The sequence below is a fragment of the Lepus europaeus genome, chromosome Y (assembly GCF_033115175.1).
Source record: "Lepus europaeus isolate LE1 chromosome Y, mLepTim1.pri, whole genome shotgun sequence".
Taxonomy (NCBI): domain Eukaryota; kingdom Metazoa; phylum Chordata; class Mammalia; order Lagomorpha; family Leporidae; genus Lepus; species Lepus europaeus.
In genome coordinates, this window is record NC_084851.1 from 28,696,855 (window position 1) to 28,841,033 (window position 144,179).

At 39.6% G+C, this 144,179-nt stretch overlaps 1 pseudogene; it reads left to right on the forward strand.

Annotated features, from left to right (window-relative positions):
* The first annotated feature begins 11,110 nt into the window (after positions 1-11,110).
* LOC133754186 (SRSF protein kinase 2-like) lies at positions 11,111-110,296 on the forward strand (annotated as a pseudogene).
* Positions 110,297-144,179: the final 33,883 nt, after the last annotated feature.

Consider the following 144,179-nt stretch of genomic DNA (forward strand, 5'->3'; position numbering starts at 1 on the left):
ACGTCATCCAGTAGCATCTTTTTTTTTAATTGATTTATTTGGACAGGTAGAGTTATAGACAGTGAGAGAGAGAGACAGAGAGAAAGGTCTTCCTTCCGTTAGTTCACTCCCCAAATGGCCGCAATGGCTGGAGCTGTGCTGATACAAAGCCAGGAGCCAGGTGCTTCTTCCTGGTCTCTCATATAGGTGCAGAGGCCCAAGTTCCCAGGCCATAGCAGAGAGCTGTACTGGAAGAGGAGAAACCAGGACTAGAACCCAGTGCCCATATGGGATGCTTGGGCCACAGGCAGAGGATTAACCAAGTGAGCCACAGCGCTGGCCCCGCAGTGACATCTTTACTTTCTGGGCAGATCGGGCACTGCCATCTGAAGAGATCTGTTCTTTGAAGCATTAGGCCTGCTGGAGTTTGTTACTTGCTCACCTCCTCTGCCACTGAGCAGGCCCTCTGTTCCATAAGGACCCTGTGCTCTTCTGTCATGTGCACCCTCAGGGAGTGCTGGAGCACTGATTGAGTCTCCCTGGGAAGCCAGTCTTGGTTCTCTGGCTGATATCCAGTGCTCACTTTTGGCCCCAAACCAGATATCAGGAGTGTTGTTCTTCATGGTTGTAACAGCATAACCTCAATTGTTGGCAACCAGGTAGGCCCCTTCACTTGTAGCAATACATCAGTGAAGGTGTCCTGTGGATTCCCAGAATACCCCCATGAATAGCTGACATGGGCTTTGTTCAACCCTCACCTCAGCCACTGCCACTGGGCTGTCCTGGTCCCAAAGGCAGAGGTCTTTGGCATTCCAAGCTGTGCATCCCCACCAGTGGTTACAGGGACATTTGAAGGTCCCCTTGTGCTGTGGTAGCAGAGGGTGAGTTGGGGTCAGGCGTGTTTGGAGGCTGGGGAAGAGCAGAAGGCAGCAGTGCAGCATGTGAACAAGGCCTCACACCACAGGGCTGTGGAACATCCATACATCCATTTCTAAAATAGTTTGATGTCTAGCTAGTTGAACCTGAAAATATGAATGAAACCCATGTACACACGGGGGGTGTTTTCCATCTCATATATCCAGAGCTCTGTTTAATTGTTTCAGGCTGTTTCAGTTTGTCCTCACTCTTGAGTTAATCTACAACTCCCCAGCAATGAGACCTTATGAAATATTCTTTCACTTATCTACTCTTTCCTCATTACATTACATTTAATGTATACACACAAATATTAATATTATATATATATATATATATATATATATATATATATATATATATATATATATATATATATTCAAGCGGCTTCACTCATACATCCTACCAAATGTTTGAGGAAGACAGAATAATAATTCTATACACACTGGTTAAGAAAATGGAAAGAAGTAATTCCCAATTCATTTTGGGAAGTCAACATTGCCCTGAAGTTAAGACCAATAAGACCTGCAAACAAAGAACCTGGTGTACACTAAGGCCTTCTTATGTTATTTCCAAAACTTAACACCCTCACAATACATTGATATAGATATTACTTTGAAAAGTCAACAATGAGGAAAGTGAGGCTCAGAGTGACTCATGTGTCCAAAGTCACACATTAATTGAAGTGAGATAAATATAGCTCATTTGACCCAAAAAAGCCCAAACCTGCTCCTTCACACTAACTTTCCAAAATATTTCCCATCAACTGACTGTAGATTTTTTTTAATAAAGATCTAGGATATTTCATACTTCAGAGGAGGTTTGTGAATTATTTTTTAAAGATGTATTTATTTGAAAGGCAGAATTAGAGAGAAAGAGAAGAGAGAGGAAAGAGGAGAAAGGAAAGGAGAAGAGAGGAGGGGAGGGGAGGGGAGGGAGACTCTTCTCTCCACTCATTCACTCCCCAAGTGGCCAGAACAGTTGGAACTAGGCCACTCCCAAGCCAGGTTCTTCCAGGTCTCCCCTGTGGGTGAAAGGGAGAAGTCCTTGGGCCATACTTGGCTCATCTTCTACTTCATTTTCAGGTGCACTAGCAGGGAGCTGATCAGAAGTATGGCAGCTGAGACTTCAACCTGCACCCATATGGGATGCCAGAAACTAGGCAGTGGCTTTACCCACTACAGTGCAATGCTGGCCTTTATGAGAATATTTTAAGGACTTTATTAATGCATCTGATTTTTAAGGTCATAGCAAGCACGATAATCACTACAGCACAATTCTCATCAATTCTCATGTTAATGTGATATTAATACAAAAAGAACAGATTCAATGAATTCACAGATACACTTCTGTGAATATAATGATAACCTCCTTTATATGAAAAATCTATATAGCTTAGAATACTCATGTCTTTGGTTCACAAATCCATGATATTTTGCTATATCAATGAATTCTTTTCTTTCTAGAATATGGCACTAAGAGTCACATGTATTCTCATTGCTGGGATTATTATATAGATAACCAATCAATATTTGCATATAATTATCCTGCTAATGTTTATTAATTATTAAAGGTAAAACTTTGACTAATAAGGACAAAATTCTCTCTGAAATAAAACGTTAGCTCACCACTGTGTGATGATTTTAATGGCTTTTATTGTGCACTCCATGAGAAATTTGTAGCATAAATGTGTCTGTTATTCCTCCTTTCCTTTCCAAAATGTTTACCAGTTGCTACACACATTTTTGAGCAATTGATGCCAGTGTAAGTTACTACAAAAATTACTGATCAGTTAATTGATTTCTGGAGAGGGCCTGAGCCACTGCACAGGTGTATTGCAGTTCTCTCTAGTGACAGATTTCTCTAAATGCTAATGAATTGTAACCTTCAGGGCCTTCCATGTGCTTTGCTATGGATGAACCTAAATCTTATCTCTGTCCAAAGGCCTCTAAAAGTTAAAATAATAGAAGTATTATGTGATAAAAATTATGACACATTCAAAGGAGGTTGTTTTCAAAAAATGAAAGTATAAAATGGGGGGGGGTACAGATAAAAAGTAGAAATGTTATCTCCCAAGCTTTTTTTAAATCTTTTTTTTGACAGGCAGAGTGGACAGTGAGAGAGAGAGAGACAGAGAGAGGTCTTCCTTTGCCATTGGTTCACCCTCAAATGGCTGCCATGGCCGGCGTGCTGCAGCCAGTGCACCGTGCTGATCCAAAGCCAGGAGCCAGGTGCTTATCCTGGTCTTCCATGGGGTGCAGGGCCCAAGCACTTGGGCCATCCTCCACTGCACTCCCAGGCCACAGCAGAGAGCTGGCCTGGAAGAGGGGAAACCAGGACAGAATCCAGCGCCCCGACCAGGACTAGAACCCAGTGTGCAGGCGCTGCAGGCAGCGGATTTGCCTATTGAACCATGCGGCGACCTTTTTTTAAATCTTAAGGGAAAATTAAAAAGTGTGTTATAAATAGGACCAATAAAGCATACAAATCTGTAAGCCTACTCCTGTGCTATTTATGAATAGCCATTGAGCTGTGATATTTATTTGGCTTAGCCCATAAAACCATCACCTGCAGTGTTGGTATCCTATATGGGCACCAGTTTGAGACCTGGTTGCTCCTCTTCCAATCCAGCTCTCTGCTATAGCCTGGGAAAGCAGTAGAAGATGGCCCAAGTCCTTGGGCTTCTGCACCCATGTGGGAGACCTGGAAGAGGCTCCTGGATCCTTGCTTCAGATTGGTGCAGCTCTGGCCATTGTGACCATGTGAAAAGTGAACCAGAGATGGAAGACCTCTCTCTCTCTCTCTCTCTCTCTCTGCCTCTCCTGTGTGTAACTTTTGTAATTAAATAAATAAATCTTTAAAAAAAAACCCTTAGTATGTGTATATATTTATAAAAAATGAATTGCACATTTCTCCTATGGCTTCTTGTGTATACTGCATCCAAAATAGGATGCTTTTCAAACATTCACTAGCCTAATTATTGTTTGCTTTTGTACATATTTGGCCATGCTTTCTTATATATGTACGTTATCCAACTTGGCACAACTTGTTTCAGACATTTAAAAGAATATTTTATACGTAGGACACTGTACTGGTTCTTTCTACAGCTCTAAGTTCATGTACTTAATGATTAATTGATTTCATATCACCTTCTAGATAACCAGTCTATGTTTTATCATGGGCTTGTGTCCCTGCATTCTTTCACTTTAATTTGCCTTATTTCTTTATTTTCCTGTTTTCCTCCCCAGAGATCAGGCTTGTGCTAAAAGTCTTTCGCACAACACTTTACTTCATCCAGAGAAAAGGAAACTAAAATTCACAAATCTCATTCTGCATTACTTATCTCTTTCAATCTCTGTAAGTACATTGGAATGATTTATCTTTTATTTGTTTAGCTTTAATTCTATAGATTCTCATCAGATAATAAAGAATGGTTGAAAGAGAAATAGTTGAGGGTGCCTCGTGCTGGGGGCCACGGGAGGGAGTGCGCCCCGCCCCCCTCTGCGGCCCCTGGTCCCGTAGGGCAGCTACTGGAGCGCCCCCTTCCCTTAGGCCCCCGCGGTAAGGCCTTGGGGCTCCCTGCCCTCATGCCCTGGGTCAGGGCCACAGGTGAGACTCGCAGGGTGGGAGTGGGGGGAGGGACCACCAGAGGGCAGAAACATCCGGGAAGCAGTGAGCAGGAAACCAGAAGGGGTGCCTTAAAGGGAAGGTCGCTATGTGCTCACTGGGCCGGCACCGCCCTCTTAAAGGGCCAGAGGCTGGGTTTTACAGAGGCCGCCCCTCTTGTTCCTGTGCCCCCTAAAAGGAGTTGTCTTATTAAAGGGCCCTGAGGGCTGCATAGGTAACAGCAGGAAAAGCTCCCTGGCCGCTCAGTGGCAGCGCCCTCTTAAAGGGGAAGTCCGACCTGCTGAAAGGGCGTGGACCGGCCTTGGAGGGGCCGGCTCTGCTCCGTGCACCTGCAGGGCCTTGGCCGCTCTGACACCGGCCTTCTTAGAGGCGCAGCAGCTTCTGGGCACGCACAGATCCCCGCAGAGGCCTCGCTTACTGTTTCAAGGGGGGGGGGTGCTCATTCATTCGTTCACTCATTCATTCATTCTTCAAGGGAATTCGTTCCCTGGACACAGGCCCGTTTCTGCGCCCTGGGGAAACCTTGGCCCAGGCCGCACCCTGGGTGGTCCTCTGCATGCTGGGGCGGCCCTGCAGCAGGGGCTGCCGCAGTTGGCCTTGGAAGCGGTAGAGGAGAGTTGAGCAGGCCCCACAAGTCAGTCTGGCGACATCTGGAGCAGGTGTCGTGGTGGTCCCGGCTGCGGGGGCGTGGTTACTACTGGCTGCATGCACAGGACAGCCCCACGGGGACACTCTGGTCCGGCCACCGCTGAGGCGACAAGTGCCCTGGAGACAGGGATAAGGCTGGGGCAGAGACTGAGGAGCGTTGGCAAAGACTTGGGGGTGAGGTGGGAGCTGGGGATGCTGGCGTGCAGGTGACCCAAGAAGGGAGCAGGCTGGCGGCCAGGGTGGCCCGCAGCCTTAGAAGGCACGGAGGGAACGAGGCTTAAGGCCATGGGGAGACGACAGGCTCAGAAATGGGAACTCTGGGAGGTCTCAGGGCAGCGGAGTGGAGCAGCCTCCCTGGAGCCCCTGTGTTGGAGACAGATGGGGTTAGGAAGGGAAGGGGCAGAGGCTTGGCACAGCCTCAGAGAGAGGAGGTGGCAGCACAGGTGGGCCTCCAGAAGTGGCCAAGTTCTGCAGGGGACCCTGCTGGCAGACCGCCTCCCAAGAGCCAGGAGGAGAGAGGTGGCAAGGAGGGCCTGGAGTTCCAGGCTGCCACCTTCAGACAGAAGACGGGGTTGAGTCAGGGCTGAAGCAGGCCCAGGAAGCTGGGGTGGGGTTGGAGTTGGGCATGGGAAGTCCAAGGTGTCCCAGGTCCACATGGCACAGCCTGGCAGGAGTGTGCAGCCCTGGGAGTGGAGATGGCTCCCACGGGAGACTTGTGGGAATACGAGGGCACAGGCCAGGAGGGCAGTGGGTTCCGCGTGGGGGAGGGGTCTCAGCATTCTTTATTGCGTGGGGTGGTCCTGCAACCCTGCAGTGTTGAGAAGGACCCTTTGGCCTCACCCCAGTGGCCAGCAGCACCTGCCGTCAATTGATAGACAGCCGGGATTCCCCTGGGAGGTGGGAGCCGCTGGCGGAAGCTGAGGGCTTCCTCTCAGATTGCTTGTGTTTTCCCCGGAGCTGGCGTGGTCCGTTGCGGGGTTGCCGGCTTAGAGCAGGAGAGGACAGGGTGCTGGAGTCTGGGGAGAAGAGAGGCTGCCAAGGGAGCCTCAGAGCAGGGGTGTGTGCAGTGGGGCGGGCAGGGCCACCTCAGGGGCCAGTATATTCTGGGGGAGGAGCTGTGAGAATGGGGGCGGGACAGTGGCACAGGGCCCACAGCAGCAGGAGCCACAGACCTGGTAGTGTCCAGGGACTTGGGGTTCCAAGAGGGCGTGAGCTAGGAGGCAGGGTGATGGTGGCTAGGAAGACTGGTTGGAGGCCAGGGCCCTGCAGAGGCTGTGGTCAGACTGAAGGGTTAGGGCAAGGCCGGGTCGCAGCCCGTGTGGAGGCGCAGGTGGGTGAGGTCTTCAGGGAGCTGTGGGCCACAGAGGACGAGGCCTGGATGTACCGGAAAGGAGCACAGTCCTGCCGGCCGCGCCCAGGCTGCTCAGACCGGGGACATGGCCAGCGTAGCGAGGGTGACCCGTTGTCCCAGTGTGTCGGGCGGTTTCCATTTTGACACTAGTAACCTCTTATCCTGGGCAGCCCTGGGCTGCTGGGAGCACATATCACACGGGAGACCCCCCCCCCCCCACTGCGGGGTGGGTGGCCCAGGGAGGCAGCCAGTGTGGCCTTCGGCTGAGTGTAGAGCCCGCTGCTGACCCAGAATCCCTCCGCCAGGTGTGATGGTCGGCTCCCACGGGGCATGGCGCCTCCTCCCGCCTCCACCTCGGAGGGGGCCGGGGAGAAGCCAGGCCCCGCAGCCCTCGCAGCCCCCGCAGCCCCCGCAGCCCATTATGAGAGTGGGGAGTGCGGCACTTCGTTTTGCTGGTCCTCGTGGCTGCTGTTCCACCAGCGCAGTCACAGGGGCAAGCGGCCCTACAAGTGCCCAGACCTCCCCAAGGCCTTCAAGAATTTCTCGGTGCAGCTGCAGCCCGTGGCGGGCCAGCTCTCGGGTTCCGGCGGGGCAGCCTTGACCACCGAGGCCCCCAACCTGCTGGTGGTGCGGAGTGGAGCCGCGGAGGAGCTGCTCACCGGCCCAGGCCCTGGGGAGGCGGGGGACGCTGAGGCCGGCACAGGGGTGGTGCGGGACGTCCTCTTCAAGAGGCTGCAGACGGCAGGGGGGCTGCAGAGCATGCTGCTGCTGAGCCAGGAGGACGGGGAGCAGACCCCGCTGTGCATGCAGGAGGTCGACACCCCCGCCCCCGGCCCGCCCGGGAAGAAACTTCTCACCATCCGCAGCGCCCCTGCCAGAGAGCTGTTGGAGAGCAGTGAAGCCAGCGAAGGCGCAGCCACACTGCAGCTCCTGGCCCCGCCACCGCCGCCGCCGCCGCCGCCGCGCCCGGTGGCTGCCCCGCCGGGCTCCCCGCCGCTCCCCGTCGCTCCCCGGCCCAGATGGTACAAGTGGTCCCTGAGGAACTGGGCCCGGCGTCGTGACCCCGCCTGACCTGCCCTCCATCCGGATCCTGCAGACTGCAGGGCCTATGGGCCAGCTTGGTTAATAAGACCGCGGATCTCTAAAGAGAGAGAGAGAGAGAGAGAGAGAGAGAGAGAGAGAGAGAGAGAGAGAGAGAGAGAGAGAGAGAGAGAGAGAGAGAGAGAGAGAGAGAAATATTGCCATTTCCAATTTTTGATGGAATTTTTTACCATTTTCAGAATTTTTATGTTTGTAATGATAAGAAATAAAATACTTTACTATGCACTTATATATCTGTGGAATCATTTAAGGCATATTTACCAACTGGCATTTATCTTCAAAGTTGAAATCGTCATACCCACACAAATAAAATTTCCATAAAGTACAATTTTCAAGATATTTTGATATCCAGCTTTTTAAATAATAACAGTAATATTTTGTGTTCTGAATTGAATAGCTCTGGGAAAAGAGAAGTCCATTGTTTGAAACGCAAACTTACACCCAATATTTTCGAGGTAAATTAGTTTTATAAGAGTTTTTGGAAATTAGAATGCTATAATATCACTTTTAAAAAACTATCAGTACTTATTAAAATTACCATTGAAAACTGACTTTTTAAATTCCATATAAAATTATTTGGAAACTCATTTGGGAAATATGTTTTTATATATGTCACAGGATACATATTAGGCAGTACTAACAAGTGTTAATTCTTTAAACAACACTGGGGTGATGGAAATAAGTAAATTATTTCTTCCTCCTGTAACTTTTTATTCCTGTCTGTTGTAATCTCCGACATATTAACAAAACCATACCTTATGTTTGTAATCAGTATCCATAACATTTTAACTGGAAAATCATTCAGTTAATTGTTGATGTAAGTTGTATATGGACTAAATACCCATGAAACTAGAAGTCACTAAAGGATCAAGCTGAATTGGCTCAGTTTATAAATATATTTTTATTTGACTGTTGTCAGTCATAAATAATCATCTTCAAAGATCAAAACTGACAAACTTGCTGTCATTCATTATGGAATGTTCATTTAAAAAGTTCCAAGTTATTAGTGAAAAAAGAAAGAGGAATACAGAAATTCCTTTTGTGGAGCATTTTTTGAAATCCTAACCATCATTTATTAAAGATAATTCAGGTAGAGTTTTTTTTAATTATTTTTATTTGACAGAGTTGGACTGAGAGAGAGAGACAGAGAGAAAGGTCTTCCTTCCCTTAATTCACCCCCCTAAATGGCTGCCATGGCCAGCACTGCATCAATCTGAAGCCAGGAGCCAGGTGCTTCCTCCTGATCTCCTGTGTGGGTGCAGGGCCCAAGCACTTGGGCCATCCTCCACTGCCTTCCTGGGCCACAGCAGAGAGCTGGATTGCAAAAGGAGCAACCAGGACTAGAACCTGGCACCCATATGGGATGCCAGTGCCACAGGAAGAGGATTAGCCAAGTGAGCCATGGTGCTGGCCCCTAGGTAGAATTTTTAAAACTTGAATTTCAACTCCAAAAGTTTAAGACATTCCTGAATAGCTGCCCACCTTGCGTGTCACTTGTGTTCTCTCCATGAAGCCATGTAACTTTGCATTTCCCCATCTAATCGCCTGGGCACTCTCCCTCAGATTCTGTCCCATCTGTTCTGATGGGTGCTCTACCTAATTAAACCTTGCTACCTTGCTACCAATGAAAAAAAGCACATGTTTTATTTACTTGAAAGGCAAATGTATGTAAAGAGGGATGAAAGAGGAAGTGAGGAATGGAGGGAGAAAGGCAAAGAAGTATAGCAATAGAGAGTGGGGGAAAATAGATCTTCCATCCACTGTTTCACTCCCAAAATGACTACAATGAATGGGACCAGGTGGGGCCTAAGCCAGGGGCTTCACACTCAAATGAGGTCTTTCATACGGGTGTCAGGATCCCAAGCAATTTGTCCATATTCCAATGTTTTCTCAGGTGAATTAGCAGGGAAGTGGATCAAAAGTGGAAAACTCAGAACTCAAACCAGTGTTGATATGAGATGCCAGTGTCACTGGTGGCAGCTTAACTTGCGATACTGCAATGGTGGGCCCTTAATTAAACTATTGATTTAAATTTTTTATTAATCATTCTATAGAAAGGATAAAATTATATCTCTAGTATCTAGAGTAATCCATACTTTAAAATTATTATTAAATGAAAAAGTGAACAAGAAGTGTACATCCAAAAATGGGAGAAACTTATTGCATATCTCAATTAATCTAAATTATTGCTAAATAATTATTTAAATAAATTACATTAACCAATTAATATAATTTAATATGATATTAAAATATTTCAGTTGTGAAATTTGAAACTGTTACTGATTTTATAATTTGAAAATGCACTTTGTCACTCAATGAATACTCACTTGTTCATCTAGTGTTTTATTTGTTGAGCAACGTTAGTTCTCAGGGAGGTACAGTGATATGGTCTCTCCTGAACCTTTTCCTGATGCTCGTTCCCCCAAACAAGCAAAAAGAAAAACATGAGTCCTATCACAATATAGTATTTTGTCCTTCATAATTTTCTCCTTTCATATATGAAGGGAATAACATTAAACAATAAACAGGAGTTTAGCAAAGAACTATAGTATTTTCAGAAAAACATAAATTGTCTGCATTCTGTAGAAGATAAATTTTTTTCAAAAGATTTTTAAGGTTTGAAAAGCAGCAAGGAAATATGAGAAAATGGCCAACTCTAGACAGCTGTCAAGTTACTTATAAACTGCAGCATATTTTTGTGTTTTAACATATAGACATATAGGCATATATATATGTCTATCTAGACACCAAAATGGCTGTAAGTATGGAACATACATAAAAACAAATATATATTATACAAATTTTAAATTTATATTTGCTAATCTGAATTATGTATATACGTGAATAAATAATTACATAATATCAAGAATCAAGAGTGATAATTGGCAGTCAGGTTTTTCACCTAGTATAGGGCCATAATATAAAATTAATCATAAATGAAGACTATTAAATTACATAAAATATTTAAGACTTCTGTTCAACAAAATAAAAAAAAATCTGAGACAATGCTGACATATATTTAAGAAAACATTATATTCACGCTATATTAAATTAGAACATCCTTGGGGCCGGCGCTGTGGCTCACTTGGCTAATCCTCCATCTGCAGCCCTAGAATCCCATATGGGCACCGGATTCTAGTCCTGGTTGCTTCTCTTCCAGTCCAGCTCTCTGCTGTGGCCTGGGAGGGCAGTGGAGGATGGCCCAAGTGCTTGGGCACCTGAACCCGCGTGGGAGACCAGGAGGAAGCACCTGGCTCCTGGCTTCGGATCAGCTGAGTGTCGGCCATAGTAGCCATTTGGAGAGTGAATGAATGGAAGGAAGACCTTTCTCATGGTCTAACTCTACCTGTCAAATAAGTAAAAATAATAATAATAAAATAAATAAATTAAAACTTCCATGAAATTATATAAACAAAATGAATCCCAAATGAAAGTAGATATAGAAGATAAAGAGTTAATTTGTAAGAGGAACATTATAGTGAGGAAAAAATGGAGCTGTGGAATCCTAATAGCAGTCAGGGTAATGTAAATTAAAATTTCGAGGTTTGTTTGACTACTAGACCAAAAACTTTGCTACTGTCAGTGACATTTATAAAAGTATTCATTACTGGTAGATATTTAACTTTGTGTAAATTTTATGGAAAATCTAGAGAGTACCTATTGGAATTTAAAATGTGTATTATTCTTCACTAGTAACCCATCAAGTAGGAATCTTTCCTACAAAAGCAGTGGCTGGATTTACAAACTGGTCTACTGGTTACAGTGTTATCTGTGATCATCATTAAAGCATGTGGAAAACCTAAAATCAATCAATAAGTGAGCAGATCATGTTGCATTTGTTTTTCAAAGAATGCTGTATACTCATGAAAAATTGCAACAAAGCAATCATGTACCAATGCTGCATTGTTTAATCTATAATGAAAGAAAAGAGGATGGAGGAAGGGAGGGATGCAGAAGAAAAAAACAGTTCATGCATACAAATTCCTGTGCCCTACTGATAGGCATTTAGAAACCATTCTGGAAAGACATATTATATTGTTAAAAAGTTATTTATTTATTTGAAAGTCAGAGTTACACACAGAGAGAGAAACAGAGGCAGAGAGAGAGAAAGGTCTTCCATCTGCTGGCCCACGTTGCAATTGGCCGCAACAGCTGAAGCTGCACCAATCCAAAGCCAGGAGCCAGGAGCCAGGAGCCTCCTCTAGGTCTCTCCTGTGAGTGCGGGGTCCAAGGACTTGGGCCATCTTCCACTACTTTCCTGGACCTCAGCAGAGAGCTGGATCAGAAGTGGAGCAGCCGGGAAAGATACATTATTAACATGTTAGCATTCATTAGAAGTGAATTTTGAATCTTTTTTCCCTACTATCAAATGGATCTAAGTTAAATAGGAGCATTGGCATTGGATTTTTTAAAATACCATACAGGCACCCCCTCCTTCATAAACACATATACTACAATTAAATGACTTTCAGAAAGCCTTCCTTCCTTCCTTCCTTCCTTCCTTCCTTCCTTCCTTCCTTCCTTCCTTCCTTCCTTCCTTCTTTCCTTCTTTCTTTCTATGGCAAAGTTACATGGAGGCAGAGGCACAGAGAGAGAGAGATAGGTCTTCCGTCTGCTGTTTTTCTCCCCAGATGGCTGTACAACTGGAGTGGGGCCTATCTGGGCTAGGAGCCAGGAGCTTCTTCAGGTCTCTCATGTGGGTAGAGGGGCCCAAGGACTTAGACAACCTTCCACTGCTCTCCTAGGCCAAAGAAGAGAGCTGGATCAGAAGAGGAGCAGCCTGGACTCAAACCAGTGCCCATAAGGGATGCTGGCACATGGCTCTACCCACTATGCCATAGCTCTGGCCCCTGTATTAGATATTTAAAAAATTAATTAAACCAACATGTTATGAAGCACATCAACCTTTTTATTGCATTGGTAATATTATATTTTAATTAATCCTTGACATTTAATCTGCTTCTAAATTTTTAAGGCCTCATCTCTTTATCAGCACAGTCTGTGCCCTGCATGCTGTCAGCCCCAGGCCTGGGGGGTTATGATAGGGAGTCTCTGGGAAGCCAGTGGTGGCTACATCAGTGGAAGCTGCAGGCTGCAGGCGCTGTAGGAATAGCAGCATTGGTCCCCATGGACATGTGTTCTTGTGGAGGAATCATCTTGAACCTGGCCACCTACTGTGCAGGGTCCTCTGGGGGCTCCTTCTGCTATTCTGGTAAGGCTGCATCTGTCCTCCATTGCTTCTCCTGCTTGTTTTGCCCCCTGACTGGATGTATGACCTGGGGCCCCAGTTGGCCTCCCTGTTGGCCTGGAGTCTTTGCTACTGGGAGCTGGGTTGAGATTTTGAAGTTAGCCTGCAGCTTGGGCTACAGGCTGAGAATGCACAAGACAGGGTTGCTCTCTAACAGTCAACCCCATTTTCCAAGACACACCTCCCAGAAGGTCCAAGAGAGACAAGGCAGCAGCTCCACCCTGACTGGGTTCTTACAGCTTGTGAGAGCAAGACTGGAAGTCCATGTAGAGGAAGGCAGAGTGTAGCTGCAGGAAGCTGGTGATGTTGACATAGGAGGGTGCTGTTTTGCCCATGCAGTGTGTAGTGGAAAGGATCATCTGGGAGTTCCCCAGTAACAATGCCAAGGATGCTACATACTTGCTCTGAGGTACCAAAGTGTCTGGAACCGGTGCTCACAGCCCCAAGGACACAGCCCAGAGTCCAGTCTGTGGAGGGGCTCTTCTGACAGGGGGCCTCCAAATTGGTATTCTTGCCCACAATGCTCCTACTCAGTGGTCGGGGTCACAGAGACTGCAGAGAATATGAGCCAATTGTCAGGGGCTCCTGTTGCCTTGCTGATGCACTGAAGGTAGAAACCCACACCAACACACTGGAACACCAGTGCCTGCTTGCATGCCCAGGCCTTGAGCATTGGCCTTGCTGGTAAACACTCCAACAAACACACATTGATAGAAGTTGGCCCTTACGTGAGCAGTGGCACCATGGAGCGCTGGTTGCAGCTGGCCTGGAGGTTCAGGTTATGCAGGGTGAACCTCAGAGACATTTTGTGGCAGGGCTAGCACTTGAGAGCCATGGCCTTGGACTTGCTATAGCAGGTCTCTCAGCTGCTCCCCGCCAGCACCATCATGTTGGTTCAGGTCAGGCACAGCAGTGTTCCTTCACTCACAGCCTGCAAGCATGCCTCCAGGAAGGCAGCAGCACTGTGTTAGGGTTCCAAGTGGAGGACATGCTGCTCTGCTCCCTACCCTCTGGAGCCAGAGCATCAGCATCCAGGCATCTGTGGGGTGGGACTGTACCAGGTGTACCACTTCATTTAACTTCACATGGCAGCATTTGAGAACCATACCCTAGCAGCATTGTTGGTAACTACAGACTGGGGCTCCAGCACGTCTCAGGTCAGTTGAATGGATGTATCCAGAAGCCACAAGGCCCTTAAGCACCCAGAGGCCTCCCTCACAGATCACCCCTGCAGCAGCTGTTGAAGGTTGGACTCTAGACACCAGGTTTCCACACCTTTTTGATTCAGCCATTTCCTCATCTTTCTCTGACAAGTCCACAACCATCTCCTTCAGGTTCTTCCCAGCTGGTACCTTGATTTGGAGTCTTTTCGCATCAAGATGATGCAAGCAAACTCTGTGATCGCAGCTCACATCAGGTCCCCATGAAACTCTTGTACAGGGTGATAGACGACCTTATTGGAGGTGGGAGAGGCTGCTGTCACAGCACCCTCAGTGTGTTGTTTACTTTTTCTCAGGTGGGCTCTATTCCGTGCAGTACTTTATGCCTTTCTCCATTGCTGCTGGATTCAGGGATGCTTGGGGTTGCCCCTCCATAAACCAGGCTCTACAGAATTCTTGTGAAGCTTAGATAACTGAATTAGTCTCTGCACATTTTCCCTGCTTCTAATATGTGATGTAATAAATGATGTGATTAAATATACGTGATGCAAAGGAATATTCAAAAAATCACTCATGCAGCTGAATTTTAAATATATATAATAGTATGTCAAATGACCTTGTTAGAATAAAGTCTGTTGTTTCTTTTTTTTTCTTTTTTTAACTTTTATTTAATGAATATAAATTTCCAATGTACAGCTTATGGATTACAATGGCTTCCCCCTCCCATAACTTCCCTCCCACCCGCAACCCTCCCCTCTCACTCCCTCTCCCCTTCCATTCAAATCAAGATTCATTTTCAATTCTCTTTATATACAGAAGATCAATTTAGTATAAAGATTTCAACAGTTTGCACTCACATAGAAACACAAAGTGAAACATACTGTTTGAGTACTAGTTATAGTATTAAATCAAAATGTACAACACATTAAGGACAGAGATCCCACATGAGGAGCAAGTGCACAGTGACTCCTGTTGTTGAACCAACAAATTCACACTCTAGTTTATGGCACCAGTAACCACCCTAGGCTGTCATCATGAGTTGCCAAGGCTATGGAAACCTTCCAAGTTCGCTGACTCTGATCATATTTAGAAAAGGTCATAAAAGACAGGTTGAGGATAGTAACCAATGATCCTAAGAGTGGCCTTAACCAGGTCTGAACAATTCTACAGCATTAAGTGGGGAAGAGGACCATCAGTACACACAGGTTGGGAGTAGAGCCATTGGTGGTAGAGTAGAGGTTATGATTACGAAGGAATGAGGCCCAAGTGCGCTAGACAGGGTCTAGAACAAAGGACAGAGTCATTATTAGAGGAGCTAAGAAAGGTGCTGCCTAAGCTACAATTAAGTTTTCTGATTGAGAGGCAAATAGAACCTGATAGAAGGGGCTTGATAATCTGTTGGGCTTTAGGCCTTGTAAGTTAAGAGGCGCAGATATATTCATCTCTTCACATGGGGTATATCCTAATGGAGGTATGAACCTCCTAGGGGAAGACACTCTGTTGACTTTCATAACTTGGCTGGCCTGGGCGGAGAGGCAGGTGGCATCTCTAACAAGAAATTTACAGTTTTGCCTGCAATGTTGCTGACCCTACTTGACCATCCCCTCAGCTGTAGTGGTCACTTTGGAAGTTGGGCTGAGTGAAGGGCTTTTCAGCTTAGAGCCAATAAGATCTGTGGCTCTGACCTGGGAATCCTTCGACTCCAGGGCAGGTCCATTTCTAGTGATCCAACTCTTGGCAGAGCTGCCAGGGCTCTTCACAAGCTGACTTCTGCTGAAGCCCAGGCTTACCACATTGAAAGTCACTGCAGTGGACTGGCCTGTTGGGTCTCCTTGAGGGCAGATTACTGTACAGACCAGTCATTAATAGGCCTGCCACCCATTGCTTCTGATGCCTACCTTTCTTTTCCTACTGGGTTTCGTTAAAGCAGACCAGAGGATGCAAGTCAAGAGAGTGCCCAAGTCCCATCTCTAATCTTCGGTGGCCTGAACTACAAGTCTATAGTCACAGGCATGTTCTGTAGTAGTTTTTCTAAGGTAGACAATGCCCATGAGGAAAATTATATTCTCACTTTAAAACTTTCTTTCCCTTTAGTCTGAAAGGGAGGTTTTTTCTACTTACTGTTTACTTCGCTGATGGCGATGTAAATCTAGCTATGAGGTTATTATTTAAGCTCTTATTTTGGCTATGCTATTACAGAAAAATGTTAGCCATCTCTTTTATAAGGTCTAGAGATTAAATTGTGCATCCTACAGATTCCTTTATAAGAGAATTAGTTTCCTACCTTGAAGAGAATAGAGAAATGAAAGTACAAGTTGGGCTTAGAATAAAGAAATGAGGGAGCAAGTCCTAGATTGCTTGCTGACAATAGCAATATTACATGAATACTTAGCAAATAGTTTCAACCATTAGATAACAACTTAAGAAAACATTTACCAGAAGGTCCAATGCCTTCTATAAATTTCAGAATCATGTATTTGAAAACACTTCTTAATATCTAACATGGTGTAGTTTGTTTAACCAGTAAACTTAAGCACAACCATATAAAATGTTTTTAGTTTCTTTCTACCAACAAGTATAAAACATATGATGCAGAGATTCAGGTCACACGAATTAAAATGCAACTTTGATTAATTTTAGCAGCTTAAATTTATGGACAATCTTATCTATAAGCCAATTAAAATAAAATTCTTAATAAAATTTTCCCATGTGGACATACAATATGTACACACATATAACATAGCATAATAGACCAATATAGAAATTTTAATAATAGCTTTTAGAATCTTTAACTCTTTTTGTAGATTGCCAATTGATTTGAATGGCTTTTTCTTTTTAGTAACCTCAGTTAACCATACGTTCTCTCAGTTGGTACTGTTAATACATTATTGGCTTCATCTGTTTACAGAGCCATCCCAAAGTACTGAATACAACAGAAGTGGCTGGAAAAAGTCCACAGGAACCTATAGGAGGACAGCTAAACACAGACCCAACAACGCTTTAGTTTTATGAGCAGCAAATCATATATAACTGTGGATGACAAAAGACTTTAAGTCGCCATGTTTAAAATTATAAACTCATCAACCAACAAGAGGCACTTGCTTACTTCACAGTATTTTTGAAATCACATGTAGGATTTTACAAGTATTTAAACCTTTAGGCCTCTGAGGCTTTCTCATTAAGTTAACTATCATGTCTAGTAACACAAGATCATTAGACATTTTAATTCTCAAACATTTGTATTAATAGCATTTTCTATTATAGAAACTGAAAATTTAGTACCAACGTCACATCTTGACAGTACTTCTAGTATAACCCAAATAGCTGATTAGTTGGTGTCTCTATAAGATGAGAGACATAGGTCCTTTGATTTTTTCAGTTGGGTCCAAACTGGAAAAACCAAAGTCCAAGATTTATTGGAAATTTTACAGTCCAGATTGTTTGAAACTTTGATTTTTTGAATGCCTGTCAGAATGTCAAGGAGGCTCAAAATCCAAAATACTTGGTTGAAATAAGATTCCTTAAATTCATGACATAACACAGACCAAATCTGATCATTGTTAAAAGGTGATTATTCAAATCTTTGAAAATAAGCACATATTTAAATAACCCATAGCTCTTAATAAAAATTCAGCTGTTTTTGAACAATTAGAATTTAACAGACATCAAGAGAACATAATAGATTACTTTAACACATTGCTTTACCAGAGCATCAGAGTTTAATTCTATGTCAAAGAGAAATTGAGCTTCCTGTGATCTTCTGCTGTGAGGTTTCCTTCCTTTCCCTTCTTTCATATTGATGACCATGTTTCTGTGTTTCTGTGTGTAACACATCTTTAAGCATCTTTTGCAGGGCAGGATGAGTGGCAACAAATTCTTTCAGTTTCTGTTTGCTATGAAAAGTCTTAATTTCACCTTCATTCACAAATGAGAGCTTTGCAGGATATAATATTCTGGGCTGGCATTTTTTTTCTGTAGTTCAAGAATTTGTTTTTGAGAACTTCTTAATGTTCTTATCAAATTTTTGAGATCTGCTTCTTGCATTTCTTCGATCTCATCATCTTCATAATCTTGAATTGGGGTGTCCTTTTCATTTGGGGGCATCATAGTGTCTTCCTTGTTCTTGTTCCCTGGTTTTTGCGTTTGTTGTTTGGCATGTTGGAGATATTTTGTTTCTTCACTGTGGTGTTTTTTCTTGTTATACTATGGCTCTATATTAAGTGGACTGTCTGCTTTCAGTGGAGCCTTAGAGGCTTGAGATGAGTGTGGCCTGAGAGTTCTGTTTGGTTCCTCAGGGCTGAGGGTGTGTCAAAGGTGACACTCACAGGTTAGGCATGGTAAATCTCTCTTTGTTTCTTTTTTTTTTTTGATTCAAAAGGGAAGTAATTCCACACAGCTGAATGCAATTGGAGGTAGTTAGCAGATGAATGATATACCCACAGGAGCCTGCTGATCAGAAGCTCTTTTCCAAGGACCACACAGGGATTCTCTGCTGCCCTCAGTGTGGGCTCCAATTCTCCTATAGTCTCCCACTGCAATGCCAAGTTAGATCCTAATTTCCTGTTATCCCCCACCCCCAGAGTCAGGTTTTTCTGTTAGGCTCAGCGCCGGTGCAGACCTGACATCACCCTGCTTATGACTTATGTCCAAAATGGCTCCTGCTCTTTGTCTTGCTCGCTTTTGTGAGGTGAGTGGAGAGAGAGAAACTCATGTCCATATCAGTCACTTTTTTTTCCCTCTCTCTCTTCTAGTTAGCCTGGTGAACTTTTCCCCACGGAGTTTCAAGCCTCGTTCCCTCTAGTCTCCTCTTTCCACTTTCCTGCCAGTGTCTCGGGCTATTGAGGTTTGGCTCACCTCTCGTTCCAGTGCTGGTGTGTTGATTCTGCCACTGGTGTCCCGAACTTGGGCTCCCACACTCTCAACGCAGGTCCACTGTGAATCACTAGTTCTAGAAGAGTTTTCTCTGCTGTTTCCTCCCCTACTCTTCCTTGAACCTGCAGTATCTCCACTTTTATTAAACTGTCTCTTCCCAGACTTTCAGTGTGCTCCCTTCCTATTCTGCCATCTTGCCCAAGTGTATTGTTTCAATAGCTCAACAGTTATATTATTTTTAAATTTATATGTTGAGAGACACTTAGATCACCATCTGCTGATTCTGTTATGAAATGTCCACAATAATCAGAGCCAGACCATGACTAAACTGAGAGTTTAGAGCACAATCCAGGTCTCCTACATGGTTGGAGGAGCCTGGTTTTAGAGCCATCACTTGCCACTTCCCTACAGAATTCTTTAGCAGGAAGTTACATTTCAGAGTGGAGCTGGAACTCAAAACCAGGCACTCTGATATGGAGCTCAGGCATCCCAACCCATGTGTTAATTGCTAGAACAAGTGCTTACTCTGCAAATATTATTTGTAGCATTTTCATACATTTTGCTTAATTACATCTTAGAAATGTGGACTCAATGAATACTCCTAATGGTTTTATATGAATGTTGTTATTATCACTGGGAAAGGTTATTCCTGCTTTGTTGTTTCTTTGTTAATTCTCTGTATGATTGTATCACATAATTTCTTAATTTTATGTGGCAAAGTAGTTTCCATTTAATTTATTTAATTATTTTTATTTTAAAAATGATCTGTACATCCAAAAATATTGACACAATATTTTTCTTGTAGAATCACAGTAAAAATTGTTAGCATTTCATCAATTATCTTTTGTCCCAGAGGGAGAGAGACAGAGAGAAAAAAATTGATAGATACAGAGAGATAGACATCTCCCACACACATGCTGACTCCTCAAATGCCTACAATAGTCCAGATGTGGATTGGCCTAGATGAGAAGTCAATCCAGATACACTACTTGAGTAATCACTTGCTGCTTCTCAGAATGTATCTTAGCAGGAAACTGAAATCAGGGGCTAGAATGGGAATTAAACTCAACTTCCACCATGGAATGCAGGCATCTCAACTGCTAGGACAAGTGCCCACTTTTTAATTCTTAACTTATTTTGTCTATTTACTAAAATGAAAAGCATTTTAAAATATTTCAGAGGGGCCAGCACTGTGGCATAGTGGGCTAAGCCACCTCCTGTGGTGCTGGCATCCCATATGGGTGCAGGTTCATGTCCTGGCTTCTCCTCAATACAGCTCTTTGCTAGGGGCTGGGAAAGCATTAGAAGGTGGCCCAAATGACTGGGTCCCTGTACCCATGTAGGAGACCCTTAGGAAGCTCTTGGCTTTGAAATGGCACATATCTGGCCAATAAAGATGTTTAGGGAATGAGCCAATGATGGCAGAATTTTCTTTTCATTTCTCCCTCACCCTTACATAATTCTACCTTTCAAATAAAAAAAATTGTAAAAATTATTTTAGAATAATATTTTCTTAAAATTATTGTAATTGTATTTATTTTTGAGACATGGTAGAACAAGTAAACATCTAGTTAGCTTTTCCATCTTATTAAAAATTAAATTGACTTCACCAATAACTATATACTTATGAGGTGTAATGTGATAATTCAGCAAAGGTACACAATGTGCACTGGTAAGATCAGAGATATTAACTTTTTTTTTACTTTTGCCTTTACTTTATAATTGCAGCCTATGATAACCTCTCTTCTGTTTACTCAGACAATATATGATAGTTTATTGTGAACTATTGTCACTCCACTCTGTTAGGTAACACTAGGATCATATTCCTTCAGCTTGTGATTTGATGCCCATTATCCAATCTCCTTCTAATCTCCCACACATGCTTAGCATTCTACAGTCATCATTATTATTATGAGTCAGATTGCTTTTTTAGATTCTACATATGTAAGAGAAAGTGTAGTATTTATCTTTGTATATTTCAACTATTTAATTAACACCATGTTTTCCAAGTCCATCCATTTTGCTGAAAATGACAGAATTTCATTCCATTTATGAACAAATATTATTACATTGTGAATATATACTGTATTTTCTTTATGCATTCATCTGGTGATAGACATTTTGGTTTATTCCATATCTTGTTATTGTGAATAGTGCTTCAAAATACATGGGAGTTCAGATATCTTTCCCATAGAATTATTTCATTTCTTTTGAGTATCTACCTAGCTGAGTCTTTTTATTAAAAATAATAAACAAATAAATACTAGAACCATGAGCTACACATTTATTTTATTTGTTTTGCAGAAATGTTGAGTTTTACTTGCACATTCAAACATTGGAACTTTCATATTAAATTGCAAGTTTAACAATGGAATTTCAGGATGAATATTGTGATTCAGTGAGTTAAGTGGTTACTTGAGGCTTCCACATCCTGTATCAGATTGCTGGGTTTGGAATCCCGCTTTTAATTCTGATCCAGCTTCCTGCTAGTGTACATTTTTGGAGGCAGCAAAGATGGTCAAGTACAAGTGACCCAAGATGGGTCATTGCCATGCAGCTAAGAGACTCAGATGGAATTCTTTGTTGCTGGCATTGGCCTGGCCAGGACAGGCCCAGACTATTAGGGACATTTGTGGAGAGAATTGGTGGATAGAAGTTTTTCCCTCCATGCCTTGACTTTTGTACCTGTAACTATCTTTCAAATAAATACATCTTTTTAAAATATTTTTATTTATTTGAAAGAGTTACAGAGAGAGGTGGAGACAGAGAAAGAGAGAGAGGTTTTGCATCTGCAGGTTCGTTCCCCAGATGACTGCGATGGCTGGAGCTGGGCTGATCTGAAGCCAGAAGCCAGGAGCTTCTTTTGGGTCTCCCACGTGGGTACAAAGGCCCAAGGACTTGAGCCATCTTCTACTGCTATCCCAGGCCATAGCAGAGAGCTGGATTGGAAGAGGAGGAGTGAGGACTTGAACCAGTGCCCATATGGGATGCTGGCATTGCAGGCCAGGGTATTAACCTGCTGCACCACAGTGCCAGCCCTCAAATAAATACACCATTAAAAATAAGTGGGTTCTCATGACAAGAGCCTCAGGTGGTTACTGATGTCATAAATCAGAGTGTCAATTGTTAAATCAACAACAGGAGTCACTGTGCACGTGCCCCCCAAGTGGAATCTCTGTCCTTAATGAGTTGTACTATGTGAATTAACACTAAAACTTGTCTTCAAAGAGTACTTTATACTTTGTATGACTGTGTGGGTGTAAACTCTTGGAATCTTTACTTAATATAGAATTTATCTTCTGTATATAAAGATAATTAAAAATGAATCTTAAGAAATGTATGGGAGAGGGAGTCGGAGGTAGGATGTGAGTTGCTGTGGAGGGCTGGTATGGGAGTGAAGAACTGATATATTCCTAAAGCTGTACCTATGAAATTCATATTTACTAAATAAAAACTCTAAAAAAGTAAGTTTATACATATCCACTTGTTTCAAGGGCATGACCAAATCAGCCAACATCCACAAAATTTGGACAGATGAGCTTGACATATTAAGAAAATTTGAACAACACAGTTATGCTTTTATTAGGGAATTATACAAGAAAACCATGAAACCAAGAAATTATTTACAGAAGCATTGAGAATTCAATTGTAGAACAATTCTGCATGGCTTCATTGTATGATAGTCCTGGGATTTTCAAAAATCATTTTGTGGCAAAACTTACTTTGAGTTTATTCCCCTTTTGTAACTTATAATAGACAATCATTTTTAGAAAGTTATGTGCATTGTTCTAACCAAACAATATGTGAATAACAAAAATATTTCATGAAAATAGTAATTTAATTTATGCTTATGTTAGGATTAATTTGATGGTGAGTAATGAGATTATGTTTTAAATTCTGACTACATAGTAAGACTGCATAGAAATCTAACAATTACCTAATAAAACACAATGTGGAATGTTTTTGCTTTATTTTACAACTCTGATTTTCAATTATTTTAAATATATGTGATCATATTTTAAATGCCACCTTCAGTGACTGAATATTAAATTATATCTTTCCTAGCATAATGTGTTTGACTATCCTGGTATTACTGGGTCTGAAAAGTCAGTTTTTTTTATTTTTTTTTATTTTTTTTATTTTTGACAGGCAGAGTGGACAGTGAGAGAGAGAGAGAGACAGAGAGAAAGGTCTTCCTTTGCCGTTGGTTCACCCTCTAATGGCCGCCGCGGTAGCGCGCTGCGGCCGGCGCACCGCACTGTTCCGATGGCAGGAGCCAGGTGCTTCCCCTGGTCTCCCATGGGGTGCAGGGCCCAAGGACTTGGGCCATCCTCCACTGCACTCCCTGGCCACAGCAGAGAGCTGGCCTGGAAGAGGGGCAACCGGGACAGGATCGGTGCCCCGACCGGGACTAGAACCCGGTGTGCCGGCGCCGCAAGGCGGAGGATTAGCCTGTTGAGCCACGGCGCCAGCTGAAAAGTCAGTTTTTTAAAGAATTATTCATTTATTTGAAAGACAGAGTTACACAGAGAGAGGAGAGGCAGAGAGAGCGAAAGAGATCTTCCATCCACTGGTTCACTCTCCAGTTGGCTGCAACAGCCAGAGGTGTGCCGATCTAACGCCAGGAGCCAGCTGCTTCTTCCAGGTATCTCACACAAGTGCAGAGGCTAAAGGCCTTGGGCCATTTCTACTGCTTTCTCAGGCCATAGTAGAGAGCTGGGTTGGAAGAGGAGCAGCCAAGACTAGAACCAGTGCCCATATGGGATGCCGGTGCTTCAGGACAGGTCATTAACCCACAGCGCTGTGCCACAGTGCTGGCTCCTGAAAATTTTCATCTAATATCCACAAAGCTGTATCTACATAGTCTATCACTGTACTTAATGAATAATTGTTCATAAGAGATATTGGAAGTAAAATATCACTTCAAAATAATGTAAAAATATAATCCATTTTAGTTCTAGAACTCTCCATTTACCAACTGCATCTTATGTGTTCTGCTTAATGCAGCATCCTTAATCCATCATATTGTCTTCATCAAAATAATAAACCACAGGACATTTTGCATCTCTCTTATCCCTTATCTTAAGAACTATCTGTGGAATGAATAATTTTATAGGTGTTTTCAACTGCCTTCTAGAATAGTGACTATAAGCTATAAATCAGAAATTATTGAACTAACCCCATTTATTTTCACGAGTTTGGGAGATGCAAGAAGCAGGACATTTAAAACCAAAGACACAGGATATTTAAAATCAAATACCTAAATGAATCTCCTTAACACAGGAAGATGTGAAAAGAAAAACAAAAGCAATCATAAGTAATTTACAGAGCTCATGGAGAACATTTCAGTTTTATCATTGGGAAGATTCATAAAATGATGATCAGATATTAGTTTTCCAAGGACTCATATATATTATCTTTTTCTTTTCTTAGATTTTTTCTTTTTAAAATTTACTTGAATGGCAGAGTTACAGATAGATATAGAAGAGACACAGATCTTCCATCCACTGGTGCATTCCCCAAGTGGTTCTAATGGCCAGGGATGTATCAGACCAAAGCCAGGAGACTAGGGCTATTTCTGGATCTGCTACCTTGGTTCAGGGGTCCAAGCAGTTGGCCCATCTTCTGCTGTTTTCTCAGGTGCATTAGCAGGGAGCTGTACTAGAAGTGACTCACTTAGGTCTTGAATTGGTACGCATACGTGAGGATGGCATTGACTTGGCTGTTTAATCCTTTTCACTACAACTCTGGCTCCTTCTGCATTTTTCTTTAATATAAATTCATTCTATAGTAGGTACTGACAATTTTTACTCTAAATATTTCTGGATATATTTCCTCAACCCAGGTGTGTTTTATCTTTGTTTCCCACTCTAGTCACTTTTACACATCTCATCCCCTGTATCCATATGCCCTCATTCAGAATTTATACCAACATATTCTCAATGAAAATATGACAATTAGCCATTATTTAAAACCTTAATTTTGAAGCATCTGGACATTATATGTTACACTTTAAAAATCCATATTCTGCCCAACTATCCATCTTAGTCTTTTCCTATCTGACCATTGCTTTGATATTACTGATTTGTTTGCTGATGCCCATCTCACCAATATCTATATTTTATTTTATTTTGTCCACATATAAACTTATATTCCATTTAATATTGTACAAACATTTAAACTTAAAGAATGAAATGAAATAGGTACTTTTTATAAGTGTGAGATAAATGAATTAAAATTTAAGAATTTGCTTTTATTTTATTGAATCTAATTTATTTGACTTCTACTATTGAAAAAAAAATTTCTATTCTCCATTTAGTAACCTTTAGAAAATGTGTCTAAGTGAATTGTGAGTATTCATTATTTAAGATATGATGAAGTAAAGTATTTTAAAATGAAGAAACCATTATTTCTATCCTAAAACTTCTATTGATTTAAGCAATAACATTATGTGTTTATACTAGAAAACAGGAAAATGCAAATAAGCAGAAGAAATAAGGCATTCATAATCCTACCACTGAGAAACTTTCTATTTTAATCCTTCATGATTCTTACTTCTGTATCTTCTTCTGTGAATATAATTGCTGTGGTACAGCTTCAGTTTCTTCTTTCTTTTCTAGATTCAACATATGATAATGGAATTTGAATAAGAGATTAATGCAACAGTAGTAACAGCATCAGCTTAAAGTATAAAAGTATAAAGATGGCAAAAGTTGTCAGAAAATATTATTTCAAAAATAATCTAAACAAAAGCTCAGCATTAAAGCCAAAACATAGCAAAATAATAAATGCTCTATGCAGTTAATATGCCAATGCTTATATCTTTAAATCTGTCAGTGTTGCAATTAAAGTTGGACATAGATCAAGAAGACATTATAACTGCAGTCATTTGTTTGAACACACAAATCAAGGAAGAGCATACTGATAGTCCTGTTCCAGGCCCACACTCCCTTGTCCATGAATTTTAAGTCTAAAAGACCCTGAAAATGTGAGGCTTTGACACAACGGTTATGATGTCACTTGAGAACCAACATCCCATATGTGGAATTCCTGAGCTCAATCCAGCCTTCAGTTCCAGCTTCCTACTAACATGTGGCAGGTGATGGATTAAGTGCTTGCCTCCCTGCCATATACTTATGAGACTCAGAGTGAGTTCCAGTTCCTGGCTTCATCTTAACTCAGACCACTCGTAGCTAGGATGGGCAGTCAAGGACTGAAGTAGAAGATGGAAGGTCTCTGTAAAAATCTCTCTCTCTCTCTCTCTCTCTCTCTCTCTCTCTCTCTCTCTCTCTCTCTCAAATAAAATAAAAATAAGTTAATGGTTAAATCCCTGAAAATCTAGTTTTCCAAATAACTTGGTGATGAAATTGCCCTCCAAATGACCTGATATGAGGGTAGATGTAGATCCCACTTCATATGAATATTATGCTTTGCTAAAAAAGACCAATGTGCTTGGCTACAGAGAAGTACCTCTGTCTCCACTTGGGGTTAGACATAATTTATGTAATTCAATTCTTTGATGCCTTTCCAAATAATAATCATTTTATTATATTTTTAAAGATTTATTTATTTGAAAGTTACAGATAGAGATAGATGGAGTTACACACACACATACACACACATAAAGATAGGGAGAGGGAAGGAGGGAGACAGGGAGAGAAAGAAAAGGAAAGAGGGGAGAGAGAAAAAGAGAAAGGGAGAGATTCTTCTATCCAATGATTCATTCCCCAAATGACCATAGATGCCAGAACTGGGTCAGGCCAAAGCCTGGAACACTATCTGGATCTCCATGTGAGAGTAATATGGACCCAAATATTTGGTCCATCCTCCAATCTGTTTAAAGATACCTTATGAGGGAGCTGGATTGGAAATGAAGCAACTGCTCTCAAAATAGACATCATATATAACCCTAGCATTACAGGACACAGTTTAACCTGGTGAAATATATCAGCCCAAATTAATAGATTTTGAAAGAACTGTTTGACAATTTTGATGTCTGAAAAAAGGGATAATATTATTTCATGATCAATGGAAATTGTATGAAAATCAATCTTGAATGATCATAAGGTTTTATTGGCTGAGGCCAGTGTTATGGTACCTTAATCCCGTATGGGCCAGAGTTCTAATCCTGGCTGCTCCTCTTCCAATCCAGCTCTCTGCTATGGCCTAATAGAGCATCAGAGGATGATCCAAGTACTTGCACCCATGTGGAAGACCCAGAAGAAGCTCCTGGTTCCTGGCTTTAGATTGGCGCAGCTCTGGCCATTGCAGTCATTTGGGGAGTGAATCAGTGGAAGGAAGACCTTTCTTTCTATCTCTCCCTGTCTTTTTCTGTAACTCTACCACTCAAATAAATAAATAAAATCTTTAAAAAATGTTTAATTGACATATGACTGCCCTTCATTGTCTATCATCCCTGAGACCAGAGTTGAATAGTTGTGACAGACACTAAATTGGCATACATGTCTCAAACATTTGCTTCACTATTTTCCCATGTCTCCAAAATATCATTGCCTTTTTAGCATTCCACAGAACTGATTGTGTGAAACAAGTTGAATGAAGTACTCTATGCCTTAATTCTCTAACAGGACAAATGAACTCTTGCCATTCTTTGGTTGCAGCATGGATTTATTTCTCCATACCCAAGCACTCACACCATCCACGTTCCCTGGAGCACCCCTCTCTTGTCCATGTGGAAACTCCTGGTAATCTTTCAGAATCTCATCCAAATCCCACCTTCCTAGAGTTTCTCTTGAGTCCTCCTGCTTCCATAGTGCTGCAGATGGGCCTCTAGTGTTTCTGTGAGGAGCCAGAGTGAAGGAAAGGCACTCATATCTTCACATACCGTGTAGTAACTCCTGCCCCTCTGCCCTCTCCATGCATGCGCCTTCCTCTCTAGTCTCATTGACATGCGAAGTCATTGTTTTAGCAATATAATGAGTGAGATGGGATGTGAACATTCATTGCAGTGATCTGGTAAGCCTCAGCTTCACTCTTAAAATAAGATGCTCCAGAACCCCTAAAGCATCCATTATAGAACTTTCACATTTCTTTTTTTATTTCATTGCCTTTGCTAGACCAAGCTCCTAAAACAAGAGAAGTTTTTTCTTTCTTTATATCTCTCATTTCAAAAGGCAAGCATATTCCACAGACATTGGGAGAATTGCATTACATGAGGTACTCTTACTGCCATGGTTCTGAAATCATGCCACTATCTTGGCAATAGGGAACGACAACCTATGAATTCATAAAGATCAATGTTGATATATAATGAGACAGGGCACCCAAATCTTTAAGGATAGTGCTTTTCAAACTTTAGTGTGCTTAGGATCCACACACAGAAATGGTCCAATAGGCAGATTTCAGAACCTCACCCCAAGCATTCTGAGCTGTACTAGCATGAAGTCCATAAATATACTTGCTGGTCAGCTTGAACCTTATAACTCAGATAGTCATAGACTGTACTGTTTGGGGACCCAGAAACATGTTGCCTATTTAGTTTAGGGATTCACATAGACTCACTCCTTCCTAGGATATTCTCAGGTATCTCTTGCTTTGGGATAGCTTTAAGTTAAAGGAAACTCATTCAGGATATAAATTAGATATTACTTGTATTGCAAACAGATGTTCATTGTATGAAAAGATCTGCTACAGGTGGCTATTGAAACCCCTTGATAGCCTTCAAAATTGGATGTTATTTTAAATATGATTTACACTCAAGTTTTCTGGAACATTGCTGTTGTTATGTTCCTTAAAATTAACACTCTTATACAAATTGCCCAAAAATGTAACATCACAGCCCTGGTAACTTTTTAAAAATTTAAGATACCACAATGGTGTTTGACCACATTTCAATTGATTATTATATCAACAGGGTTTCTAGGTCATCACAATTGATTATGATAAAACAATGGTAGCATAGGACATCACAAAGTTTAGGGCATCACAATAGATTTCACATTTTTATATCATAATTGGTTATAACACCATAATAGTTTTATGGAATCACAGTGGAAGTTTATAACATCACAATGGCAGTTTATGACATCACAATTATTACATCATAATGGCATGTTCATTATGTCACTACAACATTTATGGCTTCAAAGTTCAATTAATGATTACAACATAGTAGCATCTTTATGAAATCACAATTATATATGTATCATGGTATAAATCACAATATTGTCATCACAGTGACTTTCATGACATCACAATTGAATATGACATCACAATTGTGGTCTATGGAATCATAATTATGACATCACAATGCTAGGTTTATGATATTTATAACTTCATAGTTGATTATGACATCACAATGGTTGGTTTATGACATAATAATTGCCAGTTTATTGCATCATAATATTGGTTTATAGCAAAAGAGTGGTTTTCTTTTTTTTTTGACAGGTAGAGTTAGACAGTGAGAGAGAGAGACAGAGAGAAAGGTCTTCCTTCCATTGGTTCACCTCCAAAATGGCTGCTACGGCTGGTGCACTGCGCCGACCTGAAGCCAGTAGCCAGGTGTGGATGCAGGGCCCAAGCACTTGGGCCACCCTCCACTGCCTTTCCTTGCCACAGCAGAGAGCTGGACTAGAAGAGGAGCAACTGTGACAAAACTGGCACCCCAACCAGGACTAGAACCCAGAGTGCCAGCACTGCAGGCAGAGGATTAGCCTAGTGAGCTGTGGTGCCAGCCAAACAGTGGTTTTCATAATAGTACAATTGATTACCATATCAGAATGGCAGTTTACCACATCACACTTGATTTTGACTTCTAAAAGGTAGATTTCTGACCTCACAATGCTTTTTATTAGTACACAACTGACTATGGCATCACAATGGTAGCTTTATAACATCATAATATTTTATTGACATCAGAATTGATTATAATGTCAGAATGATAAGCTGATAACATCACAGTGGCCTTTAAGACTTCAATATAGATAATTACATCACAATGGTAGTTCATAATATCCCAGTGGAATTTTTGACATTTTATAACATCACAATTTAATATGACATAACAATGGTACATTTATGACAAGACAATGGTACGTTATGCCATTGCAATATTGGTTTACAGGATCACAATAGATTTTATGACATCACAATTGGATATAACATGATAATGGTGGTTTATAACATCACAATTTATACAACATCACAAGGGTTTATACAGAGTAACAATTGCTTATGATATCACAAACTGATTATGACTTCATATTGGTAGATGTATGAAATCACAAAGGTTTTATGAGTTAACTGACTGTGAAAGCAAATTTTAGGTGTATGATATAACAGTGTAGTTGATTAGGAAATTACAAGAATTTTTATGAAAACACAATTTATGAAGACATAATAATGATAGCTTTATGTCATTTATAACATGCTGTGATTATTACCTCACAATGGTAGTTTTATGACATCACCATGATTTTTTTTTGACAGGCAGAGTGGACAGTGAGAGAGACAGAGAGAAAGGTCTTCCTTTGCCGTTGGTTCACCCTCCAATGGCTGCTGTGGCCAGCATGCTGCGGCCAGTGCACAGTGCTGATCTGAAGGCAGGAGCCAGATGCTTTTCCTGGTCTCCCATGGGGTGCAGGGCCCAAGCACTTGGGCCATCCTCCAGTGGACTCCTGGGCCACAGCAGAGTGCTGGCCTGGAAGAGGAGCAACCGGGACAGAATCCAGCACCCCCACTGAGACTAGAACCTGGTGTGCCAGCGCCACTAGGTGGAGGATTAGCCTGTTGAGCCACGGCACCGGCCTATCACCATGATTTTTATTGCTTCAATATTTCATCATGACTACACAACGTTTGGGCTATGACATCACTATTACATATCTATGGCAGCACAATATCAGTATCTGACATAAAAATAGTTTTCATAATATCAGAATTGATTATAACATCAATATTGTAGCTTCTGACATCATAATTGTTCATGCCATCACAATACTTGCTTATGACATAGTAATTCAGGCATCATAAATATAGGTTTATGATATTATGATGGTTTTTATGAATTCACAATTGAATATGACATCATAATGTTTTGTTTATGAGATCACAATGAATTATGATGTGACAGTGGTAAGTGTGTGATGTACCAATTATTTTACACTTCACAATTGGTTGACACCACAATGGTAGTTTTATGAGATCACAATGATCATTATGATATCACTAGGGTTGTTTATAACATTATAAGTGATCATAATGCTACAATGGCAGTTTTATGACATCAGAATTGTTGGTTTATATAAGTACTCTATGACATCATAATTCATTATGACAAAACAAATGTAAGTTTGTTGCAGCACAATATTTTATGCCATCACAATACTGATCTATGAAATCATAGGTGATTTATGACATCACTACTGATTATGGTATCACAATGGTGGCTTATGACATCTTAATTGATTAAGATGGCACAACAGTGGGTTTGTAATTTCACAATGTCTTTTATGACATGACAGTTGATTATTACATATCAGTGGTTGCTTTATGATATCACAATGGTGGTTTATCAAATTCTGATTATTATAATATCACAAGGGTTTTGATTATGTCACAATTGATTATGTCATAACATTTGTAATTTTATAAAATTATAGATTTTACATATCACAATAGAATTAAGCACAATAATTTTCATGACATCACAGTTGACTATAACATGATGGTATTGGTTAGTGACATGAAAATTTATTATGACATCAGGATATTCATGTCATCACAATATTGGTTTATGACATAATAAGTGTTTTGGTCTCATAATTGATTCTGATATTGCATAATATCATAATTTATTATGATGTCACAATGGTCAGTTTATTGTAACCCAAATGGTTCAATGACTTCACATTGATTATGAGATCACATTGGTAGTTTTATAACATCACAATGATATTTATGACACCACTATAGTTGTTCATGATATCAAAATTCATTATTACAACATAGTGGTAGGTTTATGACACCACAATTGTTTTTACAACTCCCTGATTATTATGACATCACCATAGTAGACTTATAGTCATGGTTTTTGTCATCACAATGGTGGATTATGAAACAGCAATTGATTATGACTCTATAGTGGCATGTTTATAATGCCAGTTTTTTATGAATTCACAATTGATCATGACATTACAATGATAATTTTATGATATGACAGTTGTGGTTTATGGCATCTCAGTTGATTATGATATCACAAGAATTTTTCAACCTCACAATTGATTAATAAATAGTAATGATAGCTTTATTTTATGTCATCTTAATATTGGTCTATGAAATCACAATGGGCTTTATGAAATCAGAGTGGAATATAATGTAATAGTGAGTGGCTGATCCAGTGCCCATATGGGATGCCAGTGCTTCAGGCCAGGGCTTTAACCCACTGCACCACAGCACTGGCCACATCACAATGGATTTTTATGACATCACAATAGACTTCAGATAACAATTATTTTTAACATGATGCCACAATTGATTTAAAAATCATAATGATGATTTATGAGATGAAAATTGATTATGACATAATTATGGTTGCTTTATGACAACAAAATAGTTTTATGACATCACAATTAACTATAAAATCACAATGGTGGTTGATGATGTAATAGATTATGATGTAACAATTTTAATGAGTCTGCAATGGATTGTGACATTAAATTTTACATATATTACATCACAAATGTGAATCATATCACAGTATTATTTGATGTCATCACAATCATTGTTGTGACATCAAAATTTTGACATCAATGGCATCACAATGGGTTTTATGTCATAAAGTTGATTTTTGAAATTGAAAAGATTTTTGTGATAACATAATCGATTATAATATCCTGTTGGTAGTTTATGACATCACCATTATGACATCATAATGATAGGTTTATGGTGTAACATTTGATTTATAATTTCACAATTGATTATGACAGAACAACTGTAGTTTTTGATAGCACAAGTATGATTTATCATAACTGAATTGACTGTGACATCATATAATTTTTTAGTGTATCACAATTGATTGTGACATAGTAATAGTAACTTATGATGTCACCATGTTTTTGTATAGTCACAATTGATTTTGACCTCTCAATGTTTTCATGCCATCATAGTTCATAACATCATATTGGCAGCTTTATGCCATGACACTGGAAGTCTATACTGGCACAATTGGGTATGCCATCACAATTGACCTGTTGGTTTATGCTCTCATAACAGATTTGTAACTTTGTAATTCATTATGACAGCACAATAGTTAATTTATGACATCATTATAGTACTTGATGGCATCACAATATTTGGCATCTTTGCTTCCAGTAATTGTGATATCACAATTGATTATTACATCATAGTGCTAGTCAATAAATTCACAATTGATTATGCCATACAATGTTGGTTTATGACATAACTATCTTAATATATAATACTATAATTGATTATGATGTCTAATGATAAATTTATTGCCTCACAGGGTATTATGAATTCACAATTGATTATGATGTCAAAGTGATAGATTTTTGATATAACAATGGTGTTTTATTTATTTATTTATTTATTTATTTATTTATTTATTTTCATTTTTGACAGGCAGAGTGGACAGTAGAGGGAGACAGAGAGAAAGGTCTTCCTTTTTGCCATTGGTTCACCCTCTAATGGCCACTGCGGCCAGCGTGCTGTGGCTGGTGCATCACGCTGATCCAAAGGCAGGAGCCAGGTACTTATCCTGGTCTCCCATGGGGTGCAGGGCCCAAGGACTTGGGCCATCCTCCACTGCACTCCTTGGCCACAGCAGAGAGCTGGCCTGGAATAGGGGCAACCGGGACAGGATTGGTGACCCGACTAGAACTAGAACCCGGTGTGCTGGTGCCACAAGGCGGAGGATTAGCCTACTGAGCCACGGCGCCGGCCAATGACATGCCAGGGTATTATGACATCTCAAAGAAATTTATGACATCATAATTGATTATTATTTGACAATGTAAGTTTATAACAGCACAGTGGCTTTTTATATCATCACAATATGATTTATGACATTACAATGTCTATATTACAACACAATTTACTATAACATCATAATTATAATTTATGATATAAAATGATTATTATGACTCAATAATGTGCTTATGATGCCACAATACTTTGGGTGACTTCATAGTGATTGTGTATTCAGAATGGTTGATTTATATCACAATCATTGTAGTAGCAGAAGGGTATTTGCATAACTGATTCAGACTTAACAATGATAGCTTATGACATCACAATGTTTTATGATATCAGAATATATTTTAAAACCAGTGATTTTTGACATCATAATCATAATATCATGACAGTTTTATTACTACAGAATTATTGGTTAATGACATCACAATAATACATTAATTACACCACAATACTTGTATATGATGTCTCTATGGCTCTCATGGAATCGCAACTGACTAAATTCATACAGATTGTTTTATGACATGCCAACTGATTATGCCATAACAAGAGTGGGCTATGCATCACAGTTGGTTGTAATATAACAATTGTGTATTTATGATGTTGTAGTGGGTTTGTGAATTTAAACTTGACTTTGACATCTTAGCAGTAGGTTTGTGACATCACCATGTTGATTAATGGTATCCAAATATCAGTTTATGGACTCAAAATGGATTTTATGACATAACTGTTGAATATGATATCACAACATCTTTTTTTTTGAAAGATTCATTTATTTATTTGAAAGTCAGAGTTACAGAGACAGAGGAGAGTCAGAGGAAGTGAGCGAGATCTTCCATCCACTGGATCACTCACCAATTGGTCGCAATGGCCAGAGCTGTGCCAATCTGAAGCCAGGAACCAGGAGCTTTTTCTGGGTCTCCTACATGGGTGCAAGGCCCAAGGACTTGGACCATCTTCTGCTTTCCCAGGCTATAGCAGAGAGCAGGATCAGAAGTAGACCAGCCAAGATTCAAACCAGCGCCCATATGGATGCTGGCACTGCAGGCAATGGCTTTACCTGCTATGCTACAGTGCCAGCCCCAGTAGTTTATGAAATTACAATGACTTCATAATGATAGATTTATGACACCACAAGACTTTTTATGTATTTTCAACTGATCATGACATCATAATGGTAAGTTTTCAGTATAAAAATGGTGGTTTATCATATCTTTGTTGATTTTGATGTCACAAGCATATTTACATCAGAATTGATTATGACATGATATTGATTATGACATCACAATTGATTATGAAATGATTATGTCATAATTGATTTTGATATGGAAGTGTTACACTAACACATTAGTTTTTACAAGCAACGAAATATTGATTTTTGACATCACAATGGATTTATGGTATCACAATTAATCACATCATATTCTTCATTTATATCACAATTGATTATGGCATGTCACATGCCTTTATTTTATTGCTTCCTTGTACCTACTTCCAGCAGTGTCTGAGCATGGCTTATTTGGGTTCTCAATAGTAGATTTGGAGTCACTGTTTGCAAATATGTCCTTAGGGATCACATTCACAGCTTGAAATCAGTCTTTGGTGGGAATATTTATAATAAAGAAATGTCCCACTGTTGTATCCTGCTATATCCACAGCTTTTGTGACACCTGCATAGCAAAATGTTGCACTGGGGGTCTATGGCTGCAGGGTCGAGGTGGGAACTCCGTGGAGTGGAGCCTCGGGTGGTTCCTGTGCAGCCAACGGTCATAAAGACCCTCAGCTCACTCACGTAATAAGTGGAAGACCTGATTGCTGCTGGTTAATAAAACAATGTGTCCCAGCAATGATAGTGATTTTATTATGCATGATTTACTTGCTTTATTTGTATTTAGTAGTTATGCCACGTAGTGCGTCAGGACAAGTGCACCATGATTAGAAACAAGGGAATCAAATAGTGCCAATAAGCATTTCACAAGAATTAACAAAAAACACTTTAGACTTTGGCCCACCAGTCATTAGGGCTATTTATGAGGAGGCATTAAACATTGACAAAAAACAGCACACCCTAGACAAGATAAAACAAAGGGAGCTGAGGTGTGAGTTTTAGAGAGCTGAGGTGTGATTTAGATTCCGGGTTATCAGAAGGTTTAGGCAACAAGGGGATGAGAAAGCTACATTCAATCTTACTTAGGTGATATATGGGACTTGGGCTAACAAGCACCACCATCTGATAACTCCCCTGTCCCAGGTTTTCATAATAAGAGGTTAGCTAGTAACCTGACCTTTACCTTTTCTTAAAAGTAGGACTGCGAACCATCACCACAATGTCTCCCTGTGTCCCTTGTAAAGTTAATCATGTAACCCCATTAACCTTAACAAGTTTTTGTAATCTTGGAATTTCTTTTGTCTTCAGCAATGTAGGCTTCCCTATATAAACTCTGGTTTCCTCGCTAATAAACTGCAGCAGCAGCATACTCATAAAGTGTGTGTGTCTGTCTGTCATTTCCCCGCCGATTCCTGATTCTCCTGGCCCTTCGCCCCTCATTCTCCCTCGGTCAGTGACTCCGCGAGAGCCGGTCCGCGGCAGTATCCCAGGATTCCCTTCCTCCTAAGGAACTGCTTTATCAGAATTACACTGTCCTGGCCCTTGTTCTTGTTTCATTCAAAGAGCAATATTTTTCTTCCCACAAAGAATATATAGCATGCTATATCTTGTTTTTATTCAAAAGCTGGTTTAAACTTCAATTTCTAAGCTAGGAGTAAGTGCTCATTTTTGCATATCTTCCAGGTTCAAAGCCTGTGCAGATTAGACATTCCCAATAACTTTTCAACACCTTTCTTCACCCTGATGCTAGATGCTTTAGCATGATTTTTAGAAAAGAACCTTAGTGGAAGACAGTGAGTTTTCCAAACTCAATGCCCATGAGATTGAGGAAACACTTGTTTTATTTGAAGAAGTAAAGGACTTGTCACCTTTCCCCTTCTCCATTTATTTCCCCACCTGCCTCCCCACCCCACTTCCCCCCTTTTGTCAAGATCCTTGGTGACTAACCAGACCCTTCTCAGCTCCTTGCAATGAAAATAGCAAAACAGATAAGCTGTGCAGGACATCTATGAAACAAATAAGAGAGAAATTCCCAGAGACTTCAAAGAGCCTCTACTCTTCCTCAACCACCTTCTACACTCTCCCTTCCCATGGTGATAAATTCTTTCCTAACCAGATAAAACCTGAGTCCCAAATGTGCCTAGTGCACAGTCTCTTCACAGGAACAGACTGTCACCAACCTCTTTGCTTCCAGTAAAGCAACCTGTCTCTGTTGAGGTCAGTCTCCAATTTCCTTTTTCTGTCTCTCCTTTCTGAGAATATGAAAGGCCAGAAGATATTCCATACCTAACAAGAAGTGTTTCTCCTTCTCATTTCAGAAAACAATGTTTACTTTCAAGTGTATCTTTCTATTTGAGGATAAACTTTTAGTACAGAACCCATCCAGTCCTTGCAGAGGCCACAGAGGTATGGAACAGAAGTTCCAGGTTACAGCTTTGTCACCCAAATAGAAACAAAGCAATGGGAATAAAAGATATGGCTGTGTGAATTCAGAGATGCCTTGCCAGTAAAATAGAAAAAAAGTAAGTAAATTTACAAAGTTTAGGCCATTTCATTTTTTTTAATTTTTATTTTTTTTGTTTTTATTTTTTATTTTTTGACAGGCAGAGTGGACAGTGAGAGAGAAAAACAGAAAGGTCTTCCATTTCCATTGGTTCACTTCCCAATGGCTGCTGCAGCTGGCTCACTGCACTGTTCCAAAGCCAGGAACCAGGTGCTTCTCCTGGACTCCCATGTGGGTCAGGGCCCAAGGCTTTGGGAAATCCTCTACTGCACTCCTGGGCCACAGCCAGAGAGCTGGACTGGAAGAGGAGTGACTGTGACAGAATCCAACGCCCTGACCAGGACTAGAACTCGGTGTGCCAGCGCTGCAGGTGGAGGATTAGCCTATAGAGCCATGGCGCCGGCCAAGGCCATTTGATTTTTTTAAAATTTCCTTTCTTCTTTATTACTGTTATTTTATTATTTTTTAAAAATTATTTAAACTATGCAAAATTATATGCAAAATTAATGTATTTCATATATATGAGTTTAGGAATATAGAGATAGTTCCCTCCTTCCTGCCTATGATCCAACCCTTTTTCCTCCTCCCTCTCACATTTCCAATGATAATTTTTACAATGACCTATTTTTAATTTATTTAATTATCATAAGGTTAATCCTATACTAAGTAAAAGAGTTCAACAAACATAATGAAGGGTAATATATTGTTCCTCAACAGAAGAGACAAGGACTATAAACAATCATTGAGTCTCAAAATGTCAATTCCACTCCTCCAGATTACACATTAGGTACTCTAATAGTTGCACTTGATAATGGAAAATATATGATATCTGTCTTTTGGAGAATGGCTTATTTCACTAAGTATAATGATTTCCAGTTGCATCAATTTTGTTGCAACCACAAGATTTCACTGCTTTTTACAGATGAGTAATACTCCATAGTACACCATAATTTCTTTTTTTTTAATTTTTTTAAATTTTTTTTTCTTTTTTTTTGATAGGCAGAGTGGACAGTGAGAGAGAGACAGAGAGAAAGGTCTTCCTTTTGCCGTTGGTTCACCCTCCAATGGCCGCCGCGGTAGGCGTGCTGCAGCCGGCGCACCGCGCTGATCTGATGGCAGGAGCCAGGGGCTTATCCTGGTCTCCCATGGGGTGCAGGGCCCAAGGACCTGGGCCATCCTCCACTGCACTCCCTGGCCACAGCAGAGAGCTGGCCTGGAAGAGGGGCAACCAGGACAGGGTTGGTGCCCCGACCGGGACTAGAACCCAGTGTGCCAGCGCCGCAAGGCAGAGGATTAGCCTAGTGAGCCGTGGCGCCGGCCATAATTTCTTTAACTAGTCTACAGTTGATGGACATATAGGGTTGATGCCATATGTTAGCTTTTGTGAATTGAGCTGCAATGAACATGAGGGTAAAGATAATTCTTTCATATACTGCTTTCTTTTGGTTTGTAAATTCCAAGGAGTAGGATGCCTGGATTATATAATATGTCTATATTCAGATTTCTGAGGTATCTCCAAACTGTTGTCTACAGCAGTTGCACAAGTTTACATTCCCACTGGTAGTGTACCAGGGTACCTTTTTCCCCACATCCTTGCTAGCATTTGTCATTTTTTGATTTCTGTATGTGTGCCTTTCTGATGGGAATGAGGTGAAACTTCATTGTGGCTTTGAGCATTGTGGTCTCTGATGGCTAGTGATCATGAGCATTTTCTCTCTTGTCTGTTGGACACTGGAATTTCCTCTCTTGAAAAATGCCTCTTCAAGTCATTTGCCCATTTCTTAACTGGATTGTTTATTTTGTTTTTGTAGAATTTCTTGAGGTCTTTATAGATTCTGGATACCAGTCTTGTATCAGATACATAGTTTGCAAATATTTTTTCCCATTCTGTCAGTTGCCTCTTCACTTTTCTGTTTCTTTTGCCGTGCAGAAGCTTCTCAGATTGATGTAATCTCACTATCCATCTGCATATATTGTTGTTGGTGAGATATATTTCTTGTAGGCAGCAAATGTATGAATCTTGTTTTAATCCATTCAGCCAGTCTCTATCTTTTAACTAGGGAGTCTGGGTTGTTGACACCATTTACATTGAAGTTTACTGTTGATAAATAACAACTTTGTCCTGCTATTTTCTCACAAATATTCCTATTGTTTAATTTGGATTTATTTTGTAATTTACTGGGAGATTTTCTGCCTTGTATTTTTTTCATAACAATGGCTATCTTTTAGTGTTCCTGTGTGTAGCAAAACAATAAGCAACTAGCACATCTATAAGCAACTCGTGTATGACTGGATGAGTGGTGACAAATCCTTTGAATTTCCATTTATTATGGAAGATCTTTATTTCACCTTCCTTAATAAATGAGAGCTCCCCAGTACACAGTTTGGTTACTTTAAGGACATATGCCATGTCTTTTCATTTTCTCCTAGCCTGTAGGAAGTCAGCTGTGAGTCTAATTAGAAATCCTCTGAAAGAAATCTGATATTTCTCTTGTGAACATTCTAGAATCTTTTCTTTATGGTTGCTGTTTACTGTTGAAAGTTTGACTACAATGTGTCATGCTAAAGACTTTTTTCTGATTATCTCTATTAGGAGTTTATATGCTTCCTATAATTGGACATCCTCTTTCTTTCTCCAAATTGAGGAAATTTTCAGTAATTATTTCACTAAATATGCCTTCTAGTCCATTTACTTATCATACCACTCCTATGACCCACATTTTGGTCTGTTTGATAGTATCCCATAAATCTCCAACATTTTATTCTTGTTGTTCATGTTTATGGTCTGAGTGAAAAACAGCCAAAAATTTGTCTTCTAGTTCAGATATTATTTCCTATGCCTCACCAATTCTATTATTACTGCTTTCCCCTATATTTTTATTTGATCTATTTCATTCTTCATTTTTAAAGTTTCACTTTGATTTCTCTTTATAATCTGAATGTCATTGGAAAAAATTTTCACTCATATGGTGTAAAGGTTTCTCTAGGTCTTGCATTTACTTCTAAATGCTTTAGAATAATCCTATGATTAATTTTTAAATTTCATTTTTGACATTTCATGAGTCTCTTCAGCTTCACACTCTAATGGTGAAATGTCACTTACTTTTGGGAAGGTCATGATGTCTTCATTATTCTTGTTTTTTTTTTAATATCTACATTTACTTTTAGGCATCTGTGGAGGGACTTATTATTTTTTCCTCTGATGGCTTTTTTTTTCTTTGAATATTCCTCTGTGGCTTAGTGAAGTGTCCACAGTTTCAGTGAATACCAAGAGATGTGTTCTGAGTGTGGCCTGGGAGCTCTGGTCTGTGCTCCAGCATGGGTCAAGTATACAAGTTAATACTCAGGTTGGGCATAGTAGATCACACCTTCACCTCCTCTATTCCAAGGACATCAATGCCTCAGTTTTAGCCTCCAAATGGTGCAACACTTATCTGTACTGCCATACAAAGTGCACAAATGATCTGCACAGTCTTCAGTGAGCATAGATTCCACTGTGATGACCCACCTCAGGCAACCAGGGAGTTCTGAATGTGTGGATCTACACAGAGTGATTGTTCAGAAACCCAATTACCCTGTGTATTATCTGATGCAGCCAGAGTCCCCACCATCACAGCACACAAGCCTTCCATAGTCACAGTGTGCAGAGGTTCTGCTCTGCCATGCCAGCCTATTCAGTCCACAAAGAGGCAGATGTTCCCTGTGCCAGCTGTCTATGGGCTTTAGTCCCAGAGCCTGTGGTATGTTGGGAAACTGAGGGCACCCTACAATACTACATGGGTACCCAATACCCTATCTTTCCTCTCAGCCAGGCTCAAAGTCAGTAGAAAACATAGATTTTCCCCTCTGCTAGAATCTCTGGAGCACATATATACACAAGTGCCACTGGCCAAATGTTGACTCTCCCCACCACTTCCACCAGTGCTTGTGAGAAGATGGCCTCCTGCCTCATCCAGTTGATATGCATGCACAAAAGGGCTTCCATAGCTGCTGACCAGACCCAAAATGGTGCCTGCTGTCTCTCAGCCAGGTGCTGGGTGCCATTGTGGAGAGGATGGGCTGAGAGATGCATGACCCTTTTACTTCCACTGAAATCTTGGGTATTTGCCATCGACTAGGGTTCCATGCCAGAGTCATACCATGGTGTCCCCTCAGCTATATCACCAGGGGCTGCTGCAGTTTGGTCTCACCTCTGTCTCTAAGCTGCCACCTGCTACAGCCCATGGCTGTTTAGTGTGTTGCGTCCATGTTCATGCTGCACATCTGAACCTCCCACACATGTCCACAGCATTCCTTTTCCTTCCATAGAATTTCCACTACTTTTTTCTCTCAATTCTGTAAGAGTGCACTTCCTACTGTTTTTTGTTGTTAAAGAGTGAGGGAGGATGTCAATGTCCAAATAAGAGAATGAATGAACAACACCACAAGGCTTTTCTACAGCAACGGCAGTTTCAAGCACATCATATCGATCTGAGCTAGATCACGGTGAATTCTAATTCAAGGTCAGTGGCAGTAGCTGCAGGCATGACAGACAGGAGTGCTATTGATTCCTCATCCCTTTGATTCTCCCAGTTCTTTTAAAATGAACAAATTATTTCATGAGGCTTTATACCTGACTTATCCAGTTGACAAATCCTTGCTTACTTCATCATGGGGCTGGAAGAAATGCACACAAAGCCCTCTACGTGGTAGACAGAATTGAGTCTTTCTCAAGGTCACACAGTGACAGAACCAGGAGTAGAATTCAGAGTCTTAAAGTGCAGCTTAGTGCTCCTTCCAGGTCCCCTCCCTTATCATATTACAGATCTGTTGGAGGAACCACTGTGCCTGAAACTATGTTGGCTGGGGACAAAGTGATCAGCCTGCCAGACTCAGCTCCTGCCTTCCAAAAATTTGTTGTCCAACTTGATCTGATATTTCTCAATTACTTCCACAATTTGAAAAACACCCTCTCCATGATTCTACATTCCTGAACTAATTCTGGTTTCTAAATTAAAAAAGACTTATCTCTCTATATTTTAAGTAATCACCTTCCATCAGGCCATCCATTTGCAACAGGATTGACCTTGGTTAAGTTGCTACACTTTTCTAGACCTCAGTTTCTTCATCTGTAAAATAGAAATGACAATCATACTACTTAGCAAAGTTTGCATGAGTTATAAATGGAAAGCACTTGCCTCAAGACAATGCCCATCAAATAGCATTGCTAGAAAAATAGTATTATTATATTTATGTGTTATTCTAAGTGCAATGACATATCTAGTAGCTTTCACACATATAGAGAGCTTCATAATAAGCATTAAAAAGTGCTATTTATAGACAGAAAAATGCATTATATTCTTAAAAATGACACCCTACATGTATTTAAATAAATATATAGTTCATTAGTGCACTATATATATATTATTTATATAATATATAATATATATAATATATATTATATATATATAATTTATATATATTACATATATAATATATATAATAATATATATAATTTATATATATATATATATTTCTTTCTTTTAACTTTTATTTAATGAATATAAATTTCCAGTATACAGCTTATGGATTACAATGGCTTCCCCTTCCCACAATTTCCCTCCCACCTGCAACCCTCCCCTCTCCTGTTCCCTCTCCCTTTCCATTCACATCAAGATTCATTTTCAATTCTATTTATATACAGAAGATCAATTTAGTATAAATACTTCAACAGTTTGCACCCACATAGAAACACAAAGTGAAACATACTGTTTGAGTACTAGTTATAGCATTAAATCAAAATGTACAGTACATTAAGGACAGAGATCCCACATCAGGAGCAAGCGCACAGTGGCTCCTGTTGTTGACCCAACAAATTGACACTCTAGTTTATGGCGCCAGTAACCACCCTAGGCTGTCGTCATGAGTTGCCAAGGCTATGGAAGCCTTCCAAGTTTGCCGACTCTGATCATATTTAGACAAGGTCATAAAAGACAGAGTGAGGATAGTAACCAATGATCCTAAGAGTGGCATTTACCAGGTTTGAACAATTATACAGCATTAAGTGGGGAAGAGGACCATCAGTACACAAAGGTTGGGAGTAGAGCCATTGGTGGTAGAGTAGAGGTTATGATTACAAAGGAATGAGGCCCAAGTGCACTAGACAGGGCCTAGAACAAAGGACAGAGTCATTATTAGAGGAGCTAAGAAAGGTGCTGTCTAAGCTACAAGTAATTTTTCTGATTGAGAGGCAAATAGAACCTGATAGAAGGGGCTTGATAATAATCTGGTGGGCTTTAGGCCTTGTAAGTTAAGAGGCCCAGACCTATCTATCTCTTCACATGGGGTATATCCTAAGGGAGGTGTGAACCTCCTAGGGGAAGACACTCTGTTGACTTTCATTACTTGGCTGGCCTGGGAGGAGAGCTGGCCAGGTAAAGGCAGGGGGCATCTCTAACAAGAAATTTACAGTTCTGCCTGCAATGTTGCTGACCATACTTGGTGGTCCCCTCAACTGCAGTGGTCACTTTGGAAGTTGGGCTGAGTGAAGGGCTTTTCAGCTTGGAGCCAATAAGATCTGTGGCTCTGACCTGGGCATCCTTCGATTCCAGGGCAGGTCCATTTCCAGTGATCCAACTCTTGGCAGAGCTGTCAGGGCTCTTCACAAGCTGACTTCTGCTGAATCCCAGGCTTACCACATTGAAAGCCACTGCAGTGGACTGGCCTGTTGGGTCTCCCTCAGGGCAGATCGCTGTACAGATCAGCCATTAATAGGCCTGCCACCCATTGCTTCTGATGCCTAGCTTTCTTTTCCTCCTGGTTTGTGTTAAAGCAGACCAGAGGATGGAAGTCAAGGGAGTTCCTGTTTCACATCTCTAATCTTTGGTGGCCTGAACTACAAGTCTATAGTCACAGGCATGTTCTGTAGTAGTTTTTCTAAGGTAGACAATGCCCATGAGGAAAATTATATTCTCACTTTAAAACTTTCTTTCCCTTTGGTCTGAAAGGGAGGTTTTTTTTTTTTTTTTTTTTTTTTTTTTTTTTTTTACTTACTGTATACTTCGCTGATGGCAATGTGAATCTAGCTATGAGATTATTATTTAAGTTCTTATTTTGGCTATGCTATTACAGAAAAATGTTAGCCATCTCTTATAAGGTCTAAAGATTAAATTGTGCATCCTACAGATTCCTTCATAATAGAATTAGTTCCCTACCTTGAAGAGAATAGAAAAGTGAAAGAACAAGTTGGGCTTAGAATAGAGAAATGAGGGAGCAAGTCCTAGATCACTTGCTGACAATAGCAATATTACATGAATACTTAGCAAACCGTTTCAACCCTTAGATAAGAACTTCATAAAACATTTACCGGAAGGTCCAATGCCTTCTATAAATTTTAAGAATCATGTATTTGAAAACACGTCTTAAATATCTAACATGGTGTAGTTTGTTTAACCAGTAAACTTAAGCACAACCATATAAAATGTCTTTAGTTTCTTTCTACCAACAAGTTTAAAACATATGATACACAGATTCAGGTCATACAAATTAAAATGTATCTTTGATTGATTTTAGCAGCTTAAATTTGTGGACAATCTTATCTAAAAGCCATTTAAAATAAAACTCTTAATAAAATTTCCCCATGTGGACATACAATATGTACGCACATATAAGATAGCATAATAGACCAATATCAAAATCCAAAATATCTGGTTGAAATAAGATTCCTTAAAATCATGACATAACATAGACCAAATCTGATCATTGTTACAAGGTGATTATTCAAGTCTTTGAAAATAAGCACATAGTTAAATAACCCATAGCTCTTCATCTCCTCCCTCTCTTTTTCCACTCTTAGATTTAACAGGGATCACTTTTCAGTTAAAATTTAAACACCTAAGAATAATTGTGTGTTAATTACTGAGTTCAACCAATAGTACTAGAACCACAACAACAGCAAAAATACTAAAAAGGATAAAGTATTACATTGTACATCTAAAGTCAGGACAGGAGCTGATCAGTTCATTGTTGCTTATAGTGTCCATTTCACTTAACAGGTTTCCCCTTTGGCACTCAGTTGTCACCGATCAGGGAAAACAAATGATATTTTTCTCTTTGGGACTGGCTTAATTCACTCAGCATGATGTTTTCCAGATTCCTCCATCTTGTTGCAAATGACTGGGTTTCGTTGTTTCTTACTGCTGTATAGTATTCTATGGAGTACATGTCCCATAATTTCTTTATCCAGTCTACTGATAATGGGCATTTGGGTTGGTTCCAGGTCTTAGCTATTGTGAATTGAGCTGCAATAAACATTAAGGTGCAGATGGCTTTTTTATTCGCCAAATTAATTTCCTTTGGGTAAATTCCAAGGAGTGGGATGGCTGGGTTATATGGTAGGGTTATGTTCAGATTTCTGAGGAATCTCCAGACTGACTTCCATAGTGGCTTAACCAGTTTGCATTCCCACCAACAGTGGATTAGTGTCCCTTTTTCCCCACATCCTCTCCAGCATCTGTTGTTGGTAGATTTCTGAATGTGAGCCATTCTCACCGGGGTGAGATGGAACCTGCTTGTGGTTTTGATTTGCATTTCTCTGATTGCTAGTGATCTTGAACATTTTTTCATGTGTCTGTTGGATATTTGGGTTTCCTTTTTTGAAAAATGTCTCTTGTGGGCCTTGGCCCATCTCTTAAGTGGGTTGTTTGTTTTGTTGTTGTGGATTTTCTTGATTTCTTTGTAGATTCTGGTTATCAATCCTTTATCTGTAGTATAGTTTGCGAATGTTTTTTCCCATTCTGTTGGTTGCCTCTTCACTTTCCTGACTGTTTCTTTTGTAGTACAGAAACTTCTCAATTTGATGCAGTCCCAAATGTTAATTTTGGTTTTGACTGCCTGTGCTGTTGGAGTATTTTCCAGGAAGTCTTTGCCTGTGCCTATATCTTGCAGGGTTTCTCCAATGCTCTCTAATAATTTGATGGATTCAGGTCATAGATTTAAGTCTTTAATCCATGTTGAGTGAATTTTTGTGTAAGGTGATAGGTATGGGTCTTACTTCAAGCTTCTGCACGTGGAAATCCAATTTTCCCAGCACCATTTATTGAATAGACTGTCATTATTCCAGGGATTAGATTTGGATCTTTGGTCAAATATAAGTTGGCTGTAGATGTTTGGATTGATTTCTGGTGTTTCTATTCTGTTCCATTGGTCTATCCATCTGTTTCTGTACCAGTACCATGCTGTTTTGATAACAACTGCCCTGTATTATGTCCTAAAATCAGGTATTGTGATGCCTCCGGCTTTGTTTTTGTTGTACAGGATTGCTTTGGCTATTCGAGGTCTTCTGTGTCTCCATATGAATTTCAGCATCATTTTTTCCAGATCTGAGAAGAAGGTCTTTGGTATTTTGATTGGTATTGCATTGAATGTATAAATTGCTTTTGAGAGAATAGACATTTTGATGATATTGATTCTTCCAATCCATGAGCATGGAAGATTTCTCCATGTTTTGGTATCCTCTTCTATTTCTTTCTCTAAGGTTTTGTAGTTTTCATCGTAGAGATCTTTAACGTCTTTGGTTAAGTTTATTCCAAGGTATTTGATTGTTTTTGTAGCTATTGTGAATGGCATTGATTTTAGAAGTTCTTCCTCAGCCGTGGCATTGCCTGTGTATACAAAGGCTGTTGATTTTTGTGGATTGATTTTATATCCTGCTACTTTGCCAAACTCTTCAATGAGTTCCAGCAGTCTCTAAGTAGAGTTCTTTGGGTCCCCTAAATAAAGAATCATATCATCTGCAAAGAGGGATAGTTTGAGTTCTTCCTTCCCGATTTGTATCCCTTTAATTTCTTTTTCTTGCCTAATAGCTCTGGCCAAAACTTCCAGAACTATATTGAATAGCAGTGGTGAGAGAGGGCATCCCTGTCTGGTACCAGATTTCAGTGGAAATGCTTCCAACTTTTCCCCATTCAATAGGATGTTGGCCGTGGGCTTTTCATATATTGCTTTGATTGTATTAAGGAATGTTCCTTCCATACCCAGTTTGCTTAGAGTTTTCATCATGAAAGGGTGTTGTATTTTATCAAATGCTTTCTCTGCGTCTATTGAGAGAATCATATGGTTTTTCTTCTGCAGTCTGTTAATGTAGAGTATTACGTTGATTGTTTTGCGAATGTTGAACCATCCCTGAATACCGGGGACATATCCCACTTGGTCTGGGTGGATGATCTTTCTGATGTGTTGTTGCATTCTATTGGCCAGAATTTTATTGAGGATTTTTGCATCTATGTTCATCAGGGATATTGGTCTGTAATTCTCTTTCAATGTTGCGTCTCTTTCTGGCTTATGAATTAAGGTGATGCTGGCTTCATAGAAAGAATTTGGGAGGATTCCTCTTTTTCCATTGCTCTGAATAATTTGAGAAGAATTGGAGTTAGTTCTTCTCTAAATGTCTGGTAGAACTCAGCAGTGAATCCATCTGGACCTGGGCTTTTCTTTGTTGGGATGGCCTTTATTACTGCTTCAATTTCTGTGTCAGTTATTGGTCTGTTTAGGTTTTCTATGTCTTCCTGGCTCAATTTAGGGAGGTTGTATGTGTCCAAGAATCTGTCCATTTCTGATAGATTTCCCTGTTTGCTGGCATACAAGTCCTTGTAGTAATTTCTGATGATTCTTTTTATTTCTGTGGCATCTGTTGTTACGTTTCCCATTTCATCTCTGATCCTATTGATTTGGGTCTTTTCTCTTCTTTTTTTAGTTAGTTGGGCCAATGGGGTGTCAATTTTGTTTATTTTTTCAAAAAACCAGCTCCTAGTTTGGCTGATTTTTTGTAATGTTTTTTTGGATTCAATCCTGTTGATTTCTTCTCTGATTTTAATTATTTCTCTTCTCCTACTGGGTTTGGGTTTGGTTTGCTGCAGATTTTCTAGATCCTTGAGATGACTTGAAAGCTCATCTATTTGGTGCCTTTCCAATTTCTTGATGTAGGCACCTATTGATATAAACTTTCCTCTTAACACTGCTTTTGTTGTATCCCATAGGTTTTGGTATGTTGTGATGTTATCCTCATTTACTTCCAGAAAATGTTTGATTTCTCTTTTAATTTCTTCTATGACCCATTGTTCATTCAGGAGCATGTTGTTCAATCTCCATGTGTTTGCACATGCTCTAGGGATTCCCAAGTTGCCAATTTCCAATTTCATTCCTTTGTGGTCTGAGAAGCTGCATGGCATGACTCTAATTCTTTTGAATTTGCTGAGACTTGCTTTATGGCCTAGTATGTGGTCAATCCTAGAGAGGGTTCCATGTACTGCTGAGAAGAATGTAAAGTCCTTAGATGTAGGATGAAATGTTCTGTAGATATCTGTTATATCCATTTGGGCTATAGTGTCATTTAAATCTACTGTCTCCTTGTTGATCTTCTGTCCTGTTGATCTGTCTATCTCTGAGGGTGGAGTATTGAAGTCCCCCAGTACTATTGTATTGGGGTCTAAGTCTCCCTTTAAGTCCCTTAAAAAGTCTTTTAAATAAGCTGGTGCCCTGTAATTAGGTGCATATACATTGATAATCGTTATATCTTCCTGTTGAATGGATCCCTTAATCATTAAATAGTGCCCCTCTTTGTCTCTCCTAACAGTTTTTGTGGTAAAGTTTATGTTGTCCGATATTAAGATGGCTACGCCCGCTCTCTTTTCATTTCTGTTGGCGTGGTATATCTTTTTCCAGCCTTTCACTCTCAGCCTGTATGGATCATTGTTGGATAGATGGGTTTCTTGTAAGCAGCAAAAGGATGGGTTTTGTTCCTTAACCCAATCAGCCAATCAGTGTCTTTTAACTGGACAGTTCAAGCCATTAACATTTAATGTGACTATTGAGAAGGAGTAACTTTGCCCTGCCATTAGCCAAAGATACTTTCTAATATATGGTTTGAGATTCCTGTGATCTTTTGGTGTGAGTTTTCCTACCTTTACCTTCTTTCATATTGGTGACCGTGTTTCTGTGTTTCTGTATGTAACACATCTTTAAGCATCTTTTGCAGGGCTGGGCGAGTGGCGACAAATTCTTTCAATGTCTGTTTGCTGTGAAAGGTCTTTATTTCACCTTCATTTATAAATGAGAGCTTTGCAGGATATAATATTCTGGGCTGGCAGTTTTTCTCTCTTAGCACCTGGGCTATGTCTCGCCATTCTCCCCTAGCTTGTAGGGTTTCTGAAGAGAAGTCAGCTATAAGTCTAATTGGAGATCCTCTGAGAGTAATCTGGCGTTTCTCTCTTGCACATTTTAGGATCTTTTCTTTGTCTTTCACTGTGGTGAGTTTGATTACGACGTGTCGTGGTGAGCATCTCTTTTGATCATGTTTATTAGGGTTTCTATGAGCTTCCTGTACTAGGATGTCTCTGTCCTTCTCCAACACTGGGAAATTTTCTGCTGGTATCTCACTAAAAAGGCCTTCTAATCCTTTCTCTCTCTCCACACCTTCAGGTACTCCTAGAACCCGAATGTTGGGATTTTAATAGTATCCTGTAGATTCCTGACAGTATTTTTTAGATTTCTGATTTCTTCTTCTTCTTTTCTTTGATTTGATTGTTTCCTTTCCTGTTCTCTGTCTTCTAAGTCTGATATTCTCTCTTCTGCTTCGCCCATTCTGTTTTTAAGACTCTCTAATGTGTTTGTCATTTGATCTATTGAATTCTTCATTTCATTATGATTTCTCGTCATTAATACCATTTCTTGTTCCACTAGTTGTTTCATTTCATTTTGATTCCTACTTAAGATTTCATTTTCACGAGAGAGATTTTCTACCTTGTCCATTAAGGATTTCTGTAGTTCAAGAATTTGTTTTTGAAAACTTCTTAATGTTCTTATCAATTTTTTGAGATCTGCTTCTTGTATTTCTTCAATCTCCTCATCTTCATAATCTTGAATTGGGGTGTCTTTTTCATTTGGGGGTGTCATAGTGTCTTCCTTGTTCTTGTTAGCTTGGTTTTTGCGTTTGTTGTTTGGCATGTTGGAGATATTTGGTTTCTTCACTGTGGTGTTTTTTCTTGTTACACTATGGCTCTATATTAAGTGGACTGTCTGCTTTCAGTGGAGCCTTAGAGGCTTGAGATGAGTGTGGACTGAGAGCTGTGTTTGGTTCCTCAGGGCTGAGTGTGTGTCAAAGATGACACTCCCAGGTTAGGTGTGGTAAATCTCTCTCTTTTTTGATTCAAAAGGGAAGTAATTCCGCACAGCTGAACGTAATTGGAGGTAGTTAGCAGGCAAATGATATACCCACAGGAGCCAGAGATCGGAAGCTCTTTCCCACGTACCACACAGGGAATCTCTGCTGCCCTCAGTGTGGGCTCCAATTCTCCTGAAATCTCCCACTGGGTTGCCAAGTTAGATGCTAATCTCCTGTTATTTCACCCCTCCCCCCAGAGTCAGGTTTTTCTGTTAGGCTCAGGGCCGGTGCAGACCTGAGGTCACCCTGCTTATGACGTATGTCCAAAATGGCACCTGCTCTTTGTCTTGCTCGCTTTTGAGAGGTGAGCGGAGAGAGAGAAACTTGTGTCCGTATCGGTTGCTTTTTTTATTTTTTTCCTCTCTCTCTTCTAGTTAGCCTGGTGAACTTTTCCCCACGAAGTTTCAAGCCTCATTCCCTCTAGCCTCCTCTTTCCACTTCCCCGCTGGTGTCTCAGGCTATTGTGGTTCGGCTCACCTCGCGTTCCAGCGCTGGTGCGTTGAGTCTGCTGCTGGTGTCCCGAACTTGGGCTCCCACGCTCTCCACGCAGGTACACTGTGAATCACTAGTCCCTACTGAAATCTTGAAAGCAGTGTGAGTATTCTCTCATGGTAAATAACTGAGGATCTGACAAGGAGGTGAGGAGATGCCCCTGCACTATATATATATATATATATATATATATATATATATATATATATATATATATATATATATATATATTTCAATATTTCAATATTGCACTATTACAGAAATCAGCAACTCTGTCAAAAGTGTAGAATACAGTGATAGTCTCAGACTCAGGCCCTGTGCCTCAACTTTGGACTGGAGGAATCAGCCACATTTTATTATAGAGTGTAGTAGGGTTGCTGATGATGTCCCTGAGGCCAAATGGAGATGCAGTTTCCAGAAGGAGAGAGAACAGAAGCATAGTTATCCATTCATTCACTCCATCACTTATTCAACATTTCCTAGTGCATTGTAGTTCAGTCACTGAGCTTAATTTCAAATCAATACATAAATCTTATAAAAAAAGAAAAGTAAATAAATTCACAGAAGTGAGTGGCCAACAGCCAGTGTGCTCACAAACTGAACATGTGTCAGAGGGTGTAGTCTCTCAGTGGGCTGGGCCTTTTATATCTTAGGGTGGGTTAACCATTCAGAGAAGAGTGGGGAGAAATAGTCAGTGATGAATTTCTCCACACAGATTTTTCAGATTCCATGAGGGCTTTCAGACCTGAAAAAGAATGTAAGGAGTGGGGTGGGGAATGAAATAAGGTATGGCACTGAGTTGGTCTCTTGAAAGAAGGCAAGAGTTGGCCGGTGCTGTGGCTCACTAGGCTCATCCTCCACCTGTGGTGCCAGCACCCTGGGTTCTAGTCCCAGTTGGGGCACTGGATTCTGTCACAGTTGCTCCTCTTCCAGTCCAGCTCTCTGCTGTGACCCAGGACGGCAGTGGAGGATGGCCCAAGTGCTTGGGCCCTGCACCATGTAAATGCAGTGTGTGACTTCTTTATGGGAAAGAAACCACCTGTGCACCTAATTCCCAACACTTCAGTACCATCTCCTTCTTCCCTTCCTAACGATGCAGAAAGAACAGTTACCCTTTCTTCATAAACTCTTCATGCTTTGACTTAAAAGAATCACTAGTAACTCCCCAACTGGAATGGCTGATCTCTATGTTAGTAAATCTTAAAAGATCAGCTGTTTCCAAATAAACAGACCTACTGAGCATTCCTATTGTATCTTAACTTTGAAAGATTTGTTTCCAAAGTCAGAGTTACAGAGAAAGGGAGATACAGAGAGAGTGAGAAAGAGAGAGAATGAGGGGGAGAAAGAGAGAGAGAGAGAGAGAGAGAGAGAGAGAGAGAGAGAGAGAGAAAGAGAGAGAATGAGTGGAGAGAGAGAGAGAGAGAGAGAGAGAGAGAGAGAGAGAATGAATGAGGGGAGAGAGAGAGAGAGAGAGAGAGAGAGAGAGAGAGAGAGAGAGAGAATGAGAGGAGAGAGAGAGAGAGAGATCTTCAATCTGCTGATTCACTCCCCTACAGGATCAGGGTGAAGCCAGAGACCAGGAGATGTTTCCAAATCTAAAATATGGGTGGCAAGTATCCAGGTACTTGGGACATCTGCTACTTTCCCAGGTAATTGGCAGGGTGCTGGATTGGCAAAGGAGAAGCCAGAATATGAACCAATGTCCATATGGAATACCAGTGTCACAGTCAATGACTTAACCTGCTATGTCACAGCATTTGCCCCTGTTTTCTATGAGTAACACAAAAACATGATTGCCTTTTGGGATTTTCAGTTTTACAAAGGTTTTTCTTTTTTTGAAACCTCATGCTTTCTGGCTCTTAAACTTAATCTAGCTACCCCTTCCCAGCATCTTCGGCATGGTCTCCTCAGAACAGAATTAAACTTGTCTCATCCCTGATTCTCTTTGATTCCTTACCATCTTGGCATTCTCATTCATTGATTCAGTTGTTTCAATTCCCTTTCTTGTGATGTTCAATGTCTAAAAACTCACTGGAAATTTTCATTATAAGGTCTAATCTCAACTTGTGGGTCTTAGAGCCCCCAAAAGTAAGAATAGTGGTACTTAAAATCTTTCTGGAAAGTGGATTTAAAAGACAAATTTAGGAGTAGACATTTGGCCTGGCAGTTTTGGGGAAGCTGCATTCATATCATGTCTAGCTCTGTTCCTAATTTTAGCTTCCTGATAATGTACACCCTAGGAGGCAGTAGATGGTAGATTCAAATTCAGCATTGATCAGGCTCAACCCCAGTTATTATGGTGTTTAGAAAGTGAACAAGGAATTGGGAGATTTCTCTCTCTTTCAAAAATATTTCAGTAATGTAAGTTTTTGTTGGGCTAATTTAAAACCCACTATTTTTTTCATAATATGTATTTTCATGGAATTTTTGAAGACTCATATTTATAGATTTCAAAGTTATTTGCACAACAATGAAATATTCTTTTTTTGTTATTTGAAAGAATTAGGCAGAGAGATGGGAGCAGGAAGGAATTCCTCACCCACTAGTTCCGTTTCCAAATAACCAAATATAGGCAGGACTGGGTGAGAAAATGTAAGGAATATGAAACTACATCTAGGTCTCTTTCTTAGGTAGCTGGACCCAAGCATTTGGTTAATCAACTTTCACCTCTCAGGATGCATTAGCAAGAAATGTTTAGAAGCAGAGTAGCAGGAATTCATCTGGCTCTCTGATATGGGATGTAGGCATCCAAAGATACAGATTAACATCCTGCATCATCATGTACAACTCCTAATTTTCAAAGGACTTGGACATTTTTCAAAATATATGCAACACTTTATGCCACTGGAAAATGTACAAAAATATTTCCTTGTATATCTCCAAGAAAACTTCTAAATCAAGTGCTCAATTTAAACAATACACTCAAACACATCTGCATTGTGAAAATACACTTATTCCAAGTTGCATCAACAGCTAGTTCTCTAAACAAACACTGTTTCTTCCTCAGATCCAACCTAAATCCAGTCCTTTCTGACAACCCCTCTACAATACCATGCTCAGCACACTTGCATTAACAATCCTGCTGCATGAATCCACAAAGCCCCTCTGCATACTGTAATTACAAAAATATATGACAAAAATAGTTCCTAAATGTTTACTCTGCTCCTGAGTACAATTACCAGTAACCAACAGTGTCAGTGTACCCAAAATTTGTGTTACCTTCATCAGCTAATTTCATGCATGAGTGTGGGCAAGTATGTGTTAAAATGGGCATGTATTGCAATATTTGTACCAAGACTGTGTTAAATGTCTTATTCTTGCCTCCTCTGGCTCTCCACCCTCAGGAAGGAAGTCTGCCAATGATAACTGTCACCTAAAGTGGAATAACCCCAGATGGATTGGTTATTGAGTTTTCTACTCACAATGATTGTTTCTTATTTCTCTCCCATATTTGAACCTGTGGTTTTCTTTCATCTAAGGGTGTTGCTTTACTTATTTTCTCATCCAGAAGCTCCAGCGACTTGGAGTCTTCCATATATAAGTCTCCTTGTTCTCTCCTATGTGAATTTTTGCCCTCTCCCTCTCTCCATCTGCCTCTCCTTCTCTCCATCTGCCTCTCCCTCTCTCCCTGAAACACTGTCTTCCATGGGGCTGGTGCTGTAGTGCAGTATGTTAACGCCCTGGCCTGAGGTGCCCGCATCCCATATGGGCACTGGTTCGAGACTCAGTGGCTCCACTTCGGACCCAGCTCTCTGCTATGGCCTGGGAAAGCAGTAGAATATGGCCCAAGTCCTTGGGCCCCTGCACCCACATGGTAGACCCAGAAGCTCCTGGCTCCTGGCTTCAGATTGGCACAGCTCCAGCTGTTGCAGCCAATTGGGGAGTGAACCATTGGATGAAAGACCTCTCTCTCTCTCTCTCTGCCTCTCCTTCTCTCTGAGACTTTCAAATAAATAAATAAATCTTAAAAAAAAACAAAAAGAACACTGTCTTCCAAATAAATAGCTACATCTTTCAGAATAAATTAAACATATCTCCAATTTGGATACTTCCAGAAGAGAAAAACTCAAAAACAGTTTTCCACATTTTCTCCTTGTCTTTTCTTATAAACTCTCTTGCCAATTGAATTTTCATGAAAGTAATTGATAGCACTTTACTCAGAGAGAAATGCAATGTAAAACAAGTGATTTGATTTCTCACAATTGGAAAAGCAGCTTTCCATAAAACAACCTTGTAGAAATTGCTCTATATGAGTACTACTATATGTGTAATGGCAGAAAATAAAAACAGAGATGACTGTCATGTAGACTTTGTTCTACCATTCTTGATCTTCAATTTCATTCTTCAACAATATGGTTCTGAAGGCAATGCTTAGTTTATTTTCATGCTCAAATGCATGTGCAAAACTTAACTACATAAATTCCATGTCTATCCATAGACTATTATATATAAATCACACCTTAATGTGAATTTATGTCCAGCTCTAGTATGCTAATTTGTTGTATTTATATGCCTGTTTTTCACAGTTGTGCCACACAATGATGAAAGATAAGACTTCCATATTTCAGCGAATGTATTTTTCATTGCCATGTCATCTATGTACAGTATTAGGTTTTCCTTTTTTAAATCTGAAGGGATAATGTACATGCATTTAAATGAAAATTCTGTGGGTGTTTAACAGGTTACTGTCTACCAACTAAATATAAAATTAGGCAGTCAGTCTAAATGTATTTTTGAAGACAGTTATTACTCAAACCACCTGCAATCTACACTCCACATTAGAAGAATTTAGCAGTAACTAGGAATGGAGTGAATGTTCCAAACCAAATATATGCATTCAAGCTATACCACTCAGGAAAGCAGATTAGCACAGCCTCTGTCAGCCATGAGGCGCAGAGCAGGACAATAAGAGACTTTGTTTAAGGGGTAGTCCTGGGTTCTCATCCCATGTCCTCTCTAAGTTATTACTATTCTGATAGTTCAATGTCATTCTAAGGTTTCAAGAAGATATAGATCACATAATCCCAATCACAATGAGAATTGATGAAGATAATAGGAAATGAATTAAGTGTTCATATACAAAATAAACTACTATTGTAAATGCCAACAATGAACACCTAGAATTTGAAATGGAAGCAATATTTTTTAAATTTTATTTATATTTATTTGAAAGTTGGAGTTACTCAGAGGGAGCAAAGGCAGAGAAAGAGGGAGGTCTTCCTTCTGATGGTTCACTCCCCACTTGGCCACAATGGCCAGAGCTGTGTCAATCTGAAGCTAGGAGCCAGGAGCTTCCTCTGGGTGTCCCATGGCAGTGCAGGGGCCTAAGGACTTGGGCCGTCTTCTGCTTTCCCAGGCTATTACAGAAAGCCAGATCAGAAGTGGAGCAGACAAGTCTTGAACCGGCACCCATATGGGATGCCAGTGCTTCAGGCCAGGGTTTTAACCCTCTACACCACAGCGCTGGCCCAGGAAGCAATATTATTAACAATGCAGAAAAAAGAGAAACAAAGGAAAGGGAAACTAGATATATAAATAGAAATACAGACATATAATGAAATAGAAAAGAGGAAGCAGAAGAAGCAGAGGCAGAAACTGAATGAGGAGGAAGATGAGGAGAAAAAGGAGAAGAGGAGGAGGAGGAGGAGAGGAGGAAATGTTATGAAGTATAAATATATTAAAAATACATACAAAATGTATGGGAAAAATATGAAAAAAGCCTAAATCAATGGATTTTATGTCTTAATGTCTGAAGAACACAATAGTATTAAGGTATTCATTCTTCCTACATGGACCAAAAAATTCTGCATGGTCCAATAAAAATTCCAGTAAGCTGTCATGTAGACAATGATCAACACGTTTTTGAATTTGTAAATTGTAGACATTGTTGAATAATAGTAAATCTGAGGAATAAACATTTATTGATTTCATGTTTTATTATAAACATACAGTAATCAAAAGATCATGATATTGGGTAAAGAAGAAATGTGGTTAAGGGGAATGGCATAAATATATGTAGGTAAATATTTATACTTAACTGATCTTGGTGAAAGGTACAGAGAAGAACATGTATTCTTTTTAAGATTTTTTGGAGCAATACAGTTACAAGCAGAGAAATGGAAAAACAGAAAGGTCTTCCATCCACTGGTTCACTCCCCAAATGTCCTCAATGGACAGAGCTGTGTTGATCCAAAGCCAAAAACCAGAAGCTTCTTCCAGGTCTACTACATCAGTGCACAGGTCCAAGCACTTGGGCCTTCTTCTACTGCTTTTTCAGGCCATAATAGAGAGCTGTATAGGAAGCAGAGAAACCAGGACACGCACCAGTGCCCATATGAGATGCCAGCATTCCAGGCAGTGGCTGTGCCTCTATGCCACAATGCTGGCCCTTGATTAATATGTATTTTTCCAACAATTGGATATAGTGCTCTTGGATGACCAAGTGGAAAATAAAACAGAGATACATATTTTGGACCTAACATATAAACTCATTCAACATAGTGAATAGACTTTTACATAGGTAAAATGAAAAAAGAAATTAATTGCATTAGTTTTATATGCAACATTGAATATATGATCAATAAAAATATAATGCAGACTTTAGTTTTATAAAGATTTATTTAATTTGAAAGTCAGAATTATACACACATACACACAGAGGGAGATAGAGGGTTACAGAGAGAGAAAGAGAGAGAGATATTTCTTCCACATTCTGGTTCATTCCTCAAGTGGCTATAACAACCAGCATTTGGCTAGGCTGAAGCCAGCAGCCAGGAGCTTCATCAAGGTCTCTGATATGGGTAATGGTGCCCAAACACTTGTGTCATATTTGGTTGCTTTCTTGGGCCATTATCAGTGAGCTGAAATAGAAGTGAAGCAGCCCAGACTTGTGCTAGTGTCCATGGGGCATGCCAAAACCACAGGCAATGACTTTACCTGTTCTGCTATGATGCTGCTCATGTAACATGTATTCTATTAAATTAAAAATGTCTTATATTCAAAAAGTATTTTATAAAATAATGGGAGATGCATCTTATCCTAGGAGAGAATATTAGCAAGAAGTATATATGTTGTACTGGTATTATAGGGTTTTGGATAAAGCCACAGATTACTATGCCATTTGTGTCCTGAATGCTCCATTTCCAATCCAGCTCCCTGCCAATATATATGGAAAAGCAGTGGAGGATTGCTTAGACCTCTGTATCCATGAACAAAATTGAAATGAAGCTCCTGAATCAACCCAATCCTTGACATTGCAGCAATTTTGGAAGTGAAGCAGTGGGCCAAAGATATTTTTTCTGTCTTTTCCTCTCTGTAATTCGACCTTTCAAATAAGTAAATAAATAAATAAATATATATATATACATATTTAACAATAGCACCAGTCATTGAATGAAAAATTAATAAAGACTGTAAAACTCAGCAATGAGGTGACAAATTATCAAATTTAAAAACAGCAAGTTTACAAAGAATTGTCTTTACATTGAAGATTAGAAAAAAACACATAAAATTATGAGATAAGGGAAAGGACTGTAAAGAAAGAACTCAAATTAAACCAGCATTAAGCAATAATATTTTTGAGATAGATATAATAAACAAATAAACACAACAGTGTAAAAATTGACAAGAACATCAAAAAAACAAAAATCACATTCATTATTGGTCAGAATATATAAGGTTACTTTACAAGACATCTGGAGGTGTGACTGTGAAGTCTTCAATAGTATCACCATACAATGCAGCAGATGTCCATTTAATTTACCCAGTTGATGTGAAAATACATATTCAACACTATCCAGCTTGAACATAAATGCAACAGTTTTATTCATATTGGATTTCACATGTATGAAACCAAGATGCCCTGCAGTAGATGAACAGATAAACAAATTGTCACACATATGGGGACATTTGAAGCACAACTGATGTGACAACATATAAGACCATTGGGATGCAGATAGTGGGCTGAATTGGATTCACAGGGGCCCAGAGACAAAAGGAAGACAGAGGGTATAGGTAAATAGCATAGACAACTGACAGAAGCAGCAGCTTGGGAAAGACACAGGGTTGTACCCAAAACTGCCAAAGGTTACTCTGTAGAAAGAAGTGTTGGAGATGAAGGAGCCTGGATATAGGTTAAATGGAACAGGGAAGAACTTGGACAAGGATCTACCTCTCCTTCTGTCTCATCGACATTGTTCTGGAGATATAATCAGGGAAATTGATTGAGGAACAGTAAATGTTAGGTAAAAGGGTCAATTTTTCACCAAGAAAACCTTGATATATATAATAGAACATAAGCAAATATAAACTGATGAGAGGGCTAAGCAAGATTCTTGGGTTCAAGAGCAATATATACAATGAAAGGTGTTACTAGGCACAACAAAAAACAAATAGGCAACACTTTTGAAGGACAAAATACAGACTAGGAAACAAGTATCTATAAAGATTAGTGAGAACAAAAAATATTAGTCAACAGTTTTCAAATCTCAAACTCATAGAAAAATAAAACAAGAATATAAAGAAAAGACCTAGAACCCAAACACTGGGTAAACTGAACTCATGGAAAACGTTTATTAAGAGACCCAAATCACAGGATCACAGACAATGGAACAGGGAAGTATCTCAGGAGATGATCTGGAAGGTGGCAGCGCCCTCTGCTGTGGGAGTGTCCTGTCCCAGGAAGAGGACAGAGAGCTAAACTTGAGCCCAACGTGCCCACTGTATTCCCCCAACTCAGCACAGTCCCAAGAAAGGCCCTCAGGCTGCATCTGTGTCGGGGCCAGTGGCCCTGGCCCGACATGAGATGCAGCAGGGTGAGGCTGTCCCTTATCTAATCCTGTTTCCAAGACTTTTCGTCCCATATTCCTGCAGGCAGGATGTGACTTCTGATGAAGGTTTATGATGTTCTTTGCACTATCTGCAGAGCTTGTACCCTGATCATTGCTACTTTGTAAACTTGCTCTGTTCCTGTGCTATGCATGATTACACACAATGAATGTTATCTGTATGGGGCCTGGGGTATATATCCTTGTTTTTCTTGGTGCTCACTGCTGGAGACTGAAGGGTTTCTTTAGGGAGACTGCCTCCAGTCCCTCATCGCCGGGCCCCCTACTTTGGCTTGGAACGCGATGAGGCAATAAACGTGGTGATGAATTGACTGAGTGCTGCGGGTCTCCATGTGGTTTGTCGGGTGGCCTCCGACGCATCTGATTGGCTGCGTCTCCTCCGACGCCATAAGTGCTCGCCATTGTGTGAACTACCCAAGCAGGTTTGCCTGGGCAACGCTGTGTGAATCTTCTTTCTGGGCTCTGCCATTCTTTGCTTCCCGGCTCTGCTCCTGGTTGCGGCCTCCCGTGGTCAGCCTTTCCACTCCCTCTTACAGAGACCTCAGGACCGGGACTCCTCAGAAGCTGGAAAATGGTGAGTGAGGTCTGGTCCTCTCAGGCCCGCAGGATGTGATCTGGGCCACAGCCGGAGCCCTGTCTTGTCCTGGCCCTGTTTGCAGTGACATTGACTCAGCTCTGGAGCCCCGAATCCGCCAACATTGTTGATGAGGACAGGAGGGAACTTAGAATTCAGACTTCAGATCTGGCTGTCACGTGGGTGAGAAGCTGACTTGCAGGTGCCCTGTCCCACCTATCTCTCGAGGGATGACCAGAGTCCCCTGAATTGTAAACAAGGTTTAATATCAGTAACCTGGTCCTTTCAGTGTAGCTCTTCCTAGGGGCCTGCGTCTCTTTATGTTAATAATAACACAAGATTTCAAACCAGGTACATTAGGAAAAAAGGGTGTTATTTGACTCAAGGTTCTGCTCAAGGTTGCGAGGCAGCATCTGGCGATGGCTTCTTGTTGGCAGAGACTTGGGGTGCCACAGAGACCATGTGGCCAAATAAAGGGAGTGCTGGTGTGGCCAGTGCAAAGTGGCTTCTAAAGCAGACCCCCTGGAGATAGTCCATTAATCATATGGATGGATTGAGCCTAATCATTGCTTTGAATATCCCACTTGGTCCTATAGATTCAATTCTTTTTTTTTTTGACAGGCAGAGTGGACAGTGAGAGAGAGAGAGAGACAGAGAGAAAGGTCTTCCTTTTGCCATTGGTTCACCCTCCAATGGCCGCCGCGGTAGGCGCGCTGCGGCTGGCGCACCACGCTGATCCGATGGCAGGAGCCAGGTGCTTCTCCTGGTCTCCCATGGGGTGCAGGGCCCAAGGACTTGGGCCATCCTCCACTGCACTCCCGGGCCACCGCAGAGAGCTGGCCTGGAAGAGGGGCAACCGGGACAGGATCGGTGCCCCGACCGGGACTAGAACCCGGTGTGCTGGCGCCGCAAGGCGGAGGATTAGCCAAAATCCTCATGAGTTTCTTTTCTTTTCTTCTTTTTTTTTTTGACAGGCAGAGTGGATAGTGAGAGAGAGAGACAGAGAGAAAGGTCTTCCTTTTTGCCGTTGGTTCACCTTCCAATGGCCACTGCAGACAGAGCATCTCACTGATCTGAAGCCAGGAGCCAGGTGCTTCTCCTGGTCTCCCTTGCAGGTGCAGGGCCCAAACACTTGGGCCATCCTCCACTGCCTTCCCGGGCCATAGCAGAGAGCTGGCCTGGAAGAGGGGCAACCAGGATAGAGTCTGGCGCCCCAACCAGGACTAGAACCCAGGGTGCCGGCGCTGCAAGGTGGAGGATTAGCCTGTTAAGCCACGGCACCAGCCTCTTTTTTTTTCTTAAAAAAGATTTATTTATTGATCTGAAAGTCAGTTACACAGAGAGAGGAGAGGCAGAGAGGGGGGAGGGTCTTCCATTCGATTGCTGACCACAACAGCTGGAGCTGCATCGATCTGAAGCCAGGAGCCAGGAGCTTCCTCTGGTTTTCCCACGTGGGTGCAGGGGCCCAAGCACTTGGGCCATCTTCTACTGCTTTCCCAGGCCATAGCAGAGAGATTGATCAGAAGTGGAGCAGCCGTGTCTTGAACCTGCGTCCATATGGGATGCTGGCACTTCAGGCCGGAGTTATTTATTTATTTATTTATTTAATTTTTGACAGGCAGAGTGGACAGTGAAAGAGAGAGAGAGAGAGAGAGAGAGAGAGAGAGAGAGAGAGAAAGGTCTTCCTTTGCCATTGGTTCACCCTCCAATGGCTGCCGCGGCCCGTGAGCTGCTGACAGCACACCGTGCTGATCCAAAGGCAGGAGCCAGGAACTTCTCCTGGTCTCCCAAGGGGTGCAGGGCCCAAGGACTTGGGCCATCCTCCACTGCACTCCCTAGCCACAGCAGAGAGCTGGACTGGAAGGGGGACAACTGGGACAGAATCCTGCACCCCAACTGGTACTAGAACCCAGTATGCCAATGCCGCTAGGCGGAGGATTAGCCTGTTGAGCCATGGCACCACTGTATCACAGAGCCATCCCCAAAGAGATTCAGAGGGATAAACCATGTTCAATAAAGAGTATGAAGCCTGGCCAAAAAAAAATCTCATTTCCCTGGTGTAGTGAATAAAGCCACTGCCTGCAGTGCTGGTATCCCAAATGAGTGCAGGTTCCATTCCTGGCTGCTCCACTAATGCTCCAGCTCCCTGCTAATTCCTCTGGGAAAGCACTTGGAGATGGCCCAAATCCTAGGCCCCTGCACTCAAGTGGGAGACCTTGAAGAGGCTCCAGGCTCCTGGCTCCTGGGTTTGGATTGGCCCAGCTCTGGTCATTTCAGCCATTTGGGAAGTAAACCAGCAAATGGAGGACCCCTCTCTCTCTTTTTCTTTCTCTCTCTCTGCCTCTCTGTAACTCTGCCTTTCATATAAATAAATTAATCTTTTGAAACAAACAAAAAATCAGTAAATGTCCAAATCTCCTCCCATTTTGCCAAATGCTAACTGCTCCTTGAAGTTCACAACACCATCAGTGATTTTCTTTATGGCATATTTCATTCAGCTTCAGTTAAAAGACTATTGCTAAAATAATATTGTCTTTTTTCCCCACAAGAAAATTCCTTAACTCTTTAAAACAGTTATTTTCTGTCTATGAACCTATCATATTAGAGGAAAGCTTAAGAATGCTTACCTGACACCCAAGTGTAAACAAATCTTTGTTTGAAATGGGTATTTGTAGTAGTGGTTTAAGATGTTCCTAGGACTCCCACAGCCCCTGTCAGAGAGCCCTGGTTTGCATTCCAGCTCTGCTTCCAACCTAATGCTCACCTGAGGAAAAAGCAGGGATGGTTGAAGTACTTGGGTCTCAATCACCCACGTAGGAGGATCTGATTTAATTCCAGCCTCCTGGCTTCAATGTGGGCCAGACCTGGCCTTTGCATGCATGTGAGGAGTGAACCATTTAGTGGAAGATCTCTTTGTGACTGTCTCTGCAGCTCTACTTGTCAAATAAAGATATATTTAAAAAAAACTGTGCATTTCTTCTTATCTCCCTTAAATGCAGACATCTTATTAAAATGTCATCAGTTTGAGAATCCCCTTGGAAGCTTTCAGGGCAATGTCTCCCTAACACACTCCTCTCTTTTTCTTGTCCTGAGTTGTGGGTGATGACAGAAGATTTTCCAGTGGCCAGATATGTAGGAGTATCAGGTGAATGCCAGCCCCTGGCTATTTCTTCCTAAAGAACAGGAGCAATAAGGGGGACATTTGATGTCTCTAAGGGAAATGGTATATTCTGTGTACCCTCCATCAATGTTGCTAACCCACTGGGACACTAAAATTTCTTCTCCCAAGTTCAATTCCCACTATGGGAGACATATTAGTGTCAGGTAATTTGGTGCTGATATTGAAAGGGCAGGACAGAAATGAGTTATGCCCTCTGGGTTCTATCTGCCTTATGCAGGAGGGAAATCTTTTGTAAAGGTAAAGAAAGACCTGACCCAGCTAAGTGGTGCCAGATTTGAAAAGCAAATGCACATGCATTTTGCATCAACAGATTTGGTTTAATTAGAGTATCTTTGTCAATTTTGAATGTCTAGGAAGATCAGCTTCTGTTGGCTGAGAATGTTTAAATTTGAGATTATTTTCATGACTGGTATAATAAAATTTTTATTTGACTGTCATTTTTGGCTCAGAGATCCTAAGACCTCTGGAATTTCCTGAATGGTAGGCCTGGTTCTGTTCCCACCTAACATGCCCTTTTCAGGTGGTAGCTAAATCTATGTTAATGACTCTGGGTAGGATCTCTAAATAACATCAGAATGGGGCCAGGGCATCAGAAAGAGCCAATACTTGCTCTCCACTGGCATCTTTATGGGGCTGCATGGTGCTTATTTTTATATTTAGTCTATCTCTATGTTTGCCTTTAAAATATATTTATGCATCTTCACTTGATATATATAAAATATCATATGCCTTTTTGTGGTGAGAACACTTAAAATCTAATTTCTTCATTATTTTCTTTAATAGAACACATTTTTATTAACTATTGTTATCATGTTGTACAATGTACATTTTGAAGTTATTCTTCCTATGGAATTGAAATTTATTCTCCTTTGAACAACATGGCCTCAAATCCCCTCCATGTCTCTTTAAATTTAAATAATTTTCCTGTAGACGATCCAAAGTTGGGTCTTGGTCTTAATTGAACTGTGTCAGTCTCTTAATTGGAATAAATAGTTGATACACATTTAAGGTGATGAGTGCTGTATTTGGAGCAATATGCAGCATACTCAAAATTGCTTCTCATTTATTATAATTATTTTTAAAAGTCTTATTGATTTTTATTTATTTGAAAAAGATCTAGAAACAGAGGAAGAGAAAGATCTTATATCTAATGTTTCAGTCTCTTAATGCCTGCAACAATTGTGGCTAATTCAGGCTGAGCACAGGAGCCAAGAAGTCCTTCCAGGTTTCCCACATGTGTGGCAGAGATCCAAATACTAGAAGCATGAACTGCTGCCTGCCACAGTATGCATTAGAGAGAAATTGCATCAAAACTGGGATAGCTATACTCAAACATGACATTCTGATATGGGATGTGGTCATCAGAAGTGGTGTGTAAACTGCTCCACCCAACACCCATGCCTGTCTTTGCTTATAAAGTTTCCCTAGTTTTCTCACTTATCACTTTTTTTTTCAGATTTATTTTATTTATTTGAAAGACAGAATTACAGAGAGAGGTAGAGACAGAGAGAGAGAGGTCTTCCATCCACTGGTTCATTCTCCAGATGGCTGCAATGGCCGGAGCTGCGCTGATCCAAAGCCAGGAGTCAGGAGATTCCTCCTGGTATCCCGCATGGGTGCAGGGTCCCAATGACTTTTTTTCTGGTAGATTATGTAGAAACTGCAGCTCTACTTGCCTGCACTTTTGGGATCTTATCCAAAGCTATTGCTTACGCCAATGTTGTATAGAATTCCCTTTCTTCTTTATGAGATTTATGTCTTACATTTAGATCATTGATTAAATTTGTTGTTTTTTTTTTTTTGACAGGCAGAGTGGACAGTGAGAGAGAGACAGACAGAAAGGTCTTCCTTTTGCCGTTGGTTCACCATCCGATGGCCGCCGCGGTAGGCGCGCTGCGGCCGGCGCACCACGCTGATCCGATGGCAGGAGCCAGGTGCTTCTCCTGGTCTCCCATGGGGTGCAGGGCCCAAGCACTTGGGCCATCCTCCACTGCACTCCCTGGCCACAGCAGAGAGCTGGCCTGGAAGAGGGGCAACCGGGACAGGATCGGTGCCCCGACCGGGACTAGAACCCTGTGTGCTGGCGCCGCAAGGCGGAGGATTAGCCTACTGAGCTGCGGCACCGGCCTAAATTTGTTTTGTGTAGGGTAAGGTTGGGGCAGTCTCCTTTTAGTCTTCTGTGTATGAATGCCCAGTTTCCTTTGGACAATTTACTGAAAACATTTCTTTCTTTAGTGTATTTTTGGAGTGTTTGTCAAATGTAAATTATCTGTGGATGTATGGGTTTTTTTCTGGGACCTCTATTCTGTCCCATTGGTCTATGTGTCTGTTTTAATGCCAGTGGTTATAATATCTGTTATAATTATAAAGTAATACATATAATATATGATACATTATACATAATATGTAATATACAACATGCAATGATATGTATATAATTATATATTATTATATATGTATTAACAGGTATTATAGTATACTATCTGTTATAAATATCTGTCTTGAATTCAGATATTATAGTGATACCAGAATGCTGTTCTTCAGTATTGCTTTGGCTGTTCAGGGGAATTTTTGACCCCATATTAATTCTCCAAAACATAGATTTATTTGAAAGTCTGGACATTAGAGAAAGAGAGAGAGAGACAGAAAGAGATCTTCCAACTGTTAATTCACTCCTCAAATGGTCAGAGTGGCCAGGCCTGGACCAGATGGAAGTTAGGAGCCAAGAGCTTCATTTGAGTCTCCCATGTGGGTGGCAGGGCCTCAAGTACTTGAGCTGCCTTCCATTTGCTATCCCAGGCCATTAGCTGAGAGCTGGCTCAGAAGTGGACCACTTAGGACTCAAACCAGAGCACATTTAGGATACCAGCATCTCAGATGGGGACTTTACATAATATGCCACAATGCTGACCCCAATTCCATATTATTTTTAAGTTCATTTTGTCTAGTACTATGAAGAATTTATTGGTGTTCTGTTGGCAGTTTTTAAACTTTTCTCTTCAATTCCTTTCATCACTCTTTGTAAATTTTTTCTTGCAGAGGTCTTTCACATCCTGGATGATATTTATTCCAAGGTCTTTTGTTTTCTTGAAGCTGTTGTGAATCCAATTGTTTTTATAGTTTTCAGTGAGTTCACTATTGGATACAAAAGGGCTCCTGATTCTTCTGTGTTCATTTTGTATCCTGCAACTTTGGTGAATTCATTGATCAGTTACAGAGGTCTCTTGGTAGAGTCATTTGGTTTCTCTGTATATAGAATCGTGTCATCTGGAAACAGCACATAATTTACTTTCTTCTTTCCTATTAGCAGACTTTTCTTTCTGCCACTTGCCTACTTTTTTGGTGCAAACTTTCAGTGCAATATTGAATAACAGTGGTGAGACTCAGCATTCCTGTCTAGGCCAGATCTTGAATGAAATGCTTTCAGCTCTTTGCCATTCTGGAGAATGTTAGATATGCATTAGTCATATACAGGCTTTACTGTATTGAGGTATAATCATTCTAAAAATATGTTGCTCACAATTTCATCATAAATTGATGTTAGTTTTTGAATGCTTTAATTACCTCAATTGAGATAATTCTAATGATTTTATCCATCATCCTGTTGATGTGATTTGTTTTCTTTTTGATTTGCATGCATTTAACTATCCCATATATCCCCAGGACACATCCTAATTGGTTTTTATTTGCTGTAGGACTTGGATGGCTAGTCTTATGAAAATTTTGTGTCTATAATCATCAGGCATATTGGTCTGCAGTTTTATATTTGAAAAGACAGACAGAGATCTCTCTGCTGACTCACTCCAATTTTGGAATCTAGACAAGGCTTTCTTCATGGATGACTTTAAAGAGGATTCATCTCTTTAAAGTGTTTGGAATAATTTTAGAAGGACAGATGTCAGTCCTTTAGAAAAAGATTTAGAATTAGTAATGAAGACAATATTTTAAATGCACCTAATTTTCTCAGTGAGATTACTAAATTAGCTATACAGTGAATCATAGTGAGTTTTCAGCATTTGGTAGTCACTTGTAATGCTGTTCGATGTATCTTTAAGTTTATTATCATGTTGTTGTCAGTTCATGCACTGATTATCACTAATTTCATGAGAATTGGGATGACTTACAGGATTTGAAATAGAAAACTTACATTATAATAACACAGATCTTCATAACATCTGCACAGTCTATAATGTACATAAGTAATCATGTGATTCATTTAAATGATATTTGAGTTTCATTCCTTTTAGCTGATATGCCTTTACTAGGTGTCAATTATAAACATAATTAATAATTCACTGAGAAAGCAAACAATAAATCTGTAAGTTTCCTAGAAAGAATTCTGACATAACAGTGTGAATAGTTGTATGGATCCTCACTCCAGTAGAATTATTCAAAACAACTTTAATAAATAATAAAGAGGGGCTGGTGCCATGCCTCACTAGGTTAATCCTCTGCCTGTGGCACCAACCTCCCTTATGGGTGCTGGGTTCTTGACCTGGTTGCTCCTCTTCCAGTTCAGCTCTCTGCTGTGGCCTGGGAAGGCAGTGGAGGATGGCCCAAGTGCTTGGGCCCCTGTACCCACATGGGAGACCAGGAGGAATCACTTAGTTTCTGGCTTCAGATCAGCACAGTGTCAGCCATAGTGGCCATTTGGGGAGTGAACCAATGGAAGGAAGACCTTTCTCTCTGTCTGTCTCTCTCACTGTCTAACTCTGTCAAATAATAATAATAATAAAAGAAATAATAAATATCCCTGCAAAGTCTCTAGAAATGGTCCCAAATACATTTAGCACATAAATATTATGAAAATCTAAGATTTGCTAAAAGCAGAGGGACTCAGTAGTACTATTTAAATCTAGACCTGATTTCCCTCTCCCCTGCCCTGACTCAGAAAGAAATTTCTCCATACAGGAACATTGGGAAACATAGGGCTCCCCTTGCTGGGAGCTGCCACCTGGGGAGAAAGACATATTTTTTTAAAAAGGTTTATTTATTTATTTGAAAGTCAGAGTTACACAGAGAGAGGAGAGGCAGAGAGAGAGAGGTCTTTTGTTGTTTGGTTCCCTTCCCAAATAGCCACAAGCCGGAGCTTGACGGATCCAAAGCCAGAAGTCAGGAGCTTCTTCTGGGTCTCCCATGTGGGTGCAGGGGCCCAAGGACGTGGGCCATCCTCCACTACTTTTCCAAGCCATAGCAGAGACCTGGATAGGAAGTGGAGCAACCAGGTCTCTAATCAGCAGCCATATGGGATGCCGGTGCTTCAGGCGAGGGCATTAACCCACTGTGCCACAGTGCTGGACCCAGGAGAAAGATATCTTGATTTCTCCTATCTGCAGCTACCTAATGCCAGAATTATGTTCTATATAAATATAGCTTAGAGATAGGGCTCAATCCCACTTAAGTGACAGAGGCTCTATACTGGGCAGGAGAACACTTGGATCTTCTATTATTACACTCAACATCCATAGTAGACAAACCTATGCAAACAGCATATTTATAGTGGCTTTAGTTTCAAATTATTTGGGACATGGAAGAAAAGCAAAAGAGTACTTTTTTACTTATTTATGTGTGTTTATTTTATTTTTACTTTTATTTATTTGTTTGAAATGCAGAATTACAGAGAGGGAGAGAAAGATCTTCCATCAGCTGGTTCACTCTCCCCAAATGGCTTCAATGGTTGTGGCTGGAAGGCTGGAGGCTAACACTTCATTTAAGTTTCCCACATGATTCAGAATCCCAAGGCCCAATGGGATGCCAATATTGCAGAGGGTGGCTTGATCTATAGTGTCACAACATCAATTCCTTTTGTTAATTTTAGAAGCAAGGAGAGGGGGAAGATATGTGTATCTCCTCATGCTGGTTCACTCTCAAAATGCTCACATCAGGTGAGGCTGAGTTAATGTAAACCTAGGAGCTACTGAGGCAGGCATGGCAGTACAGCAGGCTGAGCCATTGATAGGGATGTCCATGTCCCATATCAGCATGCTGGTTCTGGTGCTAGCTATTGTGCTTTCAATTCATATTGAATACTGTGCTTTTTTTTGCTAATGTGCAATGGAGGCAGCAGATGAAGGCAGCCTTGAATTTCTGCCTTCCATACTGGAGACCTGGATGGAATTCCTCAACCATGTTGGGCTTGCCACAGCCCTAAATGTTAGGTAGATTGGACAGAGTTATTTTAGTCAAAGGGAAATTTTTCTCTCTCTCTCCATTTATAAATGATTAGTCAATTAATTTTAAATGCTTTAACAAAACCAAGAGTTGGGAACTCAATCTGGGTTTCCAACATGGCTCAAATTTTCTTAACTACTTGAGTGTTTTACTTATGGTTGATGTGGTTTCAGGTGGGTATTAGCAGAAATCTGGAATTTTGAGTGCAGCTGGGAATGAAATCCAGGCATTCTGGGGTGTGTGTGTCCCAAGAAGCATCTTTTGCTTTTTTAAGATTTATTTATTTATTTGAGTTACTTTTTTCATTTTATACATACCCTCACTTCATCACCTCCATTATGATCAATGCCTGGATGTTAGTTTTCACTGGGTCCAGGGTTCCCCTCTGGTCCCTAGATCTCAGCCATGATTCATGCCACATTCTCCTTCCAGCTATGTCACCATGTCACCATGGATTATTGCAGTCCAATACCTCCATCTCCAAGCTGCAATCCTCTCTATCAGCTACTCTAATCTATCAGCTACTCTAATCATGTGTTGTGTAGGTGCTTGTGCTTTGCATCCACACCTTCCACACAGGTCCAATGTTCCTCTTTCTTACATAGAATTTCTACTGCACTTTCCTCTGTATTTCATATCTATGTGCACATTTCTTATGCTTTTTTTCTTTTTCTATTTATCCCTTGCCTACTGTAGTACATCTTTCCCTATTCTGTCATCTTCAAACTCCTCCTTCAACAGTGTTTTTAGTTTTATAATTTCTTCTTTTTTTAGTATGACTGAAAAATTTCCAATAATTTGTATTCCAGCTCAGGTATTCTTTTTCCTGCCTCACTGGCTATTTTGTCAAGGCTTTCCAACACATTTTTATTTGAATTATTGATTTATTCATTTCAAATATTTCATTTTTATTTCTAAAATCTCAATTTCATGGAAAAATTTATTAATGACATGTATGGATTTCTTTAATGGATTTGCTTATGATTGCTGTTGAATAATTCTATGATTAATCTCTTGATTTGCATTTCAGGTATTTCATCAGTCTCTTCCTATTCACATTCTAATATTGAGAGGTTGTATTCCTTTGGGGGAGTCATGTTGTCTTATTTTTATTTCTTGAATTTCTGTGTTTATTTTTAGGCATTTGCAGAGATATTTGTTGCTGTTTTCCTCTGATGACTTTTATCTTTGAATTGTACCTCTGTGGCTTAGTGAACGGTCTGTACTTCCAGTGAATGTCAAGGGGTATTCCTGAGTTTGGCCTGGGAGCTCTGATCACTGCTCCATGGTGAAGTGAATATCCAGGTTAACACCCATGTTAGGCATGGTAGAGTTAACAAAAGGGGCATACTGGGGACAGTGCTGTGGCTCACTTGACTAGTCCTCCACCTGCAGCTCTGGCATCCCATATGGGTGCCAGTTCTAATCATGGTTGCTCCTCTTCCAGTCCAGCTCTCTGCTGTGGCTCAGGAAAGCAGTAGAGGATGGCCCAAGTGCTTGGGTCCCTGCACCCACATGAGAGACCAGGAGGAAGCACCTGGCTCTTGACTTCAGATCAGTGCAGCTATGGCCATGGTGACCATTTGGATAGTGAACCAATGGAAGGAAGACCTTTCTCTCTGTCTCTCTCTGTAACTCTACCTGTCAAATAAATAAATTTGAAAAAAAAAAAACAGAAGGGGCATATGGTCAGCTTTTTGGGGGTAATTTCACGCTCATCTCCTGTCTTCCAAAGTGATTGGGTGTCTGTGTGTTGACCCTCACTGGGTGCAATACTTATCTGTGCTTCATTGTAAACTGCACAAAGGATCTGTGCAGCCCTTAGTGTGAGTACAGACCCTACTGTATTGACCCACATCAGGCATTCAGGGAGCCCTGAGCATATGGAGTCACACACAGTGATTGACCAGAAACCCAGCTTCCACTTTTGTTCTCTCATACGGTCACAGAATTCCAATCATCTCCTCACTCAGGGATCTCACAGTCACAGGATGCAGAGGATACACTCTGGTCAGCTAGCCTGTCCTATTTACAGAGAGGGTGATTCATTCCCAGAGATAGCTGACTGCAGGTGCTCTGCCTAGGACGTTTGATCCCCAGAGCCCTGGAGCCTGTGAGGGGCTGGAGGCCCCTCACAGTTGTATGTTGGTGCCCAATCTCCATTCAGTCCTCCCAGCCAGACTCACAATTAGTGGAGAGTGCAGATTTTTCCATCCGGTAAAATCAAAGGATCACACACCTGCACAATACCAGCTGACTGCAGCTTTCCTCATTTCAGAATTGTTTAGGGAAAGTTCAATAGTGTCTGCATCCAGTAGTAATATCAGATTTGCTCTTTCTCCCTGCCTATATCTGAGTCTGTGCATCCAAGTTGCTGTGTTTTCTTTTGCTGGCAAGATGGTCGGTGTCTCTGCCAGTTGCAGTCATGCTGTTGGGTTTTCCTCTGATGTCCAGATGCCGACTTTCCTTGCCAATGGATGAGTGTGTACATATGACCTGCAGCAGCTGCTATCTACTTATGTCCAAAATGGCTGCTCTGTCTAACCCATTTTCCAGGTGCTATTGTGGGAAATAGAGACATGCCTCTTTTCATTTTCTCTAGGTGAGAACATTCTGTTCCCCTCAGGGCTCTGGACTGGACAAAGACAGTGTCCTGCTAGGCTCTCCCTCTGTACTGCAGTCTGATCTTACCAGGCTCTCCAAAGCTGATGCTTTCTCTGGCTCGGAGTTGCTGATCTAGGGCATCTGTCCTTATTCTACAGCCTTATATGTATAGGTTTAGAATACTTGGAATAGAATTAGCATACTTTTTAATTCCATCTTCCACAAATATATTCAAGTATGGGAGACATCAACAATCCATTTATAATAAGAAATACATTTTTGATTTATATTTTATGATAATCATAGTTGGTAGGAGGCCCATGTTGGAGGCTTATGATGGAAAGCTAGAATAGCATTTTAAAGCATATGGCAATTACAAGTACTTCATAAATTACTGAACATTTGTTACAATTGAATGATCCTTAAAAAGATTTCTGATAGGACGGTGAGTAGTTATATAGATCCTCACTGTCCTAAATTTGGTGAAGATCCCTTAAATACAAAACAGAAACCCAACCATCAAAATACTCTGTAAAAGGTCCTAAAGGCCTAGCAGCAGATGCAAAAAATAAAAGCTGCTATGGTTAAGATCATGGAAATTCTATGGCATTTGTATTTAGACCTCATCTTTCTCTCTCCTTTCCTGAATCTTTTTCAGGAAACTGAAGTCCAAATGTGTGCAGCCAAGAACATTGAGCTTCCTTTTCTTCCAGTTGACTGAATATCTTTGGTGTGGCAAGTCCTCACTATTTCTCCTCCTTTTCCTGGTACCTAATGCTGTTCCCATGCACTGTATGAGTGCAGCTGAGAGGTGGGCCCCAGAACTCTTTTGTGCATATAGACTCCACATTGGGATTGAGAACTCTTGGAATTCTTCATCACATGTGATGTTTGTAGACAGAAATCTGAGAAAATTAAATAGATTTGTGTTTACTTAGGTTGCAGGGATGAGGCTATATTTATGGAACAGTTACAGGGCACTGTGTTCCTAGTTGAAGTGGTAAATGTGTTCTAAATTGGCAGTTATCATTGTCACTTGTATCTGTTAAAACTATGGAGGGGCTGGCGCTGTGGTGCAATTAGTTAACACCATGGCCTGAAGCTCTGGCATCCCATATGGGCTCCAGTTTGAGACTTGGCTGCTCCACTTCTGATCCAGCTCTCTGCTATGGCCTGGAACAGCAGAAAATAGCCCAAGACCTTAGGCCCCTGCACATGCGTGGGAGACATGGAAGTAGCTCCTGGCTCCTTTTTTCATATTGGCACAGCTCTGCTCATTGTGGCCAATTGGGGAGTGAACCAGCAGATGAAGAAGTCTCTCTTTCTCTCTCTACCTCTCATCTCTCTGTGTAACTCTTTCAAATAAATAAATCTTTTAAAAAACTATGGAAATGTACACTCTCAATGGAAAAATTACATGATAACTAAGTTAAATAATATCTCCTTAAGTGATTAATAAATTTATAATTTCAGATAATTTTAAAACATGTATAATTAATTATTTTGAATTTTTAGGTAACACTTTATACAGTAAAATTCCAAACTCAGGGCTACAGAAAGTGGACTTCCCATCTTTGTGATACATTCTATATGTAGACATGTCTGAAAATGCAATATATAAACTGAAGGAATCAAATGAATGATTAACTCAGGGAGATCTATGGTTGATGAGGGGGAAAATGATATGTATCCTACCTATGTGTGGATCAGTATAGAAATAATATAAAATTGGCAGCTAATGTGGCCTAGTGGGTAAATCCGCCACTTGTAGCGCCAGTATCCCAATGTGGGCACTGGTTTGAGTCCCGGCTGCTCCATTTCCAATCCAGTTCTCTGCTATGGCCTGGGAAAGCAGTAGATTGCCCAAGTCCTTGGGTCTCTTTAACAGTGTGGGAGAGTCAGAGGAAGCTCCTAGGTCCTGCCTTTGGATCCGTGCTGCTCCAGGGATTGGGGCCTTCTGGGGAGTGAACCAGAGGATAGAAGACCTCTCTCTCTCTCTCTGCTTCTACCTCTCTAACTCTGCCTTTCAAATAAATTAAGAAATCTTTTAAAAAATTATTGAAATAAACATAATCAGACTCTGGACTATTTTCACTATTTTCATTAGTGATTAATATAAATTGAAATTACATTTTTTGACAGGCAGAGTCGACAGAGAGGTCTTCCTTTTCCATTGGTTCACCCCACAATGGCCGCTGTGGCTGGCGCACCACGCTGATCCAAAGGCAGGAGCCAGGTGCTTCTCCTGGTCTCCCATGTGGGTGCAGGGCCCAAGGACCTGGGCCATCCTCCACTGCACTCCTGGGTCACAGCAGAGAGCTGGACTGGAAGAAAAGCAACCGGCGGCACAGAACCGGCACCCCAAATGGGACTAGAACCCGGTGTGCCGGCACCGCAGGCAGAGGATTAGCCTAGTGAGTCATGGTGCTGGCCAAAATTATATTTTAATTCTCATAAGATCATTAATCAATTCCACTCTCTGATCATCATTCTCTTTATGTTTACCACATTGTATGCATTTCTGTAGAATTAGTACAAATTAAGAATTAGTAATGTCATTGAGAAGGTGCTTGGAATCATGAATTCCAGTCACTATTTGATCTAGATAGAGGAAGTAAGTTGCCAAAGGGAAGTCAACTACAATTCTGTGTGGGTTTCTCACTCTTTTTTTAAAAAAAATTGAGAGCTAGATATTATACTGTAAAAGCAAACAGCGTAACACTCATGCTCATCACTGACTGCTGTGTATACTACCCCCAAAACTGAAAATACAAAACAGTAAAATGCACCTATGGTCTTATGTATGTACATCTATATATTACTTTATTTATATTTTCATATTTACATTTATAAAATGTATATTATACATAATAGAAATGTTATATAAAATATTTATATTTATAAAATATACATACATTTTAGACATTTTCAGATAGATATTCATCATTATCTTAAAAAGAAATTTATAGCAAGCATACTGAAGAAATGAAAGTCAGATAAGCAAAAATATTCTCACAAAGTTCATTATCAGTGATGCAGCTCAACTCTTCCATTTAGTCATAACTAAAATGGTTATAAAACTAAAAATTGGCCAGTGCCACAGCTCAGTAGGTTAATCCTCCACCTGTGGTGCCAGCACACCAGGTTCTAGCCCTGGTTGGGGTGCCAGATTCTGCCCCAGTTGCTCCTCTTCCACTCCAGCTCTCTGCTGTGGCCCAGGAGTGCAGTGGAGGATAGCCCAAGTCCTTGGGCCCTGCACCCACATGGGAGACAAGGAGAAGTACCTGGCTTCATGAAGATCAGCGTGGTGCACCAGCCTCAGCGGCCACTGTGGGGTGTACCAATGGAAAAGGAAGACCTTTCTCTCTGTCTCTCTCTCTCTCACTGTCCACTCTCCAAAAAAAAAAAAAAAACACTAAAATTTTACCATAAAAATTATCTGTTTAGTGGCTAAAATTGATAAACTTATTCAATAGAAAAATACTGAAGGTCATTACATCACATATGTTAAATATCTGTCTATGCTTTGAGTAGCAAATGACTTATGACAGTTGAGAGGGGTGCTGCAAGATCCCAGAGATGTATCTACATCATATGAAAACAAGGCAGGGACCCACATCTCCTGCTGATTTTCACACTATTTCAAAACACTGTATCCAAAATATTTACAAGTCAAGAATTATAAAAGTAATTCAGTGACTGAATCTTGAATTCTTTTATTTTGTGAAATTCAAATAGGCTGGAAAAAATCAGATTTATGTGTTATGTAAATCAGATTATGTATAATGTATATGTTGGACATCTACTTTGGCTCTTTTCTAGGCTGACACCATACAATGCTAGTGAAGAAGAGTCTTTCTGTTTACGATCTGCAATGGTACATGACAGGCTTTCTAAGAAATTTACAAAAGTTCCATCATCTGCCCAGTTTATGTATTCATGGCTTTTTTCTACTACCTAAAGGAAAATTAAAAACCATGAGGCATAAAATGAACAGTGGAAATATACAGGAAATTTGTCTGTATACTGTAGAATTCTAGAGGAAGACAAGTAGAAATATTAAAGAAATATTTTCAATTATTTATCCTCATCACACCAGAATATTTTTTCAAGGAGTAAATGTATATACGTATCGTTGTCATGACAATGGAATAAAAGAGAATAAGAATGTAGAAACTTTCAATAATATAAATACTTATGGGTATACATTTTTAAAAATCTGAGACCATATTATAAATTTTGGTGAAAAGTTGGATATTAATGATTTATTTCTTTTTTTAATTTTTATTTTATTTTATTGGAAAGTCAGAGTTACACAGAGAGAGGAGAGACAGAGAGAGAGAGAGAGAGAGAGAGAGAGAGAGAGAGAGAGAGAGAGAGAGAAATCTTCCACCCAATGGTTCACTCCCCAATTTACTGCAATAGCCGGAGCTACACTGATCTGAAGCCAGGAACCAGAAGCTTCTTCTGGGTCTCCCATGGGGGTGCAGGGGCCCAAGGACTTTAGCCATCTTCTACTGCTGTCCCAGGCCATAGAAGAAAGCTGGATGGGAAGAGAAGCAGCCAGGACTAGAACTGGCACCCATATGGGATGCCAGAGCTTCAGATTAAGGTGTTAACCCGCTGCACCACAACACTGGCCCAAGTGATTTATCTCCTATTTCCTGATTCATTGCTGTGATTTGGAACAAACAGAGGAATGTGTATGAGAAGAGGCATGACAGCTGTTAAGAAAGGTCTGTATCATCAGGGACTTGTTCCAGGTAGTGGGATCCTGGGAATCCCAAAATGTAACCACACATGGTTACAGGTAATTTTTGATCAGAGAAACCTGATCACTGTACATTAAAACATGTATTCTGATTTAAAAAGGAGGAAGGATATGGACAAAGGCAGAATATTTTAGCCAATATTAAGTATTGAATGCTTTCATCTAAATTCTCAGGAGTTTCTTCTTTATATTTAATAGAGGATTTCTTAGATACAAAACATTTGCTTTATTTAACACTTCTCCAAAAGCAGCTGCCTGAGGTTAACCATTTTCTTTGGATTATTAAAATAATCATGATTAATTACTTTTTGTAGATGTTGGATAACAGGAATATGAGAAAAAAATGAAGAGATCATAAGAAGTATCTCTATGTGGGTGTTGGTAAATGAATAGTAAATAACACCTTTCATTATGCACTATAAATATGAATATTTTATATAATAAATTTTTTTTTAAATTTAAATTATTATAGAAATATGCTCTGTTTGCCCATAAAAATAAAGAGATCTCAAACCTGAATAAGTTATGTCCTTTAGTAAAAGCAGATTCTGTTGACTATTTGTTATAGTGAGTACCCGATAGCTAAACTTTCTCTTCTCAAAGCTTCCCCATGGAATCTGTATCTTCAATAGCAAAATGAACAACTCCTCCTGGCAGAGGTATGTGATAGCTATCACAAGAAAAACTATATTTGGGCCGGCACTGTGGCTCAACAGGCTAATCCTCCGCCTTGCGGTGCCGGCACACCGGATTCTGTCCCGGTTGCCCCTCTTCCAGGCCAGCTCTCTGCTGTGGCCTGGGAGTGCAGTGGAGGATGGCCCAAGTGCTTGGGCCCTGCACCCCATGGGAGACCAGGAGAAGCACCTGGCTCCTGCCTTCAGATCAGCATGGTGCGCCAGCTGCAGCACGCCAACCACAGAGGCCACTGGAGGGTGAACTAACGGCAAAGGAAGACCTTTCTCTCTGTCTCTCTCTCTCACTGTCCACTCTGCCTGTCAAAAAAAAAAAACTATCATTGGGAAAGCATATGAGTATTCACAATTCCTTGATGTTACTCTAGTTATTTGATCACTACAATTTCATTTATTATTTAAATTAATAAGAATTTGAGACCTAAGTATTAGGGCTACAATTGCTAGTGTGTTCTGATGTAAAGGTACTTGGATCAGGAATCCGAAGACTGAAGTCTCTTGAATAAAGTCACTGATGGGCATTTATAAGATCTGAAAGGATAAAGCAAGGCAATTCATACCTTATGCTGAGAGTAAATATGTGATTACTGTGGGCCAAGAATCAGCTTCCCAATACATTACCACATAAGTCTGCATCAAACTGTTCACAGAATCGATGTCTCACTGACCTGCACTCATTTGACAGAAACAAGAATAACAGTAGCAGGTTTTTGAAATCTTGGAATTCACCTCTATATAACTTCTGGCTGAAACCAGCAAGGGGAAATCAGATTTCAAGTCAAGCTCTTATAAATGTAATTAAAATTTTCTTAGATATATGGGCAGAGGGAAGAGAGGAAAGATAACATAGATTTCAAATGTTGTAGATAAGCAAATACTATTCGGTGGAATTTCAAATTTGCAGAGTGATTTTGAAACACACATGCCATATTACCCAGCTATATTTTGTGAATAATTACACTAGAATACTTTGCCTATTTGCAGAATCCATTGTAGTTACCCATTGATATCTCACATATTATTTTAGTCAATGGGACCACACATTATTTTAAAGAATCAGACAAGAGATGCCAAACAAACATTAGTTTTTTTAAGAATTTTAAGTTGGAAAACAGTCTTTTTGATTTTTACCCTCTGAAGTATCTGTAATGAATAAATGTGGGTTGTATAACTGCAATGCACTCATAACAATTAAAAATAAATAAAGCTACAAATATTCTTGCATTTCAATTTATCCATCCATAGCACATTTTTAAAAATGTGAACTGGCCATATCAGTATTTAATACATAATCAAAATTTCCCATGAGTGTCATATGTGTAGAATTGAGTTCTGATGAACCTACTCTTTTCTTAGGAGGTTGATTATCCAGGAAATATGTAGATCACCATTTGTATACCTGATGGAGATGTGTAGCATCTTGTGGAATGCAACCCCATCTTCCCATGATAGTGGCAGTGCAGGTCACTGAGAAGCAGTGCAGGTCACTGGTTAATGTGAGCATGAGCTCCTCCACCCATTCATACCAGGTTCACAGACTTACTGGCCCCAGGGCTCTACTGATACTTCTTCATCACTCTGGGATATGAGTCATTCCTGTGAGGATTGGTGAGAATGTTGGAGAGGTGGTCTTGGCTTCAGGGTATACTACAAAGTGGCCCCCTGCCTTGAAGGGAGCAGAAATTTTCATAGATTTGGAGTGTCAGGATCAGATATCCAGGTACATCCTGTGGACCTAGATAGGTACATTGTGTACAATAGTTCAGATCCACAAGTGTGTGTCTATGGATGGCATGACACAAGATTGCTTTCACAGATTGCTTTATCAACAGGAGCTGCCCTTCCAGAAGGTCACTGTATGCTGCCAAGTGTACAAAACTGGCTTGAGAAGCTGTCTCAATAATGTGGCTGATTCAAGATTAGGGGGGTTCACGTATGTATATCATGGGAGATGTGAGTTCAAAGAGTTGGTTCCAAATCCTGTGTAGATAATGTTTCTGATTATAAAAGGCTACATGGTGTTGTTGTACATGTGAGATTAGAGATGTGTGTGGGTGCAAATTCATGTTGTAGTTCCATCTTAGCTTACTAATTTCTTCTCTGTATATTTCCTTTTGTTAAATTTTTATTTAGGGAATACAAATGACATGACTTTCTTTTTTTAAGATTTATTTTACTTATTTGAAAGAGTTACAGAGAGAGGAGAGAGAGGTCTTCCATCTGCTGCTTCACTCCCCAGATGACCACAATGGCCAGAGCTGTGCTGTTCCAAAGCCAGGAGCCAGGAGCTTCCTCTGGGTTTCTCACAAGGGTGCATGGGCCTAAAGACTTGGGCCATCCTCCACTGCTATCCCAGGCCACAGAAGAGAACTGGATCAGGAGAGGAGCATCTGGGACTAGAACTGACACCCATATGGGTTGCCAGCACTTCAGGCCAGGGAATTAACCTGCTGCGCCACAGCACTAGCCTCATGACTTTCATATATACAAATTTAGAAACATAGTGATTCCTCCCACCCTTCCAGCCTCCTGCTGGTACTCCAACTCTTCTTCCTCTTCCCTCTCCTATTCCTGTTATTTTTACAATGATCTATTTTCAGGTAACTTTAGACTCATAAGATTAACCCTACACTAGGTAGAGAATTCAATAGTATGAAGAAAAAACAAAATAATACAAAAAAACATTGTTCATCAATAGTCAAGAAAAAGTCTGTCTAAAATCACTTCTTCACAGTATCTAAGATATATATACAATACTAGTGAGCTGTTCCCAAATTCCCAGAGAAATAATTGTATATTGTGTGCAGACTGACTTTGTGCTCTATAGCAGTTGTATTTGTGTAGTTTCATGGTGTCTCTTCAAGTAAAATTTGTGATCTCCCCCTGAAATATTTATCTTCTCTAGGCTTTCTTTTAAGAAACAGGGGATTCTACAAGTTTGGAATCAGAGAGTTTATGAAACTATTGCAGTCAGATAAGTGATAGATTATGATGGTTTGTGGAAGAGCAGTACCATTGGTCCTGGAAAGGACTGTTTCATTATTAAATATGTTTAGAGAGTACAGCTACTAAGATCATGTTTACCCATCGTATTACCAAACAAGGCATGGAAAAACATTTTTAACTTCCAGATATGTAATGTGAAGCAATATATTTAAGTGTAATTTGTGTTAATTATTTCAGTCACAGTTTGAATATATTTCCAAATTTTAAAAATATTTTGCTTCCTTGAGAACAAATAAGTCTTATCTTTGCATACTTTTATATTGGCATATCAATTCTCTCCATATTTTTTTTGCGCTAATTTTTTTTTCATTTATTAAACTTTTATTTAATGAATATAAATTTCCAAAGTATAGCTTATGGGTTACAATGGCTTCCCCCCTCGCATAACTTCCCTCCCGCCCGCAACCCTCCCCTTTCCCGCTCCCTTTCCCCTTCCATTCGTGTAAAGATTCATTTTCAATTCTCTTTATATACAGAAGATAAGTTTAGTATTCATTAGGTAAAGATTTCAACATTTTGCCCATATAGCAACATCAAGTGAAAAAACTACCATTGGATTACTAATTATAGCATTAAATAGCAATGTACAGCACATTAAAGACAGAGATCCTACATAATTTTTTTCAAATTAATTAATTTTCTATGCCATTTCCATTTTAACACCAGGTTGTTTTTTTTTTTTCTTTTTTTTTCGTTTCCAATTCTCTTTATATACAGAAGATCACTTCAGTCTATAATTAGCAAAGACCTCAACACTCTGGCCTCAGAATCAGCCCTCAAGGCATTCAGATCTGGCCGAAGAGCCCATGAGAGTATAGCAGGCATGGAAAGCCAAGATATCATGGGAAAAAAAAAAGACCTGAATGAAAGATCTCTGTGAGTGAGATCCCAGTGGAAAGAACGGGGCCATCAAAGAAGGAGGTGCCCTTCTCCGAAGGGAGGAGAGAGCCTCCACTTTGACTATGACCCTATCGGAATAAGATCAAAGTCAGCGAACTCTAAAGGCTTCCATAGCCCTGGCAATTCTCTCCATATTTTTATATGAATGTCTAATGATTCTTATTAGATAGGCAAGTTTTCTGTGATAGGACTTGCTGTTTTCTTTTAACACTCTTTCTGTGTCAATGAATTTTAACAAGAAGCTTTGATAATTATGTATTCAGATTTCTCAGATTTCACTTATATAGTTTCTAGGTATTGAGTTGCAGATAGAATAGACATTCTATTCCAAAATTATAAACTGAACAATGCATATAGTTCATATTTTTGTGCATTTTGTGTAACTTATGGGTTCACATTTAACTTGCTCTGTATATCTCTTCAGTATTATTTATTTAGAAATCCGTAGGGCTACCCTGTAAACTTGTTGTGTCATCTGACTTTGAAGGTATTTTTAGCTTTCTTTTTAATGAGGTTCTTAGGATACCAGAGACATTGAGCTTGGTTATGATTTGATAACCAATGACTCCAACCTCAACAGGGTTTCTATATTTAAGGTGTGCATCAAATCTTTTGAGCTCACAATTCTGAAATGGTCTTTACTTGAACTTTTCTGTTTATTGTTGCTACAATTAAAAGATGGCAGTGAACCAAACATGAACTCTTCTGAGAACTGAAACAAATCTTCAGACTTCTAACAGTCTGAATTTTTTTTCACAGTAAGAGAAAGGATATTCTTTCTCTCTCTCTCTCTTTTTTTAATATCGGGCTTTCAAGACAGGTCTTTCTGGTTTTCAAATGTGTGATATTTAAATCATATATTTTTAGGTATACACTATCTATCTTTTAATTGGGTCACATTAAGAAATTTAAAGTATTTGGGACCAACTTACATCATTTTACAGGTTTCAACAATAGTTTCTATGTCCTTGGGGCTGGAGCTGTGGTGTGGTATATAAAGCCTCCACCTGCAGTGCAGGCATCCCATATGAGCACTGTTTTGAGTCCTGGCTGCTCCACTTCCGATTCAGCTCTCTGTCATGGGCTGGAAAAGCAATAGAAGACCCAAGTCCTTGGGTCCCTGCACCCATGTGGGAGACCTGGAAGAAGCTCCTGGCTCCTGGCTTCCATTCAGTTCAGCTCAGTCCATTGTAGTCAATGGGGTGTGAGCCAACAGGTGGAAGACTTTCTCTCTCTCTCTCTCTCTCTCTCTCTCTCTCTCTCTCTCTCTCTCTCTCTCTCTCTCTCTCTTTCTCTCCCTGCCTCTGATTCTCTAGTGTAACTCTTTCAAGTAAATAAATAAATCTTTTTTCAACTTTTATTTAATAAATATAAATTTCCAAAGTACAACTTTTGAATTATAGCAACTTTCCCCCCCCCATAACCTCCTCCTTCCCACTTGCAACCATCCCATCTCCCACTCCTTCCCCCATCCCATTATTAATCAAGATTCATTTTCAATTATCTTTATATACAGAAGATCAACTTAGTATATACTAAGTAAAAATATCAACAGACAGCACCCACACAGACACACAAAGTATAGTTTACTGTTTGAGTAGAAGTTAATAAATAAATCTTTTAAATAAATAAATAAATAAATAAATAAATAAATAAATAAATGAAATTTACCATGTGATGTGTTAATATTAAAATGAAGATCTTCCATGTCCATGTTTCTTTGTTAAACTCAGCAGCCTGGAGCAACAGGTGGTGCTTTTCCTGTGAAGCTGGTTCACTTACAGGAAAAACAGGCTTAATTTTCCAGAGGGATATGGAATAAAGATAATTACGAATGCAGTCCTTCAGATTCCCAACCAGGTTCCAGAGAAACAGATACTTTACATAGTCACAAAAGCACTCTTGGATAGATGCCACTTTCATTCAAAATAGAATTAAGAGACATCAGGAGAGAGAAACTGTGGATTCTCACATGCAGAGAGGACAATGTGCTTGGGAATTCTCAATCAAGACCCTGAAGAAGTGACTCTGGGATTCCCTCACCATGGTACTGCAGGTGTTCTGTCCTTCCACTAATATGGTGATTTTTTTTTTTTCTGTTTTAACATTTTTAAAGATTTATTTGTGTTTTTTTTTATTAAACTTTTATTTAATGAATATAAATTTCCAAAGTACAGCTTATGGGTTACAATGGTGATATGGTGATTTTATACCCTCAAATCTCTATTTGTTTCTATTTTATTGCAAATGAATTTCTAATTTTCACTATCTGTGTCAGGAGTGCTTTTTTGCCTATTGATTTGGTTCACCCTCCAATGGCCGCCGCAGCCAGCATGCTGTGGTTGATGCATTGTGCTGATCCGAAGCCAGGAGCCAGGTGCTTCTCCTGGTCTCCCATGTGGGTGCAGGGCCCAAGTACCTGGGCCATCCTCTACTGCACTCCCGGGCCATAGCAGAGAGCTGAACTGGAAGAGGCACAACCGGGACAGAATCTGATGCCCAGACCAGGACTAGAACCTGGTGTGCTGGTGCCACAGGTGAAGGATTAGCCTATTGAGCCATGGTGCTGGCCAAAGTAGCTTTCTAATGCTATACCATTCAGTGTTATTATTGGTCTTGATTTCCAAAGGTGTTCTTGTCATATCATTTCTAATAATTAAAATTTAACCTTGCTAACCTTAAGCAATAGAATGCAATGCTTTTAGATGCCTTAAATCCTGAGCATTTGCATTTCTGTTTTCTCTGTATTCTCTACATTTCTTGCTTGCATAAATGGTCTTTTCATTGTAAGCTCAAATTCCCGCTATAGTACTGCCAAATTTAGTGAATAGAAGAAAAAGCACATTACTAATATTCTGTTTTCCAGCTCATTTTCTTAAAACTATAATTTTATGAAGTACACTTCCATATGGGTGCAAGGACCCAAGGACTTGGGCCATCTTCTACTGCTTTCCCCGGCCATAGCAGACAGCTGGATTGGAAGAGGATAGCCGGGACTTTAACCGGCACCCATATGGGATGCTGGCACTTCAGGCCAGTGTTTTAACTCATGGCGCCACAGCACCAGCCCTTCTGACCCAGCTTTCCTAGTACCTGTGAAAGTAGTGGTGGATGGCTCAGGTGCTTGAGTCCCTGCTGCATGTGGGAGATCAACAGGAGGTTCCTGGTTTCAGATTGACCCAGCACTAGCTGTTGTGGCCATTTGGACAGTGAACCAGCAGACGGATGATCTTTCTCTCTGTATCACCGTCATGCTGTCTGTAACTCTACCTCTCAAATAAATCAAAATTTTAAAAATTTATTGGAAATGTTCATTATAATGATCACAGCAAGGTTAATTGAAATGGTAAAGAGCCATTCTGATGTGTATAAATGGATACACAGATTGCAGCCTTCCCCTAGGAAAGACAGGTTTTGAGAACCCTGAATCAGAGAGCAAGCCTGGCTCAAAGTTCAGGACAACCTGAGAGATCTGGAATAACATCCTGACAGAAGATAAGTGCCTCAGGTGGTTTCCCCACAGTCAGTCATGGCATTTAGTGTGAATATGACAGGGCCACCAGGATAAAACCTTCTCCTAGCCATGATTGTATTCTATGCCCCCCATTAACCTTACACACATTAAATAGGAGAGAATGGCACTCCCAATTGCAGGCTCATAGTGATGGCCTGCCCCTGGGAAAGCTATCATACATCATTCTTTGTTGCCTTTGGGTGTGTTCTGGAAAATGTTTAAGGGATGTGCAATGGCAGCCAAAAGTAACTTCTGAAGGAAGTGTTGGAAAAGACTCTTACTCCATGGCCTCCTGAGGCTATATTGGTATATATTTTGTTGCCATAGAGAATATGTTTTTTCTTGAGAACATGTATGTTTTCTGTTACAACATTATCAAATCTAGCCATGAAATCCAAAGAAAGTATTTTCTCACCAGGAATATCTCCGCTACCAGAGTATCTTTCTGGGTTTTTAATCCACGTTGTGTTTTGCAACTCACAACTCAGAATTACTACAAAATTCTTTCTGTGTTTCAATCCATTTTATACCTCAGCAGATCTTTTTACCCTTTAAAATAGTTTGATGAGTGCAAATTATGTTGCTTCTTGAATGCCTACCAATTGTCAGCCTTGTTTCCTGAAGTACAGTCCAATAAAGGGTCTTTTTTATAAGAATATTTCCCAGCCTACCCAAGTTCACTGGATCCTAGCATAATTATTTATATGAAAGCCTTGAATCTTGGTACAGTTTACCTCTCACATTCTTAGACAAGCTTTATTGAGTTATGGAATGTGTTGTTTAGATCTTGCCCATTTGTTGTAACTCACATGGTGACAGTAATTGAGTGGAATGATGTGTTTTGTACAATAATTAGAAATGAAGTTTTTCACATGAGATAAAGGAGAACAACCAGCATCTTTGGTTACACAAATACTTGTATTATTTGACACAGAAGAAGGTCTGCTATTTATTTGAAGTTTCATTTGGTTTAAGTATATGTTATGGATTCAGTATTGATAAGATCATTGTAATCAACAACTCAACTTGGTCAACTTAGTTGCATTATTGTGCTGAGTTTGACAAAACTCTGTTATTGACATTGTGTAGATATTTTGTAGATGTTATTAACTTCTGCCATCAACTAAGTTAAGGAGATTATACTCATTAAAGCAAATTCCTCAGTTATGAACCCATAGTGAACCAATAAATAAATACAGACAAGAAAATGTAAAGTTAAATTAGTAATATGCATATCTGCATGCTCCCTGAGAAATGGAATGTGGGCATAATTAGAAAGCTTATGGGCCCTTTTCTTAAAAATGAGTTTATGGGGTTGGTGCTGTGGCATAGTGGGTAAAGCTGCCACCTGTAGTGTTGGCATTCCATATGGGCACCAATTCAAGTCATTGCTGCTCCACTTCCAATCCAACTCTCTGCTATGGCCTGTGAAAGCAACAGAAGGTGACCCAAGTGCTTGGGCCCCTGAATGCAAGTGGGAGACACAGAAGAGCTCCTGGCTCCTGACTTTAGATCAACCCAGCTCCAGCCATTGCAGCCATTTAGGGAGTGAACCAGAAGATGGAAAACTTCTCTCTCTTTCTGCGTCTGCCTCTCTGTAACTCTGCTTTTCAAACAAAAAATAAACAAATCTTAAAAAAAGAATGAGTTTATGAAACTGGCACTGTGGCATGGTGGGTAAACTCATAGCCTGCAGTACCGGCATCCTATATGGGTACCAGTTCGAGTCCCTGCTGCTCCACTTCTGATCCAGCTCTCTGTTATGTCCTGGCAAAGCATTAGAAGGTGGCCCAAGTGTTTGGGAACCTGAATCCATGTGGGAGACCTGGAAGAAGCTCCTGGCTCCTGGCTTTAGATTGGCACATCTCTAGTTGTTTTGGCCATCTGCAGAGTGAACCAGTGGATAAAAGATCTCTTCTTCTATTCCTTTCTCTTTCTCTTTCTCTTTCTCTCTGTTTCTCTTTCTCTTTCTCTTTCTCTTTCTCTTTCTCTTTCTTTCTCTTTCTCTTTCTTTCTCTTTCTCTTTCTTTCTCTCTCTCTCTCTCTCTCTCTCACTTTCCCTCCCTCTCTCCATCTTTGTAAATGTCTTTCAAATAAATAAATCTTTTAAATGATTTTATTATTCAATTATTTAAATATTTGTACTCCGCATAATGAAAATAAATTTTTAATAATGCATTCTAGACTGTTGCTAGAACAGTGCTGTTCATACCACCTATAGGAAAGGACAAGCATTTTCCCCACCACATTGTGGATTGGTATTTTGCAAAATAAAGTAAAATGTAAATTACTAGAAACATGAAATTCTGAAAGGACAGAAAATATATAATCCTGCTTTTTCATTTTAAATCAGATGCTCCTACAAAATGAATCATTCCTGCACATGATAATTACTATATTTTATTTTTAAACATCTGCACCCTTTATGGTTTGTTGAAATCTTGGAATATTTAACTACCTATACAGATTTAATGTAATTTTATGGGCTATTTTTAGATAACTTCCCTTATCTCCTGGCATTAGTATTGTTTCCAACAAAGTACTCATTCCTTCTCACAATAAAGATTGCATGTTGTTTTTCAATTCATATTTGCAGCACATTTGAATTTTTTGTTCTTTGACTTTCTACCTACCACCTATATGTATCTTTAATATTCTAGTTTAAGTCAGTATTTGCCCACTGCAGTGGAGGGTATCTTACTTGGGTTTTACATTGTGAGGTCATCAGCTTCCTTAAAGTTCTATAGGTTGTCCTGGCAACATTCAAGTACACAGTTTCTCAGAGAGACCTTAGACTGGGGTAATCACTCAACACTTCCAGGTAATATATTTTGAACATCTTATGGATATTTATGGGACTCTAAATTTCCCTTTAATTGTGAAAGCTAAAGAAGTTGAAGTTGCTTCTGGTGCCATTGACTTTGATTTTTTCTTGAATCTTTATTTACATTTTTAATGTGTTGCAATAGTCTACGGCCAATTTTCCATATGTCTTTTGTCATTCTATTATATCTCCCATTGGATTTAGTCACAATATATTTTATTTCAGTAAACACCCATTTTTATGTTTCATCTTTCAGATTACTATTAGCTTGATTTTAATATCATAATCTAAGTTTATACTTTCATTGTGAACCTGTGAACAAATTAAATTTTGAATGAGATCATAAATGATTATGCTCATATATTTTGAGAAGTCTGCATTCCTGATAATTCACAGTATCCATGTAATGAATTTTTAAAGCCATTTTTTCTTGTTTTCTTTTTTCAAGATTTGTTTACTTATTTGAAAGAGTTGCAGAGAGAGGAGAGACAGAGATCTTATCATCTGTTGACTTACTCTACAAATTGCTTCAATAGCTGGGTAGGCCAGGCTGTAGCCAGGAGTTTCTTTTCATCATCTACATTATTCCAGTGGGCCAATCACTTGGTATATCTTCCAATGTTTTTCTCAAGCCATTAATAGGGAGCTGGGTCAGAAGTGAAGCATCAAGGATAGGAACCAGCACCAATCTGGGATGCCTGTTTCACAGAGGGAGGATTTACCTGCTGTACCATGATGCTGGCTCCCATGAAACATATTTTTAACTTAACTGAATTTATGGGACTCTATATTTACTATCAGTGTATGAGAGTTTCAGTATAATTGATATGACATTGGCTTCTTTGAATTTTCACTGCTAACTTATTTGATCTTTGACTTCCCTTTTGTATTTTTTTCACCCATTTTCCTTTTTTAGGGCAATTGTAGTCATATAGTTTCCAGCCAAATTCTTATATCTACTTGTTGTTCTACTATTGTTTCTCTGAAATGATTGTTTCTTACAGTAATTTGATTTCATAGCATCTCTATCTTTAATTTTTATGTTCTTGTAACTATCACCTATGTATATCTTTTTTTAAAGATGTATTTATTTATTTGAAAGTCAGAGTTACATACAGAGAGAAGGAGAAACAGAGAGAGAGGTCTTTCATCCATTAGTTCACTCCCCACCCCCCTTGGTCGCAACTGCCAGAGCTGTACTGATCCAAAGCCAGGAGCTTCTTCTGAGTCTCCCATACATGTGCAGTGGCCCAAGGACTTGAAAGCTGGATTGAAACTGGAGCAACCAGAACTCAAACTAGTGCCATGTGGGTTGCTGGCATTGCAGGCAGTGGCTTTGCCATAGCACTGCTCCTGCTATGTATCTTTAGTAATCTATTTTCTGCAAATCCTACCACTTTGAAGCTTATGCTATCCTGCTTGGTGTTTTAATTATGAGGTTATCAACTATAACAAATTTCTATAAGTTGTCTCGGCACTTTCAGGTATAATTTTCAGAGTCATTTTAGGAGAATCTTTTCAATACCCCATTCAAGGTATCAGAATCCTGGTAACTGTGAATGTTCATGGAACTGTAACATTGCCTTTGATTTTTTTTTTTAAATGTCAGTAGGTTAGTTCTAAATAGTGATGTCTTCCTGGTGTTTTTATTTTGGCAGGTGGTGTTTTCTTTGATTTATATTTCATGAAAAGCTTTCATTTATTTTTCTTTTCACATTAGTTATAATAGTATTCTTTTAAAAATATTTTATTTATTTGAACGTCAGAGTTACAAAGTGAGATGGAGACAGAGAAGAAGAGTGAGAGTAAGAGAGAGAGAGGGATAGAGAAAGATAGAAGAGAGAGATCTTCCATCCTGATTCACTCTTTTAACGCCTGCAATGGCCAGGGCCAAGCCAGACTGAATCCACAGGCCAGAAGACTTTTCCAGGTCCTCCATATGGATGCAGGGGCCAAGGAATTGATCCAGCATCTATTGCTTTCCCAGCAGAGAATGCTGGATCAGAAGTGGAGCAACCAGGACTTGAACTCTTACCCATATGGGATGCCTGCACTGCAATGACTTTATGCACTATGTCCCAATGCCAGCCCCAATAGTCTAGTTTTCAACTGCTTTTTATCTCCTTGTAATTCTGTCATTGCTACTAAAAACTATTCATTTTTTCATAGTAATCATAAGATGTTTTATTTCATAACATTCCTTTTATTTGCTTTTGCATTTGAGTTCATAGCTAACACCTATGTATCTCTTTAACTTTGTACTTTAAGGAGCACTAGCACTGTGAATGCCTGGTCATCCTGGTTGGCTTTTTCATTATGAGATCATCAACTCAATCCAAATACTACACTTTTTGCTGGAAGCCAACATGGACACATTTCTCAGAGGCATCTTGGAGTCCTCTGATAATTTTGATAAGTCATTCCTGCAGATAACACAGTTTTATCTTTTCTGATTATTTGAGATGCCTATGTTCAGTTTTTTTAAAGTCTCCATAGAATAGTTCTGGATACATATTTCCTTTAGAATGATTGTGGTTAAAAAAGAAAAAGAGACTATTGTGGTAAGTTACATGACCTTTGATTTATCTTTCCTGAGATATATTTTTTGTTTTCCCTTTTTCAATATACTTCTATTGGTCTACTTTAGAGTAATGTCTCATATCTCCTTTTTCTACAGTGTTCCAACTATAATTACTCATTACTTTTAAGAGTAATGGCAAATGAATTTTATTTCATTTTAAATTTTTTTACTATAAAGATAATAATTTTGATGCAGTTTATAGGTACAATTTGAGGAATATAATCACATTTTCTTTCCTCTCTCCATCTCCCCTCCTTTCTTCCCTTTTTTTCTTTTGTTTTTGCAATAAGTATTAAAATGTCCTTTACAATCACAGGCTTAATGCACCTCTAAACATAAAGTTCAACAAGTAAATAGAAAAACCATTATTCCACAGGAAAAAGAGAAGCAATATAAACAATGATTATATCATGCTGTCAATTTCATTTTTATGCATTGTGGGTTTTGTATTCTATATTAGATGACATATAAAGGAAATACATAATCTCTTTTGTCAGTGGGTTATTTCACTACACATAATCATCTCCAAGTGCATCCATTTTTCAAAAAATTTTCATTTAATAATTTAAAAATTTATTTAATAAATATAAATTTTGAAAGTACAACTTTGGATTATAGAGGTTCCCCCCACCATAATCTCCATCCTACCTGCAAACCATCCCATTTCCTAATCCCTCTCCCATCCGATTCTTCATTAAAATTTGTTTTTAAGTATCTTTATATACAAAAGATCAACTTTGTATATACTAAGTAATGATTTCATCAGATTGCACCCACACAAATACACAAAGTATAAAGTATTGTTCGAATACAAGTTTTACCAATTTGTATAGTATAACACATTGAGGACAGAGATCCTACATTGGGAGTAAGTGCATAGTGACTCCTATTGTTGATTTAATCATTGACACTTTTATTAATGATATCAGTAATCACCCAAGGCTCTTTTTTTAAACTTTTATTTAATGAATATTAATTTCCAAAGTATGGCTTATGGATTACAATGGCATCCCCCCCATAACTTCCCTCCCACCCACAAGCCTGCCCTTTCCCGCCCCCTCTCCCCTTCCATTCACATCAAGATTCATTTTTATTTCTCTTATATATAGAAGATCAGTTTAGTGTATATTAAGTAAAGATTTCAACAGTTTGCACCCACATAGAAACACAAAGTGAAAAATACTGTTTGAATACTAGTTATAGCATTAAATCACAGTATATAGCACATTAAGGGCAGAGATCCTACATGAGGAGCAATTTCACAGTGACTCCTGTTGTTGACAGGACACTCTTATTTATGGCATCAGTAATCTCCCTAGGCTCCAGTCATGAGTTGCCAAGGCTATGGAAGCCTTTTGAGTTCACCAACTCTTATCATATTTAGACAAGATTATAGTCAAAATGGAAGTTCTCTCCTCCCTTCAGAGAAAGGTACCTCCTTCTTTGATGACCTGTTCTTTCCACTGGCATCTCATTCATGGAGCTCTTTCATTTAGGTCATTTTTTTTTTGCCAGAGTGTCTTGGCTTTCCATGCCTGAAATACTCTCATGGGCTCTTCAGCCAGATCCGAATGCCTTAAGGGCTGATTCTGAGGCCAGAGTGCTATTTAGGACATCTGCCATTCTATGAGTCTGCTGTGTATCCCTCTTCCCTTGTTGGTTCATTCTCTCCCTTTTTTCTTCTATCGGTTAGTATTTGCAGACACTAGTCTTGTTTAAATGATCCCTTAGATTCTTAGCCCTACCATTATGATCAATTGTGAACTGAAGTTGATCACTTGGACTAGTGCGATGGCATTGGTATATGCCACCTTGATGGGGTTGAATTAGAATCCCCTGGTATGTTTCTAACTCTAACATTTGGGGCAAGTCAGCTTGAGTATGTCCCAAATTGTACATCCCTTCACTCTCTTATTCCCACTCTTATATTTAACAGGGATCACTTTTCAGTTAAGTTTCAACACTTAAGAATAACTGTGCATTAATTACAGAATTAAACCAATAGTATTAAGTAGAACAGACAAAAAATACTAAGAGGGATAATGTATTAAGTTGTTCATCAACAGTCAAGGCAAGGGCTGATCAAGTCAACATTCCTCATAGTGTCCATTTCACTTTAACAGGTTTCCTTTTTGGTGTTTGGTTAATTGTCACCAATCAGGGAGAACATATGACAGGCACATGAAAAAATGTTCAAGATCAGTAGCAATCAGAGAAATGCAAATCAAAACCACAATGAGGTTTCACCTCACCCTGGTGAGAATCTCTCACATTCAGAAATCTACCAACAACAGATGCTGGCAAGGAAGTGGGGAAAAATGGACACTAACCCACTGTTGGTAGGAATGCAAACTGGTAAAGCCATTGTGGAAGGCAGCCTGGAGATTCCTCAGGAATCTGAATATAACCCTACCATTCAACCCAGTCATTCCACTCCTTGGAATTTACCCAAAGGAAATTAAACTGGCCAACAAAAAAGCAGTCTGCACCTTAATGTTTATTGCAGCTCAATTCACAATAGCTAAGACCTGGAACCAACACAAATGCCCATTATCAGTAGACTGGATAAAGAAATTATGGGATATGTACTCTATAGAATACTATACAGCAGTAAAAAAATGAAATCCAGTTATTTGCAACAAAATGTAGGAATCTGGAAAACATTATGCTGAGTGAAATTAGCCAATCCTGAAGGGACAAATACCCGAGGCTCTTGTCATGAGCTGCCAAAGCTATGGAAGACACTTAAGTTCACAAACTCCAATCTTATTTAGACAAGGCCATAATCAAAGTGGAAGTTCTCCCCTCCCTTCAGAGAAAGGTACCACCTTCTTTGATGGCCTGTTCTTTCCACTGGGATCACACTCAGAGAGATCTTTCATTTAGGTCATTTTTCACCAGTGTCTTGGCTTTCTATGCCTAAGAAACTCACATGGGCTTTTTAGGCAGATCCTAATGCCTTAAGGGCTGATTCTGAGGCCAGAGAGCTGTTTCAGGTATTTGCCATTCTATGAGTCTGCTGTGTATTCTGCTTCCTAATTTGGGTCATTCCCTCCTTTTTAATTCTATCAATTATTATTAGCAGACATTGGTGTTATTTATGCAATACCTTTGACACTTAATCCTATCTTTATGATCAATTATGAACGTAAACTCTTCACTTTAATTAGTAATACGGGATTGATACCTGCCAACTTAATGAAATTTGGAGTCCCATAACATGTTTCTAGCTCTACCATTAGGGTAAGTCTCAGTAAGCATGTACCAAACTGTATGTCTCCTCCATCATTTATTCCCAGGGATCAATTTTCAGTTAAATTTAAATAACTAAAAATAATTATGTGTTAGAAAGTTTAACCAATGGTATAAAGTAGAACAGAAAATGCTGAAAAGAATAAAATAGTTAGCTGTTCCTCTACAGTCAGGACAAGGGCTGATCAAGTCATTGTTTCTCATAGTGTCCATTTCACTTCAACAGGTTTTCTTTTAGGTGCTCAGCTAGCTGTCACAGATCAGGGAGAACATATGATATTTGTCCCTTTGGTACTGGCTTATTTCACTCAGCAAGATGTTTTCCAGATTCCTCCATTTTGTTGCAAGTGACCAAGATTCATTTTATTTTTACTACTGTGTTGTATTCTGGAGAGTACATATCCAATGATTTCTTTATCCAATCTTCTGTTGATGGGCATTTAATTTGATTCCATGTCATAGTTATTGTGAATAGAGCTGCAATTTAATTTGAGATGCAGATAACTTTTCTATTTGCCAATTTAATTTCCCTTGGGTAATTCCAAAGAGTGGGATGGCTGGGTCATGTTGTAGGGCTATATTCAGGTTTCTAAGGAATCTCCAAACTGACTTCCATAGTGGCTTTACCAGTTTGCATTCTCATCAACAGTGGATTAGTGTTTCTTGATCTCTGTGTAGATTCTGGTTATTAATTCTTTATCACTTGCATAATTTGCAAATATTTTCTCCCATTCTGTCAGTTGCCTCTTCACTTCCTGACTGTTTGTTTTGAAGTACAGAAACTTCTCAATTTGATGTAATTGCAATTGTTAATTTTGGCTTTGACTGCCTGTGGCTCTAGAATCTTTTCCAAGAAGTCATTGCCAGTGCCTATATCTTGGAGGGTTTCTCTGATGTTCTCTTATAAATTGATGGTGCAGCCCTTAAGGCATTCAGATATGGCTGAAGAGCCCATGAGAGTATTGTAGGCATGGAAAGCCAAGATGCCCTGGAAAAAAAAGATGACCTAAATGAAAGGTCTCTGCAAGTGAGATCCCAGTGGAAAGAATGGGGCCATCAAAGAAGGAGGTACCTTTCTCTGAAGGGAGGAAAGAACTTCCACTTTGACTATGACCCTGTCAGAATAAGATCGAAGTCGGTGAACTCAAAAGGCTTCCATAGCCTTGGCAACTCATGACTAGAGCCTAGGGAGATTATTGACGCCATAAACAGGAGTGTCAAATTGTTAAGTCAACAATAGGAGTCACTGTGTACTTTCATCTCATGCGGGATCTGTCCTTAATGTGTTGTCCAATGTGAAGTAATGCTATAACTAGTATTGAAAAAGTATTTTACACTTTGTGTTTCTGTGTGGGTGCAAACTGATGGAATCTTTACTTAATATATACTAAATTGATCTCTGTATATAAAGATAAGTGAAAATGAATCTTGATGTGAATGGAATGGGAGAGGGAGCAGGATATGGTAGGGACACAAGTGGGAGGGAAATTCTGGGGTGGGTAGTCATTGTAATCCATAAACTATACTTTGGAAATGTATATTTACTAAATAAAATTTAAAAATTAAAAAAATAAAGTAAGACAAAAAATAAGTTGATGGTGTTAGGTCGTAGATGTAGATCTTTAATCCATGTTGAGTGGATTTTCTTGTAAGGTAGGGGTCTTGCTTCATGCTTCTTCACGTGGAAATCCAGTTATCCCAGCACCATTTATTGAATAGACTGTTCTTTCTGCAGGCATTGGTTTTAGATCTCTTGTCATGAGCTGCCAAGGCTAAAGGATATTTCTAGATACTAGCATGATCCCTTTAATTTTATTTTCTAAAGTGGTGTTAGATCATTCCTTGATTCCGGATATTGCGAAATATTCTGTTTATTTTTAAAGATTTATTTTATTCATTTGAAAGAGAGAGAGAGAGAGAGAGAGAGAGAGAGAGAGAGAGGTCTTCCATCTGCAGGTTCACTCCCCAGACAGCTGTAATGGCTGGAGGTGAACATACGCAAGCCAGGAGTCAGGAGGTTCTTCCATGTCTCTCATGTGGCTGCAGCGGTCCAAGGACTTGGGCCATTCTCCTATACTTTCCCAGGTGCATTATCAGGGATTGGATTTAAATGGAGCAGCTGGCACTCCAACCAGCTGGTGCTGCAGGCCAGGGCTTTAACTGCTGCACCATAGCACAAGTCCCTATATTTCATTAGTTGTTATGGAATATCTTTTAACACCAAATGTTGGATTGATTTCTGGTGTTTCTATCTTGTTCCTTTGGTCTATCCATCTGTTTTTGTACCAGTATCATGCTGTTTTGATTACAACTGCCCTGTAGTATGTCCTGAAATCTGGTATTGTGATGCCTGCTGCTCAGTTTTTGTGGTACAAGATTGCTTCAGCTACTTGAGTTTTCCTGTGCCTTCATATGAATTTCAGCATCATTTTTCCAGATCTGAGAAGAATGTCTTTGGTATTTTTATTGGTATCGCATTGAATCTATAAATTGCTTTTGGGAGAATGACATCCATTATGTTGTAAAAAATGGGACTGCATTATTTTTATGATTGAGTAGTATTCCATTGTTTATGCCATGCTTTTATTTCATATTTCTAATACTTTAGTTTTATATTTGATAGTTTGTGTTTTATCTATACATACTAATATTCTTTTTCAATTTGAAAGCATCATTTACATCAAAACTATAATTTGTTCTGGCAATCTTCATTTATACAAATCTTAGAACAAATTTAGGTCCCACAAATTATTCACCTATATTGATGATTTTTGTAATTACTTGATTAATTATTCGGGGGCTTTAAATTTTACTATGATATTTAAAATATGCAATTGAGTACTTCTAAGTACTATGCTCTTGGATTTATTTTTATTCTTAAAGAAATGTGATTTTTTACCTTCTCTTTATTTTTCTCTTTATAAATGTAATAATGATTTATTTTTCCTCAACTGCCTTTACAATCGGTTGTCACTCTATAATTTCTCTTACCAGATTACTCATTTCTTCACAAATACTTAAGTTATGCACACATAAGAAAAAGCTTTAAGCCTTCTGATAATTCACTCTTTTGTGTAACAAATTTTTGTTTGTTCTCAATTTTTTTATTTTTTTAAACTTTATTTAATAAATATAAATTTCCAAAGCACAGCTTTTGAATTACAGTGGTTCTCACCCCCCCATAACTTCCCTCCCCGCAACCCTCGCATCTCCCACTCCCTCTCCCATTCCATTCACATCAAGATTCATTTTCACTTATCTTTATATACAGGGATCAATTTGGTATATATTAAGTGAAGATTTCATCAGTTTGCACCCACACCAAAACACAAAGTGTAAAATACTGTTTCAGTACTAGATATAGCATTTATTTACATTGTACAACATATTAAGGATGGAGATCCTACATGGGAAGTATGTGCACAGTGACTCCTGTTGTTGATTTAACAATTGGCACCCTTGTTTATGATGTCAGTAATCACCTGAGGCTCTTGTCATGAGTTGCCAATGCTATGGAAGGAAGCCTTGTGAGTTTGCCAACTCCAATCTTATTTAGACAAGGTCATAGTCAAAGTGGAAGTTCTCTCCTCCCTCCAGAGAAAGGTACCTCCTTCTTTGATGACCTGTTCTATCCACTGGGATCTCACTCGCAGAGATCTCTCATTTAGGGTTTTTGTTTGTTTTGTTTTTGCCACAATATCTTGGCTTTCCATGCCTGAAATACTCTCATGGGCTCTTCAGCCAGATCCAAACACCTTAAGGGCTGATTCTGAGGCAGAGTGCCTTTAGGACATCTGCCATTCTATGAGTCTGCTGTGTATCCCGCTTCCCATGTTGGATCATTCTCTCCTTTTACTTCTATCAGTATTTTCAGACACTAGTCTTCTTTATGTGATCCCTTTGATTCTTTGCCTTATCATTATGATCAGTTGTGAACTCAAGTTGATCACTTGGACTAGTGAGATGGCATTGGCCATACAACATTCATGGGATTGAATTGGAATTTTCTGGCATGTTTTTAACTCTACCACTTGGGGCAAGTCAGCTTGAGCATGTCCCAAACTGTACATCTCCTCCCTCTCTTATTCCCATTCTTATATTTAACAGGGATCATTTTTCAGTTAAATTTAAATGCCTAAGAATAATTGTGTGTTAATTAAAGAAAACAACCAATAGTATTAAGTAGAACAGAAAAAATACTAAAAGGAATAAAGTATTAAGTTGTTTATCAACAGTCAGGACACAGACTGATCAAGTCAGTGTTTCAAATCAATCATCAAATTATTAAACTGAAAAACAAAACCAAAGGATAACCTCAATAGGTGCAGGGAAATCATTTGATAAAATACAATACCCTTTCAGGATGAAAATCTTAAGCAAATTGAGTATAGGCAAAACCTCTGCCAGGAACTTACTGAGTGGGGAAAATTGGGAGCATTTCCACTAAGATCCACAACCAGACAAGAATTCCCACTCTGAAAATTGCTACACAATATAGTCATCAAAATTTCACTGAGAGCCATTAGGTAAGAAAAAGAAGTCAAAAGTGTAGAAATTCAAAGGAAGCAATGCAAACTATTCCTATTTTCAGATGACATGATTCTAGATATAGCCTGATTGAGCCAGGGCCACTAAGCAAGAAAAACAATCCAGAGGGATAAAAATTAGAAAGGAGCAAGTCATATTATCTGTACTTGTAGATGATATATTGGGGAACCAAAAGACAACTAAGAGACTATTGGAACTAATAAAAGAGTTATGTAAAATGGCAGGATATAAAGTTAACATACAAAAATCAATAGCCTTTTTATACACAGACAATTCCATGGTTGAAATAGAGCTTTTATAATCAATCCATTCATAATAGCTACAAAAAGAATTAAATACTTTGTAATAAATTTAACCAAAGATGTCTCTCTACTATGAAAATTATAAAACATTAAAGAAAGAAGTAAAATATATTAAAATGGAAAATAAATCAATGTTTATGGGTTGGAAGAATTAATATCATCAGTATGTCCATACTACTGAAAACAATTTACAGATTGAATGTGATCGCTATCAATATGCCAATAATATTCTTCTCTTATCTGGAAAAATGATCCTAAAATTCACACACAAACCAAGAGATCCTGAGCACTAAAGCAATATAATATGATAGAAACCAAGTGGGAGGTCTCACAATACCAGATTTCAAGACATACAACACAACAGTTATATTCAAAACAACCTGATACTGACATAAACAGATGTGTAGACCAATTGAAGAGAATAGAAACTCCAGAAACTGGTCCATGCATCAAAAATCATTTAATTCTGATGATGGAACTAAAATCAATCCCTAGAGCAACCATAGCCTATTCAACAAATGAGGCTGGGAATATTGGATTACCACATGCAAAAATATGAAACAAGACCCCATCCTGACACCTTACACAAAAATCCACTGAAAATGTATCAAAGACCTAAATCTATGACCTGATACCATCAAATCACTAAATAATATTGGGAAAACACTGCTAGATATTTTCATAGGAAAAGACTTCTTGGAAAAGACCCTAGAATTATAGGCAAGCAAATTTGAAATTGAGAAATGGGATTACATCAAGCTGAGATGCTTCTGCACTGCAAAAGAAGCAGCAAAATGAAGAGACAACTGACAGAATGGGAGAAAGTATTAGCAAACTATATATCTGATAAAGGGTTAATATCCAGAATCTGGGCCAGTGCCGTGGCTCTATAGGCTAATCCTCCGCCTTGCGGCGCCGGCATACTGGGTTCTAGTCCTGGTCGGGGCACCAATCCTGTCCCGGTTGCCCCTCTTCCAGGCCAGCTCTCTGCTGTGGCCAGGGAGTGCAGTGGAGGATGGCCCAAGTGCTTGGGCCCTGCACCCCATGGGAGTCCAGGATAAGCACCTGGCTCCTGCCATCGAATCAGCGCGGTGCGCTGGCCGCAGCGCGCCTACCGCGGCGGCCATTGGAGGGTGAACCAACGGAAAAAGGAAGACCTTTCTCTCTGTCTCTCTCTCACTGTCCACTCTGCCTGTTAAAAAAATGAAATAAATAAATAAATAAATAAATAAATAAATAAATAAATAAATCCAGAATCTATAAGTAGCTCAAGAAATTCTACAAAAACAAAACAAAGTATCTAGTTATGAAATTGACAAATGACTTGAACAGGCATTTTTCAAGAGCAAATACCAAATGGCCAACAGATGTTTAAAAAAATGTTCAGGATCACTAGCCATTATGGAATTGCAAATTAAAAATACAATACAGTTTCAACTTACCCCAATTAGAATGACTCTTATACAGAAATCAGTAACAATAACTGCTTCTGTGGATGTGAAGAGAATGTATCCTAATTCACTGCTGGTGTCAATGTAAATTGATGCAGCCACTGTAGAAGACCATATGGAGATATTACAGAAACCTGAACATAGACCTACCATTTGTTCTGTCCATCCCACTCCTAAGAATTATCCAAAGCAAAAGAAATCATCATTTGAAAGAGCTAACTGTACCCCCAAGTTCATTGCTGCTCAATTCATAATAGCTAACATATGTCCATCAACTGAAGACTGGATAAAGAAATTGTGATATATATACATACACACACACACACACACTAAGGGAGTACTAATCAGCTGCAAACAAATGAAATCTTGTCTTTTGCAACAAAATGGATCCAACTGGAAACCATTAGACTTAGACAAATAAGCCAGCCCCCAAAAGTAATTTATCATGTATTCTGTGATCAACGGTAGCTATTAGAGTACCTAAATGGCAATGTATAGGACTGAAATTGAAAATTTCAGATTTGATGGTCATTTACAGTCTTGGTCTACTCTGTTGAGGAACGCTGTTTGTATCATCACACTATTTGTTGAATCCTTCTATGTGTGTAGGGTTAACTTTATGGTAATTAAGTAAACTGAAAGTAGATCTTTATAAAAATTAAGATTGGGAATGTTAGGGGTAGGAGGAAGAACGGTTGGAGCATGGGTGGGAATGAAGGAACTATCACTATGTTCCTAAATCGCTATATATGAAATACATGAAACCTCTGTAGCTTAAATAAAATTTTAAAAAATGAAAAAAGAAATACTAATGAAGAAGAAATAAATTAAAAATAAACTAAACAGCCTAAACTCTGTGAATTCACCTCCTTTTGTCCTATTTCACTGGCAAGGTATCCATAAATTGATAAAGCCAAATATCCATGCTCTGTTTGCTTTATTTTCTGGCTGGGTGACAAAGGCATAACCTAGTATTTGTGTTCAATACATTCTTGGTCTCTTCAGGGTATGGATGAGTTCTGGAATAAAATTTTAGTCTCAAAGAGAAAGACACACTTCAATAGAAAGATGGTTTTCTGAAATCAGGGAAAGAAATACTTCTCCCTCCATCTTCCAGGCATTGTGCTTGCAGATCTCACTATCTTCAACTGAGGTTCTTTCCTAAAGATCATGCTAAAGGATTCTAACAAGAGGGTGAAGAAACAAGTTGAAAAGTTCATTGGAAATTCTTCATCTGCACAAGCTCTGAACCTGGGAGACACACAGAAATGAGTACTCTATCCTAGCTTAGAAATTGAAATTTAAACCAGCTTTTGACTAAGAACCAAAGATAAGAAAATATATTTTTGTGGGATGAAAAATATTGGCCTAAGAGTGAAACAAAACCAAGTGACAGAGCAGTGACTTGGATTTAAAATAGTCGCTTAGAAGCAGGGGAAGCCTTAGGATGCATCACTGGGACATTTCTTTGGTGTAAATATTCCCATCCAAGGCTGATTTCAAGATGCCAATTTGATCTCCAAGAATGCATTTGCAAGCTTTCGCTCCAAATCTACTATGGAGAGCCCAGATGAGCCAGACTCAGCCACTATTGAATAGGTACAAGTAAGGAATCTCATAATCAATTGTGATGTTTAAACAACAATTTTGATGTGATCAATTTTGATATCATAATTCCATTGTGATGTCATAAACCAATATAGCCTAATTGGCCAGCACCATGGCTCACTAGGCTAATCCTCCACCTGCAGCGCTTGCACCCCGGGTTCTAGTCCTGGTTGGGGTGCCGGATTCTGTCCTGGTTGCTCCTTTTCCAGTCCAGCTCTCTGCTGTGGCCCAGGAAGGCAGTGGAGCATGGCCCAAGTGCTTGGGACAAGCACCTCCCTAGGATACCCAAAGGAAGCACCTGGCTCCTGGCTTCCGACCCGTGTAGTGCACCAGCCATAACAGCCATTTGGGGGATGATCCAATGGATGGAGGACCTTTCTCTCTGCCTCTCTCTCTCTCTGTCTAACTCTGCCTGTCAAAAAAAAGTACAGTTGTCATTTCATAATCAATTGTGCTGTTGTGAATATCCTTATAATATTATAATGATGATAAACCACCAATTCTATTACAAAAACCTACCATTATAATGTCATAATCAATTGAAAACACGTAAAATGCCTTGTGATACCATAAATATATCATGGTGTCATAACTGTGATTTCATAAACCTCCAAAGTCATATCATACTTAATTATTATGTCAAAGAAACCATTACGATTTCATAAACTGATATTTTGACACAATAAACCAACCATTGTGATATCATAAACCTACTGTTATGATGTCACAATTAAGTAATCACAATTAAAATCTTAAATACAGGCTGGTGCTGTGGCTCAATAAGCTAATCCTCCACCTAGTGGCGCCGGCACACCGGGTTCTAGTCCCGGTCAGGGAGCCGGATTCTGTCCCAGTTGCCCCTCTTCCAGGCCAGCTCTCTGCTGTGGCCAGGGAGTGCAGTGGAGGATGGCCCTGCACCCCATGGGAGACCAGGAGAAGCACCTGGCTCCTGCCATCTGAATCAGCATGCTGCGCCGCCCACAGTGCGCCTACCGTGGTGGCCACTGGAGGGTGAACCAACGGCAAAGGAAGACCTTTCTCTCTCTCTCTCTCTCTCTCTCTCTCTCTCTCTCTCTCTCTCTCTCTCCTCTCTCTCTGTCTCTCTCACTGTCCACTTTGCCTGTCAAAAAAAAATAAGAAAAAAAAATCTTAAATATACTGTGGCATCAGGGTTAAATGGAAGATAGCAGAATAGGAAGGGAGCACATTGATAGTTCGGCAAGACACAGGTTAATAAAAGTGGAGATACTGCAGGGTCAAGGAAGAGTAGGGGAAGAAACAGCAGATGAAACTCTTTCAGAACTAAAGATTCACGGTGGACCTGTGTGGAGAGTGTGGGAGCAAAGTTCGGGACACCAGGGACAGATTCAATGCACCAGCGCTGGAATGCGAGGTGAGCCCGAGACACCAGTGGGAAAGCAGAAAGAGGAGACTAGAGGGAACGAGGCTTGAAACTCCGTGGGGGAAAAGTTCACCAGGCTAACTAGAAGAGAGAGAGGGAAAGAAAAGTGACCGATATGCACACGAGTTTCTCTCTCTGATCACCCCTCAAAGGCGAGCAAGACAAAGAGCAGGCACCATTTTGGACATAAGTAATAAGCTGGGCGACCTCAGGTATGCAGTGGCCCTGAGCCTAGCAGAAAAACCTGACTCTGGGGGGAGGGGTGAAATAACAGGAGATTAGCATCTAACTTGGCAACCCAGTGGGAGACTGCAGGAGAATTGGAGCCCACACTGAGGGCAGCAGAGATTCCCTGTGTGGTCCTTGGGAAAGAGCTGCCAATCTCTGGCTCCTGTGGGTAGATCATTCGCCTGCTAACTACCTCCAATTACGTTCAGCTGTGCGGAATTACGTCCCTTTTAAATCAAAAAAAATAAGGAAAGGAAGAAAGAAAGAAAGAAAGAAAGAAAGAAAGAAAGAAAGAAAGAAAGAAAGAAAGAAAGAAAGAAAGAAAGAAAGATAGATTGATTTACCACACCTAACCTGGGAGTGTCATCTTTGACACACCCTCAACACTGAGGAACCAAACACAGCTCTCAGTCCACACTCATCTCAAGCCTCTAAGGCTCCACTGAAAGCAGACAGTCCACTTAATATAGAGCCATAGTGTAAAAAGAAAAAACACCACAGTGAAGAAACCAAATATCTCCAACATGCCAAACAACAAATGCAAAAACCAAGCTAACAAGAACAAGGAAGACACTATGACGCCCCCAAATGAAAAAGACACCCCAATTCAAGATTATGAAGATGATGAGATTGAAGAAATGCAAGAAGTGGATCTCAAAAAATTGATAAGAACATTAAGAAGTTCTCAAAAACAAATTCTTGAACTACAGAAATCCTTAATGGACAAGATAGAAAATCTCTCTCATGAAAATGAAATCTTAAGGAGGAATCAAAATGAAATGAAACAACTAGTGGAACAGGAAACTGTGATAGTGACAAGAAATCATAATGAAATGAAGAATTCAATAGATCAAATGACAGACACATTAGAGAGCCTTAAAAACAGAATGGGTGAAGCAGAAGAGAGAATATCAGACTTAGAAGACAGAGAACAGGAAAGGAAACAATCAAATCAAAGAAAAGAAGAAGAAATCAGAAATCTAAAAAATACTGTCAAGAATCTACAGGATACTATTAAAAAACCCAACATTCGGGTTCTAGGAGTTCCTGAAGGCATGGAGAGGGAGAAAGGATTAGAAGGCATTTTCAGTGAGATACTTGCAGAGAACTTCCCAGGTTTGGAGGGCAGAGGCAACTTAGTACAGGAAGCTCATAGAACCCCTAATAAACATGACCAAAAGAGATCCTCACTACGACATGTCATAATCAAACTCACCACAGTGAAACATAAAGAAAAGATTCTAGAATGTGCAAGAGAGAAACACCAGATTACTCTCAGAGGATCTCCAATTAGACTCCCAGAAGACTTCTCATCAGAAACCCTACAAGCTAGAAGGGAATGGCGAGACATAGCCCAGGAACTAAGAGAGAAAAAATGCCAGCCCAGAATACTATATCCGGCAAAGCTCTCATTTGTGAATGAAGGTGAAATAAAGACTTTTCATAGCAAACAGAAACTGAAAGAATTTGTTGCCACTCATCCTGCCCTGCAAAAGATGTTTAAAGATGTGTTACACACAGAAACACAGAAACATGGTCATCAATATGGAAGAAGGTAAAGGAAGGAAACCTCACAGCAAAAGATCACAGGAAGCTCAATTTCTCTTTGACATAGAATTAAACTCTGTTGCTCTGGTAAAGCAATGTGTTAAAGTAATCTATTATGTTCTCTTGATGTCTGTTAAATTCTAATTGTTCAAAAACAGCTGAATTTTTATTAAGAGCTATGGGTTATTTAAATATGTGCTTATTTTCAAAGATTTGAATAATCACCTTGTAACAATGATCAAATTTGGTCTAGGTTATGTCATGATTTTAAGGAATCTTATTTCAACCAGATATTTTGGATTTTGAGCCTTCTTGGCATTCTTGACAGGTATTCAAAAAATCAAAGTTTCAAACAATCTGGACTCTAAAATTTCCAGTAAATCCTGGAACTTGGTTTTTCCAGTTTGGGCCCAACTGAAAAAATTGAAGGACCTATGTCTCTCATCTTATAGAGACACCAACTAATCAGGCTATTTGGATTATATTAGAAGTACTGTCAAGTTGTGATGTGGTACCAAATTTTAAGTTTCTAATATGGAAAATGCTATTACTACAAATGTTTGAGAATTAAAAAGTCTAATGATCTTGTGTTACTAGACATGATAGTTAATCTTAATGAGAAAGCCCCAGAGGCCTAAAGGGTTAAATACTTGTAAAATCCTACATGTGCTTTCAAAAATACTGTGATGTAAGCAAGTGCCTCTTGTTGGTTGATGAGTTTATAATTTTAAACATGGCGACTTAAAGTCTTTTATCATCCACAGTTATATAGGATTTGCTGCTCATAAAACTAAAGCCTTGTTGGTTCTGTGTTTAGCTGCCCTCCTATAGGTTCCTATGGACTTTTTCCAGCCACTTCTGTTGTATTCAGTACTTTGGGATGGCTCTGTAAACAGATGAAGCCAATAATGTATTAACAGTACCAACTGAGAGAACGTATGGTTAACTGAGGTTACTGAAAAGAAAAAGCCATTCAAATCAATTGGCAATCTACAAAAAGAGTTAAAGATTCTAAAAGCTATTATTAAAATTGCTATATTGGTCTACTATGCTATGTTATATGTGTGTACATATTGTATGTCCACATGGGGAAATTTTATTAAGAGTTTTATTTTAAATGGCTTATAGATAAGATTGTCCATAAATTTAAGCTGCTAAAATTAATCAAAGATGCATTTTAATTTGTGTGACCTGAATCTGTGTATCATATGTTTTAAACATGTTGTAGAAAGAAACTAAAAACATTTTAGATGGTTGTGCTTAAGTTTACTTGTTAAACAAACTACACCATGTTAGATATTTAAGAGGTGTTTTCAAATACATGATTCTTAAAATTAATAGAAGGCATTGGACCTTCTGGTAAATGTTTTCTTAAGTTGTTATCTAATGGTTGAAACAGTTCGCTATGTATTCATGTAATATTGCTATTGTCAGCAAGCGATCTAGGACTTGCTCCCTCATTTCTCTATTCTAAGCCCAACTTGTTCTTTCATTTCTCTATTCTCTTCAAGGTAGGAAACTAATTCTATTGTGAAGGAATCTGTAGGATGCACAATTTAATCTTTAGACCTTATAAAAGAGATGGCTAACATTTTTCTGTAATAGCTTAGCCAATATAAGAACTTAAATAATAATCTCATAGCTAGATTCACTTCGCCATCAGCAAAGTATACAGTAAATAGAAAAAAAACTCCCTTTCAGACCAAAGGGAAAGAAAGTTTTTAAGTGAGAATATAATTTTCCTCATGGGCATTGTCTACCTTAGAAAAACTACTACAGAACATGCCTGTGACTATAGACTTGTAGTTCAGGCCACTGAAGATTAGAGATGGGACTTGGGCACTCCCTTGACTTGCATCCTCTGGTCTGCTTTAGCACAAACCAGGAGGAAAAGAAAGCTAGGCATCAGGGGCAATGGGTGACAGGCCTATTAATGGCTGATCTGTACAGTGATCTGCCCTCAAGGAGACCCAACAGGCCAGTCCACAGCAGTGGCTTTCAATGTGGTAAGCCTGGGCTTCAGCAGAAGTCAGCTTGTGAAGAGCCCTGGCAGCTCTGCCAAGAGTTGGATCACTGGAAATGGACCTGCCCTGGAGTCGAAGGATGCCCAGGTCAGAGCCACAGATCTTATTGGCTCTAAGCTGAAAAGCCCTTCACTCAGCCCAGCTTCCAAAGTGACCACTGTAGCTGAGGGTATGGTCAAGTAGGGTCAGCAACATTGCAGGCAGAACTGTAAATTTCTTGTTAGAGATGCCACCTGCCTTTACCTGGCCAGCTCTCCTCCCAGGCCAGCCAAGTTATGAAAGTCAACAGAGTGCCTTCCCCTAGGAGGTTCACACCTCCCTTAGGATGTGCCCCATGTGAAGAGATAGATAGGTCTGGACCTCTTAACTTACAAGTCCTAAACAGATTACAAGCCCAACAGATTATTATCAAGCCCTTTCTGTCAGGTTCTATTTGCCTCTCAATCAGAAAACTTAATTGTAGCTTAGACAGTACGTTTCTTAGCTCCTCTAGTTTCTGTTTGCTATGAAAAGTCTTAATTTCACCTTCATTCAAATGAGAGCTTTGCAGGATATAGTATTCTGGGTTGTCAGTTTTTCTCTCTTAGTACCTGGGCTATGTATCGCCATTCCCTTCTAGCTTGTAGGGTTTCTGATGAGAAGTCTTCTGGGAGTCTAATTGGAGATCCTCTGAGAGTAATCTGGCATTTCTCTCTTGCACATTCTAGAATCTTTTCTTTATGTTTCACTGTGGTAAATCTCTCTCTCTTTTTTTGATTCAAAAGGGAAGTAATTCCGCACAGCTGAATGTAATTGGAGGTAGTTAGCAAGGGAATGATCTACCCACAGGAGCCAGAGATCGGAAGCTCTTTCCCACGGACCACACAGGGAATCTCTGCTGCCCTCAGTGTGGGCTCCAATTGTCCTGCAATCTCCCACTGGTTTGCCAAGTTAGATGCTAATCTCCTGTTATTTCACCCCTCCCCCCAGAGTCAGGTTTTTCTGCTAGGCTCAGGGCCGCTGCAGACCTGAGGTCGCCCTGCTTATGATGTATGTCCAAAATGGTGCCTGCTCTGTCTTGCTCGCCTTTGAGAGGTGAGCGGAGATAGAGAAATTTGTGTCCGTATCGGTCACTTTTTTTAAATTTTTTTCCTCTCTCTCTTCTAGTTAGCCTGGTGAATTTTTCCCCACAGAGTTTCAAGCCTCGTTCCCTCTAGCTTCCTCTTTCTGCTTGCCCGCTGGTGTCTCGGGCTATTGAGTTTTGGCTCACCTCGCGTTCCAGCACTGGTGTGTTGAGTCTGCCGCTGGTGACCCGAACTTGGGCTCCCACGCTCTCCACGCAGGTCCACTGTGAATCACTAGTTCCTGAAGAGTTTCCTCTGCTGTTTCATCCCCTACTCTTCCTTGACCCTACAGTATCTCCACTTATATTAAACTGTCTCTCCCCCAGACTAATAGTGTGCTCCCTGCCTATTCTGCCATCTTGCCACTCTGGCTGTTATGTTATTAGGAAGCCTGGAGGGAGTCACTTCTCTGCTGTCTGGCTGTATTGGGAAAAGGTCTGTTGCTATGAAACTTGTAAAAGTGCCCAAGATTATATAGAAAAAGGCTTGGATGAAATAAAATTCCTCAAGTGTGTTCAAGAAAGTGATCCCAGTGATCCACAGACACGGTAGTCCAGCTGATCAACAACTTCAAGATTTCAGACATGAATGGAATACATGTCTACACAGTATCTGAAGTGCTTGGCCTCCATCTCCTCCAATGGATCATCAAGTCCAACTATCAAGGCCTCCCAGTGTGCTGTGTGAAGAGTACCATTTGACAGGTCCTTCAACGGTTAGTTTATCTGCACAGAAATGCAAGATCATTCACAGTGACATAAAGCCAGAAAACATTCTAATGTGTGTGGATGATTCCTATGTGAGAAGAATGGCTTCCAAATCCACTGAATGGCAGAAAGCAGGTGCTCCTCCTCCTACAGGGTCTGCAGTAAGTACGTCTCCACAGCAGGACCACAGTGCACAAAAAGAAAAATCTCAAACAACAGTACCTCAAAGCAAAATAAAGGTCTGAGAATGAAGTCAGCTCACTTGCAATCCTGTTAAATAATGAGAGATAAAAGAACTGGAGTGCAGAGCTGAAAGGAAAATAATAGAAGAAAACATCACCTCAGCTGTATCTTCCAATGAGCAAGATAATGAATACCGCCCAGAAGTGCAACTAAAAGTAGCAGAATTGGAGGAGGCTGCCAAGGAGTAGACCGCAAAGGACAGTGGTGAAGCTGAGGACCAAGGTGAGAAAGAAGGCTCCAAGGAAGGAAACATTAAGAAAGATGAAGATGTCTAACAGGAACTTGCAAACCTAGATCCCACATGGATAGAATCCTGAAAACCAACTATATGGAGAATGGACCCTTCTCACTGGAGCAGCAGCTAGAGGAGGAGGAATATGATGAAGATGACTGCCCAAATCTCAATGAGTATAACCCTGATGGGCCAAATGCAGAAAGTGATCACACATGGAGCAGCTCCTATGAACAGTTCAATGGTAAATTGCCAAATGGAACATAAAATTCCTGAGTCACAGCTTCTGGAGTTTCCTACTTCCCTGTTCTCAGGGTCCTAAGAACCTGTGCCCTCAGCTCTGTCCTGTCAGAGGTATCACCACTGACCAAGCAAGAGGAAAGCAGTCCACCCCATGACAGAAACAGGACTGTTTCAGCCTCCAGTACTGGGGATTTGCCAAAAACAAAAACTCAGGCAGCTGACTTGTTGGTGAACCTCTGGATCCTTGGAAAGCAGATAAAATTATAGTAAAAATTGTTAATCTGGGAGATGCTTGTTGGGTATGCAAACACTTAGTAGAAGACATCCAGACATGGTAGTATAGGTCCATAGAGGTTTTGATAGGTACAGGTTACATAACACTTGCTGACATTTGGAGTAAGGTGTGCATGGAGAACTGTGGCACTTCACCAAGCTGAAGCCCTGGAGCCTGTTTGGTGTGGAAAGGTATGGCTGCTTCCATGAAGATGCTGCACAGTTCTATTTTCCTGATCCCAAAGTTAAAAATGGTTCCAGAAAAGCAAGCCTCTGCTGGAGAATGCGTTTGGCATCTGTGGTTGAATTCTTAGCAAATTCTACAAATATAGCATTCTGTGCTAGCAAATGCTTTCCAGTACATTGGAGCTAAAAGATGACTCTCATTATTTAACAGGATTGCAAGTGAGCTGACTTCATCCTCAGACCTTTATTTTGCTTTGAGGTACTGTTGTTTGAGATTTTTCTTTTTGTGCACTGTGGTCCTGAGGAAGGGTAGTCTTTTTGTCTTCAGCTAAGTAGTTCACTGCCCACCCTCTTCTGGTCTCTAAGCATTGTTTCCTATGCTGTGTGACATTCAGTTGTCATTTATCTGAATAAAAAATACTTTCCCATTTGTGTTTTGGCAGGTTTTGTAACTATGAAGAAATATTTTAGCTGAGTACTCAATAACTTACAATCATAAGATATTATCGGGGGCTGGCGCCGTGGCTCACTGGGTTAATCCTCTGCCTGTGGTGCTGGCATCCTATATGGGTGCTGGGTTATAGTCCTGGTTGTTTCTCTTCCAGTCCAGCTCTGCTGTGGCCCAGGAGGGCAGTGGAGGATGGCCCAAGTGCTTGGGCCCCTGCACCTGCATGGGAGACCAGGAAGAGGCACCTGGCTCCTGGCTTTGGATTAGCACAACTCTGACCATTGTAGTCATTTGGGGAATAAACCAATAGAGGGAAGACCCTTCTCTCTGTCTCTCTCTCTCTCACTGTCTATAACTGTACTTCTCAAATAATAAAAAAAAAGATATTATCAAGTTGGAACCAAGAAATAGCAAGGAAATGTACAATTTTGACTTCTGGCAAAGGGACATCATTCCTCTATTATAGTGTATGTAAATGCACTCTGTAAATGTTAATTTTCACTAGAAATGGGATGGAGACTCAAATGCAGAAAAGCTACCAATTCTTGAATGCTTTATAGCCTGAGTTGCATGTAGCAGATTTTAACCGCACCAAGGCATTGTGCAGACTTTTCATTCCATAACAGTCCTTTTATATTGGACTTGAAATGAAGTGGCTCTGGGTTACAAGATGCCATTCCCCATATGGCACTTTAAAGAGGGAAAAAACATGCTTCTCATTCTAAAATATGCATTATGATTTAGTAGTCCCATTCCTATTTGTTGCATATTTCTAAAAGTACTTTTAAAGGAAAAGAGTGATTTCCCTTTAAAAATGTGCTGGCTGGGTACCATGTGGTGAAGCCTCCTCCAAAGAGTTAACTTAAATACATAGATTAAATTGGACAAGAGAGAAAAAAGGATTGATAGTTAAAAATTAACTGTGATAATATAAAGACATGGTGACAGCATAATCTAAATTTCTATAACATAATATATTGTGACATAGTAAAAAAAACTGTGATGTCATAATTAATTCAGATGTGATAAACCACCACTGTGGTATTATATTCCTAGCATTGAGCTTTCATTGTCAGTTGTGAAGTTATAAATCAAATGTTGTCCCATAAACCTATCAATTTGATGTCATAATCAATTATGATGTCATAAACCACCAATAGTATGCTAACATCATTATCATAAAAACCAGTGTGGTTACATAAACCAAATTATGACATAAAACTTTGTGATATAATAAAGCTACCATTGTGACATCACAATCAATTATGATGTCACAAAATCATTGTGATGCCATAAAACAGTACTGTGGCCTCATATGTAAATTGTAACATCAAGTCAATCATGGAATCATTAAAATTGTTACACCATAATCTACTATGATGTTATAAATCACCATTGTGATTTTATAGTTAATTTTTGTGTCATAAAATCATTTTGATATCATACAGCAACCATAGTTATAATCAATTTTCATTTTACAAACTACCATTGATTTTAAGATAAAATCAACATTGACACCATAAAATAATTGTTATCTCAAAGGCTATTGTGATGTCATAAAAATCTACTGTGATATCATACAACTACCATTGTTACATCATAATAATTTGTGATGCAAGAATGCTTTTGATGTCATAATTTATTGGGATGTAACAAACTGCCATTGTGATATCATAAGCCTAACATTGTAATGTCATAGTCAATTGTGATGTCATAAACGCCATTGTTAAGTGAAAATCTACTGTGATGGCATAAATGATCATGGTGACTACAAAATCAATTGTGAAATGAAAAAAACATCAGTGTAGCATAAACCACAATTTGTAGTAGATTTATAAGTCAAAATTGTAATAGCATAAACCACTATTATGTTATGTTTTATTGTGATGTCATAAAATCCATTGTGATTTTGGCCGGCATCGTGGCTCACTAGGCTAATCCTCTGCCTTGCGGCACTGGCACACCGGGTTCTAGTCCCGGTCGGGGCACCGATTCTGTCCCGGTTGCCCCTCTTCCAGGCCAGCTCTCTGCTGTGGCCAGGGAGTGCAGTGGAGGATGGCCCAAGTGCTTGGGCCCTGCACCCCATGGGAGACCAGGAGAAGCACCTGGCTCTTGCCATCAGATCAGCGTGGTGCGCCGGCCGCAGTGCGCCTACTGCAGCGGCCATTGGAGGGTGAACCAATGGCAAAAAGGAAGACCTTTCTCTCTGTCTCTCTCTCACTGTCCACTCTGCCTGTCAAAAATAAAAAAAAATCCATTGTGATTTTATAAACCAGTATTATGACATAAAATCAAGTCATCATTATTATTTTTTGAGGTTGAAAAATCAACTGAGATGTGATAAACCATGATTGTATCATAAAACTATCATTTTGATTTCATGATCACTTGTGAAATCATAAAAATCTATGAAATTATAAACAAGAATTATGGAGTCATAATGAATTGTGATGTCATTAGTCATCATTGTGATCACAAAACAATGCCTGGAAGACTACTATTGTGATGTCATAATCAATAGCAAAGTTGTAAAATCCGTTGTGGTGTCATAAACCTATCATTGTGGTATAGTAATAAATTGTGATGTCATGAATAACATTTGTGGTGTCATAAAGACCTTTGTGATGTTTTATAAAACCACCTCTGTGGCTGATGCCATGGCTCACTAGGCTAATCCTCTGCCTGCGGCACTGGCACCCCGGGTTCTAGTCCCAGTTGGTATGCCAGATTCTGTCCTGGTTGCTCCTCTTCCAGTCCAGCTCTCTGCTATGGCCCTGGAGTGCAGTGGAGGATGGCCAGGTCCGTGGGCCCTGCACCCACATGGGAGACTAGTAGGAGGTACCTGGCTTCTGGCTTCAGATCAGTATAGCATGCCAACCACAATGTGCTGGCTGTAGTGGCCATTTGAGGGGGTGAACCAGTGGAAAAAGTAAGACCCTTCTCTCTTTCTGTCTCTCTCACTGGATAATTCTGTCAAAAAAAAATAAAATGAAAATAAAACTACTTCTGTGAAGTCACTGAACCAATTGAGACATTGTAAACTTATCATCATGATGTTATAATTAATTGAAATAATATGAACCTCCATGCAATGTTAAAATCTATGATGATGTTAAAACTATTCTTATGTCATAAACCAATATTCTGATGTCACAAATATTCTGATGGCATAACAAAATTTCATTCACTATCATCCTCATGTTATAGTCAATTGTGATGTCATAAAATAATTGAGAAGTATAAATATATTGTTGTGACACATAAAATCTGTGATTTTATAAAATTACCATTGCTATGTTATAATCAATTGTGACATCATCAAAATCATAGTGATATAATCAATCACCATTGTGACATCATGATCCAACCACTGTGATGTTATTAACAATTGCAAAGTCATAAAAGCTATTGTGACGCCATAAATCCAATGTTGTAACACCAGAATCAATTGAAATGTCATAGGCCATTGTGGTGGTACTGTAATTGCTAGTGATGTCATAAAACAATTATGTCATAGATCAGTATTGAGATGACATAAAATGCCTTATACTGCAATAAATCTACCACTGTGATGTTATAATAATACATATGATTACATATGCCAATAATTCATGTATCATAAACCTGCCATTGTGACATTATGATCAATTGTGATGTCATAAACAACCCTCGTGTTGCCATAGTGATAATTGTGGTCTCAAAAAACTACCCTTGTAGTCTCATAATCAATTGTGAACTTGTTGAAATAACTGGGACATCATAAACTTACCATTTTGACATCATAATTAATTGTGATCCCATAAAATTATTATGATGTCATATTCAATTATTCAAAATTGTAATAGCATAAACCACAATTATGTTATGTCCTACTGTGATGTCATGAAATCCATTGTGATTTTATAAACAAGTATTATGACATAAAATCAAGTCATCATTTTTACTTATTAATCAATTGTGTGGTTGAAAAATCAACTGAGATGTGATAAACCATGATTGTATTAGAAAACTATCATTGTGATTTCATGAGCACTTGTGAAATAAAAAAAAAACTGAAATTTTAAGCAAGGATTATGGAGTCATAATGAATTGTGATGTCATAAGTCATCATTGTGATTACAAATCAATGCCTAGAAGTCTACTATTGTGATGTCATAATCAATAGAAAAATTGTAAAAACCATTGTGGTGTCATAAACCTATCATTGTGGTATAGTAATAAATTGTGATGTTATGAATAACTTTTGTGGTGTCATAATGATCTTTGTGATGTTATAAAACTACCTCTGTGGCTGATACCACAGCTCACTAGGCTAATCCTCCAGCTGTGGCACTGGCACCCTGGGTTCTAGTCCCGGTTGTGGCACTGGATACTGTCCTGGTTGCTCCTCTTCCAGTCCAGCTCTCTGCTGTGGCCCTGGAGTGCAGTGGAGGATGGCCTAGATCCTTGGGCCCTGCACCTGCATGGGAGACCAGTAGGAGGCACCTGGCTTCTGGCTTTGGATCAGTGCAGTGTGCCAGCCACAATGCGCCAGCCGTAGCGATCACTTAGGGGGTAAACCAGTTTAAAAAGTAAGACCTTTCTCTCTTTCTCTCTCTCTCACTGGTTAACTCTGCCCATCAAAATAAATAAATAAATAAATAAATAAATAAATAAATAAATAAATAGAGCGGCAAGATGGCGGAATAGGCAGGGAGCACACTATTAGTCCGGGAGAGAGACAGGTTAATGTAAGTGGAGATACTGTAGGGTCAAGGAAGAGTAGGAGATGAAACAGCATAGGAAACTATTCAGGAACTAGTGATTCACAGTGGACCTGCGTGGAGAGCGTGGGAGCCCAAGTTCAGGACACCAGCAGCAGACTCAACACACCAGTGCTGGAACTCAAGGTGAGCCGAGCCACAATAGCACGAGACACCAGCGGGCAAGCAGAAAGAGGAGGCTAGAGGGAACGAGGCTTGAAACTCCATGGGAAAAAATTCACCAGGCTAACTAGAAGAGAGAGAGGAAAAAAATTTAAAAAAGTGACCGATACGGACACAAATTTCTCTATCTCCGCTCACCTCTCAAAGGCGAGCAAGACAGAGCAGGCACCATTTTGGACATACATCATAAGCAGGGCGACCTCAGGTCTGCAGCGGCCCTGAGCCTAGCAGAAAAACCTGACTCTGGGGGAAGGGGTGAAATAACAGGAGATTAGCATCTAACTTGGCAACCCAGTGGGAGATTGCAGGACAATTGGAGCCCACACTGAGGGCAGCAGAGATTCCCTGTGTGGTCCGTGGGAAAGAGCTTCCGATCTCTGGCTCCTGTGGGTAGATCATTCCCCTGCTAACTACCTCCAATTACGTTCAGCTGTGCGGAATTACTTCCCTTTTGAATCAAAAAAAGAGAGAGAGAATTACCACACCTAACCTGGGAGTATCATCTTTGACACACCCTCAACACTGAGGAACCAAACACAGCTCTCAGTCCACACTCATCTCAAGCCTCTAAGGCTCCACTGAAAGCAGACAGTCCACTTAATATAGAGCCATAGTGTAACAAGAAAAAACACCACAGTGAAGAAACCAAATATCTCCAACATGCCAAACAACAAACGCAAAAACCAAGCTAACAAGAACAAGGAAGACACTATGACGCCCCCAAATGAAAAAGACACCCCAATTCAAGATTATGAAGATGATGAGATTGAAGAAATGCAAGAAGCAAATCTCAAAAAAATTGATAAGAACATTAAGAAGTTCTCAAAAACAAATTCTTGAACTACAGAAATCCTTAATGGACAAGATAGAAAATCTCTCTCATGAAAATGAAATCTTAAGGAGGAATCAAAATGAAATGAAACAACTAGTAGAACAAGAAACTGTGATAGTGACAAGAAATCATAATGAAATGAAGAATTCAATAGATCAAATGACAAACACATTAGAGAGCCTTAAAAACAAAATTGGCGAAGCAGAAGAGAGAATATCAGACTTAGAAGACAGAGAACAGGAAAGGAAACAATCAAATCAAAGAAAAGAAGAAGAAATCAGAAATCTAAAAAATACTGTCAAGAATCTACAGGATACTATTAAAAAACCCAACATTCGGGTTCTAGGAGTTCCTGAAGGCATGGAGAGGGAGAAAGGATTAGAAGGCCTTTTTAGTGAGATACTAGCAGAAAATTTCCCAGGTTTGGAGAAAGACAGAGACATCCTAATACAGGAAGCTCATATAACCCCTAATAAACATGACCAATAGAGATCCTCACCATGACACGTTGTAATCAAACTCACCACAGTGAAACACAAAGAAAAGATCCTAAAACGTGCAAGAGAGAAATGCCAGATTACTCTCAGAGGATCTCCAATTAGACTCACAGCTGACTTCTCTTCAGAAACCCTACAAGCTAGGAGAGAATGGCGAGACATAGCTCAGGTGCAAAGAGAGAAAAACTGCCAGCCCAGAATATTATATCCTGCAAAGCTCTCATTTGTGAATGAAGGTGAAATAAAGACTTTTCATAGCAAACAGAAATTGAAAGAATTTGTCGCCACTCGTCCAGCCCTGCAAAAGATGTTTAAAGATGTGTTACATACAGAAACACAGAAACACGGTCACCAATATGAAAGAAGGTAAAGGTAGGAAACCTCACACCAAAAGATCACAGGAATCTCAAACCATATATTAGAAAGTATCTTTGGCTAATGGCAGGGTAAATTAATCCTTCTCAATAGTCACATTAAATGTTAATGGCTTGAACTGTCCAGTTAAAAGACACTGATTGGCTGATTGGGTTAAGGAACAAAACCCATCCTTTTGCTGCTTACAAGAAACTCATCATTCCAACAATGATGCATACAGACTGAAAGTGAAAGGCTGGAAAAAGATATACCATGCCAACAGAAATGAAAAGAGAGCGGGTGTAGCCATCTTAATATCGGACAACATAAACTTTACCACAAAAACTGTTAGGAGAGACAAAGAGGGGCACTATATAATGATTAAAGGATCCATTCAACAGAAAGATATAACGATTATCAATGTATATGCACCTAATTACAGGGCACCAGCTTATTTAAGAGACTTGTTAAGGGACTTAAAGGGAGACTTAGATCCCAACACAATTGTACTGGGGGATTTCAATACTCCACTCTCAGAGATAGACAAATCAACAGGACAGAAGGTCAACAAGGAGACAGCAGATTTAAATGACACTATAGCCCAAATGGATCTAACAGATATCTACAGAACATTTCATCCTACATGTAAGGACTTTACATTCTTCTCAGCAGTACATGGAACCTTCTCTAGGATTAACCACATACTAGGCCATAAAGTAAATATCAGCAAATTCAAAAGAATTAGAATCATACCATGCAGCTTCTCAGATCACAAAGGAATGAAATTGGAAATTAGCAATTCAGGAATCCCTAGAGCACATGCAAAAACATGGAGATTGAACAACATGCTCCTGAATGAACAATTGGTCATAAAAGAAATTAAAAGAGAAATCAAAAATTTTCTGGAAGTAAACGAGGATAACAGCACAATATACCAAAACCTATGGGATACAAGAAAAGCAGTGTTAAGAGGAAAGTTTATATCAATAGGTGCCTACATCAAGAAATTGGAAAGGCACCAAATAGATGAGCTTTCAAGTCATCTCAAGGATCTGGAAAATCTGCAGCAAACCAAACCCAAACCCAGTAGGAGAATAGAAATAATTAAAATCAAAGAAGAAATCAACAGGATTGAATCCAAAAAACCATTAGAAAAAATCAGCCAAATGAGGAGCTGTTTTTTTGAAAAAATGAACAAAATTGACACCCCATTGGCTCAACTAACTAAAAAAAGAAGAGAAAAGACCCAAATCAATAGGATCAGAGATGAAATGGGAAACGTAACAACAGATGCCACAGAAATAAAAAGAATCATCAGAAATTACTACAAGGACTTGTATGCCAGCAAACAGGGAAATCTATCAGAAATGGACAGATTCTTGGACACATACAACCTCCCTAAATTGAGCCAGGAACACATAGAAAACCTAAACAGACCCATAACTGACACAGAAATTGAAACAGTAATAAAGGCCCTCCCAACAAAGAAAAGCCCAGGGCAAGATGGATTCACTGCTGAGTTCTACCAGACATTTAGAGAAGAACTAACTCCAATTCTTCTCAAACTATTCAGAGCAATCGAAAAAGAGGGAATCCTACCAAATTCTTTCTATGAAGCCACCATCACGTTAATTCCTAAGCCAGAAAGAGATGCAACATTGAAAGAGAATTATAGACCAATATCCCTGATGAACATAGATGCAAAAATACTCAATAAAATTCTGGCCAATAGAATTCAACAACACATCAGAAAGATCATCCACCCAGACCAAGTGGGATTCATCCCCGGTATGCAGGGATGGTTCAACGTTCACAAAACAATCAACGTAATACACTACATTAACAGACTGCAGAAGAAAAACCATATGATTCTCTCAATAGACGCAGAGAAAGCATTTGATAAAATACAACACCCTTTCATGATGAAAACTCTAAGCAAACTGGGTATGGAAGGAACATTCCTTAATACAATCAAAGCAATATATGAAAAGCTCACGGCCAACATCCTATTGAATGGGGAAAAGTTGGAAGCATTTCCACTGAAATCTGGTACCAGACAGGGATGCCCTCTCTCACCACTGCTATTCAATATAGTTCTGGAAGTTTTGGCCAGAGCTATTAGGCAAGAAAAAGAAATTAAAGGGATACAAATTGGGAAGGATGAACTCAAACTATCCCTCTTTGCAGATGATATGATTCTTTATTTAGGGGACCCAAATAACTCTACTAAGAGACTACTGGAACTCATCGAAGAGTTTGGCAAAGTAGCAGGATATAAAATCAATCCACAAAAATCAACAGCCTTTGTATACACAGGCAATGCCACGGCTGAGGAAGAACTTCTAAGATCAATCCCATTCACAATAGCTACAAAAACAATCAAATACCTTGGAATAAACTTAACCAAGGACGTTAATGATCTCTACGATGAAAACTACAAAACCTTAAAGAAAGAAATAGAATAGGATACCAAAAAATGAAGAAATCTTCCATGCTCATGGATTGGAAGAATCAATATCATCAAAATGTCTATTCTCCCAAAAGCAATTTATACATTCAATGCAATACCCATCAAGATCCTGAAGACCTTCTTCTCAGATCTGGAAAAAATGATTTTGAAATACATATGGAGACACAGAAGAGCTCGAATAGCCAAAGCAATCTTGTACAACAAAAACAAAGCCAGAGGCATCACAATACCTGATTTCAGGACATACTACAGGGCAGTTATTATCAAAACAGCATGGTACTGGTACAGAAACAGATGGATAGACCAATGGAACAGAATAGAAACACCAGAAATCAATCCAAACATCTACAGCCGACTTATATTTGACTAAAGATCCAAATCTAATCCCTGGAATAAGGACAGTCTATTCAATAAATGGTGCTGGGAAAATTGGATTTCCACGTGCAGAAGCTTGAAGCAAGACCCATACCTATCACCTTACACAAAAATCCACTCAACATGGATTAAAGACTTAAATCTATGCCCTGAAACCATCAAATTATTAGAGAGCATTGGAGAAACCCTGCAAGATATAGGTACAGGCAAAGACTTCCTGGAAAATACTCCAACAGCACAGGCAGTCAAAACCAAAATTAACATTTGGTATTGCATCAAATTGAGAAGTTTCTGTACTTCAAAAGAAACAGTCAGGAAAGTGAAGAGGCAACCAACAGAATGGGAAAAAATATTCGCAAGCTATACTACAGATAAAGGATTGATAACCAGAATCTACAAAGAAATCAAGAAAATCCACAACAACAAAACAAACAACCCACTTAAGAGATGGGCCAAGGACCTCAATAGACATTTTTTGAAAGAGGAAATCCAAATGGCCAACAGACACATGAAAAAATGTTCAAGATCACTAGCAATCAGAGAAATGCAAATCAAAACCACAAGCAGGTTCCATCTCACCCCGGTGAGAACGGCTCACATTCAGAAATCTACCAACAACAGATGCTGGAGAGGATGTGGGGAGATAGGACACTAACCCACTGTTGGTGGGAATGCAAACTGGTTAAGCCACTATGGAAGTCTGTCTGGAGATTCCTCAGAAACCTGAACATAACCCTACCATACAACCCAGCCATCCCACTCCTTGGAATTTACCCAAAGGAAATTAATTTGGCTAATAAAAAAGCTATCTGCACATTAATGTTTATTGCAGCTCAATTCACAATAGCTAAGACCTGGAACCAACCCAAATGCCCATCAACAGTAGACTGGATAAAGAAATTATGGGACATGTACTCCATAGAATACTATACAACAGTAAGAAACAACGAAACCCAGTCATTTGCATCAAGATGGAGCAATCTGGAAAACATCATGCTGAGTGAATTAAGCCAATCCCAAAGAGACAAATATCATTTGTTTTCCCTGATCAGTGACAGCTGAGTGTCAAAGGGGAAACCTGTTAAGTGAAATGGACACTATAAGCAACAATGAACTGATCAGCTCCTGTCCTGACTTCAGATGTACAATGTAATACTTTATCCTTTTTCGTATTTGTTGTTGTTGTTGTTCTAGTACTAATGGTTGAACTCAGTAATTAACACACAATTATTCGTAGGTGTTTAAATTTTAACTGAAAAGTGATCCATGTTAAATCTAAGAGTGGAAAAAGAGAGGGAGGAGATGAACAATTTGGGACATGCTCAATCGGACTGGCCGCAAATGGTGGAGTTAGACATGTGCCAGGGGATTCCAACACAATCCCATCAAGATGGTATGTACCAATGCCATCGCACTAGTCCAAGTGATCAATTTCAGTTCACAATTGATAGCTCTTATAGGTCTAAGAGTTACACAGATCACACAAACAAGACAAGTATCTGCTAATACTAACTGATAGAATCAAAAAGGGAGAGAACGATCCAACATGGGAAGTGGGATACACAGCAGATTCATAGAATGGCAGATGTCCTAAACAACACTCTGGCCTCAGAATCAGCCCTCGAGGCATTCGGATCTGGTGGAAGAGCCCATGAGAGTATAGCAGGCATGGAAAGCCAAGATACCATGGAAAAAAAAAGACCTAAATGAATGATCTCTGTGAGTGAGATCCCAGTGGAAAGAACGGGGCCATCAAAGAAGGAGGTACCCTTCTCCGAAGGGAGGAGAGAACTTCCACTTTGACTATGACCCTATCGGAATAAGATCAAAGTCAGCGAACTCTAAAGTCTTCCATAGCCCTGGCAACTCATGACTAGGGCCTAGGGAGATTACTGATGCCATGAACAGGAGTGTCAAATTGTTAAGTGCAATAGGAGTCACTGTGTACTTACACCCTATGTGGGATCTGTCCCTAATGTGTCGTCTAAAGTGAAGTGATGCTATAACTAGTACTGAAACAGTATTTTTATACTTTGCATTTCTGTGTGGGCACAAACTGATGAGGTCTTTACTAATTATATACTGAAGTGATCTTCTGTATATAAAGAGAATTGGAAATGAAAAAAAAAACAACCTCGTGTTAAAATGGAAATGACATAGAGAAATAATTAATTTTAAAAAATATTATGTAGGATCTCTGTCTTTAATGTGCTGTACATTGCTATTTAATGCTATAATTAGTAATCCAATGGTAGTTTTTTCACTTTATGTTGCTATATGGCGGCAAACTGTTGAAATTGTTACCTAATATATACTAAACTGATCTGTATACAAAGAGAATTGAAAATGAATCTTTACATGAATGAAAGGGGAAAGGGAGCGGTAAAGGGGAGGGTTGCGGGCAGGAGGGAAGTTATGGGAGGGGGGAAGCCATTGTAACCCATAAGCTATACTTTGAAAATTTATATTCATTAAATAAAAGTTTAATAAAAATAAATAAATAAATAAATAAATAAATAAATAAATAAATAATAAAACTACCTCTAATGAAGTCACTGAACCAATTGGGACATTGTAAACTTGCATCATGATATCATAATCAATTGTAATGTTATGAACCTCCATGCAATGTCAAAATCTATGATGATGTGAAAATTATTCTTATGTCATAAACCAATATTCTGATGTCACATATATTCTGATGGCATAATAAATTTTCATTCACCATCATCCTCATGTTGTAGTCAATTCTGATGTCATAAAATGATTGAGAAGTATTTTTTGTGACATGTAAAATCTGTGATTTTATAAAATTGTCATTGCTATGTTATAATCAATTGTGACATCATCAAAATCATAGTGATATAATCATCAGGATTTGATAAATCACCATTGTGACATCATAATCCAACCACTGTGATGTTATTATCAATTGCAAAGTCATAAATGCCATTGTGATGCCATAAGTCCAATGTTGTAACACCAGAATCTATTGAAATCTCATAGGCCATTTTGGTGGTTTTGCAATTGGTAGTGATGTCATAAAACAATTATGTCATAGATCAGTATTGAGCTGACATTAAAACGCCTAATACTGCAATAAACCTACCACTGTGATGTCATAATAATACTTATGATTACATATGCCAATAATTCCTGTATCATAAACCTGCCATTATGACATTATGATCAATTGTGATGTCATAAACAACACTAGTGTGGCCATAATGATTGTGAACTCAAAAACTACCCTTGTAGTCTCATAATCAATTGTGAACTTGTTGAAATAACTGGAACATTATAAACTTACCATTTTGACATCATAATTAATTGTGATCTCACAAAGTAATTATTATGATGTCATATTCAATTATGAATTAACAAAACCATTGGGATGTCATAAACATATAATATATCTTAGTCAATTACCATGTCATAAACCACCATTGTGATGGCATAAACCACAATATTGAAGTTATAAAAAATTCTGATATTATGAAAACTATTTTCATGTCATATACTAATACTGTCCTGCCATAAATATATAGAGACCAAACATAATGTGGTCATGATGAAATGAATATCATTCTGATATCATAAAACTATCATCATGAGGTAATAATCAATTGGGATGTCATAAGTGACCACTGGGTGGACAAACATGAATTTCCATTGAGATGTTATCATCAACTGTGAAAACATAAACCAATATTTTGATATCCTAAACTTCCATTATAATGTCATAAAACTACCAATATGATGACATAATAACCTATGATGTAATTAAAACCATTTTGATGTCAACAGATATCAGTCACGTCATGAAAAAGCATGTTATAAATGAGAAACCTATCATTATGTCATAATCAATTGTGATTTCATTAAATCCCTTGCAATTTTCTAATCAACTAGGATGTGAGAATCCATCATTGTTATATCATATATCTATCATTGTGATGTCATAATCAACTCATAAAGACTACTGTGATGTTATACATCTACCAATCTGAAGTCATAATCAGTTTGTGTTGCCATAATCCACTGTTGTGATATGATAAGCAATTGTTATGCCATATAAACCATTGGGATCTTGTATCACTTCTGATGTCACAATTGATGATTATCATGTTATAACCAATTAGATGTCATAAAATAAATTGTGATGGAATAAACCAATATTGTGATGACATAGTATACTATTGTTGTCATAAAGATACCATTGTTATGTTATAATCAATTGTGATGTCATAAAATCTCTTTTGTTTGCATAACCAACTGAGATATAAAAAACAATCATTGTGATGTCATAAGCCAACCATTTGATGCTGTAAACAATAGGTAGTCTTTTTTAAATTTAAGTGATACAAGTTTCATGTATTTCATGTATGCAGTTTTAGGAACAAAATGGAGCTTTCCCTCCTTGCTGCACACACACCCTTCTCAGATTCCCATTCTTAATTTTTATGATGATCTATTATGAATTTACTTAGTGATCTTATAATTAGCCCTACTCTATGTAGAAAATTTCAGCAAACAACTTGAAGAGAAAGAAAACAAAACAAAATAAAGCAAAACTGAAGATTGTTCATCAATGGAAGAAACAAGGGCTACAAACAATCATCCATTCTCCACATGACTGTCTTGCTTGAATACGTTATGTTTCAGGTATTCTGTCAGTTGCATCAGATCAGGGAAATCATATGGTATTGGGGGGGGGAACTTGCACATTTAACTAAGTACAATGGTATACAGTGGTGATCATCTTGTTGCAAAATAAAGGATTTCATTTTTTTATTTGTTTTACAGCTGAGTGGTACTCCACAGTGCATATATACAATAATTTCTTTATTCAGTGCCTAGCTGATGGACATCTGGGTTGATTCCACAGCTTTTTTTTTTTTATTTTTGACAGGCAGAGTGGATAGTGAGAGAGAGACACAGAGAGAAAGGTCTTCCTTTTTGCCGTTGGTTCACCCTCCAATGGCCACTGCGGCCGGAACACCACGCTGATCCAAAGCCAGGAGCCAGGTGCTTCTCCTGGTCTCACATGTGGGTGCAGGGCCCAAGCACTTGGGCCATCCTCCACTGCCTTCCCGGGTCATAGCAGAGAGCTGGCTTGGAAGAGGGGCAACCAGAATAGAATCCGGCGCCCCAGACGGGACTAGAACCCGTTGTGCCAGCGCCGCAAGGTGGAGGATTAGCCTGTTAAGCCACGGCGCCGGCCTGATTCCACATCTTAACTATTGTGAACTGAGCTGCAATGAACTTGGGGGTACAGGTATCTCCTTCATGTACTAATCTTTTTTTTTTTTTTGACAGGCAGAGTGGACAGTGAGAGAGAGAGAGACAGAGAGAAAGGTCTTCCTTTGCCGTTGGTTCACCCTCTAATGGCCGCCGCGGTAGCGCGCTGCGGCCGGCGCACCGCGCTGTTCCGATGGCAGGAGCCAGGTGCTTCTCCTGGTCTCCCATGGGGTGCAGGGCCCAAGGACTTGGGCCATCCTCCACTGCACTCCCGGGCCACCGCAGAGAGCTGGCCTGGAAGAGGGGCAACCGGGACAGGATCGGTGCCCCGACTGGGACTAGAACCCGGTGTGCCAGCGCTGCAAGGCGGAGGATTAGCCTGTTGAGCCACGGCGCCGGCCTCATGTACTAATCTTTTGGTTTGATTAAATCGCCAGGCCTGGAATGGCAGGATAATATGGAAGGTCTATACTCAGGTTTCTGAGTTATCTCCATACTGTCTTCCACAGTGGTTGCACCAGTTTACATTCCCATGAGCGGTGGATCAGCGTACTTTTTTGCCACATCCTTGCCAGCATTTGTTGATTATTGTTTTCTGTATGAGAGCCATTCTAACTGGAGTGAGATGAACCTCATTGTGGTTTGATTTGCATTTCCCTGAAGGCTGTGAATGGGGCATTTTCCCAACTGTCTGTTTCCCATCTAAATTTCCTCTCTTGAAAAACACTTGTGTATGTTCCTTGCCCATTTCTTTATTGGATTGTTTATTGAGTTGTTGTTGAATTCCTTGAGTTCTTTATATATTCCGGATGTTAACCAGTTGCACAGTTTGCAAATATTTCCTCCCATTTTGTCAATTGCCTCTTCATTTTGCTGAGTGCTTCTTTGCAGGGCAGAAGCTTTTCAGCTCGATTAATCTCATTTGTTGATTTTGGTTTTGATTACCTGTGCATCTGGGATCCATCCAAGAAGTCTTTGCCTATGCTAATGATTTGCAGAGTTTCTTCACTGTTCAAAAATAATTTGATGATATTGGGTCATAGATTTAATTCCTTTATCCATTTTAGTGGATTTTTGTGTAGGGTGTAAAGTAGGGTCCAGTTTCCTACTTCTATAATCGGAGGTCCAATTTTTCCAGCATCATTTGTTAAAGAGACTATCCCTGTACATGGATTGATTTTTGCTATTTTATTAAACATAATAATATCACAGCTTCCTGTAGACACATGGATTGAATTTGGGAGATTCTATTCTGTTCCATTAATTTACATGTCTGTTTTTGTGCCAGTACCAGGCTATTTTGATTATCCTGTAGTTTGTCTTGAAATCCAGGATCGTGATGCCTCTAGCTTTGTTTTTGTCGTACAAGATTGCTTTAGCTGTCCAGGGCCTCTTGTGTTTCCATATGAATTCTAGAATCATTTTTTTCTGGAACTGAAAAGAATGCCCTTGAAATTTTGATTGATATCGTATTAAACCTCTAAATTGATTTTGTAAGTATGGATATTTTGGTGATGTTGATTCTTCCAATTCATGAATGTGGAAGATTTTTTTTCATTTTTAATGTATTCTTCTGTTTCTTTCTTTATTGTTATATAATTTTCATCACAGTAATCTTTGAATTCTTTAGTTAACTTTATTCCAAGATATTTAATGGATTTTTTTCTTTTTCGTGCTACTGTGAATGGTACTTATCTTAAAAATTCTTTTTCAGCCATAGAATTGTCTGTGCATACAAAGGCTCTTGATTTTTCTTTGTTGATTTGATATAGTGCCACTTCACTTTACTAACTCTTTTATGAGTTCCAATAGTAGCTCATTGGAGTTTTTTGGATCTCTTATGTATAAGATCATGTCATCTGCAAATAAGGATAATTTGAGTTCCTTTTTTTTTTCCAATTTCCACCCCTTTGATTTTGTTCTTGACTAATGGCTTTAATTAAAACTTCCAGGGCTGGCGCTGTGGCTCAACAGGCTAATGCTCCACCTTGCGGCGCTGGCACACTGGGTTCTAGTCCCGGTCGGGGCACCGATTCTGTCCCAGTTGCCCCTCTTCCAGGCCAGCTCTCTGCTGTAGCCAGGGAGTGCAGTGGAGGATGGCCCAAGTGCTTGGGCCCTGCACCCACATGGGAGACCAGGAGAAGCACCTGGCTCCTGCCATCGGATCAGCATGGTGTGCTGGCAGCAGCATGCCAACCGCGGCGGCCATTGGAGGGTGAACCAACGGCAAAGGAAGACCTTTCTCTCTGTCTCTCTCTCTCACTGTCCACTCTGCCTGTCCAAAAAATAAAATAAATAAATAAATAAAATAAATAAATAAAAACTAAAAAAAAATTAAAAAAAACTTCCAGAATTATATTGAATAACAATAGTGAGAATGAACATCTTTTTTGGTTTTCATATTTTAGTAGGGGTGTTGACAGCTTTCCTCTATTCAGTAGGATGCTTACCGTGCATTTGTCTTATATTGCTTTGATTGTGCTGAAAAAATGTTCCTTCCATATGCATTTCCCTTGAGGTTTTCATCATAAAAGGATGTTGTATTTTGGGGCCATTGCTGTGGTGCAGAGGGTTAAAGATCTGGCCTGAAGCACTGGCATCGCATGTGGGTGCTGGTTCAAGACTTGGCTGCTCCACTTCTGATCCAGCTCTCTGCTTTGGCCTGGGAGAGCAGTAGAAGATGGCCCAAGTTCTTGGGCCCCTGCACCCATGTAAGAGACCTGGAAGAAGCTCCTGCCTCCTGGTTTTGGATTGGCACAGCACTGGCCATTGCATCCATCTAGGGAGTGAACCATCAGATGGAAGACCTTGTCTTCTATAAAGCTGGATGAGTGGCTCCATTTTTCTGAGTCCTCTGGCTGCATGTTAGCACATTAGCACTCACCATGCAAGTTTAAGCCATTACCATTCTCACATGAGGCTTCCCAAGTGTTTACCACCTACACTATTCTCCTCACTGTTTTTTTTCTGGCCCTGCAAAGCATGTCACTCCCAAATCAGCTATAATATATACTTGTATTGTCATAAAGCTACCATTGTTATGTCATAATCAATTGTGATGTCATAAAAATCCTTGTGATGACATAATCAACTAGGATATCACAATCTTTGTGATGTCATAATGATAATAATAATTGTGATGTCATAATCCAACAGTTGATGTTATCATCAATGTGATGTCTTAAAAGTTATTGTAGTGTTATGAAACTATCATTGTAACATTATAATCAATTCTTACATCAATAACATATTGTGATGTTATAAAGCTACCATTGTGATGTCATAGTCAGTTTTGAACTCATAGAAACCATTGTGATGTCACAAATCTATCTTTAGGTAGTCATAATAAATTGTGATGTCATAAACCACCATTGTGATATGGTATTGAGTGCAGAATTAAGTACATCTTTGTGGACGAATTTTGGGGAGTAAGAAACACAACCAGAGCTGTACATGAAAAGCAAAAATTTGACATGATCAAAGACAAGTTTTTTTTTTTTTTTAATTTTTTTGACAGGCGGAGTGGACAGTGAGAGAGAGAGATAGAGAGAAAGGTCTTCCTTTTGCCATTGGTTCACCCTCCAATGGCCACCGCGGTAGCGCGCTGCGGCCGGCGCACCGCGCTGTTCCGATGGCAGGAGCCAGGTGCTTATCCTGGTCTCCCATGGGGTGCAGGGCCCAAGCACTTGGGTCATCCTCCACTGCACTCCCTGGCCACAGCAGAGAGCTGGCCTGGAAGAGGGGCAACTGGGACAGGATCAGTGCCCCGACCGGGACTAGAACCCGGTGTGCCGGCGCCGCAAGGCGGAGGATTAGCCAAGTGAGCCGCGGCGCCGGCCCAAAGACAAGTTTTTAAAGTCATGGCACATATTGATAAACAATAGAGACATGGACAGTATACTCCCCTTAAGAGCTGATGTATGGAAAAGATAACTGGTCTTTCTCTTGATGAGGTCATCAACAAATGAAGAACAGTGGCTGTGTCATTTACATTTTTTTACCTCCATCATGCTTCATTTTGTGTTCTTTTCATTTTCATGTTTTATTTTAAAATGGCATATTACATAAATATTGCAGATTTTATTGCAACATTTCCTAATAAAACCATTTGATTTAAGATATTTTTGAAAATGTTTGCATTAATGATTACTCATATTACAGCATGAATTTTCAGGATATGAGAAAATATATTTTGGGAAATTACCTGAACAAATAAGGTTTTGATATAAATACAGTTCATTGTACTACATGCTAATATTGGCACAATGCATGCAATTTTGAAGAGGGTCTAATTGATAAGTGCTGACAATATAGCCTCCAAGAGATAGTTTTCTCTTTTACTCCATTCTAGTGAATTTAAGACTCAAGTCAGGCACTGAGTTACTTCAAGCAAAATGAAATATTTTACTTCAGTGAAATCACTCCAGAATCATGAAATACTAGACAATTGCTTTAAGTATTCATTTGACTCATTGAGACTGACCTGAAGCTTCAAGTGTTTCTGTTAGCATTTATTAGTACCTCATATATTTTCAAAGTACTCATGAGATTAAATTTCTGTAGAAAAAATGCATTTTTCACTGTAGTTCTGTAAGCACAAACTCTTACAGCAGATAGTTGTTTCGCAGCATCCTTTTCAGGATAAATGTTTTGAAAAGATTAAGTTCCCTAAGCTTTGTGGCAGTGTAGCACAGTGAGCACGCCTATTACTTTCCCATTTTCCTGCTATTATTCTCCGTGACATGAAGCAACAGGAACAAAAAGGTCAAAGTTAAGGTTATTTTCTATTTCAGTCTCAGATTTTTTTTGGGGGGGACAATGGGAGGATTATAATGTGAATTGGGGTTTTTAGGCAATAAGCCAAAACAAATTTTTTTATTTAAGACATAACAAAGTTATTATAAATAAGAGCTTACTGTTTGTAAAAATATCTTTTTTAGTATTTCTTTCACACAAGAAAAAAATAGTGTGGCTGCTAAAGCAAGTTACACTGTTTATTTTTGATTGTTTAAGTAGCTATGAATTTAAATGTAAAAAGTATTCTTGAGGGGCTGGTGCTGTCATGTAGCAAGTAGAGCTGCTGCCTGTAGTGCCAGCATCCCATATGGGCGCCGGTTCAAGTCCTGGTTGCTTCACTTCTGATCCAGCTCTCTGCTGTCACCTGGAAAAGCAGTGGAAGATGGCCCCTGCATCTGTGTGGGAGCAAGGTCATGACTCTTGGCTTCAGATCTGCACATCTCCAGTCTTTGCTGCCAATTGGGTACTGAACCAGCAGATGGAAGTCCTCTATCTCTCTGCCTCTCCTCTCTCTGTGTAACTGTGACTTTCAGATAAATAAAATAAATCTTTAAAAAATATTCTTGAAAACAGGCTTAAGTTTTCAACTTCTTTGAAACCAACTATAGCACAGTTTGCCTATCTCACACTGGTAAAATGTACATGTATTCATTCCATTCTTTCAGTTGAAATGTTTGTCTGATGTTAAATGGAATATAAGTTTACATATGGACAAAATAAAATATAATATAGATGTTGCTGAGAAGGGCATTAGCAAACAGATCACTAATGCCAAAGCAATGGGCAGAAAGAAAAGGACTAAGATGGAGCGTTGAGCTGAATATGGATTTTTAAAGCATAACACATAATGTTCAAATGCTTCAAACTAAGGTTTTAAATAATAGCTAGTGGTCATGTTTTTATTGGGAATACATTACTCTGAAATGGATATTAGACACATGGAGTGTGGTGAATAATAAAACAAGAGTGGAAAATAAGGGCAATATAGTCCTCAACTAAAGAAATACATCCAGAAATATTTAGAGTCAAAATTGTCAATACCTGCTGTTGAATGATTTTTATTAAAGTGTACATAAAGGGAATAAACTCGAAAGTAAATTTTGCCCCAAAATGATTTTTAAAAAATCCCACAACTGACATATTATGAAGCCATGCAGAGGTGCTCTGTTGTTGGGTTCTCACTGCTTCTATAAATCTTTAATTGTTATCATTGTTTTCTAATACATTTCCCTAATAAACACACAGTTGTAATATTCAAATTTTCTTAAATGTCAAGCCCATTTGTCCAAATTTTGTGGGTGTTATCTGATTTTGGTCATGCTTTTGGCATATAAATAGATATTTTTAGACTTTCAAAATGCCGTAACTTAGATAAGTCTTCATATTGAAGACCATGTTGTCAGAATTGTAAACTAAAATTTTTGACAATAAGTTTTCAATTATCAGTTAATAAACAACATAAATCTTAGTATATGCTTTTCATCAGAAAAGCTGTCCCATGTCTTCTCTTTCTCAACACAAAATTCATAAATGGCTTATAGTATTTTAGATACCCTATACTTATCATTCACCCATTTTCTCATTTATGTGAATTTTTATTGTTTACTATTACTTCAATTGGCTCAGGAATCTCTACCAAATAATTCATTTTTGAATGACAGCTTTTTAAAAATAATTAAAATTCTTAATGGATACATAGTCTTTAAATAATAAAATTTGTATCTTCTTCTAATTTAAATATACTTCACAGCAGTGTGTCTGTTTTAGACATGAGCTTATTCACAACTTTTAATGAAGATGTCACTTTAAAACTTATTAAAATGAGATTTCCTTTCCTAAATGAACCAATATCTTCATAATACACTTTTTAAGAATTAAACCATGAAAATTTTAAATCAATAATAATAGCCTTAAATAAAACAATCACTTCCGTGTAACAATAGGATAATTCTAGATCTATGCAGCTTCAAAGAGAAAATAATGCTATGAGACAGAAAATGGATATATAACAAACATTTTCCTTTTAGAGCAAAATTATAATATGTAAGCTTTTTAAGGACTAGTGGATAAAATCATTAAATAGACATGGAAATTTAAAGATAGCTTCATAATCAAAGGTCCCATTATTTTCTGGCACCCACAAACCTTATATAGGCTTCAAAAATCAACCTAAGTTCTGATCTCAGAATCTCAAGAGTTCAAGTTTTGTTCAGAGGACCAAGAGGCTACCATTGTTAAATACTCTCTGCATGTTTACTGTAATTCTCTTGAAAATGCCTAGCAGAGTTTTTCACAGACATGACTTTTCGTAACACCATTAACTCTATTGGTTAATGGATTTTTCTAATTGTTATTGAAATGCATAAATATATATGGATGCATTTAATATATTCAGTTCTAATATTTAAAAAATATAAACAAAATAATGCATTTAAATAAGCACATTGGTAGCTGTAAGTGTTGTTGACTGTATAAAATGATCCTAAAGACAGAAAATTTCAAAATCATTGTGTTTTTTATTAATTAGTTTTTAAGGAATTGAAATTATATATGTACAACTCTTCCCTCAACATCTGCCTCTCCCATCCACACTCCCACCTCTCCTCCTCTTTGTCCACTTCTCAGTCCCTTTCTCCATTAAGAATTATTTTCAGTTAACATTGTACACAGATCAACTCTATACTAAATTAAGATTTCAATAATTTGCACCGAAACACCCACACATACATGCACACAAACACACACAAACTGAAAACAAGTATCCCAGTCAACTCTTTGAAGACAGAGGTCCTGCATGAAGTTAGTGCTCAGTGACTCTTGCTGTTAATCTAACAATTAACATACTTATACATGATGTTATTGACCATCTGAGGCTCTTGCCATGAGCTGCTTAGGCTATGGAAGCCTTTTGAATCCACAAATACCACCAGTATTTAGACAAGGCCATAACAAATTGGAAGTTCTCTCTTCCCTTTAGAGAAAAGTACATCCTTCTTTGATGGCTACTTCTTTCCATTTAGATCTCACTCACAGAATCCTTCATGTAGAATATTTTTGCCACAGGACCTTGGCTTTCCATGCCTGAAATGCTCTCACAGGCTCTCAGCCAGACCAGGAAGACTTAAGGGCTGATTCTGAGGTCAGAGTGTTACTTAAAGCAATTGTCATTCTATGAATCTGCTAAGTGGACGTTTTCCCATGTTAGAGCATTCCCTCACTTTCAATTCTATTCTAATCGAACTCTAAAGGCTTCCATAGCCCTGGCAACTCAAGACTAGAGCCTAGGGAGATTACTGACGCTGTGAACAGGAGTGTCAAATTGTTAAGTCAGCAACAGGAGGCACTGTGTACTTACATCCCATGTGGGATCTGTCCTTAATGTGTTATCTAATGTGCAGTGATGCTATAACTAGTACTGAAACAGTATTTTTACACTTTGTGTTTCTGTGTGGGTACAAACTGATGTGATCTTTACTAATTATATACTGAATCGATCTTCTGTATATAAAGATAATTGGAAATGAAAAAAAAAAAAAACCTGGTGTTAAATTGGAAATGGCATAGAAAATTAATTAATTTTAAAAAATATTATGTAGGATCTCTGTCTTTAATGTGCTGTACACTCTTATTTAATACTATAACTGTACTCCAACAGTATTTTTTTTTCACTATGTGTTGCTATATGGCGGCAAACTGTTGAAATTGTTACCTAATATATACTAAACAGATCTTCTGTATATAAAGAGAATTGAAAATGAATCATGATGTGATTGGAAGGGGAGAGGGAGTGGGAAAGGGGAGGGTTGTGGGTGGAAGGGAAGTTTTGGGAGTGGGAAGCCATTGTAACCCATAAGCTGTACTTTGGAAATTTATATTCATTAAATAAAAGTTTAATTAAAAAAAAAACTGAGTCTAGAGCCTGTCCCATGTAGATGTTTGAGGTATGCATCATGGGTCATTACTTGAGGCAGTGGGAGCCAGAGCCTGAGCCTGAGCATGAGCTGGAGGACAAGCCAGAGTTGGGATGAGCAGAACTTGCCCTGACTCAGTGGCAGCCAAGCAGCCATACAACAGTGTGCAAGCCTGGACCTAGCATGAGCCATCACCATGGCCAGCACTGAGGATGATGGCTATGAGTTGTAGCTGGACCAGAAATGTGTAGTGGGTTGGCCTAAGAGCAAGCTCAATCTGATCTCTTTCAGAGAACCCAATTCTCCCATCTCTGTTAGTGATCAGCAGTGTGTGCAAGGGTCCTCTGGAGCTGTAGTTGGTCATGATGGGGTGGGGCAAGGGTTGCTGCCAGTTAAGGCTGAGGAGGATGTGGTGGTTCAGATTGGGAACAAGACCTTATGCCATATGGGAACAGAACACCTCATTTTGCATTTTCAAAACATCTTTGACCTACCCAAATGGAGGTCTCTTTTTCACCTCATACTATGAACTCTGTTTAACTTTTTCAGGCAGTTTGAGTTGCTCCTCACTCTCCAATTAATTTCCAACTATTCATTAATGAGATCTTATCATGAGATAGGCTATCATTTTTCTACCCATAATTCATTATAAAAATTAATCATAAATTTGGAATTAGGCATAAAAAGCAGTTTCTTTAAGCCATTGAATTTAAGATTTTTAAAATGCTAAGATATATTTTCTTTATGCATGTTATTGTGCAGGCCAAATTTTCTTTCTTTTTCTCTTTCTTTCTTCCTTCCTTCCCTCCCTCCTTCCTTCCTCCCTTCCTTCCTTCCTTTCTTTCTTTCTTTCTTTCTTTCTTTCTTTCTTTCTTTTTTTTTTGAAAGGCAGAGTGGACAGTGAGAGAGACAGAGAGAAAGGTTTTCCTTTGCCATTGGATCACCCTCTAATGGCTGCCACAACTGGCATGCTGCAGCCAGCACACCATGCTGATCTGATGGCCAGAGCCAGGTGCTTCTCCTGGTCTCCCATGGGGTGGAGGGCCCAAGCACTTGGGCCATCCTCCACTGCACTCCTGGGCCACAGGAGAGAGCTGTCCTGGAAGAGGGGCAACCAGGACAGAACCCAGCTCCCTGACCAGGACTAGAACCTGGTGTGCCATTGCCGCAAGGTGGAGGATTAACCTATTGAGCTGCGGCACCAGCCATGCAGGCCAAATTTTGCCATAATTCCAGTTCATGAAACTCCCCTCATGTACCTTGATCCCTCACATATACATCAAAAATTCTGGCCCTCCCTGAATAAACATCTTTTGAAGTCAACAGATGTTAGAGCAATTTTGTTCCTGATAACAGGAATAACTTAGCTTCCTAAGGAATTGAGAAGCCAGCTCAGTCCTGATAGGTTTTCTCTATCTGTGACAATCTGTTACTTGAAACAATTCTCACTCATTGCCTACTGTGCTAATGACAGTATTGAGGAGTAAAAAAGGACCTATTGAAATGCAATAATGATTGTGGTGAATTAGAATATGTGTACATTATAAAAGGAATAGCAGCTATCCAGCTATAGTCAATTGTTGCTCCCTGTGGTTATGCATCCAGCATGGTCAGACCCCAGTTACTTTCAAACATGTATTCATTAGAAATTCAGTTATGGATTTAGAAAAGAGAAACAAGGGAATAAAAATTTCTATCCACCAATTCTCTCCACAAATGTCCCTAATAGCCTGGGCAGGGGCCTGGCCAATGCCAGGAACACAGAACTCCATTTGGGTCTCTCACTTGGATGGCAGTGACCCAAGTACTTGGTTTTCCATTGCTGCTTCCCAGGGTGCACACTAGTAGGAAGCTAGATAAGAAGTAGAAGCGGGCTGACACCATGGTTCACTTGGTTAATCCTCTGCCTGAGGTGTCAGCACCCCATATGGGTTCTGGGTTCTAGTCCCAGTGGCTCCTCTTCCAGTACAGCTCTCTGCTGTGGCCTGAGAGGGCATTGGAGGATGGCCCAAGTGCTTGGGCCCCTGCACCTGCATGGGAGACTGGGAGGAAGCACCTGGCTCCTGGCTTTAGATCAGTGTAGCTACGGCCATAGCAGCCAGTTGGAAGGTGAACCAATGGAAAGAAGAACTCTCTCTCTCTCTCTCTCTCTCTCTCTCTCTCTCTCTCTCTCTCTCTCTCTCTCCCTTCCTTCTCACTGTCTAACTCTATCTGTCAAATAAAAAAAAAATAGAGGCAAGATTCCAAACCAAGCACTCTGAGATGGGATGTGGATGTCTCAAGTAACCACTTAACCCACCATCACAAAATCCAAACCAAGACCCAATTTCTGAAATCTGCAATTTAATATGAAAGGTCCAATTTTTTAATTTGCAGGCAAAACTCAATATTTTTGCAAGACAAATAAAATATTTATGGCTCATGGCTCTAGTATTTTCCTTATTACTGTTTTATTTAATAAAAGACTGAGCTGGTGCCAGCTCCTTGGCTCACTAAGCTAACCCTCTGCTTGTGGTGCCGGCACTCTGGGTTCCCAGTTGGGGTGCCGGTTCTGTCCCAGTTGATCCTCTTCCAGTCCAGCTCCCTGCTGTGGCCTGGGAAGGCAGTGGAGGATGGGCCCTGCACCCACATGGGAGACGAGGAGGAAGCACCTGGCTCCTGGCTTTGGATTGGCACAGCATGCCGGCCATAGTGGCCAGTTGTGGGGTGAATCTATGGAATGAAGACCTTTTTCTCTGTCTCTCTCTTTCACTGTCTAACTATGCCTGTCAAAAAAAAAAGACTCACCTGGGTATATGCACAAAAGAAATGAATAATTATATTACAAAGATACTTCAACTCCAATATTTATTGTAGTGCTGTTCACAATAGCATGATACAGAATAAGCCAAGATGTTTATCACAAGATGATTAGATAAAGAAAATGTAGTATATATTCACAATGGAATATTTTCAGCCATAAAAATAATGAAATTGTGTAATTTTCAACAAAATGGATGGGTTTGGAGAACATGATGTCAATTGAAATATGCACACCCCACAAAGATAAACACTATGCTTTCTTCTGCACGTGTTGAAGCTAAAAAAGTCATTTTGAACACAAAATAGTGATGACTATAGGATGGTAAGTGTGTAGGAGGTAAGAGGGAGGTTGAATAATGGGTACCAAATCAGCATTTGGAAGAAGTTCCTAATGTTACACAACAGAGTGGAGTGACTTTAGTTCACAATAACCTACTAGATATTATCTGAGCAAGCAGAAGAGTTTTAATAAGCTTCAATCTTCAAGTAAAGGAAACAAAAATGTTCATGACCTGATTTTACCAATGCAAATTGTATACCTTTGCTGAAATATCACATTACACATCATAAATGTGTAGTTATTATTGAAGTCATTTTAATGTTTAAATACTATCTTGATGTGTCCAATTATTCTGCCATGCCCAATAAATATGTACAATTACAAAAATTTTAAGAAAATATTATTCTAAAACCATTTTTATAGACATTTATTTATTTATTTATTTATTTATTTATTTAAGAGGTAGAGTTACAGAAGGGTGAGGGAGAGACAGAGAGAAAGGTCTTAAATCCACTGGTTCACTCCCTAATGGCTGCAATGGCCAGAGATGGGCCAATTCAAACCCAGGAGTCATGGGCTTCTATGGGATCTCCCACACTAGTGCAGCCATGGGGAAACATTTGCATCATCTTCTACTGCTTTCCCAGGCATAACAGAGAGCTGGATCAGAGAACAGCAGCCAGAACATGAAACAGCACCCACATGGGATGCCGGCACCAGAGGAGCAGGCTTAGCCTATTATACCACAGCACTGGCCCTTCCAGAAGCATTTTTAAAAGGACTTTCCATTTGAGTAATTAGCCAAAATAAGTTAAAATTTAAGAAACAGGCATTTGTCCTAGCAGTTGATGTGCCTGCATTCCATGGGGGGATGCTAAGTTTGATTCCTAAATCTAGCCCCTGATTTCAGGATCCTGCTAAGGTGCACTCTGAGAAGCAGCAAGTGATGACTCAAGTAGGGTACCTGGATTGACTTCTCATCAAGACCCCGCCTCACTTCAGTTATTGTAGGCATTTGAAGAGACAGTATGTGTGTGGGGATGTCTCTATTTTTGTATCTATCAGTTTGTCTTTCTCTCTATCTCTCCCTCTTAGACAAAAAAAATGATGAAATGCTAAGATTTACTGTGGTACCACAATAAAACCTTTGTGCTGATATTTTTCGATGCACAGATTTTTTTAAATAATTGAAGGAATTATATAGAAACTAATTTGTCTAGATTAAATAAAAAACTGTATGATAAAAATCATACAAGACTACAAAAGAAATATTAAAGCAGTTCTATACACAAAACATATGAAAAGGTTACAAATGATAATACTTTCAGGATAAACACTTTTTCTAGCAATTATCACATGGGTTGGGATGCTTGAGTTCCATCAGAGTGCCTGGATTTGAGTCTCAGCTCCACTTTGAACTATAGCTTCCTGCTAACGTTTGCCATGGGAAGTGGCAGGAGATGGCTCAAAATCTGGATTGCTGCAACCAAGTAGGAGACCTGGATTGTGTTCTAAGCTCCCAGTGGGCATTTTGTAAGAGAACCAGCAGATGGTGCTCTTTCTGATTATCTGTATCTGTCTCTCAAAATATCAATTCAAAAATAATATGACCATTGACCTATTAAAACAATAGGCGTTTTCCTAACCAAGTTATTTGACATAGTATTAGATACATTTAAAATTCAGTTGTGAATGATTATCCTAGAATATTTATTGTATCAAGTATATTTAATCACATTATTATACCACATATTAGAAACACAAGAAACATGTGCAGACTAATTCATTTCTCTATTTTTTAAAAAGAGGTCTTTGTGTAGATCCTGATTTATGGAGGGGCATACCCAAGCATCACTGGATCCATTACTGATGGAGAAAGTCATGGAATGCTGCATGGAAGAGAGCCCACCTGAATTCAAGGAAACATCCAATGAGGGGCTGTGATGATCACCTTCCCATCCACCAATGGGGTCTTCTAACACCCTTTACAGGAGTTTCATGGGGACCTGATAAAGGACTTGTTGCACCTTCCCCTCCTCTTTCTTCCTTCTCCCCACTCCCTGTCCTTACTTCCTCCCTTTTGTGGTGATCCTGTGTGCCTAACCAGACCCTTCTTAACAACTTGCAATGCAAATGGCAAAGCACATGAGCTGCACAGTAAAGATGTGAAACAAATAAGAGGAAAGTTTTCTGAGACTTCAAATGCTTCCCTATACTTCTGCCAGCTGCCTTCTATCTCCACCCCTCAGTGGTAAATTCCCTCATTAACTGGATAAAACCCTGAATCCCAAATTGGCCCAGCGTGCTGTCTCTGTGTAAGAACAGATTGTTGCCAACCTCTTTACTTCCCAAAAGGCAACCTGTCTCTGTTGAGGTCAGTTTCCATCTCCTTTTTCTTTCTCTACTTTCTGGGGATACAAAAGGCCAGAACCCCAAAATATTCCATACTTAACACTTGACATGAGTTGTGATCACCAAGTCTGTTCATGTCATTTGAAGGCCAAAGGACTTCAAATCAAGGTACCAGCTGGGAAGGACCTGCAGATGTTGTGGACTAGTCAGAGATGAGGAAAGGGCTGAATCAAAATGAATGTGGGGACCTGGAGCCTGCAGACCAACCCTCAACAGCTGCTGTGGGGGCAATCTGTGAGGGAGGACTGTGGGTGCTCAGAGGACTTGTAGCTTCTGGATACAATCCATTCACTCTAGAGGTGCCCCAGCTCCAATCTGGGGTTACTGATGAAACCTCATCTGGGCCGTGGGTCTCAATCGCTGCTATGTGAAGTTTAATGAAATGGCACAACTAGTACAGCCCTATTGTGCAGATGCTTAGATGTCCACACACTGGCACTAGAGGGTGGCAAGCAGAGTGACGTGATGTGATCCTCTTGGACCCCTAAAGCAACTCTGCACACTTCCTGGATGTAGCCTTGCAGGCTTTGAGGAAAGGAGCATTGCTGTGATTGATCTGAACTGGCATGGTGGTGCTGGCAGGCAACAACTGAGAGACCTGCTGTAGCAAATACATTGCCATGGCTTGAGTGCCAAGTCTGCCACAAAATGGCCCTAAGTATCATGCTGCACAGCCTGAACCTCCAGGCCAGCTGCTGCCAGTGCGCCATGGTGCCATTCATGTAAGGGCCAACTTCTATGAATGAGTGTTGAGCTTACACCCACAAGGCCAAGGTCATGGCCTCAACCTGTAAGCAGCACTGGTGTTTCAGTGTTTTGGGAATTGGCCCTTTGCAAGTTCCTTGGCAAAGCAACAGTAGCCCCTGCCATCTAGGCAATGTTCTATGCAGACTACAGGCTGTGACCCCATGACACCTTGGTATAAGCACTGTGGACAGCAACACAAACTCAGAGGTACCCCTGTTGACAGAGCCCATCTATGACCAGGACTGTGTGGACTGTGCCCTAAATACTTTTAGATTATTGTGGCTTTTCCCCCCATAACCTCCCTCCCAACCGCAACCATCTCATATCCCACTCCCTCTCCCATCCCATTCACATCAAGATTCATTTTCAATTCTCTTTATATACAGAAGATCAACTTAGCATATACTAAGTAAAGATTTCAACAGTTTGCACCTACAAAGAAACACAAAGTATAAAGTACTGTTTGAGTATTAGTTATACCCTTAATTCACACAGTACAACACATTAAGGACAGAGATCCTACATGGGGAGTAAGTGCACAGTGACTCTTGTTGTTGATTTAACAACTGACACTCTTATTTATGGCGTCAGTAATCATCCGAGGCTCTTGTCATGAACTGCCAAGGCTCTGGAAGCCTCTTGAGTTCGCCAACTCTGATCTTATTTAGACAAGGTCATAGTCAAAGTGGAAGTTCTCTCCTCTCTTCAGAGAAAGATACCTCCTTTGATAGCCTGTTCTTTCCACTGGGATCTCACTCACACAGATCTTTCATTTAGGTCCTCTCTTTTTTTTTTTTGCCAGGCTTTCCATGCCTAAAATACTCTCAAGGGCCTTTTAGCCAGATCTGAATGCCTTAAGGGCTGATAGCCTAAAAATATCATTGATATTCCTTCAGCAAACATTATTGTACTCCTGCTAAGTGCCAGGTTCTGTCCTTTATTCTAGAGATACAAAGATAATCAAGACATGATTCTTCTCCTCAAGAATATACATAAAAAGGTATTCTCATCACAAACTCTCTGCTCCCACTTTCACTGTAACCAAGTAAGGTTAAACTAACCCCAGGAGGTTACTTCATATTGGCTGCAGTCTTTTCTTATCAATATTTTCTTTCCTGTAATGCTGGTCACACAACAAAGTGTGTATTTCTTGATCAGTTGAAAAGATTGCAGATAAATCAAGATTACTCAGTTATTATTAGTTTAATCAGAAAAATACCATCTGCTTGAAAGTTAAATGAAAAATAAAATCAGTAGATTCCTCTTCTTGTCCAATCTAAGGAACATTTGTGATGCAGTAAAAATTTATCTTGATTTCTCCCCTGGGTATAATCCTCAGTTTCAGATGCACCTCAACATCAAGTTTTTTACTATTCCAGCATTTACCCCAGGACTTCCTTAAAGTCAACAGCTTCTTCCTTTTGAAATTTTAAGTGATTTCCAAAAAATTATTCACTCCATTCTGTTAGCTAATTTGTCATTGAATCATACCCACAGGAAAATGGAGCAAGAGGAAGAGAAGGTGCCCATCATTAGACTGACCTATTTGGATGATGTTGGGGCTTCAGTCAGGAAGCTAAAGCACATTGTTCAAGATAGTTTAGAAAGTTCCACCTATAATTCAGACCACCAGGCATCCAAGGAGTAGGAGTAATGAAACATGGAAAAGAGAATTAATGGGGCAGGTGTTTGACACAGCAGTTAAAATGATGTTGCTTGGGATTTCTGCACCCTATAGTGGAGTGCCTGGATTTGAGTTCCAGCTATGCTTCCAATTCCAGCTTCCTGATATTGCACATTCTGGGAGGCAGCAGGTGATGGCTCAAGTAGTTGGGTCCCTTCCACCCACATGGGAGATCTGGATTGAGTTTGGGGCTCCTGACTTTAGCCCTGGTTTTCACAGACATTTGGGGAGTAAACCAGTGGATGGAATATTTCTCTCTCTGTATCTCTCTGCCTTTCCAATCATCAATCAATCATTTTAAGAAAAGACAATCAAGGCAGATGATTGCTGGAGATTGACAACATATGAGTCAAGTGCTAGCAACAAATGGATAGTCAATCTCCTTACAATGTTTTCTCAGAACCTACCTATACATTAAAAATAGATGGGACATGTCCATTTAATTTGCTTTTTTAATCATATATAGCTGCATATCTGAATGGAATTCTTGATAACATTGGATGAGAGCAGTAATGAGGTGACAACTTCCATCTGACCAACGTTGAAACTGAATATATAAATATCTTTCTCCAATCATCAGTAACTATTGTAAGAAAAAGAAATCTCTCTTCTCCAAAAGTATAACTAGACAAAGAACAATAAAACTAAATTACTATTTGATGTATAAGACTTTAAGTTTTTCTCTGAATCTTGGAGAGATCCCAGAGTGTTTTTCCCTTATCAAGCTGTTACAGACTTTGAATTTCTAGTTTGATTCTGCAGGATGACTAGTGAGGAGGACATGAATCCCATACTTTTATCTATTGCTAATTCAATTACAATCATCAGTAAATCATTTTACCTGAATCTGTCTTTAATCTCAAGATAAGAAGATTAAACTGTGATTTCTAAGTGTAACTCTGGTACACACTGAGCCATTCTTTTTATTTTTATTTTTTACTTCACAGAGAGAGAGAGAAAGAGAGAGACTGTTGGTTCACCCCTAAAATGGCTGCCATGCCTGGAGCTATACCGAGCCAAAGCCAGGAGCCAGGTGCTTCCTCCTGGTCTCTCATATGGGAGCAGGGCCCAAGCACTTGGACCTTCCTCCACTGCCATCCTGGGACACAGTAGAGAGCTGGACTGGAAGAGGAGGAGCAAATGAGACTAGAACCCAGCACCCATATTGGATGCCAGTGCCGCAGGCAGAGGATTAACCAAGTGAATCATGGTGCTAACCCTCACACTGAGCCATTCTTACCACAGGCAATACAAGACTGGATGTCATCCCTCCTTAACATTGGTGACCACATTGCTTTTCTTAAATCTCTATCAAGTTACTTTAGAAGAGAGGATAGGAGCCAGCATTGTGGTGTAGAAGGTTAAACCATTGCCTATAGTGCTGACATCCCATTTGGTTGCCGATTCAAGTCCTGGCTGTTCCAATTCTGATCTGGTCCCCTGCTAATGCTCCTGGGAGTGCAGTTAAGTATGCCCCAAGTGCTTGGGACACTGCACCCATGTGGTAGACTGTAGGGGGCTCCTGGCTCCTGGCTTCAAACATGCTGCTCTGGACATTGCAGTCATTTGAGGAATGAACTAGAAGATGGAAATCTGTCTCTCTGTCTCTCCCTCTCTCACTGTAACTCTACCTTTCAAATAAAGAAAATAGGGGCCAATGCAGTGCCATAGATTGTAAAGCCGCTGCCTGCAGTGCTTGCATCCCTTATGGGTGCCGGTTTGAATCCCAGATGCTCCAATTCTGATCCAGCTCTCTGCTATGGCCTGGGATAGCAGTAGAAGATAGTCCAAGTCCTTGGGACCCTGAACCTATGTGGGAAACCCAGAAAAAAGCTCCTGGTCCTGGCTTCAGATCGGCACATCTCTGGCCTTTGAGGCTGACTGGAGAGTGAATCAGTGGATAGAAGTTATCTCTCTCTCTGCCTATCTTTCTCTCTGTGTGTAACTGACTTTCAAGTAAAACAAATAAATCTTAAAAAAAAAGACTTTCAAATAAATCTCTAAAAAAAAGATGACAGTCTTCCAAATATAAGAAAAGGACTAACATTTCTCATATGTAATCTAATTTAAATGTGGACAAATAGAGTAGTAAATGTGATTCCACAAGGTTCCACACACTTCCTGAACTGGAAGCCAATTTATGATATAATGAACATCAACTGGGATCCTTTGTTAAAACTCCAAAATTTGATTTTGCTAGAACTATGCTTTCTCGTGGAGAAGAATGCTTTATCTG